The sequence below is a fragment of the Panthera leo genome, chromosome B2 (genome assembly GCF_018350215.1).
Source record: "Panthera leo isolate Ple1 chromosome B2, P.leo_Ple1_pat1.1, whole genome shotgun sequence".
In the NCBI taxonomy this organism is placed as follows: Eukaryota; Metazoa; Chordata; class Mammalia; order Carnivora; family Felidae; genus Panthera; species Panthera leo.
Window position 1 is genome coordinate 74933868 of NC_056683.1, and position 144179 is coordinate 75078046.

The 144179-nt window shown below is 38.0% G+C and overlaps 2 protein-coding genes across 6 annotated transcripts; both read left to right on the plus strand.

Annotated features, from left to right (window-relative positions):
- Positions 1–18807: 18807 nt before the first annotated feature.
- On the plus strand, positions 18808–23142 carry RIPPLY2 (ripply transcriptional repressor 2). Its single transcript, XM_042940398.1, has 3 exons — positions 18808–19161; positions 19486–19550; positions 22995–23142. The coding sequence occupies exons 1-3, from the start codon at positions 18808–18810 to the stop codon at positions 23140–23142; spliced, it is 567 nt and encodes a 188-aa protein (XP_042796332.1).
- Positions 23143–25652: 2510 nt separating this feature from the next.
- LOC122220141 (cytochrome b5 reductase 4) lies at positions 25653–119367 on the plus strand. Of its 5 annotated transcripts, XM_042939275.1 has the most exons (17): positions 25653–25875; positions 29336–29489; positions 54942–55042; positions 58854–58935; positions 69500–69529; positions 73634–73694; positions 75118–75175; positions 76916–77009; positions 80411–80443; positions 83118–83240; positions 98563–98703; positions 100226–100378; positions 103178–103328; positions 103636–103722; positions 114372–114530; positions 118215–118338; positions 118839–119367. In XM_042939275.1, the coding sequence occupies exons 1-17, from the start codon at positions 25801–25803 to the stop codon at positions 118848–118850; spliced, it is 1638 nt and encodes a 545-aa protein (XP_042795209.1). In that variant the 5' UTR covers positions 25653–25800; the 3' UTR covers positions 118851–119367. The 5 variants fall into 5 exon arrangements, with proteins under 5 accessions (XP_042795209.1, XP_042795211.1, XP_042795212.1 ...); XM_042939277.1 differs by lacking the exon at positions 118215–118338; XM_042939278.1 differs by lacking the exon at positions 103636–103722.
- The last annotated feature ends 24812 nt before the right edge of the window (positions 119368–144179 follow it).

Genomic DNA, 144179 nt, shown 5'->3' on the forward strand with positions numbered 1-144179 from the left:
AAGAGGTATCTGGAAATGTGGATTGAGTACATACATTTGTTTCAGTTCTCTTCTAAAACCCTACTCAGATGATGGTAAAGGAACGCAGAAAAGCACACATGCTCAAGGGCAGAGAGAAGGAGGGAACAGAGAACTAGTAACTGAGTCATCAGTCTGAAGAAAGCTGACACCTGAACCAGCAGTGGGAGAAGACAACACCGAGAAACAAGCTGACTCATGCTGCAGAACCCTGAGAAGCCTCAAGAATTAGAGGCACCAGTTATCTTTCAAGATGAGAATGTGGGGTGATGCTGAAAACAGAAGAATTAGTTGAAAGTCTGCATTTGCAGCAGTTAGACTTCCCTACGCCAGCACATGCACCAAGCAAACAATCTCTCCCTGACCAGGGCTGAAGGCTGGAAAGGTCCACCCTGGTAGGTCCTAGATTTGAGGACAACAGGCATAGCTGAGGGGTGGGTGAAACACTATACTGAAATGACAGCGGGATTCAATGTGTCTGTTATGAGGAAGCATCTTACACTCTAAAAACTTTAGCTAGACTATACATAATCAATTGCCACATAAGTTTCAAAAATTTTAATATCCAAATGTCTATTTCAATATAATCTTCTTAGCTATCATTTATAAATGCAACTTCAGGCCCTTGTAGGATCCAGTCCTGCCTGGCTTTTGATAATCCTCTGCTCTGGGAACAGGATGAATCCATGACCATGGATCCCAGCCCAAGAAAGGAAATCTGCTCTCAATAGACCAACCACTCAGATACCGTGAGTACTTCTAGTGTTCAGCTCTGCTCATTGATTCTTCAAAACACAGTGGTTATAGAGCACATTCTCTGGAGTTGAGTTGCTTGGGTTTGAACTTTGGCTCTGCCAGTTACCCACTAGGGGATCTTAGACAAATTACTTAATTTCCCAGTGCCTCGGTTTCTTGATCTAAAATGAATTTTTAAAATGCTTCCAAACCTTTGAAGTTATAATATGTTTAGGACTTACCTGGGGTTTCTATTTAAAAAAAAAAATCATCCACAAAATTACACTGTGCTCCAAGGCAGAATTTCAAGAACTTCCAGTCATGGAGTGAATTTTTGTGCTGCCTCAAAATTCATATGTTGAAATCCTAACCCCAGTGTGATGCTTTGGGGAAGTGGGACTTTGGGGAGGTGATTAGGTCATAAAGTGGAGCCCTCATGATGGGATTAGTGCCCTTAGAAAGGAGACCCCAGGGAGCTCTCCAGCTCTTTCCTCAATGTGAGGATACAGAATGATGACAGTCTGCAACCCAGAAGGAGGTTGTCACCAGAATCCAACCATGAGGGCATTCTGATCTTGGACTTCTAGACTCAAAACTGTAGGAAATACACTTCTATTGTTTATAAGCCACGCAGTCTATGGCAATTTGTTATAGAAGCCTAAACTAAAACACTTTGTTTGCAAAACCGTATTCTTTTCCATGCCCATAGATTTAAATATCAAAGGGAATTCTGAATAATAGAATATGTGGGTTTTTAAAAAATCAAAACACTATGGCCTAAAATGCCCACTAATACAGGTGGAAGGAATGGTGGAGCAAAAAAGTTATCTTTTGAAACCATTTTGAAACCATCATCATAGCTATTGATTTAGGTAAGAATCATCAGTGGATTCCAAATTTAGTGGTGCACATTTGGTGAGAAACAGGTACTTGTATAGTCTCAAAGTATCTCCCATAAGTACTTATTAATCACAAAGGGAAAACAACATCACAACGGAGGAACCTGGCAGATACTACCTTAAGAAAGTGATTAAATTTAATGTCACAAATAACAAGACAAAGTCATTTCATATACCACCTTTAGGATGCCTTGCAAGAGATAAAACATCACTGTTGAGATATTCTCCCCAAATTTGAATAATCTGAATTAATCATGAGGAATCATCAGATACACTCAATTTGTGGAGCATTCTACGAAATAACTGGTTAGCGTTCTTAAAAAATGCTAAGGGCATGAAAGACAAAGCAAAGCTGAGGGACTGTCACAGATTAATTTTTTTTAATGTTTATTTTTGAGAGACAGAGTCAGAGCACAAGTGGGGAAGGAGCAGAGACAGAGGGAGACAAAGAATCCGAAGCAGGCTCCACGCTCTGAGTTGTCAGCACAGAGCCTGACATGGGGCTTGAACTCACAAACCGAACCGGGAGATCATGACCTAAGCCAAATTTGGCACTTAACCAACTGAGCCACCCAGGCGCCCCCATTTATTTACTTATTTTTAGTGTTGGGACTGTCACAGATTAAAGGGCACCAAAGAGACATGCAAGCTAAATTCAGTGCATGATTCTAGAGTGGAGCCTAGGCCAGGAAAAGAAACACAGGTATAAAAGACATTATTGGGATAACTGGTGACATTTGAATATCGACTGGGGATTAGATAATAGCTATTGTACCATTGTAGCATTTTCTGATTTTGTTAACTGTGTTGTGGTTATGAAAGAAATTGTCCTTGATTTTAGGATATGCACACTAAAGTATTTAGAAGTAAAGGAGCATAATGTCTGCCACTTAGTTTTAAATAATTGAGAAAAAATGTGTGTGTGTGTGTGTGTGTGTGTGTACAACTGAGAAAACAATAAATTAAATGGGACAAAATGTTTAACAATTGGTGAACCTTGGTAAAGGGAATATAGGAGTCCTTATAACCTTTTTATAAGTTTGAAATGATACAATATTAAAGGTTATAAAAAATATACTATAGCCAAAAGATTACCTCCTAGATATAATATTCTTTAGGTGGCATTCAGTGATTAAGGATGATCTCAATAGACCAATTTATCCTGTCATCTCACCTTTGCAAACTTAGAGAAAACTTGCTTTCCAACTGTACTCATGCTATGATCAAAGCCAAGATAAGCTCCAGACTCCCAAAGTCCACTGAACTTGCAAGTATGAAGAAGGGAATCAATTGTTTTATGAATTACTCTTCTGATAAAATTTCTTGCAAGTAGTTTTATGTTGTGACTGTTGTAGAACAGTGTGGCACATTCTGTTAGTTGCCACCCCAATATTCATCCTTTCTTGGTAACAACCCCCCTGGTTTTTAGGTATGAATAGGATTGTTCACAATAAAAGCAGTATTTCCTAGTTTTCTTTGCAGCTAGGTGTGGCTATGTGGCTAAATTCTGACCAAAAGACTAAAATGAAAAATTATATAGCAACTTCTAAGACACCTCCTTAAAAGACATCATTGACCCTTTTACTTTTTCTTTGTGCTACCATAATATTACCTGGAGTGTAGATTGATGGCTGGATCGCTAGCAGCTATCTTGGGCAACAAAGGCAAGGTCCATATCCTATGGATGGTGGCACAAAGAGACAGAAGGAAACCATGTGGGTCCCTCATTAAAAAAGAATTGTCATACCAACCCTGGAATATCTATCTAATAAACTATTTTATATAAGAGAAAAATAAATTTCAATTTTGTTTAAGTCACTGTTAATTTCTATTAAGTTTCTATTATGTATCATAAGACAAATGGTATTTTTTTTAAATAAGGGGTGAAGGCCTGACTTAGACTCATAATTTCTTTTTTTTCAAATATTTATTAATTTTGAGAGAGAGAGAGAGCATGTGCAAGAGCAGAGGAAGGGAAGAGAGAGAGGGAGAGAGAGAATCCCAAGCAGGCTCCACACTGTCAGCACAGAGCCCAATGAAGGGCTCAGTCTCACAAACTGTGAGATCATGACCAGAGTCAGACGCTTAACTGAATGAGCCACCCGGTCACCCCAAGAATCTTAATTTCTATAGAGTTTTCAGGAAATGAAATTAAATGAGTGGATCCCATCAATGTCTCCCTCTAGAGGCCAGCAGAGCCTTCATGTAATGCTAGACGATGAATATTTCTGAAGATTAATGAAAATTCTTTTTGTAAAGACAATTCCAAAATGTTACCTACCGCAACATTAATAATTCATCCCAATTTGGTATTGTTTTAATGAATATAATTTGCTTCAAAAATCACATTAATTGTATTTCTTTCCCTATAAATTTTGGTCAAAAGCAATACAATCCTTATCTAGTCTCACAGCTTGTTAAAGACGGAATTTTATGACGATACTGTTTGCTTTCATGGCATTGTTCTCTCATGGATCATAAAGTAAAGGGAATTAGACAACATGGCTTGAGTTATACTATAGGAACAAACAATTCCAAAAGTTCACTCGTTTAAAACCACAAAGGTTTACTTCAGCAGAGGGTCTTGCTCCATATCTTTCTTATTCAGTTGATGGAATCTCCTCCATCCAGATAAGAGGGAAAGGAACATGACAAGTTGCTTATTGGTTCTTATGGCTCTGATCAGAAATGAGACATTTCACTTCCACTCATATATCACTGGTTAAAGAAATCACATGGCCACAACTGACTTCAAAGGGCAGGGAGTGCATCCTGCCATGTATCCGGGGTGAGCATCGTCAAATTACTGGAGAACACTAATGATGATCAGATATAACATTTCACGATTAATTCTGAGCTCATGTCTTCTCATTTCAGTCTTCTCCTGAATTTGCTTTCAGTAACTTCTAAATATAAGAAAAATTTGATTGGTTAATAGAATGAGCCATCTACATTTATTATGATTATGGAGACAAATTGTCCTGAGGAGAGAATAAGATCTAACTCTCCTGATCTGCCAGTGTTTGTTTGTAACTACCTGCTGAAGAAAAACAAAATAGCATGATTTCTCAGTGTCTTGTCGGGTCAGGGTAGTTTATGTTATCTCAGATGAGTGGTTCATTAGGTGTGCAGGACTTCTGCGGAGTTCCTAGAATGCAGTTAAGGGTTCACGAAACGCTTTCTTTTCCAAACATACCCATCTGAGACTGCATTTTCTCCATGCCCTTCAACCAAGGCAACATATTGCAACAAATTGAATGCAGAGCAGATATGAGAATCTAGTCATCTTCTATTCACCCACGTGTTAAAGAAATTCACAAAAGAAATTAGTTCTGGAAAATTAGGGGCGCTTAGGTGGCTCAGTCAGTTAAGCCTCCAGCTCTTGGTTTTGGCTCAGGTCATGATCTCGTCGTTCCTGAGTTTGAGCCCCACATCAGGCTCTGTGCTGCCAGCGCGGAGCCTGCTTGGGATTTTCTCTCTCCTTCTTTCTCTGCTCCTCCTCTGCTCACTTTCTCTCTCTCTCTCTCTCAAAAATAAAAAAACTTAAAAAAAAGAAAATATAGCCATTTTTATATAAATACATATTTTATGTTAATACACAATGGGTACTTGTTATTTTAAATGAATTTATATATATATACTTTAAAATTTCCTCAGTTTTAGTTTTTAATAAAGTAAATATATTTTTAATGTTTTATTTATTTTTTTGAGAGAGAGAGTGCAAGTGGGGCAGGGGCAGAGAGAGAAGGGGACACAGGATTCAAAGCCAAGTAAGGGATGAACTGACAGACTGTCAGCAGTGAGCCTGAAGTGAGGCTTGAACTCACAAACTATGAGATCATGACCTGAGCTGAAGTCAGATGCTCAACCAACTGAGCCACCCAAGTGGCCCCTGAAGTAAATACTTTTTAAAAGTTTATTTATTTATTTTGAGAGAGAGTGAGCACATGTGTGCAAGCAGGGAGGGGCAGAGAGAGAGGAAGAAAGAAAATCCCAAGCAGGCTCCACCCTGTCAGCACAGAGCCCCCATAAGAGGCTTGACCTCAGAAACTGTGAGTTCATGACCTGAGCTGAAATCGGGTCAGACGCTTAACCGACTGAGGCACCCAGTCGTTCCTAATAAAGTAAATATTGATGGATTTGATCTACATTAGCTAGAGGTCTTTGGAGCCCTCCTTTAACTTTTCATTTTGAAATAATTATTCTCATAAGTTTTAAGAGTTTATAGGGGTCCTGAGGCTAACAGGGTTGTGAAAGTAAATTATAGGAAACCTCCTTTAAAATGGAGTCAGAAAGCCCTGGGTTGTGAGGAGGGAGCTTTCATGTACTACCTCTTGCCATAAGAAGCATACCTTGCATTCCCCAACAGGAAGAAGCTTACTCTATATAGGAGGCAGGAGGACAGAAGAGTTTCTCCTTGCCTAGCAACAGCTCAGCCAATGGGAAACCACCACACTCAGCCAATGAGAAGTTCTAACAGACCTTCCCAGCTTCCTTCTTTCCCCAATAAAAGCAGCCTCCTCTCCTCCATTTTCTGGACTCGCCTGCCGGTCACCATAGTTTGCTTGTTTCAAAGGGCAATTCTCTGCTATTCCCCAAGAAACTAATTTTGCTGGTAAAAACATTGGCTCTTTTGTTTTTTTAAAGGTCAACAGACTTAAGAAACACCATCTTAGATAATACCCTGCTTGTTAAATTTCAATGTAAACTTTCAAAAGACAGAACAACTAAATAGCACTTTCTTTACAATGAAGATTTTAAGGATCACTGAGATAATGATAACAAACTTGTATTTACCTACTCAAGGAGGACTGCATTGTGGAACCACATCCCATTGCTGGGAAGAGTAGTTTGACATGCCTGCATTAAAATTTCAAATCAACTGCCTATTCAGATTACAAAAGAGTATGTTCAGTTGATCTATTGAATACTACAAAATAGGAATAGTCACTGAATGAAGGTACGCCCAACTACAAATAACTAAAATACCTTTTACAGGGGATAAAATTCAAATAAGAAAATTCATATCCTCATACCAAAAGTCTGGATGCCGGGTATTTCCACAGATGGTTATCAAAATGTTCCCAGGATCTTTACATCCTTCCAACCTGCTAGTTTCAGGATCTTAGCTCATAAAAGCTTTCATGAGCCCCAAGTCTTGATACCAAAAGTAAATACAAGATTGAGAAGTAGAACATGGGGGTCTGGTGTGTTTCCTCCCATGCTTTCCTTTTAGGCAGCAAGAAAGACTTTTCCCACAATCACCCTGCCACCATAACACTGACTAATTTTTAAATATCATTCATCAGAAAATAAATAAATAAACATTTTTTTACAAAGGGGTTAGCTGGGTGACTCAGTCAGTTAAGCATCCAACTCTTGACTTTAGCTCAGATCATGATATCATGGTTCATGAGGTCAAGCTCCTCATGGGGCTCTGTGCTGACAACGTGGAGCCAGCTTGGGATTCTCTCTCTTCCTCTCTCTCTGTCCCTTCCCTGTGTGCTCTCTAAATTAATTAATTAATTAATTACCATTTAAATATCATTGGTGAGAATTGGATCACATGACTGCCTAAACTAATCACTGGCAAGATCAATCATGATTCTCTCCTTGTGACTGAGAAAGAGGATAGTTTTTCTAAAAGCACTTGACTTCTTAATATCTGCACACAATTGGGGTTCTTTTAGCAAGAATGAGGGTGGAGATGGGGAATAGCTATGGAAAAGGCAACCAGCAGATTCTTGTACAATCCTGACAACTGAAATGCCTCATTGTAGTAACCAAGACTATTATGGGATAACAGATAAAATTGAGACAAGTTTTATGAAGATCATACTTGTCTGTTTTTCTTCTTTCAATCAACCCGTCATTACTGAGAGCCTAATGAATGCCTAGCAGCATTAAAGATGGACAAAATCTCACTTTCTTATATATTCACTGATAGTTCATTCTTCACTTGTAACCTTCTATAAATCCCCTTATATACTTCATTCAATAATAACAAAAAGTCAATTCTACTCAATTTCATACTACTACATTTGGTTTCCCTACTTAAATTATCATGCAAATATTGCTGCTGCCATATTATAGTATGGCACCTTTTTTTAATAAAAAAATTTTTTTTTTATTTTAGAGAGAAAAAAATATTTTAGAGAGAAATTTTTTATTTTAGAGAGAAAAAAAATATTTTAGAGAGAAATCCCCCCATGAGGGGAAGGAAAGGGGCAGAGGGAGAGAGAGAGAGATAGCCTGGTGCTTAACTGACTGAGCCACCGAGGTGCCCTGAATAGTATGACATCTTTCAAACCTAATACTTTCAATTAAAATTTGGCTCCCCATTAAACTGGGAGTCATTTACATATTTAAGGAAAATAAATATTATTCTATAATCCAAGTAATTCCCTAAGTAATTAATAAAACTCACAAACAAATACAGAAAAATACTATTTAATATATCTTTCCTTCTCTGGTACAGCCCACGACCAGCTGTCTGGTCTCCCACTAATAGTTGGAGCCACCCACAGCAGGTAGATATCTTCTGCTATAACTTTGTATGGTCTGGATATAGCAGCAATAATTATAGATCATTTAGGAAATAGTCCTGTCTCATTTTTCATTCAAGGCTCAGCCTAAATATCATCTCTTCAGAGGCCTTCCCTGATCACCCTGCTTAAAAGAGGCTTCCCTGATTACTTTGTATTAAATCCCTCTTCAATTCTGTCTATACCACTGTTGCAACTCTGTGATTATCTCCTTTATTTATTTGTCTATTTTCTGTTTCCCAACTAGAATACAAGCACTATGAGAATTGGAAATAAGACATGTTGGTCTTATTCAAACTGTATGTTCAATGCTTAATACAGTTTCTGGCACATGGGGGCTGATCAATAAATGTTTAATTGAATTTAATTTTCTTTTCTGAATCATCTCTCTATTTTATGTTTTATTCTAAAAACAACAAAATTTAAAACTAAATCTTGATGTTTATAATATTTTGGCCATTGATATTTAGTTAATATAGATATTAAAACTGTATAGTTAATGGACATTTGACATAAAGTGTCAGATGTGACAAAACATGGTAAAATATAGTTTTGTATGAGACAGATCAATCTTTTATGTCAGGTGAATACATTTTTTACATATTGCATTTTTATTTTACATTGTTTATTAGGAGGAGAAATTAGCCTATTTGGGGCTAGCACGGAAGTTTAGAAACATCTAGAAGTGAAGCCATCAAGAACTCTGAATAGTTTACCTGTCAAAGCTAAACTTCTGCAAATACTTTGTATCTTCAATATACTTTGAATTGGAACCACCTCTCATAAACTCTCCTTGTGGCTTTCATAATATACATGCAACTACAATATAAAGCATATTGTTTTTAGGCCATTACACACTACACTTCATTGTTGTCATTAACCAAGTAACAAAGTTGCTGGAGGGCACAGTGAAATCTGGCTGTTTTCAATGGAGATATTCCCATGTATGAGTGTGATTAGCACAGACTTGTTAAATCTCTCTCTGAGCCATCTGTGAGCACCTTCTTGGTTTAAAACAACACACACCAGCTCCACTCGGTTCCCAGTCAGTTTTACCACAACCGTTATCTTTACCTTAAAGCTGGGAAGATCCTCAAATGCCTGAAGCTTAGAAATGCCACCTTTCACTAAGAATCGAATCCTCGAACTGGAAAAAGACTTATATGAAATCAACCATCTCAAATAAGATTTCATTGGCATTAAGTGTTGATCATAGAAGTTTCAATCCAATTGTAAGGGGGAAAAAGGAGTATTTTAGCTTAGTAAGTTTAGAACCCATTCATGTGTTTAACTTTCTAATAATGCAAAATAAAGATCCTAGTCACTTGAAAACACTTGGCTTGCACTTTAGATCAATCTCAAATTGAAGTGATACGAGTGTTCCTTTTATAATGGCCTCAGTATGAGGGCCTGGGTTCTGGCAAATTAGCAATAGTGGAGACTTCAGAGACAGATATTGACAGTTTGTCAACTGCACTCAATAGTTTGGAGGCCTTAAGTCCTTACTGCAAATTCACTACAGTCTTTCCTTTCTTTCTTCTTTCTCTTTCTTTTTTTTCTCTTTCTTTCTTTCTTTCTTTCTCTCTTTCTTTCTTTTTAAGAGACAGAGAGAGACAGAGCATGAGCAGGGGAGGGGCAGAGAAAGAGAGAGACACAGAATCTGAAGCAGGCTCCAGGCTCTGAGCTGTCAACACAGAGCGTGGCACGGGCTCGAACCCACAAACTGTGAGATCATGCCTGAGTTGAAGTTGGACACTCAACCGACTGAGCCACCCAGGTGTCCCAAAGAGGAATATTTAAAAAAAACCCAATTCAGAAACATTTCCAGTAGGCTTGATTCTGACTGCAACTTTGGTTTCTGAAGCCCAGACTGAGTATGGTTAGGAATCAATACTTTAATGTCATATTTAAAGTTTTTATATCGTGGGGCACCTGCGTAGTTCAGCCAGATAAGCAACCATCCTCGGCTCAGGTCACGATCTCACAGTTGGTGAGTTCAAGTCCCACGATGGGATCTGCGCTGACAGCTTGGAGCCTGGAGCTGCTTCAAATTCTGTGTCTCCTTATCTCTCTGCCCCTCCGCTGCTCATGCTCTGTCTCTCTGTCTCTCAAAAATAAACATTAAAAAAATGAAAAATAAATAAATAAAAATAAATGAAGTTTTTATATTGAGCTATATTTTGCATACCAGAAAATTCACCCATTTTAATTGTACAAGTTAATGACATTTAGTAAATTACAGAGTTGTGCAACTACCACTGTGATCCAATTTTAGAACATTTCCATCACTCAAAAAAGATCCCTCACACATATTATGTATAGGGTTTTATATTGGATTTTTCACAATCTTTCTGTCTTATGAAAACATAATTACATAAATAAAATAAAATATCAGAAATAAATTAATGAATTTGACTCTGTTATCGCTCAGACACAAAGGAATAATTATCCTAGAAATGAGCACACTTTATATGTACAGTCTTTTAAAAAGGAGTCGAGCTAATGAGGCACATATTATAATTTTCCTTAAATAATGTTAATAAAATCATGGAGAAGAAAGGATGTGTATAAACTGAGATTGGTCCTGCTTTCGTACAAGCAAAACTGGCATTATTCAGGAGGCACATGGTGGCAATAGCAGACATGAGTCATCACATTCCCCTCATTCCTTCACACTTCTTTTTCTCACCTTCCTTTCTAAGTGGAGACTAAGTCATACCCTAGTTGAGGTCATCCTGTCCATTGAAAAGGGGGGGCAACATCAGATCACACTCAAAATGGGAACCTAGTTCAAACTCTAATTTTTCTTTTCATTTGCAATTATTTCCTGGATAATAGAGAAGCACTTATCCATTGTTTTTATGTGGTTTTGATCTTTTCCATTTGTCCTCTCCTAGGACCACTGCCTAATACTCTTTCTCCAGAGTATTCTTCACTTTTCTCATCTTATGGTCATACAAAACTCAAAACAAAACAAAAAAACTTGTTGGGGCACCGGTGGCTCAGTTGGTTAAGTGACCAACTCTTGATTACGGCTTAGGTCTTGATATCACAGTTTGTGAGTTTGAGCCCCTTGTTTTGGGCTCTGCATTGACAGCGAGGAACTGCTTGGGATTCTCTCTCTCTGCCCTTTCCCTGATCACGCATGCTCTCAGTCTCTCCTCTCTCTCAAAATAAATAAACTTTTTTAAAAAGTTTATAAAAACAAACAAAACACGTTAGGTACACAGGCACCATGTATAAGGTAAATTTATAATACTTTTTTTTTTAGTAAATTACAAAAGTTGGTGGCTTAGATGTCTGTTAGAATATAAACTCCATGAAGGTAGGAAGCTTTGTTTGTTTTGTTCACTGACATAACCCAAGCTTCTAGAAGAGTGCCTGGCACATAGTAGGTGTTCAATAAATACTTGTTGAATGAAGTTTTTATATTTTTAATCCTAAAAGATTATGTACAGCAGGCTACCTCATTGATATGTTATATAAAGCACATGTTTTAGAAATGGATAAATTTGTAGAAAGGCACAATCTACCAAGTCTGAAGCATGAAAAAATAGAAAATCTGAACAGGACAGTTACTAGTAAGGAGATTGAATTAGTAATCAGAAACCTCCTAATGAATAAAAGTCCAGGAACAGATGGCTTTACTGGTGCAATCTACCAAACACTCAAAGAAGAATTAATGCTAATCTTTCTCAAACTCTTAAACAATATAAGAGGAAGGAACACTTCCAACCTCGCTTTATGAGGACAGTATTACCCTGATACCAAAATCAGACAAGGATATCATAAGAAGAGAAAATTACAAACCAGTGTTCCTGATAAACATAGAGGCAACAATCCTCAACAGAATATTAACAAACTGAATTAAAGATTACGTTGAAAGTATCATATACCAGAATCAAGTGGGATTTATTCCAGGGATGCAAGGATGGCTCCATATCTATAAATCAGTCAACATGATACACAACATTAACAAAGTAAAGGATAAAAATCATATCATCTCAATAGATGAAGAAAAAGTATATGACAAAATTCAACATCCCTTTATGATAAAAACTCTCAACAAAGTGGGTATAGAGGGAATATACCTCACCATAATAATGGCCATATATGACAAGCCTGTATCTAACATCATACCCCATGGTCTAAAGCTGAAAACTGTTCCTCTAAGATCAGGAACAAGACAAGGACAACCATTCTCACTGCTTTTCTTCAACACAGAATTGGAAGTCTTAGCCAGATTAATTTGCAAGAAAAATAAATAAAAGATATCCAAAATGCAAAGGAAGAAATACAACCGTCTCCATTTGAAAATGACATGACATATAGAAGACCCTAAAGACTCCACCAAAAAATGTTAGCTAATAACTGAATTCAGTAAAGTAGCAAGATACAACATTAATACATAAAAACCAGTTGGGTTTCTATAAGCTAATAACAGAATATCAGAAAGAAAAATTAAGAAAACATTCCCACTTACAATTGTATTAAAAAGATTAAATTCCTAGGAATAAATTTAACCAAGGAGGTGAAAGATCTATACTTTGAAAACTTTAAGACATTGATGAAAGAAATTGAAAATGACACAAATAAATAGGAAGGTATTCCGTGTTCATGGACTATAAGAATTAATATTGTTAAAATTCTTTTGATACTCAAAGCAATCTACAGATTCAATGCAATCCTTTTCAAAATTCCAATGGCATTTTTCACAGAAATCAAACAACCCTAAAAGTTGTATGGAACCACAAAACACCCTGAATAGCCAAAGTAATCTTGAGAAAGAGGAACAAAGTTGGAGTCATCATGCTTCCTGATTTTAAACCATATTACAAAGTTATACTCATCAATACAATATTGGCATAAACACAGGGACCACATAGATCAATAAAACAGAATAGATATCCCAGAAATAAACTCATGCACATATAACCAATTAATTTATGACAAGGGAGGCAAAAATATACAATGAGGAAGGAACAGTCACTACCATAAATGATGTCAGGAAAACTGGACAGACACATGCAAAAGAATGAAACTGGATCAATATCCTGCACATACATAAAAATCAACCCAAAATGGATTAAAGACTTGAAAATAAGAGCTGAAACCATAAAACTCCTAGAAAAAAAAAACATAGGCTATAAAATCCTTGAGATCAGTCTTGGCAATGAGTTTTTTAGATCAGACACTAAAATCAAAGGCAACAAAAGCAAAATTAACAAGTGGAACTACATCAAACTAAAAAGCTTCTGAGTAACAACAGTAACCATCTACAAAATGAAACGGTAACCTACTGAATTAGAGAAAATATTTGCAAATCATGCATCTGATAAATCTGATAAGGGGCTAATACCCCAAAATATAAAGAACTCTTGCAACTCTGTAACAAAAAAGCAAACAAGCCGATTAAAAAATGGGGAGAAGATCCGAATAGACATTTTTCCAGAGAAGATGTACAGCTGGCCAATAGGGAAGTGAAAAGGTGCTCAACACCACTAATCATCAGGGAAATGCAAATCAAAACCTCAATAAGATACCACCTCACACCTGTTAGAATGGCTATTTTCAAAAAGATGAGAGATAACAAGTGTTGTGGAGGATGTGGAGAAAAGGAAACACTTGTGCACTGGTGGTAGGAATGCAAATGGTGCAGCCACTATGAGAAACAATATGGAGGTTCTTCAAGAAATAAAAAATAGTGGGACACCTGGGTGGCTCGGTTGGTTACGTGTCTGACTCTTGACTTCAGCTCAGGTCATGATCTCATAGTTTGTGGGTTTGAGCCCTACATCAGGCTCTGCACTGACAGTGAGGAGTTGGCTTGGGAGTCTCTCTCTGTTCCTTTCTCTCTGCCCCTCCCCTTCTCTCTCTGTATCTCAAAATAAATAAATAAACTTAAAAAATAAATAAATAACAGAACTGCCATATAACCCAGTAATTGCACATCTGGTATTTATCCAAAGGAAATAAAAACATCAGCTAGAAAAAATATCTGCACCCCCATTGCAGCACTATTGTCAAAGCCAAGACATGGAAACAATCTAAGTGTCCATCAATAGATGAATGGATAAAAGAAAATCAAAACCACAATGAGATATCATTGTTTTATATATATATATATATATATATATCATAAGAAAGTAGTACATACACACACACACACACACACATATATATATATATATATTTATATATATATATTACATAAAAAAGAAGGAAATTGCGACATTGGGACAACATAGGTGGCCCTTTAGGGCATTATGCTAAATAAAATAAGTCAGGGAAAGACAAATAACATTTGATCTCACTTATGTGGAATCTTTAAACAAACAAACAAACAAACCCACATCCATGTATACAGAGAAGAGATTGGTGGTTGTCAGAGGTGGGGGTGGGTGGGTGTGCATGAAATGAATGAAGGTGGTCAAATGGTACAAACTTCCAGTTATAAAATAAATAAGTCCTGGAGATACAATGTACAGCCTGGTGACTACAGTTAATAATAATCTTCTGTATATTTGAAAGTTGCTAATAGAGTAGATCTTAAAAGTCCTCATCACAAGAAAAAGAACCGTAACTATGTGTGGTGATAGATGTTAACTAGACTTGTTGTGATCATTATTTCATAATATATACACATATTGAATCATAATGTTGCACACTTAAACTAATATAATATGTAAATTATATCTCAATAAAAAGCACATATTTTAAATACATTAGTGGGACTCATACAGAATTCTAAAATAGATTTTAAATGTAACATGAATAAGTTATATTGGCCTTGGACACACTGGAAACAAGCCTCAACATCTGTTTAAATAAGTGGAATAAATGAAATAAGTATATAAATGGAACACTTGGGATATTCTCTTTCTCAGTTTACCTACATTTGGTCAAGTATAGATTTTAACCATATTTTTATTAATTGGTTCTTCCTGTTTTCCTTCTGGTAATGCATTTTTTTCACAACTTTAAGACAATTGATATTGTCACAGGTTCATTTCTCATCATCACATTACCCCCTCCTTTTTCACCCCAAATCTAGTCACCTTGATTAAACTTGTTTCTTGAGTAATCATGGGTGCATACATTCCAACTGCATGACAATCCTCCCCATGGCTTCTGATCACATTTCTTCCTTCCTCCTTGGGGACCCCAGGCCATTGTCCAATCCCCTTTATCTAGAGGCCTCTCCTCTCCTGCCTCATCTCTTCATCTTATAAACAGTTTCCTGCTTTTTGCACCCTAAAAACAAAACCCCTCTACTGACCCAGCATCCCTCTTATCTCTTTTTTCCTCTCAAAAAGGTAGTCTCAACATACCGTTTTTATTTTTTCACCTCTACAGCTCAACTTACTGTACGAAAGCTTTGATCTCCAGACCCTCAAGATATTTTAAAGTCACTTATACCCCCTTAATTGCCAGATTCAATTAACATGCATCCTTGTCTTGTTTGACCCCGTGGTGGCATTTAATGCCTTAGACGTTTCCTTCCTCATTGCGAGTCTTTCATCCCATGTTTCCTCCACACCTGCTCCACAAGTGCACCTTTCACCACCTTCACCATTTCTTTTCAGGGAGGTTTTGTTTTGCTTTGTTCTCTTTTGCATCTCTTCTCACTTCACAGTCAAATGTTGCTCTCCAGAGCTCTGTCCTTGGTACTGTTCTCAAACTACAAAATTCCCTGGGGAGACCAATCAGTCCCTACCGTTTTAAACCACTACTTCTTTTCTTATGACTCCTGCATTTAAATCTTGAACTCTCTACTGAACTTCCGACCGTGTATCTCTGATTGTCCTTTGGATATCTTCTCCACCTATATGTTACTAGGTCTTTAAAAATCTATTAATTTTATTCCCTTTCCCCCTGTTACAACTGACAACTGTTCCAGAAGAAAGAGGTTCCATGAGCTCATACCCTTAAGTGAAGATGAAGTGGAGCAGATCCTACCAACCAAAAATAGAACACAGCATGACTCAGAAATAAACATTTGTTATTTTAAGTTTATGAGAGTTTGGAGTTATTTGTTATTGCTACAGAGTCCTGCCTGACCTAACTGATGCAGAATCCAAAAACCAAATTTATTATTTTTCCCTGTGCACAATTAAAAGAATAAAACAACATAAATGTATCATTTTCTCTTCCTCCTATATTTCCCGTTTTATCTGTCTTTGTTTGAGCCATTGGCATTTACCCACTTAACCAGGTTGGAAACCTGGGGAGCATATGTAGACTCCACTTTCATGTCCACCCACATTTTATGATTCAGGTAGTAGTGTAGATTCTATTTCCTAAGTATCCTTCAAATATGTTCTTTCATTTCCATCCTTACTATGCATCTTCTCATTACCTCTTGACTGAGCTATTGCAATGACTTTGTAAGTGATCTCCTTGTTTCCAGTATTAGGCTTTCTTAAATCTGTCTTCCATATGGCTGTCAGAAAGACTTTAATAAAATGTAAACTTTGACCATTCTACTCTCCTGCTTAAAATATCTCACCAGTGCTTACAGAACAAAGCCAAAATGTTTTATTATGGTATATTAGGCTCCTATCAGCCCAAGTCCTTCTATCTCCTCAGCCACATCTGTTCCAGCAGTCCCTACCCTCCAGAAGTGTTGCTCCTTCTCCTCTGCCTCCCGCACCACACGCACAGACTACACTATTTCTGTAATGATCCTTCTAGAAATCCCAATTTAGATTTCTTTTACCCTGAAAGGCTTTCCTGGTTGTCCCGAATAGACTTGTCAATTCCCTCCCTTGTACCACTTCTCTGGTTAAAATGTGCTTTTGAATCTGGCACTTTTCAAACACCTTTGCTTATCTGGCCATTGCAATGGTCATAGATCACAATGACTATAACCTTCTTGAGGATAGGGGAGGATATCTTATTCACCATTACATCTGGAAAGCACAGTACTTATCCCATTACAGACACCTTAAAAGATGTTTATAAAATTGAATGATGAAACATTTCATCAGATAGCTTAGTATCTGTTAAGGGTTTAGGTTTTTAAAAATAGCTTAAGGGGCACCTGGGTAGCTCAGTTGATTGAGCATCTGACTCTTGATTTTGGCTCAGATCATGATCTTAGGGTCATGGGATCTAGTCCTGGATTGAGCCCCACATTGAGCCCCAAGTCAGGCTCTGCACTGAGCTTCAAGCCTGCTTGGGGTTCTCTCTCTCTCTCTCTCTCTCTCTCTCTGTCTCTCCTCCACTTCACCACTTGTGTGTTCTTTCTCTAAAATTAAAAAAAATATATAAAAAATTGCTTAAAATTTGTTGAGGGCTTTCCATGTGTGGCATTATAGCAGGCATTCTATAAATTTGATTTAGCCAACAATAATTCTAGGGCATTAAGACATGCATTAGGTACCTATCTTACTGATTTCATTATCTGAAGCAAACAATATGTCTCTTAATATGTGGATCATTATAGATCTTGAAGTATTAATTACATTATTTTCCTACACAGTAGCTGAATGAATAGCCGAGACACTATGGCGTACATCCAAAAGTTTTATCTACAACTTTTAAGAAGTTCAGCTCTATTATTTAAAACATTTCAAAAAAAATGTGGCATTTGTATATAATCTTTCCTTTGAAGCATAACAGTTCTTACCAAGTATAATGGCCCTTTGTAATAAGTGAGGGCTAACTTAAATAAGAGAAACAGGGACACAGAGAGGTTGACAACTTGTTCCATAACTTTTCAAGATTTCATTATCATTCTACACAACCCTGCCTCCATAAAATAATTTTCTCATTATCATTGAGAAACAAAATGCCAGCTAGTGACCGAAGTGTATACATGAAATTCTAGACTTATCGTCCGGGAGCCACTGATTAGATGTTGGGGAAAACCACACAAAGATATGAGAATTTAATACAGAGCTATATGCCTAAATCACATGACTCCAATCTCCAGCTCTGGTGGCTGGAACAGTCTTTTACGATCCACCTTTTGTGAATTTTTTTATTCTCTACAAATACCAGGCAGAACCCAGTCTATCAATACATTAACAAAGATATCCCTTTGTCAGGAGCCCATTGATTCACCCAGTTTTAATTCTGCCAGAGAGAGGAGTTAAGGTCATTCCTTTTCATTTAGTCCGCATGCCAGCCTTTAGAGTACGGGGATGCCGAGCTACTTGCATTTACCACATTCTAAAAAGGCCCGAGTCAAGCAATTACCAGCCACTTGGCCTTCTTGCAGAAATACACAAAACGTGTAGAATTGCTTCATTTTATCCCCTCCTAGACTCTTCACTTGGAAATTGGCTGCTCGGGCGAGTGTTGTTTTTTCCCCCCGCAGCCATGTGTCGAAGAGCGATTAACACTCGCTCGACAAAACCCATTCCCGGGCCATTTGGGAGTTGCACGCGTTCGCACCCGAGGTTCGGCCTGCCGCGCCTTCACGCGCAACCTTTTTGTTTCTGCGGCTAGCTGGGGAGAGAGGGGCGGAGAGGGCGCGAACCGCTCAGTATGCAGCAGGCAGCCGGGGCTATATAAAGCTCGGGTCTCGGACCTGGCGGGGGAAGAGGTCTGGCTTGCCCGAGAGCAGGCAGCCGCCTTCCGCCCAGCCCCAGCCCCGCCGCGCCATGGAAACCTGGCAGCCCTTGGCAAGCGGGGCCCGCGAGCGCGCACGCCGCCGCCGCCGCCTGCCGCCCGCGGCCCCCGACCGCCCCGCGCCGCGCGGGGGCGCGGACTCCGGCTGCGGCGCCTCCCCCACCCCGGCCCTCCCGCCCGCGTCTCCCGAGCTCCTCCCCTCCGCTCTCCGCCCCCCACCCACCCCCGGTCCACGCTCTGCTGTGGGCTCTTCTCCCGGGTCTGGGCTCACATCTCCCCTGCGCGCCTTTTGCCCCCCACCCCGCAGATCCGCAGGCCTCTGGAGACCTTGGGTTGACGCCAGAGGCGACGGGGAGGAGGGGGCGAGGCACCACGCGGCGGAGGCGGTGAGTGAGCCGCGCGCCTCGGGCCGCGCCTCCCAGGGGCGCAGATGATGTACCGGGACTGGGTATGCCCTGCCCGAGGGGGACACACGCCCGGCCTGCCCCTCGCTTAAGATCGCGCCGGCCCGAGGCCCTACCAGAGGCCCTGTGGGTCCTGATGCTGCGAGTTTGTCATCCAGAGCAGCGGACACACGGATACGGTCGGGAGCGAGGCTGCTGACAGCCCCGGGGTCACATTCCCTGCCGGCGCGAGGAACGCTAGATCGCGCGCTTTCCCCGTTTCTACAAGGTGAGTGATAACTGCGATTCGTGTCCTTTCGTCCCCAGATGCCGGATGGCCCCGGGATGACCGAAGCCGCAGGAAAGCTTTCCCAATACAGACACCCAGTCAGGTGAGTGACAGGCCTCCCCGAAGGTCTCCCGTTCCTCCAGCAGGAATCGCACCGCCTAGCTCCACGGCTGGCCTTGCAGCATTTCTATCTTGGGAAATCTGTCTTCAAGGATCGCAGAGGTCCTTTACTAATCGAATTGACGAATGTAGTTCACGCTCTCACCTAAAAAAACTGTTAATCAGTGTACACTGAGCAAACTCTTAAAAAATATATTATAAAGACGGAAAGTGGATGGTGTCGTGAAAGTAGACCGGTGACAGCGTGTGCCAGCAAACCAATTTTTTCTTTTTTTTTTTTTAATGCTGAAGAGGTCCGGTGAAATTGACTTCACAACAGGCAGACTGTGTATATTCTTTTTTTTTTAAAGGGTTTTTTCCCAATTTATTTATTTATTTATTTATTTATTTATTTATTTATTTATTTTTGAGAGAAAGAGAGACAGAACGCGAGCGGGGGAGGGGCAGAGAGAGACACACACACGCACAGAATCCCAAGCAGGCTCCAGGCTCGGAGCTGTCAGCACAGAGCCTGTTGCAGGGGCTTGAACTCGTGAACCCTGAGATCATGACCTGAGCCCGAAGGCGGAGGCTTAACTGACCGAGCCATCCAGGTGCCCCAGACTGTGTATAATCTTATTCTCTTGCAAACCAGACGGAAGAATGGTGTTCAAAGTGGCAGTTTTATGGCAAAATGAGCGTGACATGTAAGAGAAAATGGAGTGTAATGAAAATCCTAAAGATCGCTAAACACTGTAAAAAGGATAGAAGTTATTCGACATAACAATGAGGAGCTACTCTACTGTTCCTAGGCACAGGAAGTCGGCCTTTCTGTAGAATTCTTTGTAGCTTTTATTCAGGTGAAAAGTTATTTTGCAGTTTGCTTGCTTCAGAGAGCTGTGAAATGCAGACATGTATGATATTCGTATGTACGTGCTTATAAACAGCATGTAGAAGGCAATATATGTTGATTAATTTCTTACCAAGTGCTAGCACTAGTAACGGACACAGGAAAAAAATAATCACACCCCTTTAACAAGTGTTGTCATGGTTTAGTTTGGTCAGTTTTACCTGTATGGGCCAAACATAAGCACCTAACTCTGCCAGAGGGAGTGGAGAAAGATCTGGAAAGTGTGTATGATAAGTTGTGGTTACCTAGCTGAGTCTCAAAGTTAGCCAGATGGATGGTAGGTGTGGGAAAAGGGGACAGAAGAAATAGCATAGGAAAAGGGATACAGAGTCATAGAACACCATAGCTCCCTCTGGGAGTATCAAGGAGCTGGAATTTGGGTAAGTGAAGGTGTGGTCATTCCAGCAGGTAAGCCAGAGGCTGGATCTTGCACACCATGGTAGAGAGTTTTGTCCTAATCCTGTATGTGGCATTGGGAACCCATGGACTTAATTCTGTAGATGGTATTGGGGGTTACTCAAAGGATTTTAACCAGAAGAGAAGTGTGATCAGATTTGTGTTTCAGAAAAAGCGCGAAGAAAATGGTATATAGGCTTAGTGAGAACACTGAAGTGAAGTTAGAAGTTATTGTAATTCAGGCAAGATATGCTAAAGAGCCATTCTGACGCATTGGAAGTGGGGCTGGGACTGACAGAATTTGGGGAAGGCTTGGGAGACATAATAGGGTTATAATGTATTGGATATAGTAGGTAAAGAAGAGGTAGAAAGACAGAATGGCTCCCAAGTTTGTGTCTGATGACTAGATGAATGCTGCACCAACAGAGTGGAAATTAGGGCTTAAAACAGATTTGGGGAACAAGATAACGAGTCTAGTTTTCATTTATCACATTCAATGGGCCTATGGGATATCCAAATAGATGTGTCCAGTAAAGAGTTGCATCTGTAGGTAACGGGCCCACAGTCAAGATCTTAAATGGAAATATGGACAGCTTAGAGTCTTCAGTAAATGAATGTTTGGGGAAATCATGGTGGTGAGTGAGGTCTTCCGGGGGACTTCGGGAGGAGAGATGATCACTCTTGATAAAATGCTTGGGAAGGCCAGTTTTAACCTGTATACACAGAAAAAGGGATCCACAAAGGAGACTGAGAAGAACCATTCAGCCCGGGGGAGAATTCAGGAAAGTGTCAAGTCCCTGAAAGAAAAATGGTCAGAGATTCTGGGAAGAGTGTGGTAACAATTAAACAACATTCTTTGGATTTGACAGTTCTAGTTAAGCATTAGAAAATCAATTGTTTCCTATATAAGAAATTCCTTTCTTCTTCTGAACTACTGTAGCCATTAATTAGTACTTCTTTAAGTTTATTTTATTTTTATTAATTTCTATCTTGAGTACTATTGTGTGTTTCATTTTTTTATTTAATCACCTTCTTGAGGATAGGGACCATGATTTTTTTTATCTTTGAATGATGAATTATGTCTGGCACAAGGGATCACTAAAATTTTTACTGAACAACTGAATTATTGATGATTGCTTATTTAGGCATCAAAATTAAAAACTTTTTTTTTTTTTCCCAGTTGTCTAGAAACATTTATAAACTATATTACCTACTTTTCTGCCCTTTAAAATGGAGTATACTGGGCACAATGTAACCTTCTCTTTGTTAGAATCACTCTGTTATAAATGGGTGCCTGGGGCTGGGGCTAATCACCCTACACTAAAATGACTGCGCTGTTGCTGGTGTGTCAGCCATATCCTTCTTTTCTTTTCCTTGTATGAAAAATAATAGAAGGCCATATGGCAAGATTAATATTTGTCAAAAATTTGAAAATATGAGGTAATTGGGTTACATGAAAATTATTGTATAAAGCCAGTATTATTCTCAATATCTTAATATGGATTTTCCAAATTTAGTTGGATGGGGAAAAGGAAGGGAGATGTGATCAAGGTTGGGGTCAGAGGAAGCTTTTTTATACCCTTGGTGTGAATGCATAGAAAAATTTTTTAAAATATTGCTTTTTGTACTTTTCTAAACTTACATTGGCTACATCTGTAACTAACAGTTAAATTTGTGGGTTTTAGTTGAGATACTAGATGATTTCCGCTTTTCTGGAAGGTGCGTAACATTTTGTTGTCTTTATAAAATTGGCTATCAAAAATTTTAATGTAATAGTAGAATTCATTTTTTTTCCGAAAGGAATTTGGAAATTTGAAGACAACCTTCTTCTGTATATTGTAAGAATAAATATATCAGTAATACCTGAAGAAAGCTAAATACTGATCTTATGCTCATAAAGGGTTTAGTGTGAATTTATTTGATCCAATTTATAGCTTGGATAAAGATTTAAAAATAATTAACTAGTTATTGATACTTTGGCAAGTAGACTCCCATGAAACCTGTGATAGTAACATTTTAAAACTCTATCTAAAGGCATATATCAATTGCTAAGTATGGAGCTCTTGAAATTTGAATATTTCATGAATATAAGGATTCTGAATGTGAAAAAATAAAGCATATTATGTTGTCTGCTTCTTTCAGACTATTTTGGCCCAAATCAAAGTGTTATGATTACTTATATCAAGAAGCAGAAGCTCTTCTGAAAAATTTTCCAATTCAAGCCACAATTTCATTTTATGAAGATTCTGATAGTGAAGATGAAATTGAGGAGCTGATCTGTGAAAATTAATCTGATTAGTTACTTTTGATGACATTAAAAGCTTATAGAATTTAAATTTAGTGTACAAATGTATCATAATCCTTTAAACTAATTTATTTGTATATAAATTATTAATAAAATGAAATATTTTGGAATTACAAAGTAGTTTGGCTTTTTTTTTATCCTTACACTATAATCCAATGTTGGAATTGAAAAATAAGTGCAGTGTACAAATGTCTTGATTGTATTGTAAACATTTGAGGCTTACAAAAGATAATTTTGATCTCTTCATCAAATTACAAATTTAACTTTAGTTATAATTCTGCAAGTATTTAGCTAAAACTTTGCAGAGAGTGACTATATTTAATTTTCAGCCTAATCTTGTAACATCTAGTATTTCTTACCGATCCTTATTAGATATTGTAGTTGCAGATGGATACTATTAGATAATGAAGAAAGTCACCTTATGTTACTAATCACACAATATTGTGTGTTTGCTTGCAAATGGTGAAAAACACTTTAAATCATTGTCCATAATTGAGAGTGGGAATTAATGTCAGGGCTATTAAATTTTAGAGATGTTTAATGAATGAAGAGTCAAGTCATTGTCACTTTAATACTCCTCTGCTGTCCTTAAATCCAGTAGTAAAATAGCATGGGTGTTCAATAATTGTAGTGCTACATTGAGGGATTCCCAGAACTAAAACAAAACAAAAAAAAAAAAGTGAGTATGACTTACATGGAGTCAATAAAAGGGGAGCCAAAGGCTAGAATTTGATATTTTTCCATTTCTGTCCAAGGGGGAATGAAGAAATTTGGCAGATATGAAGTGATTTTCAACAACATCACCTTCCTTTGTTCTGGTTCCTTGCTCCTAATATTGTCATGTAAAATTTTTCTCGTGGGAAGTGAATAAGAAATTGTCAGTGATTGCTTTTGTAAGTTTTTTTTTAAATCTTTTTAAATGTTTATTTATTTTGAGAGAGAGAGAGAACGTGAGCAGGGGAGGGGCAGAGATAGACAGAAAAGAATGAATCCCAAGAAGGCTCTGCCCCTTCAGCGCAGATCCCAATGTAGGACTTGATCCCAGGAACCATGAAATCATGACCTGAGCCAAAACCAACAGTCAGACGCTTAATGGACTGAGCCACCCAGGTGCCCCAAGCTTTTTTTTTTTTTTTTTTTTTTTTTAATGTAGACTTATGAGAGAACACCTTATCATTTAATGAAAGAGAAAACAGGAGCACATTGCAAAGTAAAGGTAACATAGTAGATAGACTATGGTTGTGAAGTTCTTTAGCTTAAATACAAGTTTTCACAATAAGCGTTTTAATCGCCAATAAAATGTTTCCTAATATCCCAGAATGGTGATAGGTAGAGGTGAAGGTCCAAGATGGTTACCTGGCTAAGAAATCCTCTTACTTGAATGGCTAGATTCACACAATTTGCCTTCTAACCTTAAGGACAAGGCGGTTGAAATAGAGTAAGTTCAAATCATGTGTCAGAGTCAGGAAAAATTAGTAATGGCCTCAATTAGAGTTATTTACAAGTATATTTTTTCTCCTGAAAACGTTTTCTCTTCACTGGATTCTACACTCAGGAGGTGTGTGTACCCCAAGGGATATACAAAAAATCCACCAGGTCACGAATCTGGACTTTGATCATTAGGGACTGGTTTTTACCTGCATAGTATTCGAGCTTCTCTCATCAATATGTTGGAATAGTATGAAGAACCACCGCCATTTATTGATTTATTGGCTACTACTAACCAACCAGGCACTATACCAGGTAGTTTACATATGACATCTCATTTAATCCTTACTGAAATCTAAGCCCATTAGGCAGATGGGGAAAATGAAACTTTGAGACACTCAAATAACTCGCATAAGGCCTTATTTATTAAATGCAGAGAGAAGGCATTCAAACTAAACCTATTTGACTCAAACATAACTGCTCATCACTCCATTTGGGGTTGTATCAGTAAGCAATTCCCTGTATCTTTCAGTGAAGACAGGAAGTTAGATGAAGAGGAAATGCTTGTGAGTGGTGATCGGAGCAGGAGACTTTGCTTCTTCGACTCATTCATTAGTCATTAGCGGCGGTTCTTAAAGGTGAAGCTTCACCTAGTAGGAGTGGCTGTTTGCATTTGACACCTTAATTCTTAAAGGTTCTCTTTCCTGTACAGACAGGTGTCTTACAGTAGAGAGTTTCAGAGAAATCAAAATGCTTTGAAAGTGTTATTTTGTTCCATATTTCAAGTAGTGTGGTGGTAGTGCTTAACAATAGACAGACACTTGTGTTCTGGTTTAACAGTCTATAAGAATTTATTTTCAGATTCTGTCAGCACCAAGGCTAAGGAACAGCTTCCCTCTGTCTTAAATGCTACCACGGAATAGCTGTCACCTCCCTGCGGTGCTGAAATTCAGAGTTCAGGACTAACGAAGCATGCGTACTTGTCTCTGGTTCCTCCCCTGCCGGCGCTCCGTTCTTTCCTTTGGCTCCGCCCTCCGCGGCCTCAACGTGCTGCGTCATGGCGCGCCTCACCCCGGGCGACCCCGGAAGTGGGTCGGGGGCTTGGCCTCTGCCCGGCCTCAGAGCCGGAGCGGTAGGTGTTACCGTAGAGGGGGTCGAGCCGAGAAATCTTGTCCGGCGGCGGACCCCGGGCAGGGCCCGGGCCAGGGGTCCAGGATGCTGAACGTCCCTTCCCAGTCTTTCCCGGCCCCCAGCTCACAGCAGCGCGTCGCCTCCGGGGGGCGTAGCAAGGTAAGCGGGTGACACCGTTGGTCTCATTCAGCTCGCCGCCCGCCGGCGTTCCTTGCTACCCAAAGGTCCATTCTCTCCTAAGGACACCTCTTCCACCTCCTGTCCTCCGCTCTCGCCTTCGTTCCCTCCTGCCCTTGCTGGCGAGCTCTTTCTGATCCACTTATGTCTGCAATCATTGAGTTCTCCTAACCTCCCTCCCTCTCACCTACTAGCCCCTTTCCTTCCCATCCGCAATTCCCTTAATGTGAAGTCTTTTCCCGCGAATTAAATTTAGTCGTGTATGACTGGACCAGCACAGTGCTTGACGTTATCATATAGGTATTCAGTATTAGCTTCTTTCCCTCAGCCTATCCTCATCTCCAGTCTTTTGTTCTACACTTGCCGGAAGGAGTTGTGAGTGATGTGGTTCCCTAAGAGAAGGGAAAGGTTGGGAAGTAGCGACATTGGCCAGTGACCATCCCTCCAAAGGTGGCAACTCCCGGAACTAGGGAAGATTGGGGAAGCGAGAACAAATGTCTACAGTCCTCCGGAGGGTTTATGGACACTTCTTTTAGTCATGCTCCCTTTCTACTTTTGGTACCTGTTTAATCACTGCCTTTTCTACTGATACCACTTGCTGACTTTGAAGCTAATATAATACTCTGTAACTTTTAGTTAAACATAGTTACTGTTAGCAACAGGTGGAATACAAATGTATTTTATATTTACAAAATTTTATAAAATTGTCTCCTGTGTTCATTGCAACATAGATAATTACTCCAGTTATTTGTTAGTTCCTCATTCTATAACTTCATGTTTTGTTTTTGAAACTTCCACCTGCTTGGGCCACTTCCCCCCACCCCCCAATTCTGAATTCTTGGAACTTAGCATTATTTAGGATCTTTACCGACTTTTTTTTTTTCCCCCCTCCACTTAAACCTGGAGTTTGACTCTGGATTAGAATTATGGATTCAGGAATCTGTAGCTTTCATTAGCTTTTCAGAAGTCTGTAACTCTAACAATAGTAATAACATGGCTAAAATTTATTCGGTGCTTACTGTGTATGGTCTAAGTGTTTTGAGTGCTTCGTGTGTATTAACTCTTTTAATCTTTACAGTGATCCCATGAAATGGGTGCTTTTGCTGTCTCTATATCACAGAAAGGGAACTGTTTAAGACATGTTGCTTTGGACCCCAAAACTTGATGTGATGTGACTCTGGCTGGGACATTTCATTTATTGCTACATGTATCATCCAGCCATCTAATCATCTGACCCCTCCTCCTTGATGTTTGACCCGTTTCTCTCCTTGAGCTAAATTCTTGGCTAAATAGTATAGCCTTCGCAGAGATAGAATATCTGAATTAGAATATGAGTTTCTGGCCTTCTGTTCAAACTACAAACCATGTTCTCAGCATCATTTTAAAAGAAAGCTCAGAGGCAAAGACAAAAGGTTCACAGATGGTGATTGCAAAGGTGAGTCTTTGGGTCCAAAAAGAGAACAAAATACAATTATTGTGCAATTCAAGAGGAAACTCAGACAACCCCCCCCTCCCCCCCCAAGACTTTATGAAATAAGGTGATCTTGCAGTGTTAGAACCTGAGTCTGGCTTGTATGACATGGGTAGACATTGAGAAAATAGAAGCTAGTTGGGGAGGTTGTATATCATAATAGTTAAAAGCATAGATTTTTGAGTGAGAAAGACCCAGATTCTTTTCCCAGTTCCCATGACTTAATCTCTGAGTCTCATTTTTCTCAGGTGTAAATGAGAATAATAGTACCCATTTTATAGGGCTGTTCATAGGATTAAATGAGATAATGTTTCTCTTAGCACAATCTTGGTATATGGTATGCACTCCTCTGTGTTACTTGCCCTTAGGCTTTTATTCAGACCCCATGGATTGTTGTGGGATTGTTGTATAAAGCCCTCAGCACAGTGTGTGTTACAGAATATGTACTCAATATATGGTAGCTTTATTATTTCTACTGACACTAGTAAATAAATATTTGAGAACCTACCATATGTTGGAGATGTGGTCTCTGTTTCCAAGGAGGTTAGTCTAATAAGCTAATAGGCTGCACAGACAAATAGTTACAAATGTCATAAGAATTGTAACAGTATGTTATGACCACAAGGGGTTAGGGTCAGAGAATGCTTCTGGAGGAAATAATGTCTGTGGGAGAGAGGAAGGGAATTGATCCAGGCAGAGGAGCAGGTGTTTCATACTAATCAAAGAATCAGTTCCCATTTAGCTAAAACATGTAATAGGAAGGAGCAGAAACTAAAACTCAGAGCTAGTGAGGTAAACTATGATCAGATAGGAAGGGCCTGGTAAACGAGGGAATTTAGAGACATTATTTATTGTAGAGTAGTGTGGAGAGCCACTGAAGGAGGGAGGGCCCATGATTAGAGTTGCTTAACTACTCAGTAGATTATGGAATCCTCATAGATAAGAGAGAGAAGTGATTTTGGTTTGGGATGGGAAAGATCATTTTCTCATACTTTACTTCATTTACTGGGACCAAGAAACCTAGAGAATTTCAGGGATGGTAAGAAGGGGATGATGTAGTTGGTAGGAAGGAATGTGAAATTGCAGTGGTACCACAGACCTATTAGTTTGGTTATTTGGGGGGAAATGAGTGCCTGCAGTAGGTAGGATTCCGGAAAGTGAAATTGATAAATATCTTAGTCTATTCCATCTGTTATAACAGAGGGCCATAAATTTTATAAGGTGACTTACAAACAATGGAAATTTATTTCTCACAGTTTTGGAGGCTGGGAATTCTAAGGTCAGTGCACCAACAACTTCAGTGTCTGATGAAGGCCTGATTCCTCATTCATAGCCATCTTTTCCCCACATCCTCACATGGCAGAAAGGCTGAGAGCCCTTTGAGGCCTTTTTAATAAGGGTACTAAGACCATTCATGAAGGCTCCACCTTCAAGACTTAGTCACCTGCCAGAGGCCCTACTTCCTAATATCACATTGGAGGTTAGGATTTCAACATGTGAATTTTGGAGGGGCACACACATTCAGTGTATAGCAATATGCTTCCTTGAGTGTGCCTTCTTTTACATTAAACATTTCTCTGGTACTGTGTAACAAACTAGTTATATAAGTATAGGCAGGAGCTTAATTCCGTGTGACAGAGCCGGAACTAAGACTTGTTTTCTGACTCCAGGTTCAATGTTATTGTTTTACTAGATACCATTCTGATGACTGTTTGTGTGACAGAGTTTCTAAGCCCTACCTCATAGCCCAGGTGTTTTATATTGTTCTATTTATAATTCGAATATAGCAGAGATGATTTTGACAACCACCTAAATCTATAAAAAAATGTAGAATTATTGATTTGAATTTTCTTATTTTTTTGAATGAGGGTAAGAGTAACGAAGCAGCCTTAAGAGAAGTGGGAGGAAGGGGAGGGGAGAGCAGCTGACTCGAAGAAGCCACATTGAATTCTTCCCTTTTCCTTTTTTCAGGTCCCTCTAAAACAGGGCAGAAGTCTTATGGATTGGATTCGACTCACTAAAAGTGGAAAGGATCTAACGGGATTAAAAGGCAGGTTAATTGAAGTAACTGAAGAAGAACTTAAAAAGCACAACACAAAAGATGATTGTTGGATATGCATAAGAGGTACGTGGTTATTTATTTTGTACTGCAAAAGGTTTTGGCTGGGCTTTCCAGTTGAGTGCCATATGACCTCATGGTCCTATTACTTGGTGTTACGATACACAATAAGAGAAGAAAAATAACCTTACACTGGGCTATAAAATAATTCTGAATTTGCACAGTATTTCTTAGATAACTATTTACATAGCATACCTGTGCTGTGCTCCCTTTGAAAGAAAACAAGTGTTTGTGGGCAGTTTATTCAGTAATACTCTCTGTATAATAATGTCCTGCCTTAGTGCCTTGTAACAGAATCTTTTTGAATGGGAGAAGTTGTTCTGCCAGAAAAAAAAATGTCTCTGAGAATCGAAAGTAAATCAGAAAGACTGTGTTTAAGCCAAATCTTCAGTTCTCACATGAAGCAGTTTTTATTATTCAATATGTTTTTCTTAGCAATATTAATTACCTAATTTTTATAGCCTGTAGAAAATTAATTTTTTTAATGTTTATTTATTTTTGAGAGCCATAGCATGAGCAGGGGAGGGGCACAGAGAGGGGGAACACAGAGCTGGATATGGGGCTCGAACTCATGAACCGTGAGATCATGACGTGAGCCGAATTTGGACGCTTAACTGACTGAGCCACCCAGGCGCCCCTAGCCCGTAGCAAATTAGAAATGCCAAACCAGAAATAAGTGGATTGGAGAGAGTGAGCAGAGGTAGAGGAGGGGAGCTGATAAAAGCAGACCTCATGGTAATCAACAACCTGACATCTCGGAGGGGAACAGAAGTAATAAAGGGCATGGAAATGTATGGTGGGCCTCCGTAGCGAGATCACTGAGTCATACAGACATGGTTAAATATGCCCACTACCCTCAGTTTAAAGAGTCATTTAGTCATGCAGTGCTGTTGCACAATTGTGATTTTATCATTGTGTAATTATGGTATGTTGTCAGTTATCCTGATCAGTATCCTGATCATGTCCTGTAACCAGTATGAGAGAGACCGTGTCGTGTCAGTCATACTGTTCAGTCCTTCATGCCTGGCACATAGAGGACATCAATATGTGCTTGTTGAATGAATGTGCTTAACGTTGTTAAGAAGTTCTATTAGGGAGGTGTGTGGTTGTCATAGTAGGTTGGTGATGTGATCAATGGAAAGATACCAGTAGGGACAATGAGTTTGCTAGAGATGCACAGACAGAAGCACAAACTTGGTGGCTTAAGCCACAGACAGTTATTGTCTCACAGTTCTGGAGGCGAAAGTCTGAGATCAGGGTGCCTTCTGAGCGCTGTGAAAAAGAACCTGTTCCATGCTTCTCACCTAGCTTCTGCTGGTTTGCTGCCAATCTTTGAAGTTGCTTGGCTTATAGAAGCATCAACCCAGTCTGCCTTCAGCTTCACGTTGCATTCTCCCTGTGTGCTTGTCCGTTTCCAAATTTCCTGTTTCAATAAGGACACCAGTCATGTTGGATTGAGGCCCTACTGTACTCTAGAATGACCTCATCTGTTATATCTGCATTGACCCTATATCCAAATAGGGTCATGTTCTGAAATACTGGTGGGTAGACCTTCAACATACGAATTTTGGGCTGTACACGATTTAAGCCATAACACATAATTCGAGAGTGAAAGTGTTTCCAGTGGCAGAGAGGATGGACTCTCCTAGCAGGTGATGACATAACAGAACAGCTGCTCAACCCCCCAGAGTTTCTCAGGGGAATACAACTGTGGCTAGTACCTACAGGCTGGAAGGAGGATTCTGCTAGATGCAAAAACCTCCTTTTGCCCTTTTAGGGGGTTTTTAATACCCTCTTTGCTCTCTTTCCATGCTGCCTACCTGTTTTAGCAGGTATAAGTATCTGGTACACAGTGACCGCCCCACTCTGCCTGAGTGTTCTCTGCTAGACTGGGCGAAGTGGAGGTCGGTGTCCCAGGAGCATCTCTCAGCTGGTCCAGGCCACAGGCACGTCTGAGTTCTGTTTCTACAGTAGGAAGCCACTTCTCCAGAAAACTCACTTCTCCTCCGTATCTTAGTGATGTTAGATAAATGAGGCATTAATGAAACACAGTCATACTTTACTATTCATTTAATGTACTGCTGGAGATAAGGGACTTGTTTGCTATGTTTGAAAAGCAGTATGCACACTGCTCCCAGTTATGTATCTCCTGTAAGAATCGAATGTATGGTAGGACTGGTAAGGTTGTTGATTTGAGGATACATTTATTGAAATTTCTATTGGAGGATGTCTTCTACTCTACTAACAATAAGGCTTTTTTTCCCCTTTGCATAAAGTGTGTCTTTTTTCCTTCTTGACAAGTTCAGTTTATGTTATCAAGAAACACTCAATTTAGGCCCTTCTCTTTGAGCTTTCTCTCTAGTAGGAGAGGATAAATGACTGACTGTTAGACACATCTGAGTGAAGTGTCATAAGAAGTTCTAAAGAAAATGACATCAGATTGGAGGGAGGGAGACACGTGGTAGTGATAGCCTGAAAGCTGGGGACAGGTTTTCACCAGAAAATGAGGAAGTGCATCTAAGTTGAGGGAAAGGCCTAAAGTATAAACACAGAAAGGCTTAAGATATGTTCTGGATGACCTCAACCGTAGCAATTTCTTACTTGACACATCCCCAAAGGTAAGGGAATTAAAAACAAAAATGAACTACTGGGACCTTATGAAGATAAAACGCTTCTGCACAGCAAAGGAAACAACCAACAAAACTAAAAGGCAACCAACGGAAGGGGAAGGTATTTGCAAATGACATATCAGACAAAGGGCTAGTATCCAAAATCTATAAAGAGCTCACCAAACTCCACACCCGAAAAACAAATAACCTAGTGAAGAAATGGGCAGAAAACATGAATAGACACTTCTCTGAAGAAGACATCCGGATGGCCAACAGGCACATGAAAAGATGCTCAACGTCGCTCCTCATCAGGGAAATACAAATCAAAACCACACTGAAATATCACCTCATGCCAGTCAGAGTGGCCAAAATGAACAAATCAGGAGACTATAGATGCTGGAGAGGATGTGGAGAAATGGGAACCTTCTTGCACGGTTGGTGGGAATGCAAACTGGTGCAGCCACTCTGGAAAACAGTGTGGAGGTTCCTCAAAAAATTAAAAATAGACCTACCCTATGACCCAGTAATAGCACTGCTAGGAATTTACCCAAGGGATACAGGAGTACTGATGCATAGGGGCACTTGTACCCCAATGTTTATAGCAGCACTCTCAACAATAGCCAAATTATGGATAGAGCCTAAATGTCCATCAACTGATGAATGGATAAAGAAATTGTGGTTTATATACACAATGGAGTACTACATGGCAATGAGAAAGAATGAAATATGGCCCTTTGTAGCAACATAGATGGAACTGGAGAGTGTTATTCTAAGTGAAATAAGCCATACAGAGAAAGATACCATATGGTTTCACTCTTATGTGGATCCTGAGAAACTTAACAGAAACCCATGGGGGAGGGGAAGGAAAAAAAAAAAAAAGAGGTTAGAGTGGAAGAGAGCCAAAGCATAAGAGACTTTTAAAAACTGAGAACAAACTGAGGGTTGATGGGGGGTGGGAGGGAGGGGAGGGTGGGTGATGGGTATTGAGGAGGGCACCTTTTGGGATGAGCACTGGGTGTTGTATGGAAACCAATTTGACAATAAACTTCATATATTGAAAAAAAAAGATATGTTCTGGAACTTAGGTTAAGTGTTGGAGAATTATAAGAAAGAAGACTAGAAAAGTATGCTAGGTCAGATCGTAAAGGGCCTCAAAAGTCAGGCTGATGTGTTCTTTAAAAAAAAAAATTTTTTTTTAATGTTTATTTATTTTTGAGAGAGACAGAGACAGAATGCAAGTGGGTTGGGGCAGAGTGAGAGGGAGGCACAGAATCCGAAGCGGGCTCCAGGCTCTGAGCTGTCAGCACAGAGCCCAACGCGGGGCTCGAACTCACCAGCTGTGAGATCATGACCTGAGCCGAAGTCGGACGCTCAACCGACTGAGCCACCCAGGTGCCCCAAGGCTGATGTGTTCTTAATTTAGATGACAATGTGAGCTATAGGAGGTATATGAATGTGGGGACAGTGTCATCCGAGTATGCCTCAGAAAGATTAGTCTGGTGGTGGATGTAGTGAATTAAATGGGACAAAAAGCATTCAGCTCATTACGGAAGTTCAGGTGGTAATAAGTGAACCAGAGTGTTGACAAAGACAATGCAAAGTAGGATGAATGGGAGACAAACAGGTTACTGGTAATTTCTAAAACAGTCCTAAATTACAGTAAGCATGTGACTAAATGCAGTCACCTTTTTCTTTTTAGCTGTTCTAATTAAAAATATTAATGATACTTTTTGAAAAGGGAAATATATGGCAAATTTAGCTTTGAAGGGCAGAGATGTTTGGGCCCAATTTTTAATCAAACCTATACCATAGGGAAACATGGTATCATGGTATCATTTCTCCCCCTTGTTAAAATATTCAAATTCTTTACTTGTCTAACAATTGCCTCATTTTTAGTTCTGTTCAAACTTCAGCTGATTGGGTTAAGGGAGACACAATTAGTCTTTTTAAGAAATCTTATAAAATATACACTTTGGTATGAGTTTTAATGGCTAATATTATGGAGATTATTTTCCCTTTTGAGTATATATCAGTATTTTTGCACATGTTCAGGTTTGTTGAGTCCAGTCATATTCCTAGAAATGATGGTGTACAAAGAGCACTTAGCTGGCAGCAGACTAAAGCATGAACTAAAATGTGAACACTGGCCTAAAACATAAGACAGTATATGGAGTTTCCAATTTGTTCACCTAGTAATCACCATTTTCTGTGAAGTGTGTAATTATTGTAATGTAATAGGAGGTAATTGGAATGTTGAGGGAATGGATAGGAGAGAGAATGCTTTTTAAAAGATCTTGTGGAATTTACCATTAATGCAGACTTTTGTAGTTTTCCTCATTATTGTTGTTTCTCTCTCAAGGACTAAAGGTGATTTATAAACATGTGAAACTTTGAGCAAACATCTAAATCACTCATCTGTGAGAGCTTCACAGAGCCTAGATCAGAATTTGTTTCCCCTGTAGTATATTTTGTTATAGTACGTACTCAGTGTGGGTAGTGGTGTAGTGATGTATTAAGTCATGAAATCATTTTTTGGCAGCATGGAATACAGCCTTTAATCGTGGTGAGAGTGAGGGCGAGTGTAGCCTGATACTCAGTAACAGTCATTTGAATGACTACTATTTAGAAAAAGTTGGTTACTGTTAAGTAGACTGGCCACTCTGTTACAAACTTAGAGGAGTAAGTTGTTCATAAGGGATTTAATGGATTTCGTTTACTACTTAGAAATAAACATGCTTTGATTTTTCCTAATGCTGATTATCATATACCAGTAAATTGAAGAGGCCTGCTTGAGACCACTGTAAAAGTGACTTTGGGGGTGCCTGGGTGGCTCAGTCGGTTAAGCATCCACCTTCTTGATTTCAGCTCAGGTCATGATCTTGTGGTTTGTGAGATCAACCCCTGCGTTGGGCTCTGTGCTGGGAGTGCGGAGCCTGCCTGGGAGCCTGCCTGGGATTCTCTGTCTCCCACTCTCTCTGCCCCTTCCCTGCTCATGCTCTTTTTCTCTCTCAAAATAAATAATAAACATTAAAAAAAATGACTTCGAATGGGTCGGTGTTTTTCATGTTTCATTACTGATTGGAAAATATTGGCAAATGGATTCCAAGAAGTAGTATTTAGTCCTATTGTATTTCTAGTCCAGCTTCCTAGATTTCTAGGTACATTTACAGTAAACCTTTTAAAAACTTATTTGTGAGATGTTAGTATAGATTTTTGTGAGTACAGTCAATCCTCATTATTCATAATTTCAAATTTGCAAATTTGCCTACTCACTGCAATTGCTTGAAACCTCAGAAATCAATACTCACAGTTCTTTCATAGTCATTTGCAGACATGCACAGTGCAGGGAAAAATTTGTTTGACCCTAGCACACATTCCTACTTGAGGCGGAACAAGGCGATGCTCTGCCTTCTTATTTCTGCTCTCATACTGTAAAGATGTGTCTTTTTTTGAGGTCTGTTTAGTGCCATGTTTTTCATATCTTGTGCTTTTTGTTGGTGGATTTTGGTTTAAAATAGCCCCCGAGGATAGTGCTGAAGACCGTGATGTGCCTTACAGAGAAAATACCTGCATTAGATAAGCTCCATTCTGACATGAGTGACAGTACTGTTGACTGTGAATTGAATGTTCATCAATCAGCAATACATGTTGGATAAGGTGTCTTTAAACAGAAACACGCTGTAAGCACAGTTATATGTTAATTATTTGAGAAAACTGTGACCAGAGGCTTGGAAGAACCTCATGCTGTCTTTTCCCCAAGGAGCACTGTTTCAGTATTTGCTAATTCATTGTTCACAGTGACTTTGTAGAACATAACCACTGAGAAGAAAGAGAATTGACTAGGCTATTTTGTATTTATACTCCAGAAATAATAAAATAAGCTTTATTCTTTTTGGGTTAGATTAAAAGTCACCAGGAATAGAGCTGATTTTTCCAACAGTAGGCTCTTTTCTTTAGGTTTCCATAGGTCCTTGCTTTACTTTTATTTTGAGAAACTGCAGTATTATTTGTCTCCAGCAAAGAAACCTTTTTTTTCCCCCTAAGAACAGCTTTTCAAATTTGGAGCTAACTTTCTAATTTATAATGGAATGCATTATCACAGTCATACCGAGTGTATCTAAACACTAATGTATTGTTATTACAGTTAGCTTGGCTATGCTGCACACGGTCTGCTTTGTGTGCTGTTCTCGTTACTCCTCAACGGCAGATTTCCAAACACCTCTCTTCTGCTATCACTTGCTTGTTTAGGAAATACAAATCAACATTTTTTATAGCTACATTTCCCCTTACTCATTTCTTTTTTTTTTTTTTTCTTTTTCTTTTAAATATACTTTATTGTCAAGTTAGCTAACATACAGTGTATACAGTGTGCTCTTGGTTTTGGGGGTAGATGCCCATGATTCATCACTTACATACTACACCCAGTGCTCATCCCAACAAGTGCCCTCCTCAATGCCCATCACACACTTTCTCCCGCCCCCCTCCCCCATCAACCCTCAGTTTGTTCTCTGTATTTAAGAGTCTCTTACAGTTTGCCTCCCTCTCTGTTTGGAACTATTTTTTTCCCCTTCCCTTCCCCTATGGTCTTCTGTTAAGTTTCTCAAGTTCTACATGAGTGAAAACATATGGTATCTTTCTTTCTCTGACTTATTTCACTTAGCATAATACCCTCCAGTTCTATCCACGTTGTTGCAAATGGTAGAATTTCATTCTTTCTCGTTGCCAAGTAGTATTCCATTGTATATAGAAACCACATCTTTATCCATTCATCAGTTGATGGACATTTAGGCTCTTTCCATAATTTGGCTATTGTTAAAAGCACTGCTGTAAACATTGGGGTACATCTTCCCCTATAAATCAGCACTCTTGTATCCTTTGTTTAAATTCCTAGTAGTGCTATTGCTGGGTTGTAGGGTGACTGTTCATGTCTTCTGCCCATTTCATCACTGGATTATTTGTTTTTTGGGTGCTGAGTTTGTAAGTTCTTTATAGATTTTGGATACTAACCCTTTATCCGATATGTCATTTGCAAATATCTTCTCCCATTCCTTCAGTTGCCTTTTAGTTTTGTTGATTGTTTCCTTTGCATTGCAGAAGCTTTTTATCTTGATGAGGTCCCAATAGTTCATTTTTGCTTTTATTTTCCTTGTCTTTGGAGATGTGTCGAACAAGAAATTGCTGCAGCCGACATCAGAGAGGCTGATCCCTATTTTCTCCTCTAGAGTTTTAATGGTTTCCTGTCTCACATTTAGGTCTTTCATCCGTTTTGAGTTTATTTTTTATATGGTGTAAGAGAATGGTCCAGTTTCAGTCTTCTACATGTTGCTGTCCAGTTCTCCCAGAACCATTTGCTAAAGAGACTGTCTTTTTTCCATTGGATACTGTTTCCTGCTTTGTCAGAGATTAATTGGCCATACAATATTGCGGGTCCAGTTCTCTGGGTTCTCTATTCCACTGGTCTATGTCTGTTTTTGTGCCAATACCATACTGTCTTGATGATTACAGCTTTGTAGTAGAGGCTAAAGTCTGGGATTGTGATGCCTTCCACTTTGGTTTTCTTTTTCAACATTACTTTGGCTATTCGGGGTCTTTTGTGGTTCCATACAAATTTTAGGATTGTTTGTTGTAGCTTAGAGAAGAATGCCAGTGCCATTTTGATTGGGATTGCATTGAATGTGTAGATTGCTTTGGGAAGTATTGACATTTTAACAATATTTGTTCTTCCAATCAATGAGCATGGAATGTTTTTCCATTTCTTTGTGTCTTCTTCAATTTCTTTCATAAGTTTTTTACAGTTTTCAGCATACAGATCCTTTACATCTCTAGTTGCGTCTATTCCTAGGTATTTTATGGCTTTTGGTGCAATTTGTAAATGGGATCGTTCTTGGTTTCTCTTTCTGTTGCTTCATTATTGGTATATAGAAATGCAACCTATTTCAGTACATGTATTTTGTATGCTGCAACTTTGCTGAATTCATGTATCTGTTTTGGCAGCTTTTTGGTGGAGTCTTTCGGGTTTTCCATGTAGAGTATCATGTCATCTGCGAAAAGTCAAAGTTTGACCACTTCTTTGTCAATTTGGATACCTTTGATTTCATTTTGTTGTCTGATTACTGATGTTAAGACTTCCAATATTATGTTAAACAACAGTGGTGAGAGTGGACATCCCTGTTGTGTTTCTGATCTCAGGGGGAAAGCTCTCAGTTTTTCCCCATTGAGGATGATATTAGCTGTGGGCTTTTCCTATGTGGCTTTTATGATGTTAAGGTATGTTTCTTCTATCCTGACTTTCTTGAGGGTTTTTATTAAGAAAGGATGCTATATTTTGTCAAATGCTTTCTGCATGTATTGACAGGATCATATGGTTCTTACCTTTTCTTCTATTAATGTGATGTATCACGTTGGTTGATTTGTGAATATTGAACCAGCCCTGCAGCCCAGCCTTACTCATCCATTTCTATTCTGATCTGTAGATTTTTACATTCTGATCCAGAGATTTCACATTCTCCACCATCAAATGCAGATAATCTCATCTTTGTTGATTTTATTTGTTCTATTCTACTGACAAACGATTTGCTTTCTTTTACTCTTTTTCTCCTAAATTATCGATCTTTTCCTTTTTTTTTTTTTAAGTTTTCCTCTTTCCGTACCTCCCTTTCATTCACTAAAAATTCAATAAAGGAAAAAAAAAACTGGTGGTCTTGGGGTGTCATCTAACCCTCAGGTGTTTTGTTGGGTTGGCACAGTGGTTTATGAAATTCAGCCAACATCTTGAAATTTTCCTTGTGGGAATGTTTTTGATTACAAAATTCAATTTTTAAAAGAGATATAGGGCTATTCAAACTTCTTTTGTACTTATGTCAATTTTTGTAAGTTATGTTTTTTCAGTGAATTTTGTTAATTTTATCTCAATTGTTGAACATATTGTCATAAAGTTGTTTAGAACATTTCCTAATTACATCATTAATGTCTTTAGATTCTGTAGTGATATAGTTCAGATATTGCTAACTTTTGGCTTCTCTTTTTTTCCTTGATCAGTCTTACTAGACGTTTACCAATTTTATTAACTTTTGGTTTTGATTTTCTTTGTTGTTTGTCCATTTTCTATTTCATTGACTTCTACTCCTATCATAGGAAGGTGGCTATTTTAAGACTCTGTTTCCTGCAGCATTGGCATCAATATATTTATGGAGATAATTTGCAATAATGATATTTTTGGTGAATATGTGAATTGCCTGATTTCTAAGTTCTTATCTTTAGACTGTTAGAATCTACTGCCTCCTGTTTTGTATTCAACTCTAGATTGAGTCCTGGTTTAGCATTTGAGGGTTACTCACTTTAAGGGTTATATGTAAATTAATTCATTAAGAAATTACTATGGGGTGCCTATTACTTGTAGTTTTTTTTTGTTTGTTTGTTTGTTTTAATTAACAATCATATAGGCTATCCTTCTGAGACAGTTTTTATTTATAGTAACCATGAAACATGGCTTTTGCTTTTTTTTTTGTTACCTTATGTATAATTGTCATGCATAAAAAATAGAGAAGATGGAATCGAACTATTCCTCCATCTTGGCTGATTCATTTAATCAGTATTTCTTGTCATGCACTCTACCAGGTTCTAGGGATAACTTGGAAATATAAAATGGAGATGGCTTTTAATCTTATGGAATTTACAGTCTGGTAGGGAACACAAAGCATTAATCAAGTCTGACAAGTATCGTGAAGGAAAGGTACACTGTGCTGTGAAGACGGCAGAAGATTGAGCAGAGATCTGAAAGATAAACTACAGTTAATTAGGCAAAGAGGAATGGGAACAGTATTCCAGGCTCCCAGAAGAAGCATGTGCAAGGGCTGGGTGGTATGATCATATGAGAGAGAGATCACGTGCACACACATCATAAGTGTTCACTGTGAATATAAGGTGTTTAACATTAGTGATAATCTCTATTCTTTCTTCTCTTCTCTTGTATTGGAAAGACACACTCTTTTCAAAAATGTCATTCTTTCCAAGACATTTTCTTTCCTAAGGCTAGTCTCTTTGTGCTCTTATCAGTCCTCTTAGCCTCCTCATGATCTTCGGCAGTTGCCCATCCAACATTGTTTAGCATCCTCAGTTCTTTCTTTTCTTTCTTCCAGCAGTTTCTTCCGTTTAGTCTCCTCATGACTTTGGCCCTCTCTCACTGTTTCTTCCTCTGGGCTTTCTTCCTTAGCACTTGGTGCTGGACCACTATTAGACCATCTATAGCATTTTTTTTTTTTTTTGGCCATTTTTAATAGTCTCCCTATTTAAATTGAGTTTTGGGATACTAATACACTGCTTCTCTCCCTACCCCAAGCATCTGGCACAGGGCATGGCTCCTGGTTAGTGTTCAGTAAATGTACCTTGAATCATGTGTATACAGTAAAACCTTGGATTGCGATAACTTGTTCTGCGAGTGTTCTGCAAGGTGAGCAAACATTCCTAATAAATTTTAACTTGATAAATGAGCAATGTCTTGCAATACCAGTAATATATGATGCCAAACATCACATGATCACAACTAAGCCAATGGTTCTTCTCTCTCTCTCTCTCTCTCTTTTGCTGTGGGATTGTGGGTGATTGTCTCCATGCTCAGATGCTTGGTCTCAGGCTGTGGTGTTCAGCAGAAATCAGTGATTTTTCAGAACATTGGAAGGTGCCCACAACTGGCACTAGTGTGTTTTTTGTCACTTCAAAGCACCTATGGACAGACAGTCTTTTGCTTTTCCATAGAAGAGAAAGCTTAGGAATACTTTGCTTCATTCTACGTCAGGCTGCCTGCAGATATGGACCCTTTCCTCTGCTGCCTTATTGCCAGTTACATTAAATACAGTGTATGACAAGAATTTATTAATACTGTACTGTAGTCAGCATCCGTGCAAATGTATACAGTGGCCCCCATGCAGGAAAATGTTGAAAACAAAGGCAGTAAGGAGAAGGAGGAAGTTTATGGAAGAAGGAGAAGATTATGGTGGTCGTTAAGAAGGAAATCATCAAGAAGTATGAATGAGGTATGCGAGTAGCCGAAATTGCAAGATTTTATAAGAAGTCTCTGTTGCATCTCGTCTGCAGAGGAGGAGGAGAGAAAGGTGGAGGAATCCCTCACTTCAAGTGAGATTAGGGAGATGTGTAAAATGTGGGAAACAGTGCAAAATTTTGTAGAAAAATACCACTCAAATAAGGCTGTAGCAGTGTAAGTGATGAATCTGTTTAACAATAATGCAATGTCACATTTCCATGAAATCCTCAAAAGGAGGCAAAAACAAGTGTCATTGGATAGGTTCCTTGTTAAAGTTGTATGAAAAGAAAAAGATCCCATAGAACCAATAGATAGCAGTGATTCCATTAGTGATAGTGAAAGTTGTCATACACAATAACCCTCCTGTCTCTTGTCTCCTTCACACCAGCTACAATGGTTTTCAAAGGTAAGTGCAGGTTAATTTTTTTTCTTTATATTTCATATTTTCTTTATTATTTTGTATTATGTTACAGTTTGTAATCATTTTTATATGAATATTTTTGGGTTGTGGAACGAATCATCTGAGTTTCCATTATTTCTTATGGGGAAATTTGCTTTGATATACACGTGCTTTGGATTACAAGCATGTTTCTGGAGTGAATTATGCTCACAAACCAAGGTTTTATTGTATTTTGATATGTGTAGGAGTTATAAACCACATTATGGTTTTAATTATTTCACAAAATAGTAACCAGTTGAGAAACCTGATATTTGATGTTTCTACATTATTGGCCCTTGGAGTTCCTTAATCAGTTTGAAACTTTGTTATTTGTGGATAGTTTTCTTATATAGATTCAAGGTCCATTATTCATTTTTGAGCCCCATTTTAAAATGTATTAGTATTTCTATTAGACTCCTTTTTATGTTTCTATCTCTGTGAGGAAATTTCCCCTCCATTAAATGTCATCTACATTTTCTATTAGATTTGTTAAGATATTAATTATAGTTATTTTAAGATCCCTGTGTAATAGTGCCAACATATGCACGATCTTAAGTCTGGTTGTGTTGCTGTTTTTCTCTTTTGACAATGAGTTCTTTTGTCTTTTTTTTTTTAATGTGACTTTTAATGTTTGATTGAATGTCACGTGTTGCACATTGGTGAACAGTAGAAACCCAAGGTATTTACCCTTAGAAACAGGTGCGCTTTTACTGGCAGAGAATTAGATCGAGTCAGTCTAGGTAGTAGTTGAGCCGGTTTGGGGGTTTATTGTTGCTAGTGTTACCATCAGTATACCACAGACTTCAAATTCCTCCAACAGTGAGTTACTGCTAACTTGTTTTTAGTGTGCAGCCTGCAGCATTGGAGGGTTTTCTCATTGTTCCTGTTCCGCTCTTAGCAGACCGCTTGCCTTACATACCCATATAGGGTCTCCTTCCATGCTCTTGCCCCTCTCCCATTCGCGGGACTTCCCTTGCTTGTTACTTGGTGCAAGACTTGTGGTGGAGACAGAAGGGGTTTTGCAATTTCCCTGTTTTAGCCTCAGTCTTAGGCAGGTCCTGTGCACCTGCCCCAGAGGCTGAACTTTTCCAGTGCTTCTGTCACTTCCCCAGTGGAGATGCCCTCTGCCTTATACTCAGTGCAGGATCTAGAAAGCAGGCAGGTTTTCTGCCTCTCCCCCACCCCCTTCCTGACAGCTGAGCTTTGCCTTGTATCTGTAGAGAAGGAGGAGGGCAAGGCAGAGGGTGTAGGCTGGGAGCAATTTCCCTGTCTTCCTTCCAGTGCTAGAAGACCTCTATTTTGTATTGGCACAGAATCTGGGCACGAGTGGGCTTTCTGTCCCTTCTCCAGTGTTTATCTTGCATTTGCCTGGTGTTGGACCAGAATAAAAGAGGAGCTGTGTTTTCTTCCCTTTCCAGCAGCAGCTAACTTTTGCTTGGTATCAATACAGGGACTCGAAGGTGAGAGACTTTACTGTACCTTCCCAGCAACAGGCAACTTTTGCTGCGTGTCAGGATTCAGTCTGAGGCATGGGTGAATTTCTCACTTCTGCCCCACCAGTAGCTGATAACCACCTTGTATTCATGCCATCCGAAAGTGTAGACGGACTTTTCTTGGCACTTCTGCTCTACCCTCAAATCTTAGAGCAGGCACTACACACCGGTACCAGCAATATCCCTTTCTCAGCTCTGCTCATGCTGGTTCTCAGGAGCATCTCAGGGGTGGGAGACTATGAAGAAGAACTTTGTGAGTGGGTACAGGATTTTCTGTGTCTGAGGCCCTCAGATTCTAAATTGGCATCAGTGCACATTTGACCCTTAAGCATTTTGTTAAAATTTCAGTTGTTTTATAGCAACATCTCTTTTATCTGTGCTTTGTCAAAGATGAAACAATTCTTGTGTCCCATCTCCTCTGAGGGGCTCGTCACTCTGGATTTTAGATAAATGGTTGACTTATGACCTCATCTCCCTGATGGGCTCAAAAACGTGTGGTTTTTCTGGATTGTCTGGCTTTTTCTTTTTGTTAAGAGTAGGAACAAATTTTTCTTGTGGCTTTCTCTTCTGAATGTTGTCATTATATCTTAGGTAATCTTTGCAGCTGACTTACTTTAGAAAATAAAAAATAATCCAAAGCACAAGGACATATTTTCTTCTTTTTTTTTTTTCCCAAGTAATTAATAGCAAGTCAGTTGAGTGCTGGTAGCTATCACTGGTAGAACTAAAGCATGGGCAGGCAGGGAAATGATCCCATGGAATAGGGAAAACCCATCTTTTAGAGAGAGGGTGTCTTGCTTAATATGGATGTAAACTTTAAATCCAGCTTAAGTAGATAGTACATGTGGCTCTTGCTAATGATGTTTGCTCATTGTTCTCCCTAGGAGAGGTTTGTGAATTGTTTTCAAAATATTTAGACTATAACCGATTGCTCAGACCATTGGTTAATTTTTAATGCTTTTGCTGATTAATTTCCTTTTAGATAAATATCAGGGTCGTTTTTCCTTATACTAATGCCACAAGAGATGATCTTTGATAATTATGCCCTGTTGACCTTCTGAAGTGCATAGAGGCCTTTTTCACATTCTATTTAAATTTTCTCTTGCAAACTGAGGCATTCAGGTCAGACTCTCTTAGCTTTTTTGTAGATTGAATTTACCATCATTGAAGTTGTTTGGTGGAATTAGAAGCTCCAAGTTGTATTCCGGACAGTTGTTACCTAACTTTTCTCTAGGTTCTGTAAAGTAGTGCTGGTCCCATTTTTCATCTTTCTTTTCCTTTCTAAAATTGCACCACAGGTTGACAATTTAAGTTGTTTAGAAACCAACCTTAATTTTAGAGGCTTTTTTCAAATGTTTGTCCTTTTATGTCGAGAGTGATGAAACAGAGCTAAATGGAAGCTCTCTGTGTGTGGACAGAACTTTTCTATGAATTGCTGCACTGGCGGGTGTCCCCAGCCTCCTGTATGCAAGTCTTTAGGGGTAGAATCCTCCTCCTCATCTGTAAATAAGTATTCTGAGGGCTCTGTGGGAAATGGGAGCTGCTGGGATGGTGGTGGTAGGAGGTGGATCTTAATGTTTTGACATGTAAACTTTGCTTCAGGTTTTTAGTTCTGACCTCTCCTCCAGTCCCAAGTGTGTTTCCTTCAGTAAGTGTTTCTCTGGTTCATCCTCTCTAGAGAGTAAATTGCACTTCTTGCAGGGTTAGGGAGGGGCTGGTCGCTCGGTTGTGTAGGATGGGGGAGGGGATTTAAGGCTTATGTTGCTTCTTATATTGAATTTTGAGACCTTCATGCACCCTGACTTCAGAAGGGCCTGGAATCTCTGAGTCTTACAGTTTTGGGGGGTTATTTTGCACACATTGGCTTTTTATAGGTTCCCCTCCAACTTATACAAGCTTTATTTTTACCTTTCTTCATGCTGCTAAGTATGTTGTCACTCATGCATTTGGCTTTCAGGCTTCCAAAACTTTATTACTGTCATCTCCTCTTCTGATTTCTGTGTCTTTATGGCTTTATGTGTTATTTGTCCTTCACTGTCATTTTAGAAACTTCTCAGGAGTGTGGGAGACAAATGAATGCTTTCAATCTTGAAATGCTTTCAAATCTTGAATTACTATCCACCATCTTGTAAGCCTAGTTTCTAGTTACTGTTCTTATATACCAAGGCCACGTTTACTTTAAGTTGTTATGAAATCCATTTGTCTTTCATAAATTTCTTTTCCATTTTTCTCCGTTGAAATTAGCAAGGTATCATTACCTAGTTTTCTAAAATAATATGCAGGGTTGAGTTTTAGGTTATAGCTAATTGTCTCCTATTGGACTAACACTTCAGCAAACACCAACTATAAGCTCAAGACAAAATATTTTTTAAAAATAACTATCTAAAGAAACTGGCAAACAACCAAAACAGACAGAAACTAGAGGTTAGGAGTTATCTGTATTTAGAAGAAGGAACTACTGGGTGAGTTTCCCATTTTGGATGGTATTTAACTTGAAGTCATGCCCAGCTTGGTACTGTAAGGATGACTAAAACTCAGGGGAGACTCCCAGTCGTACTGGCTTGAAGAACTAGATGACAGAGTTTGGGGCATCTGGAACAACTGGAAAGTGAGGGAGAAAATCCAGAAAAAGAGAAATCTAGAGATGAATATAAACTGTCTAAATCTTGCATAGACAGACTCTGACTGTTCCAGTAAGGCTAAAAGCACCGAATAGAAGTTTCAGTTTTCATTCCCACAGAGGGGAAACAGAGTTTTGGGGTTTGAGTCCAATAAATTGCGTACTAAAATAATCATTCTCTTTGGAGGAAGGTAACAGAATTTAGAGTTTCTGCAACATATTATTTACAATGGCCAGAATATAATTCAAAATTTGCAGACATGCTGAAGACAAAAGGCAATTATCAGAGAGTGACTCTGAGATGATCCAGATGTTAAGTTTAACAGGATTCAAAAGGATTTTAAGGCACCTATTATAACTATACTCATGAAAATAAAGGAATGCATGCATATAATGAATGAACAAATAGGAAATCTCAGCTGAGAAAAAGAAACTATAAAGACGTGCAAATTTAGCATTGAAAAATATAATACATGAAATAAAAATTACTAAATGGGCTTAATAGCAGATTAGAGGTAACAGAAGTAAGATTTAGTAAACTTGCAGATAGATTAATAGAAGTTATATAATCTGAAAAAACAGAGAGGAAAATGATTAGAAAGAATTTGAACAAAGGCTCAGGGACCTACAGGACAAAATAAAAATGTCTAGTATATGTGTAGTCGTAGTTCTAGAAGGAGAGGAAAAGGAGAATGGGGCAGAAAAATATTTGAAAACATGGTGGCCAGAAATTTCCCAAATTTGGTGAAACACATGAAGTTGTCAATTTAGAAGCTTAGCAGATCCAAGCATAATCAATACAAACCATATTACATAGAGGCACATTATACTCAAACTGCTAAAAGCCAAAAATAAAGAGAAAATCTTGACAACAGTCAGACACACACACACACACACACACACACACACACACACACACACACGGAAACAATAAAAATGATTTGTTGAAGGAAAAAAACCTACAACATCAGCCCTGAATTCTGTATCTTTGAAGTTACAGAATTCCTTAAAGAGAAAAAGGAAATAAAGACTTTTTCAGATAAGCAAAAACTGAGAATTCAGCACTAGCTGACCTACACTGTAAGGAGTTTGACAGGAAGTTCATCAGGTTGAAGGGTAATGATACCAGATGTAAGCTCAGATCTTTAGGAAATGGTAAATATGTGAATAAAGAGGAAAAAATTACTTTTTCCCCTCTTACCTGTTAAAAAAAGGTAACTAATGTTTAAAGCAAAAATTATAAGATTCTACTGAGGGGTTGCACAAAGTATAGGGAATGGAGAGTGGTAAATGGTTTTTATATTAAATGTAAAAAGGGGTACAGTATTAACTCAAGTGAATTGGTTATAGTTAAGGACATATACTGTATATCCCTAGAACAATCACTTAAAAAATAATGTGAAGAGGTATAACTAAAAAGTCAGTAGATAAAATGAAATTCTAAAAAATACTTTGTTAACCCAAAAGAAGGCAGGGAAAGAGGAACAGAGACACAGGCAGAAAACTTGGAAGAAAAAAAAGAAAATTTGAGAATAAGAATGAAGACTGATAAAATGGTAGCTCTGAATTCAGCCACATCAATAATCAGGTATAAATGGACCAGTTATTTGAATTGAAAGGGATTGTGTGTTTGTGTGTGTCAAGACCTAACTACATGACGGCTATAAGGGATACACTTTGTTGGTTTGTTTATTTTAGTGTTTTGTATAATTTTGTCTTTAGTTTTACATTCCCAGTCAAAACATTGGTTTCCAAAGTACCTTAGGTCAATTCCTTTCCTTTTTTTTTTCTTTTTTTATTGAAGTATAATTAACACACAGTGTTATATTAGTTTCAGGTGTATAGTATAATGATTCAACAATTCTATACATTACTCAGTGCTCATTACTATATGTGCACTCTTAATCCCCTCCGTGTATTTCACCCATCCCCCAACCCGTCTCCTCTCTGGCGACCACTAGTTTTTTTTCTCTGTATTTAAGAGTCACTTTTTTTGTCTCTTTTTTTCTTTGTTCATTTGTTTTGTTTCTTACATTCCACTTACGAGTGAAATCATATGGTATTTGTCTGTCTGACTTATTTCACTTTGCGTAATCCTTCTAGGTTCATTCGTTTATTGCAAATGGCAAGACCTCATTCTTTTTTTATGGCTGACCAATATACTACTGTGTATATAATATACCACATCTTTATCCATTCATCAATCAATGGACTCTTGGGTTGCTTTCATATCTTGGCCATTGTAAATAATGCTGTAATAAACATAAGGGTGCATGTATCTTTTCAAATTAGTGTCTTTGTTTTCTTCGGATAAATACCCAGTAGTGGAATTATAGATTCTACAGTATTTCTATTTTTAATTTTTTTGATGAACCTCATACTGTTTTCCACAGTGGCTGCACCAATTTGATTTCCTAGTGCCCGTACGTGAGGGTTCCTTTTTCTCCACATCCTTGCCAACACTTGTTATTTCTCATGTTTTTGATTTTACTCATTCTGACAGATACGAGGTGATATCTCATTGTGGATTGATCTGCATTTTTTTGATGATGAATGATGTTGAGCATGTTTTCATGTGCCTGGTGACCATTTGTATCTCTTTGTAGAAATGTCTGTTCAGGTGCTCTGTATAAGGGATACATTTTAAATATAAGGAGACAGAAAGGTTGAAAGTAAATGCTTAGAAAAACATATACTGTCTAGATAGTAAGTATAATAAGATTGGACTATATTAAAATTAGATAAAAGATATAACCAGACAAAGACAAGAAATCTTACTAGAGATAGAGTCAGTTCATTAGGAAGACTGTTTATGCCTTGTAACAAAGTTTCAAAATACATGAGACAAACATTAATAGTATTGAAAGATAGACTTAAAATCCACAATCATTGTTGCATATTTTAACACCCTCTCTCAGCAGTTGCTAGGAGAAACTAGATAAATATCAGTAGATGTAAAATAAAAATAATGTGCTATTTCTTTATTGAACACAAGATGGCAAAGTAGTCACAGTTTCACTTGCAAAACTGGATCTGCATTTGAATACTGTGAAATAAGCTATGATTTTACTGTGTTAACCCAGTAAACATGTTTCCTTTAGAGCCCTTCATTTATTTTAGAGCCAACAAAATGAACTGTGGTGAATAGTGAAATAAATAGAAATACTACAGGGGCTCCTAAGTGGCTGAGTTGATTAAGTGACCAACTCTTGATTTCAGTTTAGGTCATGATCTCGCGGTTCGTGGGATTGAGCCCTATGTCTTAAAACTGGGAAAACTCGGGGCGCCTGGGTGGCTCAGTCGGTTGAGCGTCCGACTTCAGCTCAGGTCACGATCTCGCGGTCCGTGAGTTCGAGCTCCGCATCGGGCTCTGGGCTGATGGCTCAGAGCCTGGAGCCTGCTTCCGATTCTGTCTCCCTCTCTCTCTGGCCCTCCCCCGTTCATGCTCTGTCTCTCTCTGTCTCAAAAATAAATAAACGTTAAAAAAAATAATAAAGGAAAAAAAACTGGGAAAACTCTAAAGTCAGTTTTTAGTCTGATTTCTCATTAGTACAGGACTTAACCTCTATAAGATCTACAGACCATCATCCATCATGTACTTAAATAGTACCAGTGTCTCGGAGCTCACTGCTTATTTAAAGGTTTGAGTTCAATGTTCAGTATCATTTTTATACCTAAAAACTAATGTTGCCATTTTACACAGAAAGAACTCTTCTCCATCTTGATAAATGCCCCTCGTTTTTTCACATATACTTTTTATATTTGTTGTAATTTAAACCCTAACTGTTACTGCTAAAGACTAAGGCATTGTGCAACACAATGTTTAACTTTATGTGTAAGAATTTTAAAAACCCACAATAAAACATAAAAGAAAAATATACCAGTTGCCTAACCTAGCTAACAGTATTACTGTGATTGAGCATTAAATGTAGTCCTGAACTTCCTAGCAGCCAAGTAAAAGAGACACTAGTAACACCGGTCACATGATCTGAACTTAAAAAGTATTAAAAAGAAACAAGCAAACAAAAGGAGACTCATTAGTTTTTTGAAAAGGAGAAATCACCTTTGAGTTTTTGATACTGATGTTGTGAAGAATCTGAGTCCCTATATAGCGGTCACTGACCGCAGATGCTATGGTTTAGCAATATGCAGAAACATTCTTTAGCTATCCTCCCCAGCTCTAGGTAACCACTAATGTCCTTTCTGTCTCTTGAGACTTGCAAATTTGGGACATTTCATTTAAATGAAAGCATGAAATATATGGTCTTTTGTGTTTGCCTTCTTTCACTTAGTATACTATTTTCAGGGTTCATCCATGTTGTAGCATGTGTCAATACTTCAGTCTTTTTTCTGGCTGAATATTACTCCACATATGGATATGATATACTTTCTTTATCTGTTCATCAGCTCATTGACATTTAAGTTATTGTGAAGTATGTTGCTATGAACATTCATGTACACGTTTTTGCATGAGCATAAATTTTTCTTTCTTTTGAGTATCCACCTAGGAATAAATCTGGATCACATACAGTCTATTTTTAACCTTTTGAGGAACTGCCAGACGTGTTCCATTCTCGGCAACATTGTGTGAAACTTCTTTCGGAGCACTCTTTTTCAGTTACCACTCCAACTTCCCATAGGTAGAAAAAGCCTTTTCCCACCTACAGAACCTGAATCACATATCTCAGATAAGTGAACTCACAACTGGATTGCAGCAAGCCTCAACTTATTCTCAGTGCCAGCTCTATAGCAGACACCACGGTGTGAGACTCAAGTGACATTTATACCTATTAATCTATCTCCCAGATGAGGCTCCCATACTTTTTCAGGTTATGTAACCATATGTGAACCCTAAAAGCTCACCAGTAAGGAGTGAACTGCATCCCCATGGTTCAGGCCACACACCCACTAATAATTTGTCATTTTTTCTTTGTTCTATTTTATGTCAGAGAGTCTCAAAGCATGATCCAGGGGTTCCTGATGGAGCTCAAAACTCTTTTGGTGGGTGGTCCAAGGCCAAAAATTCTTTGTAGTAATACTGTTATCTGCCTTTTAAAAAAAATACTTCTTTCACAGGTATATAAGATTAGGTGCAGAAGGTGACATGAGAATACAGGTGTCAACTATTAAGCCACACTTTAAAGATACGTGCCAAAATTTAAAACAATGACACTTCTCTAGGTTTTTTTTTTTTAAATATAGTTATTTTTCATAAAAATACCTATTATTTGGGATAACACATAGTGAGCTTATTGTTTTTATTTTTAATTTTAAAATATTCTTTAAATTTCTTTCTTTCTTTTCTTTTTCTCTTTGTCTTTTTCTCTTTCCTTCTTTCGTTGTTTTATTAAAGAACAGGGACAGGACCCGTGGGCAGAAAGAGCTGCCTTTTTAAATTTCTTAATTTTCACTTATGAAAGGTAAAAACATCAATAGATATAACCATCATAAACAAAAGCTCCTTCGGGGGTCCTCAATTTTTTAAAGAGTGAAGAGATCTTCAAGTCCCCAAATTTGAGAACTACCGCTGTAAGTAAAAGTGGTATTTTTGTAGTCAGATTTAAAATTAATCTTTGTTTAAAATTCAAACATAGATTTAACTCTAAAGCCCCACATGGTATTCATCCAACAAAAATTTATTTACTGCCTATCACGTACATGCCAAGTATTATGCAGTATTTCTATGTTTTTAAAATTTATTTATTTTGAGAGAGAGTGTGTGTGCAAGCATAAGCTGGAGAGGGGCAGAGAGTGAGGGAGAGAGAGAACCCCAAGTAGTGTAAGTTTCTGAGGATGCAAAGCACTAACTGGTCATTTTAAAGTGCGTAATTTTTATTCTAAGAACTTAGTTGAGAGCTCAGAGTTCCAGACCTATTAACACAAAAGAGATAGTTTACTGCGAAAATATTGGCACAGGTACTACCAGTACATTGCCTAAAGAACTTAGTGTAGCCATTGTTCTGAGTGCATGTTTTCGATTGCACGGCAACTCTGCTAGGATGAGTTAGCTAAAAATGTACCCCTGAATATTGCTTGGGCATTTAAAAGGTGATGTATTTAAACATTAGAGCATATGTTCCTAATAAAACTGTTGCATTTTAATTTTAATTTTTAATAAGTTGTTCTTTTTTATCTATATTTTTTCCCTTACATTGAGATATAATTGACATATAGCACTTTTTAAGTTTATGATGTACAGTATTATGATTTGTATGTGTATATATTGTGAAATTAACTTGCTTTTATTAACAGTAGTCAGGCAATCTGTCCCTGGTTAGAATTTATAAAACAAAATCCAGAAAAAAAAAGCAGTACAAAGGAGGGAACGGATAGATAAGATGGATGGATGGATGGATGGATGGATGGGTAGATGGGTGGATGAGTGGATGGATAGATCAACTCATCAATAAAGTCAATAGATACTCTCCTTAAATCTTCCCCTGCAACTGAAGGTGACCCAAGTAGATGAGCACCAATGATGACCCAAGTAGTGCAGCACCAATTGGACTGTAACCAGAGGATCTTGGCCACAGCAATTTTGTACCATTCAGGATTGGTGTTTTATGAATCTCTTCCTGCCTATTTTTGTTCTTAATGTCATTATTAGGATTTAGGTTTTGCAGAATTTATTAATAGCCTAGCATAAAGTTGAGATTATGTCTGTGGTCCCCCAAATACTATCTGTTTAATAGGCAATTGGTTGTATACATCTGCCATACTTGAGCAACTAAAGCTGTAGGAAGAAGTTGTGTCGTTGCAAAATTTAGAAAGTTGCAAAATTAGTTTCTAAAAACCAGGTAGTAAGGATATAGGAAGCTAGAGGCTTGTTTTTTAAAAAGCATATATAGTACAAACAATACAGTGAAGCACAGAAGGAGAGCATAAGGTTCGGTTCTTTGCATTTGTTTTCTTCTGCCACATTCAAGTTTTAGTTTTCAGGAATGCTTTTGAAAAGGAAAAGGAAAAGGGAAGGACATAAAATAGAGGAAGAAAAAGAAGAGTGAGCCTTGGCACCAGACGAAAAACATCATTTGCATTTTTGGAGCTAGGTTTATGTGTCATAATTAACAAATCATGAGCCAAGTGTGGTTGGATCTAACATTTCTTGGGCCGAGACATTAAGTCTCAATTCCTTATAGTGAGGGATTGTCTAGGCATTCCTGGTCTTGTCCATTTGAAGAGCATGGGGAGTCGTTCAGGTCCACAATGAGTTGATGAGAGAGGCTGAAGGTCAGTCTAAAGGGTCAGGAGGCTGAAGAGAACTTGTGTGGGGTGTTTTAGCCTTTCTTTTTTTAAATTTTTTTTTTTTTACGTTTATTTATTTTTGAGACAGAGAGAGACAGAGCATGAATGGGGGAGGGCCAGAGAGAGAGGGAGACACAGAATCGGAAGCAGGCTCCAGGCTCTGAGCCATCAGCCCAGAGCCCGACGCGGGGCTCGAACTCACGGACCGCGAGATCGTGACCTGAGCTGAAGTCGGATGCTCAACCGACTGAGCCACCCAGGTGCCCCTGTTTTAGCCTTTCTATGCTGATTCTGAATAGCTGGCAGGGCTGCCTGCCTGTTTGTCTTTATGCTGGTTACTGACAGGTAATGAGATTCCATCAAAGACGGTACGTGATCATGTGTTCTAAGTCTCATGTTCTTGAGAAACTCTAGTCAAGGTTTGGTTACAGGGGAAGTTTGGGATTCTTTTGTCTGGAAGGCATTCTGTCTTTAAAAAATCAATTGGGAATAATTCTGATCCTAATCATTATCTCTGGCATTTGTGGACTATAGATTTTGAAGCACTAAACAATAGGAAAAACTCCTTCCAAATTTGGTGGAGAAGATGGATAGGGAAGAAGGAAGGGGGAAACTCCACTAGTTGCTTTTTTTTTTTTTTTCCTCAGACTTATTTGGAGGACTGCTGAAAGATTTTGTGAATTTACTTCTTTTTGTTGCCTAAATTGCTTTTTAAGCAGTTTTATAAAGAAATCTACCTAGTTGGTTATTCTCTAAAATTAAACTTGTGGAAAAACTACAGTGCCTTTTTGGGTCCGAAACCCAATCGCTTCTTCCCTCCCAAGATTATTCTGTAGATGAACATTTTAAGTTATCTGAGGTGATTTAAATTCATGGAAGTCATAACATAGAGAGGGAAATGTCCTGGATAGAAGAAAACCACTTGTTCTCATGGCACCCTTGAGGTGTCTTCAGGGCTGGATTTGTCTACTCTGTAGTTTTCAAGTAAAGGACTAAAAAGCAACTCATTTCTTTGAGAAGGCTAGCAACTCCTAGCCTTCTTGCTTTGAGAACAAAGCAACTCCTCCTTTGTTGTTTCCTGTTCTTTTTTTTTTAAATTATAACCATACATTTAAATGTATGAACAGATGAAATAAATACTCCGGGAAGATAAAGGGTTTATTAAGATCTAAACAATAATCTTTGTTCCTTGGGCAACCACAGAAAAGAATTGTGCTTGCTTTCCCAGAGCATGCCTAAGTGGCCCAGGCATCCTTGATTGCTTGGCGTTCACTGAGATGATCAGACACATGGATGAGACCTTGATTCTTTTTCATCAGATTCTCCTATCAGGGCAGTAGAGGATGATGAAGTAGAAATATTAGAGAGAGAGAGCTTTTAAAAATTATAAACAGCGTTTGATTATTTCTTTGTGTTAGGAGGCAATTTTCTATAGGGTTTTCAGGTTATCTGCACGCCTTATGAGCAGAAGTACTGACTGTCTTTTCAAGGATGTGTGCATAGTAAACAACCTCAAGAGGTAGAGCTAGTGACTCTAGAGCAAAGGACCACTTGCCTACTGTTTGCTACAATAAAGATAATGTCTTCCTCCAGAACGAAGGACACGTGTGCTTACTGCTCGTTATAAAAGACTCCACTTTCCTAAACTCAAATTTCCCCTCTTGTCATGCAGCACATTGAGTGTACAGGTATGATCTGACCCTCTTCCCAAAGGTCTGTAGGAATTGGGGTTCAGGGAACTCATGCAAATGCTGATATTGTGGCTACTGCTAGTGATGTGAGTACTAAACTGTCCTCTGTGTCTGATGTTTTCTGCCGAGGACCCATGAAACTGGCAGGCTAACTTGTTAGCTTGCGAGTATGGTGAAATCTTTGACCGTTTATGTTTTTAATACTTAGAAATAATAATTTGTTAAAAAGGATGTATTTGAAAAGATTTATTGAAACTTTTCTAGTTTGTATAATTTTTAAGAAGTTTTTTTATGATATTATTTCCTCTTGTTTTGATACAGGGTTTGTTTATAATGTCACTCCTTATATGGAGTATCATCCTGGTGGAGAAGATGAACTAATGAGAGCTGCAGGATCCGATGGTACTGACCTTTTTGATCAGGTAAGGTGGTGAAATTAATCATACTATTACAGTGGGAGGGTTCTCTTAGATTTAGCAGTATGATAGTTGTAGAAAAAACATAGTTGCACAAATTTCATATGCATTGGCTTGAATTTTGAAATTTGGGAAGATGCTCGAGAGTAACAACTGTTTAATTTGCCTTTAAATTATTTTACTATAATTTTAGAGATGGTTTCAAATCTGTATCCAGGAGTCTCCTCTTAAGTGCTTGCTGTCTCCTCTGCTAGCAGCTGATTACTCAGTTTTTATTAATTTTGATTATGATGATGATTGGCTTATGGACGACAGTAACAATTGGAAAAAAGAACAAGCCACTTAGCTTCTCTGCCCTTAGTTTTTTCTCATTTGGGAATTGTTATATAATTGGCCTATCTTGCTGTACTGAATCTGCTTATCATGTAGAAAATCAGATGATTAATGAATAGAAAACTTATTTTTCCTAGAGTGATAGCAGAGATTCTGAATGTATATTTCAAAAAACGCTTATTTAAATTAGTCATCTTTCCCCTTACATTGACTAAAAATAAACATTGGCTCTTATACTATTTTAAAGTTACATAGAGTTATGTTTACTGCTGTCAATAGGGTGAACTGTTATTTTGAAACAATCTTGAGAAGAACAGAAATTTGCTTTTGTCTCACATATACTTTATTTTGTATTTTGTGATGGTTATCCACGTTGTAGTACTGGGATTTTACCATTTCAGATACCAGAATCAGATTGGGTTATTTTTAGAGTTGACTTCTGAACAAATATAATTTGATTTCTGTTCCTTCTACTTTTTCATCCATTTTAGGATTTAATTTTTGACCAGGTTGCCAGAAATATAGTTTGTTTTATATTTAAATGTACTTAATGTGCATCTGCTTAAATAGCAGAATCCTATTTGCAATTAGTGTTCTTCCTGGGTTGGAGAAAAGTCATGTTTGGCCATTGGTCATAATAGCATTCTCCTTGGGAGGTTCTTATTGCTGTTTTTTTGGTTTTTTTTTTTAATTTTTAACTTTTAATTTTTACTTATTTTGAGAGAGAAAGAGACAGAGAGACAGCATGAGCAAGGGAGGGAGAGATAGATAGAAAATCCCAAGTAGGCTCCACACTGTCAGCGCAGAGCCCAACGCTGGCTCCAACTCGTGAAACTGCAAGATCATGACCTGAGAGCCATATGCTTAACCAACTAAGCCACCCAGGTGCCCCCTTATTGCTGTTTTAAGGCAAATTCTCATCGTCATTTGGTAGTTGTTATTGTCTCTCAATGCAAGCCAAATAGAAAAGTTTGGAAGCGTTTGTGTGAAAAATTGTCTGCCATACTTTTTTCTTATATCTATTCTGTAACCTCTTGATTCTGAATATACTCTTCCACAAGAAGATTCCTCAGTAAAATCTAGTCCTATTTATATTCCTCAGTGTTGTGAAGTTATATGGACCTTACTTAAGCAAAATTGTTTCGGAGAAGTCACAAGAACTGCTATAGTGTTAAATTCTTTAGCAGTTTAAACAGTATGTTAGTTACCAGATTGCTGCGTTCCCCTTGGCTTTCATAGGACCAGTGATGTTTATTTAAGACTTTCACTTACCACAGAAGTAAACAACTTTATATTCTAGATTCTGTGGTGAAGCTTCTTATATCTTTAAACACAAGAGAACTTATTCAGGGCTAGTATTTGAGTTGTACAAAGAATATTAAGTAATCTTTTTTCTGTCAGATTTGTCTTTACTTTAGATCCTGCTTCTGACCTCTTGTGTATTTTCAGATGCTTGATGGGCAATTTGATAACCTGTTGGCACTTCAACTCATTTTGCTCTCAAATAATATCAACCCATCTACTTCCCTTTTATTCCCCCTCTGTTTTCCTCTTTCTGGTAATGGGGACTTGAAGCCACTTAAGTAATTTTTGCCTTTTCTCATTGTGCACCACTATCTGGTCACTAGCGAAATCCCATGATGCTGTCTTTAAACATTACATTCTTGAGGCACCTGGGTGGCTCAGTCGGTTGAGCGTCCGACTTCAGCTCAGGTCACGATCTTGCGGTCCGTGAGTTCGAGCCCCGCGTCAGGCTCTGGGCTGATGGCCCAGAGCCTGGAGTCTGCTTCCGATTCTGTGTCTCCCTCTCTCTCTGCCCCTCCCCCGTTCATGCTCTGTCTCTCTCTGTCTCAAAAATGAACAAATGTTAAAAAAAAAATTTTATTTAAACATTACATTCTTTTCTATCTTCCCACTGCCTTAGATCAAGTCATTATCACCTTCTCTGGCCCTACCATTGTAACACTGTACAGATCCCTTTACTTTCCAGTACCAATGTAAATAACATGACAGCTAGATTAGTGTTCTTAAAGACAGTCATCTTAGCACCTTGTTCTACAGCTCTCTGATGCTCACCATTGACAATGGGATAAATCAAAAGTCATTATCATGGCCTTTGAGGCCTTCAAAAGACTGTATTAAAGTAAATATCCTCAACATGCATTTGGCTTTGAGCAAATGGAAGTGCTTTGAGCCAATCACCCGTTCCATGATTGGGATACCTCATACTTTTGCCTCCTTGGATATACTTCTTCTTCATTTATCTGTTAAAATTCTACCCAATGCTCTAGCCCCAGGGATAATGCTTTACATGTCATTGGATGCTCCATAAATATTTGGTATATGGAATTTTAATTTATATTAATAAATGGAGGCTCCTTTATAATTATATACATATATTGCATATTTGTTATTTTAGTATATATTTACTAACTCAGGAGTGTACACAAGCATTCTCATATCAGTATTATTTGACCTGATTATTTTCCTGATTATCTACTATTTTATTGAATAATTTATTAGTTTTCTTTTACTGGTCTTTTACAATTCGACATCTAGGTTGTTTCCAATATTTTGCTAATATAAATAGTGCTGTGATGAATATCCTGGCACTTGCATCTTCGTGTGTATGTGAATATTTTCTCAGGTAAATTCACAAATTACTCAGTGAAAGAGCTGCATATTTTTAGGCTTTTAATGTATATTGAGAAGGTGTCCTCCAGAGGGTGTTTAAATTTAATTCCCACTGATGAGTCAGGCAACAAATAATGGCAGTTGTTTTCCTTGACGTGACAATCTTAGTCTGTTCGTTTTCAAGAAAATGTCTGTCAGATACCCAAGTCTGAAAAACCAGTTTGTTTATCAGTCATTTTTTTTTTCTTTTACATATAAATGGTCTTCTGAGACAAAAGCTCGGTTCAGTTTGCAAATCAAATAATTGCCTGGGTATTTTCCTTCAAGGTGAGGATCTTACTTTGCAGCAGAAGCGTTTTTGAGAACTTCTCATTTTGTTACACAGAATGTAAGCAAGGCCTCTACTCAGACGTTGAGACTTAAGAAAATTAATAGTTTCTTCTACTTCATAAAGCATATTCTTAAATGAAACCAATCCCCTGGCCCCCATGGGTATGTGATGGTGAAGAATATAAAGATTGAAACCTCTGCCTTGACTTGCCAGCATGCAAGCAGTTTTACCTACCATTGCCTTTTCCACATTAGTGCAAGCGTCAACACTGGTGAAAAAGACAAATAACATCTTAGTATTATTATGAAACTAGTTGAGACCTCATGGGTATCTGAAAGGTCTGTACACGGCACTTGGAGAACATGGTACGCTGCCTTCCTGTCACTCCCTTACTGGCTAATTGAATCTGATTAGTTTTCCAGAGCAGTCTAAGTATGTTTAGTTTTGCTCCGAATAAAATTGGAGCATCTCATGGAGTCAGAGTCATGTCGCTTCTCTGTCATTTACATCCCACACCAGGTTCATCGTTGGGTCAATTATGAATCCATGCTGAAAGAATGCCTGGTTGGCAGAATGGCAGTTAAACCTGCTCTTCCTAAAGGTAAGTTGTGCCAAGTGCTAACCTGGCAGTGATGTGTAACACGCACATACTTTTTTTTACTTAGATTTCGACAGATAGATTTAAATAAATCACTATATTGTTCTTATTTTTCACCGGCCTCCTGGTCCAGCCACTGTAAAGATTTTAAATGAATAAATGAATGAATGAATGAAGCAATGACTTAACCTTAGAATATTGACAGGTTTTGAGAGAACATTCATACGTGTGAGGAATGAGCATTATGGAAGTGAATGGACTCTATTTACTTCTTATTTAGTTTTCATTATTAGTCTTTTATTCTGTTGTTACATGGGTTAGCTAGAACACTTGGTTAAAGTTGAATTTTAGACTCGTTTTTGAGAATTTATTTTTTTGAATATGTAATATAGTCACATGACTCAAAACCCAGAAATTATGATGTTACACAGTGAAATTTTTCCTCCCAGCTTTGTCTCCTATTTGCCTTGAACATTCCCCTCCTTGCCCCTATATTATGGAAAACCTGTGTTCTGATTTTAAACTACTTTTAAAATAAACCCGATTCCCTACCCTACCTTCTGACCTGACTCTACAATCTGTATGGTGTTGGAGATCACCTCTTTGCCTCCTAAGCTTCTTTCAGAAGAGCACCCTCTGAAAATTTTGGACATGCAACAGGAATAGCAGAAATGCTGCACTTAATTCTTGACTGTGGATAGAACAGTAGTCGTTTCTTTTACATAACTCCTGACTTTGACACTCAATTAAGAATAAATTGGCTTATCTGACCTGAGTCTTCTGTTTATTAGTTCAGTGAATTTTGTCATTCAAGGCCTCCATCAGCAGTGTGGAAATAGCACAGGCATGCCCAGATTTGAACCCTAGCTCCACGGCCTATTGACTGTGCAGTCTTTGGGCCAGTTTCTACCTCTGACCCTCAGTTTTCATCTGTACAGTGATTCATAGGACTAGGAAGTAACATGAGTAAAGTTCCTTTCACCGTGAGTGTAATAGATGCTCAAAAAGGATTATTTCTTTTTCTTCCCATTGTTACAAAACAAATAAGCAGTATGTGTGTATACCAAAAGCACACTAATGTGACTTGTAGTGTCTGGAAGTTCTTCCAAACCAGTTTACGTTTTAAGCCAATTCCTTTCTCCTTTTAACTGACTCCTAAATTCACTAGTTCACTGCCAGCAGGAGACACAGTATTAATTCGAGTTTCTGAATGACTACTTACTTTTACCTCATCCTGACTGTTCCTTATCTCATTTACATAATCTGGTACTAATGGTCATGTCTTCTTCTGTAGTATCAGAAAGTATGCGGGTTCCTGAGGATCTTTTTCCATAAGGGTTGTGAAGTTAGAAAAAGGACTTTTCTGGTTTCTTTCTTCCTCTCTGGAAATGAAAGACAGATGACTCTCAAAATACTTCACCAAATATGATAAACACCATTTAAAATAAGCGGATTGGTTCAAAATCTCCAGATATTTCCCCATACGAAAAGGGTAAGTTCAGGCAGCAATCCAGGGTGATAAGCTAGCTCTGAAGCCTCCGTTTCCTTCTAGCACTTATCTAGATGATCTGGGTATCATCTAGATTAAGAGCCATGCCAGAATGTTAACAGTCACACAGTGGGTGGAAGACCAGATTGTGGGTCTCTAAAAGCAGGGAGTTGGAACCGAGATCCCTTCCTATGGCTTGGACTCTTGAAGGTCTGTGTAATGAGTGAAATGGGAAAGCATGAAGAAAATCTGTCCAACACAAGGGAATGTCAGGTTATTTTGTCTGCCCTGACCTTATTTATGAGGTGACAGGGGAGAGGAAAGAGAGATTTCCTCAGAGAATTTGTAACCGCAGCCCTGCCTACATAAGAGTTGGGAATTCAAGTATATTCCACCTATGTGGTCTCAGAAACCTCAAACCAAAAAATAAAATGGCCTCCCATTAGTAGTTTCCCAGGTTGTTTGTCAGAGGTGTATACACATTTTCAATCGTGAAACACGCTTATGACCTAAAGCCCTCAAAATTCCCACAGGTACACATCAGATAATTATTAGTGTCCAATAAAAAATTAGACAACACATGAGGAAACAACTCATTGTTTCTTGTTTCTGCAAGAAACAAGAGTAGAATTTCACCCTTAGGGCTTCATTATTCATATACAGACTAAAACTAGTTATATTTGAAATGTTAAGGGCAATAAGAATCTATTAGTAACATGAGTAAAAAACAAGAGACTGTTAAAATTGTTAACAGAGACTGTTAAAATTTAATTGTGTTGAATTAAAAAACAAGAGAGAATTTCTAGAAATGAAAAATAGAGGTGGTGAGTTTAAAAATTACATAGCACAAGTAGCCAGGAGTTTAGACATAGAAGAGCTCAGTGAATGGCAAGATTGAGCAGCATAAATTATACAGAATGTACCACAGAGAAACAAAGGGGTAAAAAAATATGCAAGAGGTGTGGGGGATCCAACACTTGTAATCAGATTTCCAGAAGTAAGTAGAAGTGAGACTGAGGAAGAGGCAACATCTTGAAGGGATAATGGCTAAGAATGTTCCAGAACTAATGTCATAAATCCTCAAATTCAGCAAGTTTGGCAAATCCCAAACAAAATAAAAAGAAATCCACACATGGACTCTTTGTAGTAAAACTGCAGAACACTGAAGACAATGAGAAGATCCAGAAACAGCCAGAGAGAGACGGATTTAGTAACAGACCAGTGCTTAGTGAATTGACAGCTAAGCTACTAGGTGTAATTTATAAGCCGCCATAGCCTGTTTACCAGAAGAACAGTAGAAGCCAGAAAACAATAGAACAGTATCTTAAAACTGCTGAGAGAAAATAACTGGCAACCTAAAATCATTCAGTAACGAGGAGGATTAGATACAGGTAGGTAAGACTGAAAAGGAAAAATTAAAAAATAAAACAGCAACCACAAAACCAAAATCAGGAGGTTCGAAGGGTCGAGGAGACAGGCTTTCTGAATCCTAATCATAAAAAAGTAAACTGTGGTGAGTATTCTTTCTCCTCATCACCACCTGGCTCAGCGGGGTATGAACACATTTCCTATGCAGAATGAGATATGGAGTCAGATATTTTGTATTCATAAATTAAAAGATTCCTTTTTAACACTGTCCTCAGCTATCACTGTCCTTAAATATTGATTACTGAGGCAGCATAGGATCTATAGAAAGCACAAATTTCATGAAGCTGACATGGGGTCAGAGCACATCTCTGCCACTTATAAGCTGTTATGTTCTTTGGTACCAGTTGACAGATCTGAGAGTTTTCCCTCAGCAATAAAATGGGATTTAAGAAGAAAACATCCTAACATTATTGTGAGGATTAAGCAAAGGCATGTTTTCTGACCACTAGCGCCTAACAAGCTGCAGGGGGTTGGGCAGTAGAGCTGGTAGAAGTGGTTGCCGCGGTCCTAGCTACCTTCACCCCTCCACCCCTGCGGTACTGAGGCTGCTTACATTCTGTTCCTTTGTGTGTCCCTACAGTTATCAGGCGTAAACCAGCATGGACTGAAGTGTTTCACCTTGAAAGATGGTTCTGTTTCCGTAAAAAAGAAAGTATTATTATTATTGCTGGAGCATGTGAGATTAGGGCTGTGAATCCAGGTTTCACTCTAAAGCCTTTTTGGAGTGTAAGTGTTTTTGCTAGGGTGAGGCCAGTAGCTGGGAGTGATGAGACAACTTGAAAAGCATTAGGAAGCAAAGACAAGAATTTTACAAATCAGAAAGGTGTTGATTCCAAGTAAGTGGATCGTTTTTGTTATTTGTTTTGTTTTGTTAACAGTAGAGACTCAAGATACAGTTTGGACTCCAGGCTAACCAGCAGGAGTAGAGCATGTAAAAGGAACAGAGTAACTAAAAAGAAAGATCTAATGTGTCAGAAATAAGGAATGTTCCTGATAATTAAGGTGAAGTTCCATTTTAACATAAGTACCAATTGTGCCTTTCGTGTATGAGCAGGGATTGATCATTGAACTCTGCTGGGCCTTATTGATAGAAATTATTAGAACAGGGTAACTGTGTAATTGTCCAAACTGGGGCAGCTCTGAGCAGGCAGGGAGGCTCTGTGAGTAATCGTGGTGAGACAACAGGGGATAAACTGTGACTGGCAAACTGCAGCATGTGTTCACTCTCCGGTTGGAACTTCTGGATGAAATGGGAACAGAGGATGAAAAGAGTTGAAGGAGGAGCAGAGAATGAAAACAAAGATGAAGTGAGAACAGTAGGGGGAAAGAGACTGTCGCTGGCATGGGGATTTGTGGGGGGGAGATGGGCACCCAGGGGCTACACTGAAGGAGAATTTTAATGCATGGGCTTCTTTCAGTACCAGATCCCTCACACACTCTTTTTTTTTTTTTTTAATTTTTTTTTTAACGTTTATTTATTTTTGAGACAGAGAGAGACAGAGCACGAACGGGGGAGGGTCAGAGAGAGAGGGAGACACAGAATCTGAAACAGGCTCCAGGCTCTGAGCAGTCAGCACAGAGCCCAACGCAGGGCTCGAACTCACATACCGCGAGATCGTGACCTGAGCTGAAGTCGGACGCTTAACCGACTGAGCCACCCAGGCGCCCCCCTCACACACTCTTTTAAGGAGGTGGTCTGCCAGACCCCAAAGCAGGGGAATCCAGAATTGCCACTTTATGGCCGTCTCCACAGCTGGGCAGTTCTGGGAAGATAGTTTTCAATTTATCTGGTGGTTTCTAGCATGGCGGTGATGAAATGCACAGGTATGTAGGAAGAAAACAGCAAAGCTAACTGCACCAGAATATAAAACATGACACTGGTGGATCTTTATCAAGCAAAGAATCAGTGTTTTTTGTAATCCTTTGTTTGAAAAGCATTACCATTTATATTGTGCTTTAAAAAGATCAATAATGAATAAAAGGAGAAACTTTCCTTGGAAAGTTAAGCCTCGGTTCTTGATTATTTATTTATGTAGAACACTACATTCTCTGGCAAAGATGAAAAATGTTCTTGCTTCTCGCCCTATTTTAGTTCTCAGCTGCCATTATTGTAGCTGCATGCCACATGTGGCTGTCGAATGCTAGGATGTGCCTCGTCCAAGCTAAGATGTGTTAAAAGTGTAAAAGACTGCATTTTAAGACTTCGTTGTAAAAAATGTAAAATATCTCATAAATTTTACATAGATTACATATTGAAATGATAATATTCTGGATCTATTGTGGTTAGTAAAAATACACTACTAAAATTAATTTAACCTGTTACTTTTTGTTAATGTGGTCATTAGAAAATTTAAAATTATGCTTATGGCTTGCATTATATTTCTTCTGGGCAGCACTGTTGAAGACCAAATTTTTTAAAGTGGGTAACTTTAATGAGTCGATTCTTTGCCTTACAAAAGGAAGCATCTATGAGTTCTATAAATGGAGGGATTCTCCAATTGAATAACCATGGCCTTTAAATAAGGTACATTTAAATAAAAACCTCAGTATCTTCACTTTTATTTTTATACTTAAAACATTTTAATGTAAGTAATGTAAGTAAAGTAAGTGTACTTTAAAAAATTTTAATGTAAGTCATATTTTAAAAATACTAATCATTTTTTCCAGTGGCATAGTGCAGTGTCAGAAATGTCTCTGTTTTTTTTTTTTTAATTTGTCTTAAGTTTGTTTATTTTTTAGCTCGAGAGAGAGTGAGCAAGGGAGGGGCGCAGAGAGAGAGAGAGAGAGAGAGAATCCCAAGCAAGCCCCCCACTTGTCAGTGCAGAGCCCAAAGGGGGGGCTCAAACTCACGAACTGTGAAATCATGAACTGAGCTGAAATCAAGAGGTGGACACTTAACTGACTGAGCCATCCAGGTACCCCAAAAGTGTCTCTTCCTAATTTCTCATCACTTTATCATGGTTTCTAATACTTTGTTTTTTGTTTTCATACCCATTCTCTCAAGCAGTTACTGACTGTAAAGCACTTGGAACCATATCAGTAGAATACTTAAAGGTGGAAGAGGGTTTAGAGCTGTTTTAACACCTTTACTTTAAAAGTGAAGATGCTGTATGTTAACTCACTCGAATTTAAATAAAAACTTGAAAAAACCCCAATAAGTGAATAAAAATAAAAGTGAAGATACTGAGGTTTTTATGTATATGTACCTTATTTCAAGGCTGTAGTTATTCATTTGGAGAATCTTGCCATTTATAGAACTCATGAATGCTTCCTTTTGTAAGGTAAAGAATCACTCATTAAAATTACCCGCATTTGCATAATTTTTTTAAATTTATGCCAGTGATTTTCAACAGGGGTTGATTTTGCTACTCAAGGGGCCACTGTCTGGAAACATTTTGGTTGGCACAACTAACCTAGGTGCTCCTGGCATTCTAGTGTGTAGAGGAGAGGGCAGTGATGCCACAGAATAGCCTACCATGCACAGGATAGACTCCCACAACAAAGAATTGTCCAGCCCAAAATGTTACTAGTGCTGAAGTAGTGAGACCCTCTACTTTAGTTTTCTATTCTTAAAAATGATAGTATCCACAGCACATGTATGTGAAGCTCGTATGTAAGACAAATAACTATTGAATGGGCTGGCTGCTGTCTGGAAGTTCGAAGTAGAGTCAAAGTTCTCTCATCGAGGAGCTTCAGTTTCTTCGGTAAAATGGGCTCAGTGGGTGGGCAAAATATAAGCTCAGGTGCCAACTGATAGGGGGAAAGCAAGGCCAGCCGAGGCTTAACTAGTGGAGAGAAAGAGCAAGGTGTTGTGGTGATATGGACCTTACCAGATGAGTAAATTTGCTGTGTTAGTCAGGCTGCCTTAATTTGCTTTTGCTGCTGTCAGTCCATTGTCTGAGTGATTCCTGCCAGAAAGATATAAGGGAGAGGTCATTGAAAATGGGGGTGAGAAGTCCCTGGTCAAGGGCAGGTGCAAACCTGAATAGGAAGTGTGTCATGCTTTGTGGGTGCTACTGACCAGTGTTTGGTTTAGGTTAGTATTTGTTTGTTTTCAGGGAAAGATGATTTTTGAACATGTGTATATTCATGTGCAGGTGATGCCAAATAAGGAAGGAGTGGTTAACCCTAAGAGGATATGACAAGAATGGAAAATAACTCATAAATTGGGGGATTGAATAAAAAATATCAAGTATACCCTACCTACAGAGAAACCACAAACTTCTAAAAATGCAGCTTATTCTGTGACTAGTTAAATGAGTAGTAGGAAGAAAACTGACCAGGAGTACCTACACATTCTAGTACTTTAAAATCTCTTTAACCCTGGAATTTTTCAGAGTATGTATTTCAACTATTAATTACTTATTTTAATTCTGCCAGTAAACTATTTCTAGGGTGAGGGGTAATTCTGAGCCTTGAAGTTTAAGGGATGTATAAAATTTAAAGGTAATTCAGAAGATGATTACAAAGATGAGTAAAGGAAAGTAAAAAGGTAAAGATAGTTTAGAAATATTGAAATCATTAAATTTTATAAGATTTGAGAAATTAGTGTGTAACTTGAAACGAAAATAAGACTTAAGCCTCATTTATGTTATGAAGAGTTCCATTTAGAAATATGGAAGAATTTCTAGAGAAAAAATGATTATTAAACATATTGTAGAGAGCCAGGGAGCCATCTTCTGGCAAGCCTGAGTAGTTAAGGGAATATAGAATGCTGCATTTTGGTCTTGGTGATAAGATCTCTGGTAATAAGACTGAGCTCATATCTGGTGGTTACGTGATACTGACCTTTGGAAATAAGAAGATGAGGTATGTAGCTACATGTTAAATGCTCAAATATAAATACTCAGCATTTGTCTTCCTAGGATGCTTTTCTTCAGGGCCTCGGTGACAAATGTCTGGATATTGTCAAAACGTAGCTAAAATATTACCTCCTCAATGGAGTCCTTTCAAATTCCTTCCAACTAGAGATATCCCATTCTATGCTTCTAGGTATGCTACATACCTCTTTTAAAGCATTTATCATATTGTGTGTGTTCAAGAGAATGTATCAACATTTTATTTTTAATTCCATTTATTTAATTTTTTTGAATAAGTAATGCATTCACATGATTCAAGTATGTGTAATGCATTCAAGTATGTGTAAGTAATGCATATCACATGATTCATACCTCGGTCTCCCATCTACTGGTTTCCCCTCCCATGTATACACAAAGGTAACCATGTTATTCTAATTTTTATGAATCCTTCCAAATTTATGGGTGCATAAGCAAACAATATATATTCGTATTTTCCTAACTTTTTATCAAAATGTTTTCACATTATGTCACTGTGTTTATTAAGATGATGGCCAACAAATATTTATTTTTTTAATATTTATTTATTTATTTATTTTGAGAGAGAGCGTGTGCATAGGGGAAGGGCAGAGATAGAGGGGGAGAGAGAGAATCCCAAGTAGGCTCCATGCTCTCAGCGCAGAACTTGAGGTGAGGCTCAGACCCAAAAGCTGTGAGATCATGACCTAGGCCGAAGTCAAGAGTTGGATGCTTGACCGACTGGGCCATGCAGGCACCCTGATCAAATATTTATTTAAAAAATGAGTATACTGGTAAAACAGATTTTTTTCTTTCTTTATTGTGGGGGTCCTCCTGTGGCTTCACCCAACAGAGGTAAACTAGATTGGGGCCACAGTTGAAAATCCTTACCTACCCTTTTACCGCAGAAGAGTAGAGTGCAGTGCGTAAACTGCAGTGCTGGCTTTCAAAATTACTCTGATCTCTCCAGAAAGCAGAGGTTCTTATCAGAGTAATGCAGTTTAACCAACATTATGAGAAAATACAAATTCTCTTGGCTATGGAATTAATGATCTAGACAGAACGTCAGATTTCTTGTCAGTCTCATGTGACTAAAAGGACTCAGATGTAAATATGCTTAATAATAAAAATAGTCTTTTATTTCTATGTGTCAGTGTTTTGAAAGAGTTGCAAAAGTAGAGTTTTTAAAAGTAATTTAGACCGTTTAAGTAGAAAAATCTCTTCCTACTGGTACTTCTTGTATTAAAAAAAAAAAAAAAAGATTCAGAAAAAATGACCTATGTAGTAGGATCCAGAAACTTCTGACAGGTTCAATCAATTCATGTCAGGCGGGAAGTAATCATATAAGATAAACATATATTTTTCCTTAGAAACAAATTATGTGGGGCAATTTTTCAAAAGCTGTGATCCTCTTAGATAAAAACAAATTGTTTTACTTGATAAATGACATTCATCAAACTGCCAAGTATGTGGTACGCCGAAAATAGATTTAATTTACTTTTATCTGTGTGTTTGTTGGTTGTTCTAAGATAAAACAAATAATTACAACTAAGTAGGAAAGACAGATGAAACCCACTGATGAAAGTAAGTGATCAAGCAAGGACATCAGTGATCCCTTGCAAACTGTAATGAATAGATTTTTATTTGGCACTTGATAAGCAGAGCTCATTTTGAGGTATAAGTCAAGTGGTTTTTAGGTCTTTTGCCTTTCCAGAAAGTATTAACACTAGCAATGGCATAGTAAGAAATATGATGCTGAGTCTTAGAGGCTATGAAGTCTAATCTTGGCTTTGTTGCTAAAAGGCTGTGGATTTCATTCAAGTCCTTGACCCCTGACTTTCAGTCTTAAATGAGGGGATCAGATGGTAATTTGCTGCATGTTGTTAAGATCCCTTTCAGCTTTGAAATTATTTTGGTAAAATAAAGAAAATAAAAAGAATAGTCATCTGGCCTCCTTAATCATGATTATTTTATGATAGTCGAGTGAAGCAGAGGTAATTGTGGTATCCCTGGTTGATTGAAAATCAGAACATAAAAGATTTGCAAGCCTTCATTTAAGTGGTTTGTTTTTGTTTTCTATAAAACAAGGTTACCTCAACAATTGATATCTACCAGTTTACTGCTTGGATATTTTGTTGGCTTGTCATTCTTTTCTCCTCCTCCTCCTCCTTTTTTTTTTTTTTTTTTTTTTTTTTAACTCTGTTAACTTGCTGAGGGTTTTATTTTGACCATATGGTGTAGCATCTTTGGTGGTCAAAATACAATGTAGATTTGTGAGTTGGTTGCCATCCTGAAAGAAAATAACTGTTAAATATTACTGTGTTGTACATACAAGTGAAAGTCTTATACTTTCATCATTTTGCCGTTTAAATTTGGAGTAAGCAATAATCTTTTTAAGTATTGACCTAGATTAGATAAGAAAGGTATAAGGTGTCTTTCTTTGAGTTGTTAGCATGAACATTTTATTTATAATGTGTAATATAATAAATTCTGAATAATTTTGATTACTTTGGAATATGATGACCTAAACAAAACTTGGGTTTTTATATGCTTTCTAAAGAAGTTAACCAAGATATTAGAAAAAAGTATTCAGAGAAGTAGAGAAAAGCTCAGTGAAGTGGGAGACAAACACCTGTGGAAGAAATGGCCCAGCAATTTTCAGAATGAAGCTTCCTTGTTTGAAACATCGACCATCTATTTATTAGCCTTGTTTTTCTCCTCAGACCTGAACAGAAAGCTCTTCAAGGAAGGTGCTGTTATCTTCAAATATTAGCTGATACTCTCTTTGATGTTATAGTATTATTATCTGACTTTTCTTTTCTAAATCACTGTACAGACTATCATGAAGAAAAGAAAGTCTTAAATGGTAAGTCATATAAATTTATGATAAAAAATGGATCGTATTCTTATGAATTACATTCACATAGAGAATTGTTTTACAGAATTATTTGGGTAGTATTTGGATTTTTTTTTGGGGGGGGAGGATATTTTTTATACAAAAGATATCTTTACTTACCTAAACTTAGAGGCTTTGGCAGAACTTTATAGATCCCTTACTCCAGCCATTACTCTTAGAGTAAGTAGTCCCTCCTGGAACATCCCTGAACATGGTGTTCATCTGCCTGCAGCTTGAATATTTGTAGTGATGAGGAGTTCCACCCTCAGAAGCAAGACAGAACAAGTCATATCCCTCAGGCATGGAGGTGAATGCCAGTGTTTGCATATAGATGCTGAATAGCCTATTACTACTCTTTCCAGGCTCAGCAGCTCTGGCTTCTTCAGCCATTCAGTATGACCGAGAATTATGACTGACATTCTCCCCTCCCCACCTCCAATCAATCAATCAATCAATCAATACATACATACATAAATACATACATATATACATACATACATACATACATAAATACGATGTAATGGTCAGTATTGACTCTTAGGAAATGCCTGGGGCTACACTGATTGAACTACTTGTTTAAGGTATGTTGTTTTTTTTTTTTTTCCTCTATATTTATTTATTTTTTTTTATTTTTATTTTTATTTTTTTCAATATATGAAATTTATTGTCAAATTGGTTTCCATACAACACCCAGTGCTCATCCCAAAAGGTGCCCTCCTCAATACCCATCACCCACCCTCCCCTCCCTCCCACCCCCCCCATCAACCCTCAGTTTGTTCTCATTAAGGTATGTTTAGAAATAGGTTTTTTTCTCCATGTTTGCAAAAGAAAGTTATAGAAATTCGACTATAAGCTAGATTGCCAGATTAGTTACCCTTCCTTTTTTAACTTGAGGAATACCGTCGTCTGTGTTGTAGACTGACTTATTTCAGTTTTTGATGTAACACCTGAGGCTTTTTGTCTGATAGTATAGCACTGTATTAAATGAAGGGCCTATCTTGGGTTCCATATAATGATGGACTCTTTTGTGATAATAGGCATAAAACCATTGCTTAAAGACTAATTACTGATACACTGGGCATTTCCATTCCCACCACATATGGCTTCCAGAACCATTACTTTCCTGTTGCCCTCCTCTGGATGCACTGCATTTAACTAATACCTCGGTTCAAGGTGGCCTTAAGAATGGAATATTAACACATGTCCCTAAGTGTCTGGCTGGCACAATTACCTATCATGATCTTGTATTCTATAAGATTGTGATATTTATATTTATATTTATTAGCTGCTTCTCATTTTGGTTCATTCAAGACTATGTGGTAAGTCTGTGTATTTGCAGATGTGATCTGTCTGCCAGCAATGTCGTTATTCAAATAACTATTTTAAATCCTGAATGAGATAGATTACTGTGGTATTCCACTAGAGACCTGATCCCTTCAAATTAACAACAGTCATCAAGCAGCACTTTGGGGAAAGAGAATATCCATTCAGTCCACCTAACTTTAGTTAATTATTTTACTCTACCCCTCATTCACCACAGATTCCTTCAACTTTTCTAGAATGATATTATATATAAGGTGTTTTATTTTGCTTGGCAGATGTTGAAATCAAAGCACATTCCACAGCCTATGACCTTATTCTGTTCTAAAAAGACATATTTGTATGACATTGTATAGTCTTTTAGAATGTTTGGAAATTGTCTCCTTTGCTGTCTCATGAGATTTCAGGGCAAATTTCTTTACTAGTATAAATTTGAGGAAGCAGAAATGGTGGTTTTTGTAAGATCACAGTGCTGATACTAACTTCAAATCCAGATTTCTTGGTCCTAATCAGGTCCTAATAAGACCCTAATAAGATCAAAATTGAGTAACAATCTGTGAATCCTGTTGATAGCTTTTTCTTATGCAAAGTCTTAGATCGTGATGCATTTGTTTTTTATTTATATATCTAAGAGGCCTCCATATGATAAATGACATTAATCTCATAGTGAAATATCTTTTAAGTGATTTTTCAAATAATTTATTAAGGTTATCTTTTCTTATTTTTTGTCATTTGAGATAAAAATACATTTTCATTTTTTTTTAATTTTTTTTAACGTTTATTTATTTTTGAGACAGAGAGAGACAGAGCATGAACAGGGGAGGGGCAGAGAGAGAGGGAGACACAGAATCTGAAACAGGCTCCAGGCTCTGAGCTGTCAGCACAGAGCCCGACGCGGGGCTCGAACTCATGGACCATGAGATCATAACCTGAGCCGAAGTCGGACGCTTAACCGACCAAGCCACCCAGGCGCCCCTACATTTTCATTTTTATAGTCCTGTTGTTATACTTTTAGTTTTCTGGTAGAGCATTCTTCTTTAGGATTCACTCCTAGTTAGTTCATAACTGTGGCTTTGTTATGTCCCATCTTTGAGACTTCTTTTGTTTATCTGAATATTAATTATGTTCTGTAGAGTTGCATAGGAAGAGATGGCAACTGAGTGAGTAAGGCCTGGACTCAGGGCTCATGATCAGCCTCATCCCCCAAAATATGGCTGTTTGATATCTTGTGCTTGCACTTAAGTTGGATTTAAACAGAAGCTTCTATGGCTGGAAAGAATCTTGAAACCTCTACACTAGTTTGTCTCAAAGATGCCTCCCCTCTCTGATTTTATATTACTGTGACTTTCTTTTAAAGTTTTTAATGTTTATTTATTTTTGAGAGAGAGAGAGAGAGAAAGCAGGGGAAAGGCAGAGAGAGAGGGAGACACAGAATCTGAAGCAGGATCCAGGCTCCGAGCTGTCAGCACAGAGCCCGATATGGGGCTCGAACCTACAAACTGTGAGATCATGACCTGAGCCGAAGTTGGTCGCTCAACCAACTGAGCCACCCAGGTGCCCCATATTACTGTGACTTTTTAAAAAAAATTTTTTTTAATGTTTATTTTATTTTTGAGAGAGAGAGAGCATGATCAGGGGAGGGACAGAGAGAGAAGGAGACACAGAATCTGAAACAGGCTCCAGGCTTTGAGCTGTCAGCACAAAGCCTGACACAGGGCTCGAACTCATGAACCACGAGTGAGATCATGACCTGAGCCGAAGTCGGACGCTTAACCAGCTGAGCCACCCAGGCGCCCCAACTGTGACTTTTGATGTGAGACCTACAGGATTCACCAGAGACGAAACATTAAATTTGTTTTCCTGCACAGTTTGAGGAATAGAAATGTAATTGTTGCAGTGATTTGCAACAGGCCTTTTAGCAGCAGGCCTCTTTTTTTTCCAAACTGATCCTTCCAGATACCAACAGCACAGTCCTGTTGTGGGAGGGAAATACAGAATGCTTTACAGAATCTCTAGAGTTCTTCCACATCTCTGAGTTCTCAACTAAAAATCACAGTTTTAGTGGGCTTTTAAAATGCAGTGTTGCTGCATGCTGACAGGATTGATTTCAGTGAGATTGTGGAGTGACTGGAACCCTCAGACATTTCTGGTATTAAATATAAATTGGTACAACCACTTTGGGAAATTGTTAAGCAGCAGCTAGTAAAGCCAGATCTACACACACCTTGTATACTTGCAAAAATGCGGATATATGTTCTTTAAGAATGTGCAGGTACGTATACAAGAATATATATAACAGTGCTATTTATGTATAATAGCCCAAGACTGCAAACAACCCAAATGTCCAGCAACAGAATGTATAAACTCTCATATTTGTACAATGTAGTATAAATACAAACTACTGATGCATTCAACAGCATGGGTAATAGTTCAGAAGCCTCAAGGTTTGATTTATTGCTTACTATCAATCATACTTACTTGACATAATGCCAAACAAAAAAAGCCTCAGACCAAAAGAGAACATATCTTGTGATTCCATTTTTATAAAGGTCAAATACAGGCAAAAACTAAGGGTGCTAAAAGTCAGAATAATGATTACCCTGGGGGGAGGGGTGGTGCTGGCTACAAGGTAAGTTTTTGTACATCTATGATTTGTGTCCTTTTATAGTATTTTAATAAGAATTTTACTAAAAAGAAGAAAAAAAATAAATGCTATCTAGATGAACCGTAGCTGTTTTGTTTTTCTTTGTGAAGGCATGCTTCCCAAGAGCCAAGTGGCAGATACACTTGCCAAAGAAGGTTGTAGTTCTCCAAGGTACGGATTCTTGTTGTACTTTTTAAAAGCTAAATTACTTCTACACCAAAATAGACACATTAAAAAAAATAAACAGCTCTGAGTTTGAGTTCATGCTTACTGTATTAATCATGGTTCTTTGACATAAGAACTGTAGTGCTCATTTATCAGGCATTGTGGGAGAATGGGCTGTTTTCTGTATGTGTGAATTTTTAGTATAACTAAAGTTTGATCCATTTTAAACACTTATGTGTAAATATTTGTGTTTAAAAAATTTTAAGTTAAAAAATTTCAAAAATATTTTTGACTTTAAAAACTATTTGAAAATATTTTTCTGATTATAAAATATACATTCATGGTGGAAAACTTGGAAAATCTAGAGAAATAGAAAAGAAAGTGATAAAATCAGTTGTAATCTATCAACTCTGGATATATACTTAATATTTGGTCTTTTCCACCCAGCTTGATTCATATAATACCTATTTCCATATTATTCTATTTTGATAATACTGGCATTGCAATGTATTTTATGAGCAGTATTCCTGTGTCATATTCTGCAAAAGCCATTTTTTTGTCTGCCTTCCATCATATGACCATACCATAATTTATTCAACTACATTGTTTTTCATATATTTAGTTTTTTTTACTGGTTTTTATGGAAATCCTTCAAAATGTATTGAATGGCAACTGTCTTAGTAAATTACGTGATCTCTATATATTTTTGTTAATGTTAACATTTCAAATGCCCTCAGGGTTATATGTATTCTTTGTAATTTTTTTCTCTTCCTTTCTCCCCACTGCCAGTCTATAATATAATAGCATCCTGCTATATTTGTTAGATTTATTAAAGTATTTCATATGCAATTTTAACTTACGGGCATAAGGAAATCTCCTCTAGGATTTACCCCAGGGTGTCCTTATATTTATAATAAGTGCAAAAACAGTATCAGTTTAATGAACATCTATTACAAAATGGAAGACTTGGTTTTACCTTAACTTTTACTGTTGAACCATTAAAAGACCTTGATGAATTATTAATCTTGATAATAATATATTTGTGATAGGGAGGAGTGAAGGTAATAAGCATGTAGATTTTGTCATGCTTCTTAAGAAAGTATGTTGTGTTACTGCTCTTATGTAAAAGATTTTAATATAATGTGTAACCTTTCTAAAAAGTATCTTTTCAAGGGTATTGTTTGTTTCAATCCAAGTTGGAACAATTACCCCCTAATTGTAAGGCCTACCCCCATTATTTAGAACAAAGTTTACCTAGAGAAATATATTTTTCACTATAGATTTTAAGCTGCATATTTAAAATCATATACTTATGTTGTCATATTGCATATTTTTAAGCCATATATTTTTTAAATCACATATTTAATGACTTAATATGTGTTACTGTACAATTATTGATATAATTATTCATTCTTTTAATATTTTATAGCTATGACTGGTTCCAGACAGACTCTTCAGTGACTATTGTAATATATACTAAGCAGAAGGTAAACAATGTCTTTAAAATCAGAAAAAAAGTGAAGTCTTAATAAATGCCAGCTATTTTCTAAGCACTCTTTTTATATTATTAACTTATTTACTCACGGTAACTCCATGGAGTAGATCCTTTTGTTATCCCTGTTTTATACATGGGGAAAACAGAAAGATTAAGTAATTTACCCAATGTCACACAGTAAATGGCAGATCTAGCAGTTTGAACCCAGGCAGCCTGGCTCCAGAGTATATACTCTTAACAGCCATGCTATAGCGTCTTAAAAAAAGCTAGACTACAAAGTATTTTATGTATTTTCCACGCACACACGCATCTGTGTGTGTGTGTGTGTGTGTGTGTGTGTGTAAGCATGGATAACAAAAGTGAGAATCCCAGTTAACTTCATTGTAAGAACTAATTTCTTGTGCATAAATTGGAATTTGAAGGACAGTAGAGACTATGATACTTGGTTTAGTATGCTTAAAACACTAATGGGATTCAGACACCCTCTTGAAACTAAAATTAAGGGGTTAATTGATTTACTAAGTACGTATTGAATTTCTGCTTTATTTGCAGCACTATTTTAGAATTCAGGGATCTAATGATGGGCTAGATATGTACATACTTGGCTTTCATGGGGCTTGCATCTGAGAAATCAGATCAATACACAGACAACTTACAACATCTGCAAACACATCCTTCAGCAACTGGCAAGGTTCTCACACTGGAGGAACCATGTAAATTTAAAGACAAGTTCTGGCAGCTAGGGATTTCTGAGAATGCATGCTACTTCTGCAGTAGCAGAACCACAGATGAGCTGTGAGTTCCTCTGACTGTTGCAGCATGATGTGACAACAGGAGTGATGGTAATCTGCTTGATACAGCCAAGAGGACCAGAGGCACTGCCAGAACCGCTTCCACTCTTTCTCTGTATTGTCTCCTCATCACACAGTCCAAAACCAAGAGGCCATGGCCTAAGGAGGTTGGGGTCTGCTCCCATTGGTAATGTCAGTGAGGCACAGAGGATGAATGATTAAGGGAAGGGGGAAGATTTCTATGTGGAATAATGCATGCATTATACAGTATACATGATAGGTGTCACAATAACTTGTACCAAGGCTATGTAGAAATTAGAGCTGTCTAGAAAGCTGAAGTCAAGAGGTTGTGTAATTTGCACAGCATCATGTAGTAGTAAAAAGATTAAAATGAAGATACATATCTTGATTTCTGGTCTGATTCTAATTTTTTCCAGAGTATTTATTCAATAAATATCTACTGAGCACTTACTAGGTGCCAGGCAATATTCTTGACAGTCTCATACATTCAGAGCTTAGAGATGAGTGGGTGAGATAGATATTAAGCAGAAACAAATATATAATTAAAATTGCAATATGTGCTTTGAAGGAGAACTAGGTTGTATGAGAGAGAAAAAACAGGAGTAGTATTTATTCACCTTGTGGGTTCTATAAAGAAATGCCTTATGGGGGTGCCTGGGTGGCTCAGTTGGTTAAGTGTCCAACTCTTGATCTCAGCTCAGGTCATGATCTCACAGTTTTGTGAGTTAGAGGTCTGGACTGACAGTGTGGAGCAAAAAGATAGATAGATAGATAGATAGATAGATAGATAGATAGATAGATAGATAGATAGATAGATAAAGCCATATGAACATCCACTGATCATCTTAAAAGTATAGTAGTTATAGAAATTTGGGGCAAATTTTACTTTTTAATCTTTCTCTTTCTGCTTTCTGTTTAAGGATATTAATCTAGACTCAGTAATAGTTGATCATCAGGATGATTCCTTTAGAGCAGAAATACTTATCAAGGATTATTCATATATTATACACGTTGGTAAGTACTTTATTCTTTATTAATGGAAACAACTCCAGTTTCCCTTAATTCTGGCAATAAACTTGGTCTACACTCTAGGTAGCAAAAATATTTTATCTGATGTTGTCATTTTGTTTTGTCATTTTTGTTTTATCTTTTTTCTATTTTTTCTTTACACTAACAACAGTGCAGGCAAATGGCAGCCTGACCTCACCTTTCCCAAGTTTAAACAATTCAGTGCAATCAAAGCCAGTAATGATATGAAATATTTGTTGCCCTGGCTTTGTTAAATGTCTTTTACTTGATATCTGCAAAAAAATCTCTGGAGACCTGTCCCATGCTCCTAGAACAGCCATCACTAAGTGCTCATTTCATTGGCCTGTTTTTTTTGCCAGCTCCACCATGGGAAGTGCAAGGTGGCACCAAAACAGCGTGGACTGTAAAGTTGTATTGTATCCCTCAGCTGCCTGTTCCTTCATAACCTGTTCCTTCATAACGTACAATTCACTCTGTCTGCTTTGAGAAATTAAAGATCAAAAGAAAGAAACCAGAACTAAAATCTAGAACCAAAGATGCCAGATTTTAAAAAAAAATTTTTTTTAAACATTTATTTATTTTTTGAGAGACAGAGAGAGACAAAGGGTGAGCAGGGAAGGGTGGAGAGAGAGGGAATCACAGATTCCAAAGCAGGCTCTGGGCTCTGAGCTGTCAGCACAGAGGCTGATGTGGGGCTCAAACCCACCAACCATGAGATCATGACCTGGGCCAAAGTCAGACACTTAACAGTTTGAGCCACCCAGGCACCCCAAAGATGCCAGATTCTTAATCCACATTTCACCCATAATGACTCTAGGATTTCACCCTTTTCTGCTCCAGTGAAGGCGATATTGTTCTAGTTAGAAAAGAAACAAACAACAACAATAAGAAAATTATGCTTTAAGCAGTCATTCTTTTTAAAAAAATTTTTTTTAAATGTTTTTATTTATTTTTGAGACAGAGACAGAGCATGAGCAGGGGAGGGGCAGAGAGAGGGGGAGACAGAATCTGAAACAGGCTCTAGGCTCTGAGCTGTCAGCACAGAGCCCAACGCAGGGCTCGAACTCAGAGTGTGAGATCATGATCTGAGCTGAAGTCAGACGCTTAACCACCTGAGCCACCCAGGCGCCCCTTAAGCAGTCATTCTTATATGAAGAACATCATTTACTTTTGCAAAACAGAGACTGATTCTCCAGACCTTGGGTGACTCGGGATTCTGTTTGCTGCCTTACTGTATTTTTTTTTCCTGACTCTTTCCTTTTTTTAATTTTAGTTTTTGGGTTTTTTTAATTTACATCCAAATTAGTTAGCATATAGTGCAACAATGATTTCAGGAGTAGATTCTTTAGTGCCCCTTACTCATTTAGCCCATCCCCCCTCCCACAACCCCTCCAGTAACCCTCAGTTTGTTCTCCATATTTATGAGTCTCTTCTGTTTTGTCCCCCTCCCTGTTTTTATATTATTTTTGTTTCCCTTCCCTTATGTTCATCTGTTTTGTCCCTTAAAGTCCTCATATGAGTGAAGTCATATGATATTTGTCTTTTCTCTGACTAATTTCACTTAGCATAATACCCTCCAGTTCCATCCACATAGTTGCAAATGGCAAGTTTTCATACTTTTGATTGCCGGGTAATACTCCATTGTATTTATATACCACATCTTCTTTATCCATTCATCCATTGATGGACATTTGGGCTCTTTCCATACTTTGGCTATTGTTGATAGTGCTGCTATAAACATGGGGGTGCATGTGTCCCTTCGAAACAGCACACCTGTATCCCTTGAATAAATACCTAGTAGTGCAATTGCCAGGTTGTAGGGTAGTTTTATTTTTAGTTTTTTGAGGAACCTCCATACTGTTTTCCAGCGTGGCTGCACCAGCTTACATTCCCACCAACAATGCAAAAGAGATCCTCTTTCTCCACATCCTCGCCAACATCTGTTGTTGCCTGAGTTGTTAATGTTAGCCGTTCTGACAGGTGTCAGGTAGTATCTCATTGTGGTTTTGATTTGTATTTCCCTGATGATGAGTGATGTGGAGCATTTTTTCCTGTGTCGGTTGGCCATGTGGATGTCTTCTTTGGAGAAGTGTCTATTCATGTCTTTTGCCCCTTTCTTCACTGGATTATTTGTTTTTTGGGTGTTGAGTTTGATAAGTTCTTTATAGATTTTGGACACTAACCCTTTATCTGATATGTCGCTTGCAAATAGCTTCTCCCATTCTGTCGGTTGCCTTTTAGTTCTGCCAATTGTTTCCTTCGCTGTGCAGAAGCTTTTTATTTTGATGAGGTTGCAGTATTCACTCTTTTACTGTATTAATGAAATACCTTCAGTCCTGAATTTGATCAGAGTAGAAAAATGTTTTTTCTTTCCTATTTTCTCCATTCGGTAGGTTAATCAGACTGGAACCTTAAACTTTTCTTCTAGAAATAACCTGCCCTATTTTTTCTTAGCATGAGACCTAATGTATATTGCCTCTTGGGGAAGAATTTTAAACAAACACTCTGGTATCTAGAAAAGTATACACTACTCATTAGCACTGCATGATTTTTCTTTAAGTAAAACCTCCTTGCCACCATCTATTATGTTTCAAATACTTTATGGCTAATTTTGTTCACACTGTAGCTAACAATATTGTAGCACACAATACAAAAGAAAAAAAAATTCCACAGTCAAAAATAGTCACATTTTTTACTCCAAAATATTGCAAAAAAAATACTTTTGGATGCTGATATTGGATTGGAAGGACTAATGCAGAATTGTAAGTTCCAGATAGCCTTGTTAACACAGTGAAGTTTGAAGCAGATGTCTGTGAAAATATTTCTTCCATCTCCTCCTTCTGGAACATAATTTCCATAAGGGCAGTGGTTTTTCTTTCATTAACTGTTGTATCCATAAAGCCTAGAAAGTAATACATACTCAGTAATTTTCTTTCAATAACTGAATGAATATTCAACCTCAGAGAACAATGAGAAAGGAAGAACTAAGCCAGACCCAAGCCAGGCCCATATACACACCCATGCTTGTGCTCACACTGAGAGCACGCACGCTTCAGGTGCTGCACGCCTTCCCACCGTCCTCCTGTCTTGGTCTGTAGGGACGGCAGTCTGGGACCATACTTTGGACTAGTGTGGGTTACCTACTTGTTGGCAATTGAGTATTTGCTCTTCAGTAGGGAGAGAAATTGAGAAGTTGAAAAAGTGTATTTATATTTAAATACTTTGACATTTTGGTTGTGCAGTTTCTTTCTCCTGGCTCTCAATGTTTTACTTACCTTGAGAGATTTGAAACAGTGCATAAAAGAACCATTTAAATGATCTTACATGGTGTTCATAGACTGTATGAATTGAAGTTGGATTTTAACTAACATATTTTTCTTTCCTAGAACTAAGCCATGAAATTGAAGAAGATTTTTCTGGTAAGCTACCAAAAAATAATTACACGTATGCATGCACACACACACACACACACACACGCACACAGGGGAGAGAGAGAGGGAAAGGAGGAGAAAAATCAGCATTTGTCTTATTCTTCATATGTATATTTTCATATTACAAAACAAAGATGTGACATTTTCTTTATGAACAAATATGTTAATGTTTATAAATATATTCTGCCAGGTTTTTTCTCCCTCTTTAATTTCCCCTTATTCCTTTCATCTCTCTACCCTTTCCTTTTTCTCTCCTTAGAAAAAAATTCCTGTCTTCTTTCCATTCTTCCTTCCCTCCTTATCTCCACCCCACTCCTGACATGCAGCCTGTTAAATATACTGGACCAGACAAATTTTTCTTAGGTGTATATATTTAAATACGTAATGTTTTTTTTTTTTTTTTTTTTTTTTTTTTTTTTTTTTTTTAATTTTATTTTTTAATATATGAAATTTACTGTCAAATTGGTTTCCATACAACACCCAGTGCTCATCCCAAAAGGTGCCCTCCTCAATACCCATCACCCACCCTGCCCTCCCTCCCACCCTGCCCTCCCTCCCACCCCCCATCAACCCTCAGTTTGTTCTCAGTTTTTAACAGTCTCTAATGCTTTGGCTCTCTCCCACTCTAACCTCTTTTTTTTTTTTTTTCCTTCCCCTCCCCCATGGGTTTCTGTTATGTTTCTCAGGATCCACATAAGAGTGAAACCATATGGTATCTGTCTTTCTCTGTATGGCTTATTTCACTTAGCATCACACTCTCCAGTTCCATCCACGTTGCTACAAAAGGCCATATTTCATTTTTTCTCATTGCCACGTAGTATTCCATTGTGTATATAAACCACAATTTCTTTATCCATTCATCAGTTGATGGACATTTAGGCTCTTTCCATAATTTGGCTATTGTTGAGAGTGCCGCTATAAACATTGGGGTACAGGTGCCCCTATGCATCAGTACTCCTGTATCCCTTGGATAAATTCCTAGCAGTGCTATTGCTGGGTCATAGGGTAGGTCTATTTTTAATTTTCTGAGGAACCTCCACACTGCTTAAATACGTAATGTTAACAGAGCTTATTAAATTATGAATTTTTCTGCATATAAAAGTGCAATGTGGATTTTACAAAGCTGTTAATAACATAAGATTCATAGAATGGTGGTTTTTTGGGTTTTTGTCCTTTGCTTTTAGCTTTATTGAGGTATAAATGACAAAATTATAATATATTTAATTGCATGATGATTTGATATATGTATACATTGTAAGAGAATTCCAAAAATCGAGTTAACACATCCATCACCTCACATATTTACTGTTTGTGTGTAGGTGAGAACACTTAAGTTCCACTGTCTTAGCAAATTGGAATTGAACAGTATTATCAACTGTAGTTACCATAATTATACATTAGATCTTCAGACCTTATTCATATCTTAACTGAAAGTTTGTATGCTTTTGTCATCTTCTCCCCACACCCTACCCTTAGCTACTGGCAACCACCATTCTACTCTCTGCTTATAGGAGTACATGACCTTTTCTTTTTTCTTTTTTTTTTTTCTTTTTTTTAAGACTCTACATATAAGTGATACCATGCAGCATTTGTCTTCTCTGTCTGGCTTATTTCATTTAGCATAATGCCTCCAGGTTCATCCATTTTGTTGCAAATGGAAGGATTTCCTTTTTTTTTTTTTTTTTTTTAAGGCTGAATACTTCATTAGAGATATGTACACATATATCTGTAAATATATATACTTTTTTAAATATTAGTCCTTTCCTGTTTTAAAGTACTGTCAGAGTACCCTATACTGGTTCTGTGCATTCTTTTTTTCCATATAACATAGTAAACTCTGTAAATTGTATAAAGTCAAGGACCATGTTTCCGTATTTGTTAAGCTTCAAATCAATGAATGCTCATTGAAATGAATGTATTTGACTAATCTATCTTAAAAAGTTATTGTTAAATTGCTATTGAATTATGTGTTTACAATGAAAAAGAATAGAATGTTTCTAAACACAAAATGAAATATACTTTAGGTCTTCAAAAGCATATTCAATTCATAAAATTTTATCAATATGTAAAGTCTATATCTCATTATTATACCCATATATTCTGCACTATCTTAAAAAGTCAAAAATAAAAAGATAATGTAAAGGGTTTTTAATTATTTAAGATTCATATGCACTTTTTAGTGATTCATGAGGCTTTTTCTGTGTTTACTAGGCTCAGTGTTGATCTACTGAATTTAATCATAAGAACCTCTCAAATCTCAATTGAGAAATGTTAAGAGTATAAATAAATTAAATTTGCTCTTATGAGTCCATTCAATGACTAATTTATATGTCAGCCAGCCCCTTCCTTTTTTGTTTTGGTTTTTAGCTATGTGTTAATTACTTGCCATGTCTATATTTGAGCTTATATGAGAACTGTCAATACGTATTAGTTTGGCCCTTGATAAATCAGTTTGAAAGAAGTTAACTTGAATCATAAAGTAAATTAAACTGGATTTAACATCACTTAAGGCATAAACAATTTTGATATGTATACAAAGTCTTACTAATGATCCCTGTTATTCCTATCAGATCAGGACATTTGTATTGTTTGAGAAAGATTGATTTTAGAATAATGTATTATATTTACTTTCAATGAATACAAATGGAATTTATCTTTTCAGTGCGGGTTGTTGAGAATGTGGGAAAAATAGAAATTGTCCTAAAGAAAAAAGAGAATGCTTCTTGGAAACGTCTTGGTCACCCCCTCGAGAATCATAATTCGCTTATTCTAAAGAAAGATACAGGTATGCTGTGCTGTTATTTTGAGTCCTGTGTTCATGAAAATATTTTGTCAGTAGTACAACTGTACCAGAATTTGGAAGGCCATTTTGAGATGAACCTTTAAGAAGTTGAGAAAGAACATAGTGTCTTTTTTACTCCTTTTTTTAAAAAAAATTTTTTAGTGTTTATTTATTTAAGAGAGAGAAAGAGACAGAGTGTAAGCAGGGGAGGGACAGAGAGAGAGCGAGACACAGAATGCAAAGCAGGCTCCAGGCTCCGAGCTGTCAGCACAGAGCCTGACATGGGGCTCGAACTCATGAACCCCAAGATCATGACCTGAGCCGACACTGGCTGTTTAACCAACTGAGCCACCCAGGCGCCTCTCCTCTTTGTTTTCTTTTATTGAGGTATAATTGACATATAACATATACTAGTTTCTGGTGTGTAATGTAATGATTCGATATTTGTATACACTATGAAATGATCATCACAGTAAGTCTAGTTAACATCTGTCACCGACAGATTTTTTTCTTGTGATGAGCTCTTTTAAGAGCTACTTACTTAGCAACTTTCAAATATTCATTACTGTACTATTAGTCACCATGTAGTAAATTATATCCCCATGATTTATTTAGCTTTTAACCCATTCTCCCATGTTTCCCAACCCTGACCCCTGCCTCTGACAGCCACTAATTTGTTTTCTGTATCAGTGAGCTTGGGTTTATTTGTTTTGTTTTGATTTTTAGATTCCACATATAAAAGAAATCATATATGTTTGTCTTTCTCTATCTGACTTTTTTCACTTAGCATAATATCCTTAGGGTCCATCCATATTGTCCAAATGACAAGCTGACAAGGCTTTATTCTTTTTTAAAACAGCTGGATGGTATACCGTGTGTATGTATATGTATGTGTGTGGTGTGTATGTATGTATATAAATATATATACCACATCTTCTTTATCCATTCATCTATCAGTGGACACTTAACTTGTTTCCATATCTTGGCTATGGGGAGGTGCATGTGTCTTTTTATATTAATATTTTATATTTTTGTTTTCTTCAGATAAATACTTAGAAGTGGAATACTGGATCATATGGTAGTTGTATTTTTAATTTTTTGACAAACTCCATTCTGTTTCCCATAGTGGCTGCACCAATTCAGATTCCCACCAACAGTGCACAAGGGTACCCTTATGCAACTCTTATTTTGTGTTTTTGAGAATGTCAGTTCTCAGAGGTGTGAGGTGACAGCTCATTGTGGTTTTGATTTGCATTTCCCTGATGATTGGTGATGCTGAGTACCTTTTTATGCACCTGTTGACCATTTGTATGCCTTCTTTGGAAAATGTCTCTTTAGGTTCCCTGAATTTTATTTTTAGATTTTAATCTATTTTTTAATCAGATTGTGTTTTTGCCATTGAGTTGCATGAGTTCTTTATATATTTTGGATCTTAACCCTTTATCACATATATGATTTGCAAATATTGTCTCCCATTCAGCAGGTTGCCTTTTCATTTTGTTGGTAGTTTTCTATTATTGTAGAAGCTTTTTATTTTATTTTAAAAGTTTATTTTATTTATTTTTGAGAGAGTGAGCAAGCAGAGAGGAGGGGCAGAGAGAGGGGACAGAGGATCCAGAGCAGGCCTACACTGTCAGCACAGAGCCCGACGTGAGGCTCGAACTCACAAATTGCAAGACCGTGACCTGAGCCGAAGTCAGATGCTTAACTGACTTAACCCAGGGGCCCCTTGTAGAAGCTTTTTAGTTTGATGTAGCGTCTAACTTTAATTTTGCTTTTGTTGCCTTTGATGTCAGCTCCAAAAAATCATTGCCAGGATCGCAAGTAGCTTACCATCTGGTTTCTTCTTCTTCTTGTCACAGGTCTTACATTCAAGTCTTTAATCTACTTTAGTTTTCGTATATGTTATAAGATACTAGTCTAGTTTCATTATTTCGTATATGGCTGTCCAGTTTTCCCAGCACCATTTACCTAAAGGGACTGTCCTTTCCCCATTGTGTATATTCTTGCCTCCTTTGTCATAAATTAATTTACATATATGTGTAGGTTTATTTCTGGGCTATAATCTTCCATTGATTTATATGTCTGTTTTTATGACTACCATATTGTTTTGTTTACCATAGTTTTGTAGAATAGTGAAAAAGGGGAGTATGGTACCTCTAGCTTTCTTTCTTAAGATTTAAGATTGCTTAAGATTGCTTTGGCTATTTTTTTGTGTGATTTCATACAAATTTTAGGATTATTTGTTCTAGGTCTGTGAAACATGCTATTGGTATTTTGACAGTGATTACACTGAATGTGTAGATTGTTTGGGGGAGTATGGACATTTTAACAATTTTTGTGGATTCTTCCAATTCATGAGCATAGTATTTCCTTCCATTTGTATCATCTTCAGTTTTTACCATCTATATCTTATACTTTTCAGACTACAGGTCTTTTACCATCTTGGTTAAATTCCTAGGTTTTATTCTTTGTGATACAATTTTAAATGAGATTGTTTTCTCAATTTCTCTTTCTGATAGTTCATTATTAGTGTACAGAAATGCAACATATTTTTTTTTGTATATTGATTTCGTATCCTGTAACATCAATTATTATTTCTAACAGTTTTTTGGTAGAATCTTTAGGGTTTTTTTAAATATGTAATATGTCATCTACAAATAGTGACAGTTTTACTTCTTCATTTCTGATTTGGGTATTTTTTATTTCTTTTTCTTGCTCTGGCTGGGACTTCCAATATTATGTTGAATAAAAGTGGGAGAGTCAGCATCCTTCTCTTGTTCCTGACCAGCTTTTTACCATTGAATATGATTTTAGCTGTGAGCTTGTCATTAGCAGCCTTTATTAATGTTGAGGTGTGTTCCCTCTCTACCCACTTTGTTTTTTTATTATAAATGAGTGTTAAATTTTGTGAAATGCTTTTTCTGCATCTGTTGAGATAATCATATGGTTTCTGTCTCCCATTTATTAATGTAGTGTATCACATTGATTGGTTTGTAGATGATGAACCATTCTTGTATCCCTAGAATAAATCCTTCTTTACCATGGTGTATAATCATTTTAATGTATTGTTGAGATCAGTTTGTTAATATTTTGTTGAGGATTTTTACATTTATGTTCATCATGGTATTGGTTCTGTAATTTTCATCTCTTCTGGTGTCCTTGTCTCGTATTAGGGTAATACTAGCCTTGTAAAATGAGTTAAGAAGCATTCCTTCCTTTTCTTTTTTTGGGAAGGATTGGTATTAATTTTTCTTTAAATGTTTGGTATTATTCACCAGTGAAGATATCTGGCCTGGACTTTGTTTGTTGGCAGGTTTTTAAATTACTGATTCAGTCCTTACTAGTAATTGGTTCATTCAGAATTTCTGTTTTTTCATGATTAGGTCCTAAAAGATTGTACGTTTCTAGGAATTTAAATACATCCCATAGGTTGTCCAACTTGTTGGTGTATAATTATTCATAGAATTCTTTTATGATCTTTTACATTTCTGTGGTACCAGTTGTAATATCATCTCTTTTTTTCTGATTTTATTTGAGCCCTAATTTTTTTTTTAAGTCTAGCTAATGGTTATCCAATTTTATTTATCTTTTTAAAGAACCAATTCTTAGTTTCATTGATCTCTTTTATTGTGTTTTTAGTCTCTGTTTCATGTATTTCTGCTCTGATATTTAATGTTTTTTTCCTTCTACTATCTTAGTGCTTCATTTATTCTTTTTGTTCTGGTTCCTTGATATATGAAGTTAGGTTGTTTTTTTGAGATTGTTTTCATTTATTGAGGTAGGCATTTGGTACTATGAAATTCCCTTTAGAAAACTGCTTTTGCTGTATCCCATATTTTGATATGTTGTATTTCCTTTTCATTTGTCTCAAAGTTTTTTTGATTTCTTCTTTTATTTGTTGACCCATTGATTGTTCAAGCATGCTGTTTCATCTCCACACATCTGTGAATTTTTCACTTTTGTTCTTGTAATTGATTTCTAGTTTCATACCATTATAGTTGGAGAAGGTGTTTGATATGATTTAAAATTTGTTCTGTGGCCTAACATATGTTCTGTGTGCACTTGAGAAGAATGCATATTTTATTGTTTTTGGGTGGAGTGTTCTGTATATATCTATTAAATCAGTTTGGCCTAATGTGTCATTTAAGGCCAGTGTTTCCTCATTGATTTCCTTTCCGGTGTAAGTGGCATATCCAAGTCCATTACTATTAATGTATTGTCAATTTCTCCCAATTAGGTCTGTTAATATTTGTTTTATATATTTAGATACTCTAACCTCTGTTGGGTATATAATATTTACAAATGTTATATCCTCTTTTTGGATTGACCCCTTTATCATTATATAATGCTGTCTTTGTCTCTGATTAGGGTCTTGGTTTTGAAGTCTATTTTGTGTGATAGAAGTATAGCCAACTCAGCTTTCTTTGGGTTTCCATTTGCATGGAAATTCCTTTTTTCATTCCTTTGCTTTCTATCTGTATGTGTCTATCTGAAGTGAGTCTCTTATAGGCAGTGTTTAGATGGATCCTGTTTTTTAATCCATTCAGCCGCTCTATGCCTTTTGACTGGAGAATTTAGTCTATTTACATTAAAATGATTATTGATAGGTATGTACTTTTTGCCATCTTGTTAATTGTTTTCTGATTGTTTTGTAGTTCCTTTCTTCTTGCTCTCTTCCGTTAGGATTTGATGACTTTCCTTAGTATTATATGTAGATTCCTTTTTTGTTATCTTTAGTGTTTACACTGTAGGTTTTTGCTTTATGGTTACCATGAATGAGGCTTACATACAAAAATCTATATTTGTAATGGTCTATTTTAAATTGATAACAAGTTTGAATGCATTCTACAACTCTACATTTTTGATGTTACATTTAACAAGAACTTTTTTCTTGTGTAAACCTTAAGTAATTATTGAAGTTGCAGTTGTTTTTATCACTTTTATCATTAACCTTCATACTAGCTTTATAAGTGATTAATCTACTACCTTTGTTATATATTTACCTTTACCGATGAAATTTATACTTTCATATATTTTCTTGCTACTAATTAGTGCCATTTCGTACCAGCTTAATGAAGTCTCTCTAACATTTCTTGTAAGGCTAGTTTAGTGATCATGAACTCCTTTGGCTCTTACTTGCTTGGAAAACTCTTTTTTTAATAGAGATTAAATTTTAGTCTCTACTATCTAATGTTTAGGCATTACAAAGTTATTAGGAAGTGATATCTGAATAGGGAAGCCTCCTTGTTCTTAGACTGTTGTTCAACCATTTACTCCTTCAGGTTCCTTTTTATGAAAGGTGCAAAAACAAGTTTAAGTTTATGCCTCATATGCACATCACCTTTTATTTTATATTAAAGACAACATGTTTATTGTTTTTCTGTTTATTTAAACCATTTTCTCAGTTTACTCCTAAAAGATGTAATTCATTTCCTTCATTTCATTTCTTCATTCATTTCTATTTTTTGTTTATTTTTTAGGTTTTTAATCTTAGTATAACATATTTATAAAAAGAGAATGCATATTATAAGTGTTCCACTTGATGAATTTTCACATGACATCCTCTATATTTGTTTGTTTGTTTTAAGTTCATTATTTTGAGAGTGAGGGAGAGAGAAAGGATCCCAGGCAGGCTGTATGCTGACAGTGCAGAACCTGCCTGACATAGGGCTCAAACCCACGAGCTGTGAGATCATGGCCTGAGTTGAAACCAAGAGGCAAATCGACTTGGCCACCCAGGTGCCCCGATCCAAGAGTTTTAAAATTTCACAATATGATATGCCTTAATGTGGGTCTGTTGTCATTTATCTTACTGGCTCTTTATCCTTTGTGTTATTTTTCATTATAGAAACTTAAGACCTACAGTTCTGGGAAATATTGATTTTCCTTATCTTCATAGTCTGTTTTTTGCTGTGCAGAATAAGAAGTATTCTTATTTGAAGCCTTTTTAAATAAGTCTTCTAACTAGCTCATCTTTTCTCTCTTATTTTCAATATTGTCCTTTTGTTCTATATTTTGTTGGGTGATTTCTTTAGCTGTGTCTTTCTGTTCTTCTATTGACTTATTCATTTCTACTATCATATTTTTAACTTCTAAGAACCCTTTTCATTTCTGTTCCTTTGTTTTAGTATCATGTTCTTCACAGCCTCTCTTATCTTTTTAAGAGTTACTGACAGAGTTTTAGAGTTTCCTTCTCCCTATTTAACCTGTGTCCCCAAAGTTTGTTTGTTTTAGTTTGTCTTTCATATTAGATGCTTTCTTTGAATGTCTTTTGATCCCTGACTATCTGCTCATATATCTGGGGGTGGAACTCTAAAAGCTGCTTAGAAACTTTGTGCATGTGGGTGAGACTTGTTAACAATAATATTACCTATATGGATGGGTCGCTTCCTTGGAAGAAGTTCGATGCCAGTATTTTGCAAAGTCTTAAGAGTAGACAGTGTCCTACTTTGCACTCAAAATTTCAAAAGTCTTATGGGGAAAGTGGGCTGGGTGTCTGTAAATTTAATTTCTTTTATTTGTTTGTTACCTAGTATACTATATTAATTTGCTAGGGTATTTGCATAGCAAAGTACCACAAACTGGGTGGCCTAACAAATTTTTCTCAGTCTAGACGCCAGAAGTCCAAGATCAAGGTGTTAGCAGGGTTGGTTTCTTCTGAGACTTCTTTCCTTTGCTCGTAGATGGCCATCCTCACATGGTCTTCCCTTCATGTGTCTGTACCCCTCATTGCCTCTTTTTATAAGGACATCAGTCATACTGTATTAGGGATCACACACTAATGACCTCATTTTCACTTATTTAACCTTCTAAAATAACTTATCCCCAAATACAGCCACATTATGAGTTACATCTTCAACATAGGAAAATTGAGGGGGACACAGTTCAGCCTTGTAACGTATACCCAATCCAGAGACCCTTTGTTTTACCCACTCTAGAGAGTAAACTTCTAATATTTTGCCAGAATAAGAGAGGGCCAATATGTGTCTATTATAAGTAGGGCAGGACTTCATAAAGGGTGAGAGATGGGAGATTTCTTATAAGAACATCTGGAAGGTGGTTTCAGCTCCATCTTCACTCTAATTCCAGAGATAATTGGTCCTGCCAATTCCTGAGCCTTTGGGGATTTTTTTTTTTTTGTTATAAATGAGTTGAGTCTGGCTTTCTTTACTTCTAGTTTAGGATTCAGCTTTATTGAGTCTGTTGAATCAATACTAGTTACTAGTTACTAGTTATCTCTTTACTTTGTCAGCTCCTAAAGTTTTGTTGCATTTTTTAATTTCCATTCTTTCTGTCCTTGTAGTCTTATGCCTTACAAAACAACCGAACAACCTCCTCTCCCCACAAAAAAAAAAAAAGAAAAAAAAGAAAAAAAAAACTTCACTATTTTTTTTAGGGGAGTTAGGAGGAATTAACTGAATGTATTCACTGTAGCATCTTTAAATATTTAAAATTATTATAGGGGTGCCTGGGTGGCTCAGTTGGTTAAGCATCTGACTGTGGCTCAGGTCGCGATCTCGCAGTTCGTGAGTTCATGCCCCGCATTGGGCCCTGTGCTGACAGCTCAGAGCCTGGAGCCTGCTTTGGATTCTGTGTCTCCCTCTCTCTCTGCCCCTCCCCCATGCTGTCTCTCAAAAATAAATGAATATTTGAATTTTTTTTTAATATTATAAATATTTAAAACTATAAAGATATATTTGTGGATAATATTTAATTTCAGTAAAGTATCAGTGTTATTTTGAGTATATGTTGTGACTAGAAGGCTGTTTTAGGCACAATGTGAATTATTTTCCCAAGTGGAAGAACATACACTGACATGAGATTGAAGAGTACTTTTTTATAAAGAGACTAGCAATAGCCAGTTCTCTAATACAACCTGAACATATTCTGAGGTAACCCCAAGTGAACAGATGCTGATGAATTTGTGAATGACTCCCTGAAAGAAGCAAATTTCAAGCAGTGTTGTGAAAGTAACTCTCAAAAAAGTAATAAGAAACTGTGAAGGGTTTTCCAGGAAGAGCTTCAGACTGTTCCTAGGTACTTATTGTGCTAGGTATTTTGCAGGTTGTAGAGAAAGAAAAATGTAGGCCATGAGTGAGGAAAAGTCAAATAGAATTCTTTTATTGTGGTATTAGGAAGGGAGAAAGAACATAGAGAAATAATAGTGTGATCTAGCAGATCAGAAGAAAATAGATAAAAGATAGTGATGATGAAAAGAGATACTATTAAAGTGAAATCTCTTGCCCTGAAATGATATATCTAGTGATTGAAAAATCATGGCAAACCAGATAAAAGCCAAGCCCAAGAAATAAATGATGCTAGGAACTAAGAGTGACCTCTGTTTGGAAGTTGTTAGAATGAGTATCTCTCAGGTTTTCTCTATAATTTCCTGAGGCTTCCTAGAAACTCTTTTGTCTCTGCCATACATTTCTGCTTGAGTCATGAACCACCATAGCTAGCTTTAGCTTTCTTGTCTAAAATTGGAGCAGTGCATGTATTTTTCATTGAATTAAGTTTTTCACCTTGGAAAATGACTAAGAGTTTAGGGGATACTTTTATTTATTTGGCTGAATTAGCAAAGATAATTTCTCCTTCCTTTCCCCTCCTTAAATGGTGACAGGAATTGTAGATTATTTTATTCACTAGCAAAGTTGAATACTTATATCATCAAATTATTGTGATTAACTTGCTGTCAATAACATAAAATGTTTATAGTCCATCACGTGGTTCCTAGGTTTTCAGTTTGTTGAAATTATTGACTTTATGATACTAGCATGCTGGCTTCCTCTTACTGAAATGTCTTAACTAAAAGAATTGTTGTTTGAAATGATATGTAAGTTGAAGACTTAATGCAGTACCTTCTCATGTCAAATCTAGAATTTACTTATACAAAAGATTAAAATACAGCAAAGAACATAATTAGGGAAGAGAAAACTACTTAATTTTTGCCTTTAATCCAAATGTAATAGGTGATATTTTAAACTGTTTATCAGTGGGACTAGACTACCACTTATAAGTTGGATGCCTCCCACTTTTACCCCCAAGATGACAATTATGAGCAAATAGTTGTGTGTGTGTGTGTGTGTGTGTGTGTGTGTGTGTGTGTGAGATGGTGAGGAACTTGTTTGTCTGTCAAGGTTCAGAAACTGATAGGTAATTGGGTTACTGTTTCTATACCCAACCTAAAATTTTATTTTAATGCAGTTACCTTTACTGTGGGGACTTTGATCACCAAAGTTAGTATTTTTTTTTTAATTTTTTTTTAATGTTTATTTATTTTTGAGACAGAGAGAGACAGAGCATGAACGGGGGAGGGTCAGACAGAGAGGGAGACACAGAATCTGAAGCAGGCTCCAGGCTCTGAGCTGTCAGCACAGAGCCCGACGCGGGGCTCGAACTCACAGACCGTGAGATCATGACCTGAGCGAAGTCAGACGCTTAACCGACTGAGCCACCCAGGCGCCCCCAAAGTTAGTATTAAAGATTTGCCAACAAACAACTCAGTACATGAATATTGGGATACAAAATTGTAAAAAAGAATTTTTAAATTTTTGTCATAATTGTGATGTCAGTAGCCACTTATAAACCTTTATGTTAATATATTTATTGAATCTGTAACTGTCTTTTTAATGTAAATTGAACTATGTGAAATTGCTGATACTCTATTTTTAACCTAGGAAACTTGACAGTTTTACGTGGCTTGACCTATACTTTCATAACAGCTTCTTTTTAAAAATTTTTAAATTTTATTATTAGTTTTTATTTTTTGAAAGAGAGCATGCATGTGGGTTGTAGAGGGGCAGAGGGTGAGGGAGGAAGAGATTCTTAAGCAGGCTCCATGCCTGGTGTGGAGCCCGATGACACGGCTCAAACCCACAAACCATGAGATCGTGACCTGAGCTGAAAATCAAGAGTTGGATGCTAAGCCACCCAGGTGCACCTCATAATAGCTTCTTAACTACAAAAACCACACACACACACACACACACACACACACACACTGAGGTACTGTCTGTACTCATAAATGTGCTTGTTGACATACTGTAAGCAATCATTTAATTGAGACTTTCTGTAGGCCCATGATTCTGCAGGCAAGCTGCTTGCTCTCTCAATGGAACAGACCTTCTTGAAGGTGTAGGAAGAACCACCTCCTCACTGCTCCCCAAATTTTGCCTGTACATCCATGTTTCTTTGCTGTCTAAAATAAGCATTCAAAAGTACTAGAAATGAAGAAATACTGAAAATAGCAAAGAAAAACTTCTTGTGCTTTGTTCTCTTAAATTCTCTCCTCTACCCAGCAGGCATGAAGTTGTCCTATACTCAGTAACCATACAATGCTTTCGCATCTTGCTGTCTTATTTTCATCTCTATCAAAATGGCCCAAACGTGAAATCTGAAGAAACACAGAATAGATGGGGCAGACTGTAACTGTGTAAGAAATTATTTACTGTGTTAAGAGATAAATGGAAGAAGTTTAAAACCTTAGAATTCAGGTGATTCAGGGACTTGAGTATACAGTGTTGGCTGCATTACTAGTTGTGGAATGAGAGAAGAAAGGTGATGGGTATAGAAGTGTTCCAGTTTAGTGCCAGTCTTGCTAAATGGTGTGTGGTCTAAGACTCCATTGAATCTAGTCTTGGAGAAAGAGCCACCTTTCTACTACTGTTCACTGTTACTGTTTAACTCCACAAAATCCTCACTTTGAAAGATTTAATTCTCATCAGTCTAAGGTAGTAAAACATCTTAGTATAACTTTAGGAATATTTTTTTTTAACAGCTAAGACAAAGAGGAATCTGTGTTTTATTGTCAGTTTGATATTACTAAATTACCAATTATGTATGAAAATTCTCAGTTTTTGAGCATTCTGCTTCATTGTGTTTTATCCCAGTATATGAAGAGACAGATGTATGCCCACAGATTACTGTCATCCTTAGCGTTGGAAGACAGGTTGTGAATGTATTCTTATTCATATATACAAGAATGGTTTGGGCAAGGATATTAAAACTGTACTACTAGAGATTACGTGCAAGTTTTATCAAAATTAGTGAAAAGCCTAAATAATTTTTTAAAAACAACAAAATAAATGCAGTTATGTAACTCTTTTAAAAGTAATATAACTCAGGGCACCTGGGTGGTTCAGTTGGTTAAGTGTACGACTCTTGATTTTGGCTCAGGTCATGATCTCATGAGTCCGTGACATCAAGCCCCGTGCCTGCCTGGCATTCTCTCTCTCTCTTTCTCTTTCTCTTTCTCTTTCTCTTTCTCTTTCTCTTTCTCTTTCTCTTTCTCTATCTCTTTCTATTTTATAAATAGATAAGCTTAAAAAAGAAAATAAAAGTAGTATAACTCAAATTTGTTATTTCTTCAGTATAGGAAGATATTCTAATGACTTCATAAGTTTGAATTATTTTATCAGTAGTCAAAATGTTATACATTTGTACAGTGCTTGAAAATAGTTTATACTGAAGTGTTCTAAACATCATTCGTGCAGTCAGGTTCACTGCTTATCGAGGTTCACTGCTCGTCAAGGTTACTGTCTTGGCACAAACAGATGGCTAGCAAGGCCCGTACAGTATGAACTGTGACAGATTCTAAGTGAAATGTCTGTTGGATTGAATGGCTGTAAGTTGTGGTTTTTTTCCTGTATGGACATATTTAGTACGTACATATATTTTTAAGTATTATAGATGTTAGTATGTTTTGGGTTGTTTTTTTCCCCCAAGACTACATTTTTAAGTATGTAGTCCCACTAACTGATTGCCCTATGTTGTTCAGGAAGATCTGGGAGGAATCGATGAGTAAAGATAGATAGCAAATTAGGAGGTAAGTAAATGACATTTAGGTGATTGACAGTAGTAATGAGTGCTAAGAAGAAGTATCATCGATCAAAACAGAAGAGAATGGGGATATTCAAAAAGAGATATATGTGGGATGAATCTTGACTTGCTGAACTGATTCCTTAATTTGTACGTTATATAGTAGGAACTTGTAAAGGATAGAAGGATAATCTATAAATTTGTGCTTGTACTGACATAGTTAGAATGGGGAGGAAGGCACTAAAGAGCCATAAGCTAGTGTTGAACAGTGGTTCTCACACTTTTTGAACAAAGCTTATGAACTGGGGTAAGAAACTCATTAATAACTTCTTGCCTCTTTCCACATCTTCTCCAGCTGCTCTGTGACCTTGCACAAGCTATTTACCTTCTACAAGCCTCTGTTTCCAGTAGGGAAAATAAGAGTGGATAGGTGCTTTAAAAGTATGCTAAGTTGGAGTAGGAGTCGAAGACCAGATTGATGGCAGTGTGAACTCGTAAACCAGGGTTCTCTCTCTGCTCCTTCTCCCACTGAAGACTTCATCTGGATTTTAGCCTTGTGAAATTCTTTTCTTTAGAAGAACAGAAGAAACGTGTTTTTCATGTTTCTTTTCAACCAGAAGGAAAGAGTATGCCCAAATTATCATATTGGCCTTAGTATTTCAGTATTACCCTGAGTGATATCATATGTGTGTTATTAAAAGAAGTGAGGTGTTTGGGATGGAAATTTTTCTGTCTCATGCTTTTGTTTCACCATCTTATATTTACTTCAGTTTCTCATTTTCTTGTCTAATTATTTATGCTCACAAAGCCAAAAACCTGACACTTAAATGATGGCATTGTGCAGACTGAACTAGTCAGCACATCTGCTTCATAGTCTTTTTTCCTCCTATGTTTCAGGGCCATCTGTCTATGCTGTCTCTCTCTTCAGTATAATTAAAAGATAAAAGCTTCCTTAAATGTTTCTGAAATTTTTAGAATCTGGATGTTCTTTGAAATTATAGCAGACTTATAGGCAAGATGTTGAAATTATTTCGTTGGTGTTAAATAGCAAGAATACTCTATGAACTCTAACAAGAAGTGTCAGTAAATTACTGTAACCCAGGGTTTTGTTGTGTTTTAAATATAATCGAAGAGATGCATACTTCCTGTAGCACATCTTTTCTGGCAGACACTAGAGTTGACATTGTCATCAGAGGATGAACCTTTTCATCAGTAAAGTTTTCAGAAGGGCATGATTACATTTAATTATAAGATAGCACTAAGGCCCTTAGGCCTAGGCAAGACAGGCACTTGCCCTGGACTCCAGACTTGGAAAACTCCCCAGTGGCTCTCTTCCAGTCACACCCCTCCCATAGGATGAGAAGTGTGCAGGGCCAAGAAATGTCCACCTACTGTTCACCCTCTTTCCTTCAACACTGCACTCCGAGCATCTGGAACCCAGAATTCATGCTCACGTGTCCTCAGATCCAATTGCATTCAAGGAGTGGCCAAGGCTATTTATGAGGAAAGCAAGTAGATGAGCTTAAACATAGGAGATGTGTATCCACACCCACATAAAGCTCCACTCAGTGTCAGACAGGGTGGGGGGGTGAGAGGAGAAGGGGGGCAGGCCATAGCTAGTCAGTGGGGGTGCAGCTCTCATCCTCTGCCATCTTCCTGCATGGAACTCCGAGAAATTCAAGAATCCTGAATTTGAACCTCACCTGCTAGGACATTATTTAACAGTCATTCATGTGATTTATAACTTTTAAATGTTTAGACATATAGTACATGGATCTCTGATTGTATTCTCACTCTGAGTCCCAGAAAGGAAGGGACAAGGAGATCACTTGAACCTGCATTTCTCCTTGTGGGTAAGCCTATGTCCATTGATCCTTTGTCAGTTGAATACTGGATTAGGTGCTCTAGGATAACTTTACAGTGATTCCTTTAGCTATAGTCTGGTCCAAGCTATGCCCTGGCACTAGAATGAGGTGACTCGAAGAGTGCCCCTTGGTTTTGGTGTGCAGTGCTATACTCGAAACTTATGTGTGTGCTGAGCTACCATGGAAGCAAGTGGAAAGATTTAGTGACTGGGGTCTTTAGGGCCCACAGGGACAAGGGAACATGAGAAATTGGATGATACTGTGGCCAAAATGATTTCTTAGGATTATAAGTGAATTTCAGTTTTCCTCACTATTGATTATTAGGTGTTGGGCCTTCACCCCCTAAAATCTTGAGTAAATCTGTACCTACTTAAATATTTTTAGGTGTAAAAAAAAAAAAAGGTGAGAGAATAATTAGGATAAGAAATTATCAGAGTTAATTCCTTTCCATCTCTGTAAATGCTGTTTTATAAGAGAGGAAATAACAAAACAAACTAGCATCATCAGTCTGTCTGGTGTACTATTTATGTCCAAAAAAGAATTTTGTAAGTGAAAATGTTAATGCTTCCAGAATTCCGATAACAAGTTCTTCTAACTTAAATGATATTAGTTTGTTTTATGTACAGATCATATTTCCTGAGCTTGGGATATTAATTTCAAATATTTTCAAAATTTATAGAAATACTTTGTTTCTTTTTATTTGTTTATACATTAGTACCACAAACTGGGAATTTTCATTTTTCTCTTAAATTAATTTTTTGAATAATGAAAACTTACACCCTTATATATAAAAGTTTTGTAATCATTTCTTAACAGTTAAAATTATATAATTTATATACATATATACATAAACATAGAGAAATAGAATGTATATTTTTCCTGTGTTTATCAAAGAAATATTTCCAAATTATTTAATAGTACTGATATTGTTAAACCTTAAATACTTTGAATTTCAAAACCATTTGGTAAGAAAAGACTTTAGAATGTAGATTTGTTGATTATCAAATATTTTTCACATCTGTAATTTAATTATATAGCTGTGAATATAAGGCTTAAAAGATGAAATTATTAAAATGAATTTAAGAAGAAATAAATTAGGCTTTAATTTCTTAGAATGTAATGCTTTTAATATGTTACAATTACAGATATGAGGAAATAAGACTTAGTGAAGTCATTTTTCAAACTACAGAGGTATTTACAGTTTTAAAAATAGATATCTCAGAGAATAAAATGAAAAAATTTCCAACTTTCAGATATTCAAACTACTGATGAATATTTATTTATTTATTTATTGTTAATGTTTATTTTTGAGAGAGAGAGACAGAGTGTGAGTGAGGGAGGGGCAGAGAGAGAGGGAGACACAGAATCCGAAACAGGCTCCATCCAGGCTCTGAGCTAGCTGTCAGCAGAGTCCATCATGGGGCTCAAACTTAACGAACCGTGAGATCATGACCAGAGCCGAAGTCAGACACTCAACCGACTGAGCCACCCAGGGGCCCCTGATGAATTTTTAAAGCATGTAGGCATTTTAGTGAAATTTGAGCTTTCCTAAGTATAGAAGCTGAATCTGTGCTTTCACTTAGTCTAGTGTTACTTTATTTAATTTATTTATCAATGAGAGAAAATGCATCACTTTCTAGGTTTATACTACAGAAAGTGCCGGTTAATTTCCAAGGAAGGCGTTACTCATGATACGAAGCTTTTCTGCCTGATGCTGCCACCAAGCACTCATCTTCAGGTGCCAGTTGGGCAACATGTTTACCTCAAGTTAACTATTACAGGTAAGGTAAATAAAGGTTTTGGGGAAACCGTTTCTTTCCTTATTAGCAGTTGCAAATCAGTACTAATCCTTTTAGGAAGTAACTATTTAGGTTATTAATAAATGCTTCTGGCAGCTGACTGATTAATAGCCAGGTTCTAGGTTCGTAGATGCAGCGTTCCTGCGTGTTGGAGCCGCAGCCCTGCTGTATCACTGTAGGGAGCGAAGAAACTGCCGGTCAGAGAGAGAGCTCCACCAGCACTGTTACTTATTACTGAGAACACTAAGGGAAAGAGGGGAGGGAGTGCCTAAGTGGTCCTTCAGGGAGACAGCCACTAGAAACACATCCCAGTATCTCTTAGTAACCACATATGGTTGTGTCATTTCGGAAGTTGAATGTGTAAAACTGAAAATGAGTGATGATTAGAAATGATTTCCTTACATGTGCTGCCAGTATAAGAAGTTCTATAAAGATAGTCCTTACTTGAATTCTTTCTCCCTCATTTTCATCCTAAAGTTACTTCATTTACTCATTTCAAACACCCTTCTTATCCTTCTAACATTTTCTTGGCCTTCTGAAGCTGCAGAAGGTCACATTCTCATGTCAGTTAGTCTTCCCTGCAGTCAGTCTAGCAGACTGCCAGCCGGGGGTTGGTAGGTACAGTAGGTTCCCACAGCACTATTAAGTTTCCCTCCTCACCATCACCAGTGCCAGGCTGTCAGTCAGTAGCTGCTGTCTTCCCAGTGTGGTCATTGTCGATGTATTATAATTTTACGGGTGGATCAATTTTTAGATGTCAAGGAGCCATGTATAAAATTTTGGTCTTAAAAATGTGTGGGGGCTCCTCTTTCTTTGGAATTTGGCTAGCTAAAATATAACACAAATTTTTATTAGGTTCGTGTTTTTTAATAGTATATTGTTGGAAGTATTTGGATTAACATTTCTTCTTTCAGTTGCCAAAGCAATATATATTAAAAAATTAAAACAGCTCACAATGTATAAAGTAAAAAGTGAAGTTCTTCCCTTTCTTAACCCAATAATCCCAATGGCCATCTGTAACCATTGTTAAAAATTTGGTGCATAATTAAAATTGTTATGTAAGTACCTCCTTACACCTCTGTGTAAACTTTTGATGTCTTTTTTTTTTTTTTGTGGCCCATTACAAAGTTTATATGCTGATGGAATAGATGGATGTCTACATTTATTACCATGAGTCCCTATCATACTGCACATAATAAATGTACATTGTTTATATGATGGGTAAAATATTGATTTGTTAAGTTTATTTCAGCATGCATAGGCTTCAGGGGTGTGTGTGTGTGTGTGTGTGTATACATCTAATGTGTATATGATTCTAACTACATGTTCTCTGTATATAGTATGTGTGTGCATCTCTAGGGAGAACATATAGTTAGAATCATATACATATTAGATGTACAGTTTTCAATATGTAGTGATAGCATCATAATATTTGTATGTGTTGTCTTTATTCAGGGCTTTTGAGATTTTTAAAATTGAATTTCTGTGTCATGACTTTTTCTAGGTACTGAAATTGTGAAGCCATATACACCTGTATCTGATTCCTTACTCTCAGAGTTCAAGGAACCAGTTCTTCTCAACAATAAATACATCTACTTTTTGATCAAAATCTATCCTGCTGGACTCTTCACACCAGAGCTTGATCAGCTTCAGATTGGTTCGTATTCTTTTTTTAAACCTCATTTCTGTTCTAGATAAGAGCCCGTGTTATACTTATCCTCTGGTTATCTCCATGTGGGAGTCTATCAAATATCTCAGACTCAACTTGCCTGAGACCAAAGTCATGTTCTCTTTGTCCCACCTAATCTACCCTTACTCCCATATTCCTCATCTTTATTATTTATAGCATCACAGTTCATTTTTGACACCATCGAGAGGCTTGAGTTATCCTTGAATCTTCCCATTTTCTCCCTCCCGATCTAGTCTGCCATTAAGGTCCAGTGAATCTACCTCCCAGTGGCTTTTTAATCTTTTCTTTTCCTTCCCTTCTGCCACCTTCTCGGATCAAGCCTTCATCATCCTTCTCATGACCTCTAACTGCTCTCAGTCGCCTCTAATGGAGTCCTTCTGTTTCTGTTTATCTGCATTTCCAAGATGCCCTGAGGAGAAATTTAATCATGTTTCTCTGCAGCTTTGAGATGTCTGACGGGTGTCCATTACTTAACAGTTAAGTCCTCTGCATGGCCTATAAAGACTTTCATGATCCCTCCAGCTGCATCTCTCATGTAACTACTTGTATAAATACAAAGTACTTATGCTACTCAGAGTTCCACAAGCTTGTCACCCTCATTCATAGGTACATGCAGTTGCCTCACGTAGGACACCCATCAGTCCTTCCTCTACCTGTCAGGTACCTTTTTTTTTTTAAAGACCCAAACAAAATACCACTTCTTTTATGAAGCCGCCCTTCTCGTGAACCCCTCAGTAACTAACACTTTGTTCATAGTTCTCAGATAAGAATAAATAATATTCCTTCTTTACAAAACTTTGAGTTTGAGGGTAAAGATTGTCTTCCTTATCTTTATAGTTCCTATACCTCAGCATGGCAATTGGCACATAACAGGCTCTCAATAAGTGTACTTTGAAAGAATTAATAAAAAGACTATGATGAAATCTATTGTGATTTCAAGACCCCTATTCCTGTTTCTATTCCTTTTTCTGTACCTTCAACTTTTCACTGCCTTTTGTTTGACAGTAAAAGTGCCCTTCCTGTTTTTAACATAGCATTAGCAGTAACATTGAGGTGCCAGTGAGATAGGTCATTAAAATTTGGAAATAAAGAAAATTTGTTGCTTTCTGGAAGTTAAGCCAGTCTCTACATAATGGATATGATTAGTCCTCTTTGGTTACAAAGATCAAAATATTGAATATGAATCGGAACCTAAAGAATCTTGGGATCCCTGCAAATCTAGTGAAGGTGACTATCATTTTGTGGTAGCCTGACATGTGATTATAGACAGCATGTGGAAACTGAACCAGTGTTATTATAACCTTTTCATAGAGATCGTGTGAACAGATCAGGGTGGAGATTTAGCCTAGAGCATGAAAGGGAAAGCCCAAAGAATAAGATGAGTGTTTTTTCAGTTTCATCCAAGGGAGCTAGACATGGCCCCAATACCTGTGTCCCTTGGAGGGACACACTGGCATGATAGTGATAACTCATGAAAGCCTCGTCATGGCTTAAATGAGCTACGCTATAAAATTATCCACGTCTTTGTTTCAACTCCATGTTCACCAAGCAACTCTTATATGATTATGTTGGCCTTCCAAGTGTTCTGATACTGAGAATGAGATGCCCTGGAAGGGGTGTGTGATGTTCAGGTCACTAGGTACAGATAGCCTTTTGTAAATCAATTCTGTTCTGGCCGGTATACTTTTAACATCTTGTGAACTTGATTAAAATCAGGTATCTTGCCTGAGTCTAGTTTTATGACGTTGAAGGACTGGACTGTTGACAGAAGTTATCAAGTTAATGTCATTCTGTGAGGCATCTTTAGTAAACAACCAGCTGACTTTTTCCTGAAGATGTTCTGATCTTATGGTCCTTTTGAACTATAACGGGAGCTTCTGTTACCTTCTGATACTTAATTCATCAGTTACTGCAAGATCCTTACTATCCTGCTGTGGACAAGAAGGAAAAATTATGAACATCCAAGCATTTAAAGAAATAAAGCAAATTATTTGAAATTGTTTTTAAAACATGTTTAACTTTTCTATTTTTAAAATTACATTGAAAATTTCTGAAATGTCTTAAAGACAGTTCTCTTATATGAGTGGTACATAGTGGTTATATAAAAATGCACTACAGAAAATGTTTTGCTCAAATATTTTTATTCTAGATTGAGAAGTAGCATGCTCTAAGTACAGTTTCTGATCTTGCTTTGTTTTTATAGGCGTTCAATTCAGAACAGCTGTTGTTTTAATAGGTTTTTCAAAGATTTCATGAAGGTGAAGTTAGCACATTTACTAACGTAAGATTTTAGAATACTTTTCTATTTCCATTTTCTCTCCTACTAGTTTTATTGCTATGGCTAAGAATCCATATGTAAGCAGTGAGTATATATTCTCCACCTTGTACCGTGTAAGACAGGTATACATAGACACTGCTTTTGAGGTGCTTATAATTTAGTTTAGCAATCAGTCCTTTACTGAGAATTTGTACTTAAGTGCTTGTCAGTAGTTTGTAAAATCGAGACTGCAGATGGTTTGGGAAAATAATGTTGGGAAATGAGTGTAATAAAACCTCATTATCAATTTGGTTATAAGGATATAATCCAGACATACTTGGGGGCTTAATGAGTATTCCCCAAACTCCTTACATACCTTAAAGACTAAGATGTAGTCTGAAAGTTATGAATTCATCCTGTTACTCCTCAGTGTTCTAAATTTAGCTAGGCTAACGTCAGTTTCCCTGATTTTTTTTTTCTTCTGATTTAGTTTATATTTCATTGTTTAGGAGATTTTGTTTCCGTAAGCAATCCTGAGGGCAGTTTTAAAATATCCCAGTTCCAAGAATTAGAAGATCTCTTTTTATTGGCAGCTGGAACAGGCTTCACACCAATGGTTAAAATACTGAATTATGCTTTGACTAACATACCCAGTCTCAGGTATGTAACTTTATCTTTAATTACTATCCTTTATGAGGCTATTAGATTAGTGTAAGGTATTCTAAATTAATTGCTCAGTGGACCTTAATAGACGTATTCTCATTTCCTCATTTATCATTTCCTTACCCTACGTCTTCTAGTCCTAGCTGTTTTACTAACTTGATTCTTTTATTTTTGATACTTTGGGTTACCTAATTGGCACTAAAAAAACATTCATGCCACTTTACGTTTAGACTTTTCCATTCATGCATATTTTAAATGTAACTGAAATAGTTCTTTTTGAGTTGTTGTTGTTTTTTCTTTTAAGGAAAGTGAAGCTGATGTTCTTCAATAAAACAGAGGATGATATAATTTGGAGAAGCCAGTTGGAGAAATTAGCATTTAAAGATAAAAGGTATTAAACCGGTGTTAGCTCTGCACTTAAATATTCAAAAATGTATAGTCAGTCTAGGCCTTATCTCCTTTGATTGGAGTGTTTAATTAGCCAGGAAGCCCCGTCAAAGAAAAAATAAACTAATCAATAATTCCCTCAATGCAAGTAATGTTAATATCCCTCCCCCAAAGAAATACTGTTCGGTAAGATTAATACGACATCATATATGTATTGATAAAATATATACTGGACGTTATGTTTTAACGTGTTCCTTATTCTGAGTTGAGTTTCACTGAAAATGATCTAGTATAGCCAATTTGATGATTCAAGATTTTCTTGCTATAGTGGGTGCAAATCAAATAAATGTGATAAGATGGATCAAGAAAAATAAATATATTTCCTTACTATAAGATTTCTTAGAGCCTTTGTGACTTTTCAGAGGGGGTCTTCCTTATGTATGTTCAGTTAAGATTTTCTTCATTTTTGTTTGTCTACATTAAGTCATTAATAGCTGTTAATACTGGTGGTCCTCAGTACGCACCTTGGGGAATGCTGGCATAGGCAATAGAAAAAAGTTTGAGCCAGGCTGAACTCTGGTAGAATGAGAAAGCATGGGAATCTGTCTCATTGAAGAAAGCCCTAGCACAGTCAGCTGAAATTAGATAGTTGAAATGGGCATATGCCCTATCTCCCCTAAAGAGAGTTAAAAGCAGCAGGAAATTCTGAAGGTATTGTTTGGAAGAGTGCATTGGAGGAGCTGTCATACTTTGTAAAGCATATCTGTAGTCATCCAAAGCTATGTTTAAGAAATTCAGGACTTCATAAGGACTTCACACAAAATATCTGAAGTAAGTATGTTTAAGATTGTACAGGACAGATAAAATTCCAGGCTTTTTGGAAGTTCGAGTTAAAGATGTCAACAACTCAGCTGTTCTGGGACTCCGTTTCTTGTGACTACTTTCCAAACATCCTTGCTGTGGGAATGAATGGCCACCTTTCGTTTTTCCTCCCTCCTGTCTTCCATCCTCTTCCCCTCTCTCTCTTCATAAATAACGTTCACAAATTAAAGATGACCTGACTCACTTATCCTTGAAGTATTGAGTCTTCTTACATACTTAAACCATAAACTTAAAAGTATTTGTATTTAGGTAGCCGTACAACAGTTTAGAGCATGATTTAAAGAAATACAAATTCCTAGGTTTTCAAACGTCTTTTTCACACTTTTGAAAGTGGAAAGTTAGGCATGTACCACAAAGCCTAAAGCCTAAATTCTGGTTTTCATTCTACCCTTCACCAGCTTGGACCTTACTCAAAAATTACTTAGCTCTGTGGGCCTGTCTCTTTATCTTCCAAATGAAATAATGACATCTTTCCTACTTACTTCATAAGGCTAATGTGAGGATTGGAGAAGATTGTGTAACTGCTTTGGAAACCGAAGCCCTACCTCAGATATTTGAATTGTGGCTTAGAAGAACTCTACGTACATGCGTTTCATTTCTGCATTAACTCAGCTCCTGTTTTCCTGATCAAACATTTAAAAGAATTTAAACAGCATTGCTAAGCTTTTTAACTGTAGGGTTGTTTTAAAAAAAATGTTTCTGGCAGCGTTTTGACAAAGTTATTTTTGAACATAGTTCCCTTGTACGAGAGGATCCATTTGCTATTATTTTCATGAACAGACATTGTACTTTTAGACTTTCAGTAGGAGCTAAACTTGATTTAAGAAGTACTTGGTAAAAAGAAATGTGTTGACAGCCTCTGAACATAAAGTGTGTTTTCTTTTGTTTCATTCTGTTTGTTTTGGTCTACATAATTTGGGTTGGTGGATTGCATAGGCTGGAATACTGAGGGTGAGGAAAGGCCCCTTTTTTTTCATATCTGGATGCCTGGCTCTAACAGCACTCACCAGGTGAGTGGACTCTCCAGCTTGCTGAGAGAAGTGATGGCGCTCTGACTTCTGGCCTACCTTTATCCTCCCTCTTCTCCTTCTGTTTCTCTTCTTGCCCTCCCCTCGTGCTCCTGGGTGCTTGCTCTCTCTACTCGCTAACCTCCTCCTTCTTCTTGGAGACATAATTGTCCTTGCTTGAGGCACTCTGTTGGCACGGACTTCTAGTGTTGTATGATTGCCGCTCCCTGGAGACTCGTGTCATGCCCTCACTGGAAAACAAAAAGGCCATGCTTGTATGGAATGTTTACCAGGAATGTTACCATATTCTGAGGCTTTATGAGAAACCCAGCCTTAAAGGCTTATTGATGGGTTTTTAGCACTATTGTTGAGTCCCATACAAAAAAGGAAAGTAAAAACTCAGATTTAATATAAGGTTATTTTAATTAGTCACATCTGTATTTTAGTTAGTATTTAAGGGCATCTTTTATGTATTAAACCATCCTTTCCTACATCTTGACTTTCCTGTATCACTCCTAATTTTAGTAATAAAGTTTCTGATGACAAAATGTGACACCTGAACATATTAAAATAATTATTGGGTTGTAAATATCTTTTAAAAAATCCTTCTAAATTTTGTAGTTAAAGCAAGTGAAATACCTTACTCTGTAGGATTAGGTCTCAGCCTTCCACTCAGTCCTTGTGGAACAAGAAGGGACAGATAGGATGGATATTGAGGCTAAGATATGATCTAATACTCTGATTTTCAGCAAGCATGCTATGCTTGTCCTCCAAGTTTATCTAGATAATATTAACAGATGAAATTCTTAGAAAAATCATTGCATAATGGGACCTTACTAACCTTGTGACCTTGGGCAAGTTATTTGATCTGACTGAGCCTCAGTTTTTCCGCTTGTAGAAATAAGGATATCAATTACCTACATCATAGAATTATTTGGCTACAGGGGTCAGTGAGACAGTTTGTGTAGGTGCCTAGCCCATAATTAGCGTATTTGTAACATTCATTCATTCATTAAATAAATGTGAGCTCTGCTATGTGCCTCTCTACACAGGGGCACAACAGTGAACAAGATACTATGTTGGCTTATTTTCTCATACAATCCAGGGAATGTATCTCCTCATTTACCCACATTGCTAAACTTAATAGAATTGCAAAACACAGGTACACTATAAGTACTTTTATGGGATGTTTCTATTTCAGTCAAGTTTCCATGTCATTAAATATAAAATTTGAACAGAAAACAGCTTACTTGAATTTTATCCAAATATGTCCAGTAGTTAGGACTCCATTCACAACATTTCAAATCTAGCAAAATCTCACACATTTATTTTTCTTAAGAAATTTGAGAGGAAACAGAAGGCAAAAATGTGTGGTAGTAGCTATAGTTAATTACTATGTAAACTGGGATCCAAATTAAATTTCGTTTATCTGTCTCTTGACCTCTGAACAGTGTTATGCATGAGGTCCCATCCCAGTAGAATGCCCTAGCTCTGTGAGTTCTTAGCTTTTGCAAAATGATTTTTGAGGGGCAGGATAGCTTGACATTGAGATTGACCTCTGGACAACATTTTGTAATATATAAATTTTTTTTTAATGTTTATTTTTGAGAGAGACAGAGACAGAATGTGAGTGGGTTGGGGCAGAGAGAGAGGGAGGCACAGAATCCGAAGCAGGCTCCAGGCTCTGAGCCGTCAGCACAGAGCCTGACGCAGGGCTCAAACTCATGAACCACAAGATCATGACCTGAGCCGAAGTCAGACGCTCAACCGACTGAGCTACCCAGGCACCCCTGTAATATATAAATTTAACAGGTATTTATTTTCCCTTCCCTTTCAAAACAGTCATTTTTGGAGAAAATAACCTTCTTTTAATAAAGCTATCTCCTTGTCTTGCTCTCTGACACACACATGTGTGCACTTATACACACTCATCTTTTTATTTTGTTTTTTAAATAATGTAGTCTTAGGGCTCCTGAGTAGTTCAGTCAGTTAAGCAAACGACTTCAGCTCAGATCATGATTTCGCAGTTCATGAGTTCAAGCTCCATGTTGGGCTCTGTGCTGACAACTCAGAGCCTAGAGCCTGCTTCAGATTCTGTGTTTCTGTCTCTCTGCCCCTCCCCTGCTTGACATTCTCTCTCTCTTTCTCTCTGTCAAAAATAAATTAAAAAACATTAGAAAAAAATTTTTAAATAATGTAGACATACTGATTAAACTTTTTATAACTACATTTTCTACTTAGTATATTATGCACATTCTGTGTGTCGAATATTTTAATGTTTGTTTATTTTTGAGACAGAGAGAGACAGAGCATGAAAGGGGGAGAGTCAGAGAGAGGGAGACAGAATCAGAAGCAGGCTCCAGGCTCCGAGCTGTCAGCACGGAGCCCGACGCGGGGCTCAAACTCACGGACTGTGAGATCATGACCTGAGCCGAAGTCAGACGCCCAACCGACTGAGCCACCCAGGCGCCCCTGTGTGTCAAATATTTTAAACCAGTTTTTGTCTGCCACCTCAGTCTGCCTCTCCACCCTGTTCCAATGACTTTAGGGGACATTTATGTCTGAAAACATTTTTTATCATCACAACGGGGGGCATCTAGTTGGTAGAGTCCAGGAATGCTGCAACATACTACATACACACAACAATCTCCCACAACAAATAACCAGCCCCAAATTCCAGTAGTGCCAGTTGGGAAAACTGGCACGTTACCATGATTTTTAATAGCTGCACTATATGCAGTCATGTAACCATACCATGACTTATTTAACCAGTCCCCTGCTGTTTGGCATAGTGATTACAAGCTGCTTTGTACCTCCATATGCAGGATAAAAATTCATCAGAAGAATCATCAGGTCACAGAATACCAAGGCTATTGATACATTTTGACAAATAGCCTGGAGAAAGGTAAATTACCAAGCACAGAATATTGTACTCCCCACACTTGATATGTTAGTGTCATTCTTTTTCCTTTAGAAAGGATGAGGTTAATGTTTAGGGCATAAGGGAAGGCGAAAGAGAAAGGGATTCCAAGTAGCACAAGGACAGGGGATTGTGTACCCCGTTATGGGCACCGGTGGACCAGGCACATCACTTCAGTCACTTGTGTGCTCACTCTTTGCAAAATGTGCTTAATGTTGGGGAAAGATACAAAATGAGTAAGAATCCCCAAGTGGTGGTGAAGTTCTCAAGTTCGGCAGTAAGTGTAAAGTCTTGAGAGGAATGAGTCATATGTTCTAGAAGTCTAGGAGGAGGAGTGATTCTGTTTTTGTGAGGGTGGGATGTCAAAGCTTCATAGAGGAAGGTCTGGGCTTTGGGGAGCAATTAGCATTTCTGTGAACAGGAAAAGAAATTTGTATAATAGGATTTTTTATAAGCAAAAAACCAAGAGGGCCAGTATGTTGAGTCCAATTATGTTGAACTGTGTGTGGAAAGGAAAACAATGTGAAATAACTTTGTGAAAATAAAACCATTAATTATATCCATATTAGAAGGAATCTTAGTGGTGATCACTTCTAATCCTCTTATTTTACAGTCAACGAAACAGGGTAGTTAAAATCTGGCAATGGAAGACCTTAAGCATAATTCCTGTATTACACTTAGTACATGGGAAGTTCCGGCAACCTGGGAAGCACATCTCCCTTTATTACTGACAGGGTCTGTAGATAATGACTATGTTTCTGTACCCTGGTGTCAGCATTAAGACTAGCGATGTTTCAGTCTAATTGAGATAGCAGATGCCGATGATCTCAGAGGCACAAGTACATTGGAAATGTGCCTGAACCCCTTTCTTTTTCTCCAGCCTGTGATGTGCTCAAATATGTGGGCCCCTAATATGGACCCATAAGGGACTTTCTTCCTCCCAGATGTTCCTCAAATGGTGTGTTTCTTGGAATGTGTTTTTTTAAATGTCCATGTGTTCCCCTGACCAAAGGGCTCTGTGATTAAATAAGTCTGAGACAGAATGTGTACTATATTACCTTCTTGAAGATTTGTTGCGAAGTTAGCATATTCAAGGTTTTGAGAAATTCTGAAGAAATCTATTTAACTTTTCTTAACCCAGTAGTCCCAAACTCATTTGAGAGGTTAGCCTTCTCTCATGGATTACCACTCACATCTCGAAGAACACTAGTGTTTCATCAGATTCATTTTGAGAAATGTCTCCGTAATATGTATATTTTATCAAATTTTAACCCCTACCTGTTTATTTTGTGAATTATTACCCTATGAGCAAATAACTAGTTTTCCTGTTGTTTCTAGTATTTTTCTCTTTTTTATTGGTTTTTATTTTGATTCCAGTATGGTTAACATACAGGTATACAATATAGTGATTCAGGAATTCTGTACGTTACTCAGTGCTCGTTGTGATGGGTGGGCTCTTAATCCCCTTCACCTGTTTCACCCATCTTCCCACCCACCTCCCCTCTGGTAACCACCAGTTTGTTCTCTATAGTTAAGAGTGGCTTCTCGGTTTCTCTCTCTCTTTTTGTGTGTTTGTTTTGTTTCTTAAGTTCCACATATGAGTGAAATCATGTGGTATTGTTCATCCATCAAAAAATGAAATCTTGCCATTTGCAATAACATGGATGGAGCTAGAGAGTTTAATGCTAAGCAAAGTAAGTCAGTCAGAGAAAGACAAATACCTTATGATCTAGTATTTTTCTTTATCTAGAGAAATCAGGAAAAGCTGGGGCTCCAAATACCCTGAAATACCCTTCTCTAGGCAGTGACTAATCACAGAAGCTTTCTGAGCAGAAAGTTGTAAGATGGGTTCTGGGTTTTTAGAAGAACTAATATAGCCATGATGTGTCAGATAGATTAGGGCTAAGGATATTAGAGCAGTATTTTAGTCGAGAGATATAAAGGCCTATTGCAGAGTTGTGGCAGTAAAAATAGGAAGGCAGGAGATATGTGTAAGAAATGTGAAGGAGGTACATTTTGGAAGCTGATTGGCCGGAGGGGGAGGGAATCAGTTGTTCATGACTGCAGGCTCTGCAGTCATTTTAGATTGAATGCATACATTTGTATTTCAAGACTTTTCATCTTGGATCATTATCAGTCTACTTTAAAATAATTATTTTCAACATGAATAGATACTTCTCTAAAGAAGACATCCAGATGGCCAACCAGGCACATGAAAAGATGCTCAACATCGCTCCTTATCAGGGAAATACAAATCAAAACCACACTCAGATATCACCTCACACCAGTCAGAGTGGCCAAAATGAACAAATCAGGAGACTATAGATGCTGGAGAGGATGTGGAGAAACGGGAACCCTCTTGCACTGTTGGTGGGAATGCAAATTGGTGCAGCCGCTCTGGAAAACAGTGTGGAGGTTCCTCAAAAAATTAAAAATAGACCTACCCTATGACCCAGCAATAGCACTGCTAGGAATTTACCCAAGGAATACAGGAGTACTGATGCATAGGGGCACTTGTACCCCAATGTTTATAGCAGCACTCTCAACAATAGCCAAATTATGGATAGAGCCTAAATGTCCATCAACTGATGAATGGATAAAGAAATTGTGGTTTATATACACAATGGAGTACTACGTGGCAATGAGAAAGAATGAAATATGGCCCTTTGTAGCAACATGGATGGAACTGGAGGGTGTTATGCTAAGTGAAATAAGCCATACAGAGAAAGACACTTACCATATGGTTTCACTCTTATGTGGATCCTGAGAAACTTAACAGAAACCCATGGGGGAGGGGAAGGGAAAAAAAAAGAGGTTAGAGTGGAAGAGAGCCAAAGCATAAGAGACTCTTAAAAACTGAGAACAAACTGAGGGTTGTTGGGGAGTGGGAGGGAGGAGAGGGTGGGTGATGGGTATTGAGGAGGGCACCTTTTGGGGTGAGCACTGGGTGTTGTATGGAAACCAATTTGACAATAAACTTCATATATTGAAAAAAAAATAGTAATTATTTTCACCAGCTTGTTTACTTCCATTGACATTTAGACCACATAGGTATTTACCAGAAGCAGGTCTACTTTCTCTCGCCCACTTGCTCTCTTTTTATGTTGCTTTGTTTGCACTTAATAGATTATCTAAATTTATTTTCAGGTAACCTTCTCAAGAGTTCTAGTCCTTTCCTGCATGTTGAGATCACAGGGCAGAAAAGAGTTTCAGAACATTTACTCTTACGCCTCACGGCTATAATTGTTGCATACAGCAAATTGGCCCTTATTCATAATAACCCAGAAGAGAGGATTCCATAGTAATCATCTGTATCTTAATATGATAAAAAGGAATGCTTCTTTAAAATATTCCTGAGTCTTAATTTGGTATTGCTCCTATCCCACTTTAAGCTCTTCTAATCCTGTAGCGGCTAAGCAGGAGAGCATCCTCTTCACAATATCCCTAAAAATTATATCCATGTGGCTGTGTGTTTTTTCCATTAAGTGCCCAAAAATTATGGCCAAGGGACCGCTGTGTGAATAAATACGAAATGCATGGGAAGGTTACACCCTTTATGTAAGGATCTCAGTTATTTATCACCCTTTAGTAGATGCCTGCAGAAGGTATGCCAATGACTAGGCTTTTTTTTTTTTTTCTTTTAAATATCTCAGTAAAGGAAAATTAGGTGAGAGGGACACCAGTATTAATTTATAGATCTTAGCAGTTTTATTCCAGTGACCAACTTGTTGGAAATAGAGCCAGAGGAGACAAGTTTTTATTTTTAATTTAACCAGGTAATTGCAATCTTTTATCCAGTTGTCTGTGTATAATTGGAAATGTCTTAACATAATGGTTCTGCAGTTGCTTTTGGGTCTCCTTTGATGATCTGCTTTGATGATGAAAGGCTATGGATCTTCTCAGAAAAATGCACTTATGAATTCACGTACATTTTTTAATGTGATTTCATAGATGCCAGCATATGACTTTGTTCTTCCAGGCACATTTTTGGTTTTTTTTTGTTTGTTTGTTTGTTTGTTTTTTAGCCAATATGGCTTCTTTGTAAATAAGTTTCTTTATTCCTTCAAGTATTTTTGCACACTTACCTCAAGCCAAACCCAGAACAGTGTACAAATAGTACATTCTGGAATTATCTAAAACTATTTTAAATTTTAAATGCCAGCAACGAAAAATAAGTTAGTGAAAGAAAGTATTTGGGGAAACTGTTTTGTACAGAGTAGAATAGATTGCTGCTAAAACCACATGGGGACCTTAAAGGTAAGAAATAGAACATAATTCTGTAGGGTTTTTAAATATAAAATCAGAATATTAGAACAGAGATGATATAGTTTTCCCATCTCATTCTGCAAATGAACAAATAAGACCAAGAGGCCTGGGTCTGGGTGAGAGCCTGGACTGGTTCTCCGAGCCCCTGCAGACACTCAGCGTTGGCCTGTGCTGCTCTGTGCCAGTCAGTTTGCAGGCACCTTACCTAAGCTGTCGCACAGCGACGTGAGGGCAGCGGCACCGGCCACGTCTTGTTTCTGTTCTGACATTTGGCTCCCTGGGCCCCCTCACAAGAGAAACTGTTCGCTTCTACTTTTTCTTAAGATTGATGTTAACGTATGATTTATTTCTGCTCGTCTTGAGAAAGCATCTCAGTTATTCACTAGGAAATGTAGAAAGTCATTTGATCTGCTAAAAATGGTTAAGAATGAATTGTGTTTGCTACAATGGAGACCAGGTACAACATAACATTTTTAATTTACTGTGATTTTTACCAGCAATTCACTTAACAGATCACAGAGCTGTGGGAAGAAATGGTCTGGAGTACGTTGTGAGATTTGGTTTGATGTTCTTATCTCTCATTTTAATTCTGTACCCATTTTTTTTTTCTTTCATGTGTTTCGTTTCTTAGTATCTGAATGCCTCCTGTGTGTTGGCCACTAGGGATGCAGTGACAGCCAGAGTGTGATCCTTGCTCTCATGGAGCTTATGATGTAGCGGGCAAGGTAGACATTAATAGGATAATCATGTTGATCACCACATATTTACAGGCTGAAGTAAGGGCTGCAAAGAAAAGGGAAAGGAAAGCATTCCTACAACACATACAACAGAGCACTGTGGGCTGCAGTGCTTCCCCCTTTGGAAATGATGCTTGAGCTAAGAACTGAAGGGGGGGGGGGGGGAGTTGCTTAGTAGAAGCATTTCAGGAAGAGGATGGGCAGCACGTGAAGACTGAGCCAAGTAGACACAGTTAGGAGCCAGGACTTGGTGAGGATATGCTTATGGCAGGTGAGGCAGAGAAAGGTCTCCTGGATGAATCCCAAGCTCCTGGCTTTTGCAACCAAGTGGACCATGGCGCCGTTCACAAAGATAACCTCGGGTGTGGGATAGGGAGATCATAAGTTGATGTTGAAGACAGCAAGAAATGAATCCAGTAGGCTCTTGGGTCTGGAACTCCTTGGAGAGGTTTGGGTCGGAGATTAAAACGCACATGCCACTGGTAATTGCTCTGTTCTGTGATTTATACAGGCAGATTATGAATAGAAATGTGGAGTGCTTTGAGATCCCTTGGAACTCTCTTTCTAGTGAGTTCAGTAAATAACGCCAGATCACTCTTCTTATTCGTAGCAAAAGTTAACCCTTAGTAAATATGGATTTACCTATATGTTTTTGTTAAACTTTTGCTTATCATCTGTTCTAGTGCTTTTCTAGCAAGTGTATCAATTTATACACTTCATACACTACAGTTTAGGTATTCAGTTGTTCTCAAGGGGAAAAAAAGAAAATGTTTTCATGAACTTAAAACATGCTAATAATATGTTCAAATAATAGACTTAAAAAAATGTTTCTTTCCTCCAGATTTGATGTTGAATTTGTTCTCTCAGCACCCACTTCTGAATGGAATGGCAAATGGGGACACATTTCACCAGCTCTTCTTTCTGAATTTTTGAAAAGAAGTTCAGACAAATCCAAAGTCCTCATCTGTGGACCAACCCCATTTACAGAACAAGGAATACGGTGAGTAGCAATGTGGTACGGAAAAGAATGCCCAACACTGTGAAATGAAAATCTTCCGTAAGAAGCAATCGACTTAGCTCTGTTCTTCCCATTCATACAAACCTGCACTACAGTAGTTGGTTACAGCCTAAGAAAATAGTAGTTTTTAACCTTCATGCAGGTGAGAGGTTGGAGGCCAGGATTATGCATAGAGTTAGATGTGGATGATGATCATTGCTAATGACTGGCAGTGTGGATACATGGTACCACTTTTCTTATCTGGGACATAATTAATAAGCATTGTTCATCTCGTTGCAGCTTTCCACCTTTCTTCATTCTCTGCAGTTAGGCAAAAGCTAGTAAATAATACAGGGATTGAAAGCCAGACGTCAAGACAAAAGGAGAGACTAGAACATAAATAAGCTAAGACTCCAAGTTGACACTGGATGGCGAAGCATCAATGGTAGTGTTCATCTTACTCGAAATTCACCTGGCTCTGATTTAAATCTAAAATGACACTTTAAAATATTTCATTATTTATGTAGGCACTGTTGGGTGTATAGGTGATTTTAAAATATGACTGCCTCAACTACCCTGTTTTTCCTTGTTTGAGATATGACTAAACCTCACATTTTCTGGTTACTTTTCTCTCTCACCATTTTTAGTTTTAATTAAGAAACATATTGACCTCAGTACATGCATTGAGAAATGTTTCTCTCTATGTTGCATTTAAAAAAGTATTTTAATTAAATTGAATTTTATTTCTGGATTGTAATACCTTCAGAAAAAATGTTCTTTTGTATAAGCACTCTCAACTTCAAATTTTTTAAAAAATTACTGTTTAAACTTTTAATCTTTCAAAGCTGAAATAAAACTATTAAATTTATAGTGAAGACTAACAGTATGATTTGAAGTAAAATAGTTTTTCAGAAAGAAAAAGGCTAAAGGCTACATTCTTTTACTTTGTTGACACTGCTATTTAAAAAAAAAATTTTTTTAATGTTTATTTTTCTTGAGAGAAAGAAAGACAGAGTGTGAGCTGGGGAAGGGGCAGAGAGAGGGAGACCCAGAATCCGAAGGAGGCTCCAGGCTCCAGGCCGTCAGCACAGAGCCCGACGCGGGGCTCGAACTCCGAAGCCCCAAGATCATGTCCTGAGCCGAAGTTGGACGCTTAACCGCTTAACTGACTGAGCCACCCAGGCGCCCTGACACTGCTATTTTAGATGTATCTTAATGCTTACTTCATAGCAGACTGCAGTTTAATTATCATTTTAAATGATGTGAATCATAAACTCTTCAGCATTGAAAGAGACTGTGTCTTTAAGGCCATTTAGCCCAATTAACTGACTGAGGAAGAATCCCTGGTACAGCCTCCTATTAGAAGTGTGTTGTTTTCTCCCTTGAACAATGGGCTATTTGCAGGCTCTTCATTTGCATACCCACTTCCTTGCATTCCGGAGCCTCAGTCTATGTGTAATTGAATAGAAGATAGCCAAGATCCTAGTACTTCTGCATTTATAAAATTGAATGTAATCTCTACAGCTTTATTTTCTCAGCTTTACCTCAGAGCTAATCTTTCCATGCTGCTAGCTGGCTTGCCAGGAATTGCTCAGGGGGATCACTGGTCCTGTATGGATCCCTGCTTTTGCTCACAGTTGAACATGCTGTACAGAATTGCCTTGTGAGATGTAGCTTAATTCAAATAGTACAGACATACCTTTTTTTTATTTCTCTCTACTTACTGTGCTTCACACATACTGCATTTTTGTTACATAATGCAGATTGTGGCAACCCTGCATCACACAAGTCCATTGTTGCTGTCCTGCCGACAGTGTTTCTGTGTCACATTTTGGTAATTGTCACAGTATTTCACTCTTTTTCATTATTCTCACGTGTGTTGTGGTGATCTGTGATCAGTGATTGCAACTTGCTGAGAGCCCAGACGATGGTTAGCATTTTTTTTTAGCAGTGAAGTATTTTTTTAATTAAGGTATGTACATTGTTTTTTAGACACAATGCTGTTGCACACTGAATAGACTGTAGTGTAAATAGAACTTTGCTATGCATTGGAAAACAAAACAATTCATTTGACTCGCCCTATTTTGATATTTACTTTATTGCAGTGGTCTGCAAGCTGAATCCACAGTATCTCTGAACATGCCTGTACTTGGCAGTTCATAGCCTCTGCCCTGTGACTTGTAATTTAGGACTCCTGTTTCTTTGATTTCCTCGTCTCGATCATCTTAATGAATGTCTTGTGTCTCTTACTTGACATTTACGTGGGTCTCTTATTAGATCATAGGTTTTGCTGTCCTGAAAAATGACTCCTTTGGGGGCGATTCTCACTCCTTCAGGCCCTCCAAAATGAATCTCATGTCTGCTACAGAAGTATAACCATTTCAAACACAGTCTCCATATTTGGTGAAAATTCGTTAGGTTTGTATGATATGATAAGAGAAAGACTCAGAAACTGATTTTATTGTGATATAAAGAGCAAGATAATCACTTGCTCAGTAAAGGTACTTTCATCTACCAAATCCCCACTGTGTTTGTGGCACAGATGAATAAAACAGGCTCTGGTATTGAGGCCCACACTGTCTAGTGGTGGAAGCAAATGCGTGCATTAATAACTAACATACGACTCTGAATATCATAAACCCTCTTACTAGAGGTGGAAACCAAGTGTTAAGGAAATTCAGGAAGAGGCAAGACCTGTTGTTTGAGTGACAGCCAAAATGTTGCCAGTCACAGGAAGCGGGGAAGGGTTGGATGGGCCGAGGAACAAGCAGACCCATTAAGGGGCAGGTATGCAGAAGACTAGCCTGGTGTGGCCAGGCAGGGACAGAAAGTGTGGCTAGAAAGGTAGGTGAGTCCAAACAGTGAGAGGCTTGACCATTGCACGGAGTTGGCCCCATGACTCCTGCTCACACCCTTACTTTGTCTGAATATGTGTGTATGCCTAGAAGCCGCTAATTTGAGTTTGAATCCCAGCTCTGCCACTTGTAAGCATCTGTAATCACAAGTCACGTGTCCTAGAACCAAATACTTAACCTTTCTAAGCTTTAGTGCACTCACCTGTACAAGGGAATAAATTATAATACTTAGGAATGTGAAGTGCATAGCACAGTGACTACATATATAGCAAGTACTAAATAAATGTTTTTATTTTCGACTTTGTTTTCTTCTTTTTTACTGAAGTATAATTAACATACAGTGTTATATTAGTTTCAGGCATACACTATGATTCAACATTTCTGTACATTACTCAGTGCTCAACCTGTTTCACCCATCCACCCCCCTCCCTGCCCCCCTCTGGCAGCCATCAGTTTGTTCTCTGTATTTAAGAGTCTTTCTTTTTTTCTTTTTTTTTTTTTTTTGGTTTCTTTTTTCTTTGTTTTGCTTCTTGAATTCCACATGAGTGAAATCATATGGTATTTGGCCTTCTCTAGTTTCAGCAGCATTTTAAACAGAGCTACTTCTAAGATTTCAGTCTCTATACTGTTTTCCAAATTGAATTATACTTTAGCAACATTTCTGCTTGTCTTGTTCAGTTTGGGAGAATGAGGATAGAGTGCTGGGGGATCAACTCCTTACTTTGAAAACTGGTGAATAAAGGGCAGGGGAAGCATTTAGTCTGCCTTTTCTGTGAGGTGTGCCACTGGGCAACTACATAATAAATTAGCAGATGTTCATTTTTCTCTATAGAATTCCTCAGCTGATAAATGAAGAAAGAGTTACAGGAGTATCACCAACTTCAGTCCCTCATGAACTAATGGGTGTATACGTAGATCCCCAATGGTTGTTAGCATCCAAAAAGAGAGGCAACCAGGTATGATGAGCCTCCTGATGGAAGAACACTACCTAGGAGATAGTCTTGTCAAAAAGAATTGAACCCGTATCTGATCAAGCCTCGAGATCCAATTATTAAAATGTGGGAAATAAGAGACACAGCAACATATTATTAATGTATACCACAGAGATGCAGCAAAATGGAGACTCTGGGTGGCGCAAGACCTAAAAATCTGGTTTTGTCAACAAACAAATCACAGGATGAAGAGAGAGAGAGATGGAAGGGATCTCGCAGATCGAAAGATACCTAAAAGACATCAGCTAATCACACTGAGTAGATTTTAGTTGGCATTAAACAAACCTTAGAATTATGGCATTTATGAGACAGTTGAAAATTTGAACACTGACTAGATATTTGAAGAGAAAGTGCATACTAAGCGGGGAAAATGAAAAAATACTATGGTTATGACGGTCAACTTTGATCTTCTTTATTTTTAAACATTTTGCCAAAGAAACATGTACTTTTTCTTTGTTTTCCAGGTTGCTGCATGATAGGAACTTTTCCAAAGAGGAGATCCATAGTTTTACAGCATAATGAAGAGCTGTCATTGTCCTTTATTCAACTGTTTTGTCTAAATTTGTGATTACTTAGTATTTTTTAAGAGAACATTTTTGTACATACTAACTAAAAGGTTAACTAGAATCCAGGTTTCAGTTTCTTCAATGAAATCAAATGTTCCTTCAGTAGAGGCAACTTGTTGACTTTATTTTGTACCATAACTTATTTTGCTATTGATATTTGACCTGGAATCGACCATGGCAACAAGTACATACAGGTGTCTTTTGTGATGAGTCACAGACTTCCTTACCATTTAAAGTGTATCACTGTACTACAGTAAACTCTGGTGTTTTATGACATGATAAAGTAAATGATCATTTTGATCACATTTCTATGCTGTAAAATGTCTTATTAGCAATACAGATTAAATTTTACATTGCACTGTTAACTCAGGAAATGATCATTTATGTCCTTGTTATTAACTATTAAAACATGGAATGTTTTAACTTATTAAGTATTGAAACATTGTGTGTGTGTGTGTGTGTGTGTGTGTGTGTGGCATTGATACCGAGTAGAATAAACATATACTTAAGTACTTTTTAATTCTTGTGGTAGAAATGTGTTTGAATTCAACAATATTGGATGGGTGTCTAAAGGGGACTTAAAAAGGCAGCAGGAAAAGATTCTGGAGACATTTCATATCTGCACCTTGCAATTAGATGTGTGAGAGAGTCTAAGAGAATCTTAACAACTATTTCAATTCTTAGCCAAAATTAGGGGCATCAGGAAATGTAATGAAAGTGTAGCATCTGGTCCCATGACCTAAAATAATCCTTTGGTGCTCTGGAATGGGTTAAATTTTAATTCTTTTTGAGCCCATCTAGAACACTGAGTCCTAAATGGTACCTTCCCTGGCTGGCTGCTTTCCCCACAGCTGGTAGTTCAGCAGGGAGCCCTCGTGAGCTCTGGTGTGTGGGTGATTCATTCTTTCCTCCAGCTGCTGTGCGCAGCCTTCAAATATTTTCACAGATTGGGATTTAGCAGAGGGTATCAAGAAGAGTCACCGTGAGCTTTTCCTGAGGAAACTGTTGAATGCATGGGTGGCTACTGCTGAAGCTAACTCAGATTTTTTTCAGTCTCAGTCAATACAGCAGCTCTGTGTGCACAGAAATGGGGGTGCAGGGAGCCAGCTCCAATTTTCCTGAAAATGATGTGAATAGCTAAATCTTCACTGAATGATATACTCAGGAGAAATACAATAGATTTGCATTCCTGAAATGACAAATACCCAGTTGATGAAGGCGCATGTGTGCAGGTGGCTGGTGGAATCCTTTCCTGTGCCTTCCTCTTCGGTATCCACCTCCAGCCACACTGTCATTCACCCAGGCAGGACAGAGGCGTCCTGAGCCCTCGTGGCTAACACGAACGTTCTCCAGCTTCTGCCTCCCTGCCACCTCCTTTTTCTCCTCTAAGAGAGATCATGAACTCTCTAGGCATGCCTGTTTTGTAGTTTATTAGTAAATCTATCAATTCCACCTCACCCAACAGTTGTCTCATCTTTTCTGTCCTTTTTTGTCTCCAATCCTTTTCTAATGACCTCAAACAAAATCCTGTTTCTTTCTTCCACATTCCTCTTCTGTGTTTTAAAGCAAAAGGGAACCCATAATAAGCATCTTCTGAACCTGTGTGTTCCTTATTCCCAAATTGGAGTCTCTGAGAATCATTGAACTTCAGTATTCCATATCCAGACATCTGGATGCCACATGGATGTTCCACAAGTACCCCCTCCCCCATAATTAACTCCTACCATGGGCATTGCTCCCCAAGCCTCTCCTCTTGCATTCTCAGATTCACTGGGATTACCTTCCACGTAACTGGCTCTTCCAGAACCATTTGGAACCAGTGTCTCTCTTTCCAAACTGACTTCACCACAGCAGCTAACCCTGCCCTATCGTCCCTTAACTGGATTAGGACAGTAGCCTGGTTACAGTCTTGATCTCACTGAAATCCATCCTCCACTTTAGGGTCTTCTAGAAGGCCTTAGAGAGAAAATACCCTGCATAGAGCTTCATTCTCCCATTGTATACAGCCATATACTGAGGGGCACAGGTGGAAATATGGATTGTAACTTCTTTTTTGATCAAACATTAAGACTCCTACATCACATGTTTGCAATAAGAAAAGGGAATTCAAAATCACTTTTGCCTAAGAATTCTGCTTGCTTGCTTGCTTTAAAAAAAAATGTTGGGGCACCTGGGTGGTTCAGTCGGTTAAGCGTCTGACTTTGTCTCAGGTCATCATCTCGAAGTCCGTGGATTCCAGCCCCATGACAGGCTCTGTGCTGACAGCTCAGAGCCTGGAGCCTGCTTCAGATTCTGTGTCTCCCTCTCTCTCTGACCCTCCCCCACTCATGCTGTCTCAAAAATAAACATTTGGGGTGCCTGGGTGGCTCAGTTGCTTAAGCGTCCAACTCTTAGTTTTTGGCTCAGGTCATGATCTCATGGTTTGTGAGTTTGAGCCCTGTGTTGGGCTCTGTGCTGACAGCACGGAGCCTGCTTGACATTCTGTCTCTCTCTCTCTCTGCCCCTTTCCTGCTCACACTCTCTGTCTCTCTCTCTCAAAAAATAAATGAATTAAGTTTATGTATTAGTTTTCTACTGCTGCCAGAACAAATTACCACAAACTTAGTGGCTCAAAACAGCATCCGTTTATTATCTCACAGTTTCATGGCTCAGAAGTCTGGGCACAATGGGGCTCAGCTGGGTCCTCTGCGGAAGGCCTCCCAAGGCTGAAATTAGGTTGTTCAATTAGGCTGCACTCTTCCCTAGAGGCTCTGGGGAAGATTGTGCTTCTAGGTCATTGAGGTTGTTGGCCGGATTCAATTCCTTGCAGCTGTAGGATGGAGTTCCCCATTTCCTTGTCCCATTTCCTTGCTAGCTGTCAGCTGGGGGCTGGTCTTTTTGTAAAAGCTGCCCACGTTTCTTCCCGTGCTTTCTTTGTGGCCACTCCAGCACCGGCCCAACCAGTCCCTCTCGGGCTTCAAATCTTCAAATCTCGCCCAATTTCCCTTCTGCCGTATTTTTTGCCCCAGCTGGAGAAAGTTCGCTACTTTTAAGGGCTCACATGATTAGATTGGGCCCACCCACAAACCAGAATAATCTCCCAATCATAAAATCTTGTTTAACAGCTGCAGAGTCTTTTGCTATTTAATGTAACATATTACAGTTTGCAGGCGTTAGGGATTGACACTTAAGGATGAGCATTCTGCCTACCACAGTCTACAAAGAGAACAGAAATTGTCCAAGGTAAGACTATGTTCTGTCTAGACACTGCTATGGGCTCTCACTTTTTACCTCGGCGTGATAGAATGGGACAGGAGTGCAGGGCGCTGTCACACTCCAGAATGCTCCACTTCCATATTCATTCTGGAGGCAAAGGCTCGGTCACACTTCCTCTGTGGTCTGCTACCTCTGCCACATAAACTGGTCCTGTCTGGGGCTGTATCTACTGAGGAACCACATGAACCAGACTCCGGCCTACTATATTTAAAATTCTAATAACTTAAAAAAGAAAAGAGAAACCTTAACCAGTGCCAATCACTTGGTATCTTTCGGCTCTGGTCTTACTGTGAATTCTTTTCACCCAGGGTTGCCAGTGTGACAGAGCTCAAAACGATACCAGAGCGATCCGTCCAAAATGCAAAAAGAAGGTTTTCTTTCCTGGTCAAGGTTCTCTTCTGCCACCCCGTCACCACTCGTGCATGGTGTGGAGGCTTTATCTGTGAGGCAACACACTAAGACTGGGGCCCTGCTGATGAGGCAATGGTTCCATACCAGGCAAGCTGAGAGCACCGTAGGCGGCCACATCCACGCTTCCCGCAAGCACTCGGTTCTTAGAATGAGATGTCACTCAGAGAAGTTTGCCATTCCCCAGAACAGTCCCTGGTCCCCAGAACCTTCATGTCCAAATCTTTCTGTGGATGTATTTTTTAATTTCCTTTGGACGGATAACGAGAAGCACAACTGCGGAGTCATACGGTAACTATATATTTGACTTTTTTTTAACCCTGTTTTATTCTGTATATATTTCTTAAAAAAAATTTGTTTAATGTTGATTTATTTTTGAGAGAGACATAGTGCGGTTGGGGGAAGGGCAGAGAGAGAGAGAGAGAGAGAGACACAGAATCCGAAGCAGGCTCCCGGCTCTGAGATGTCAGCACAGAGCTCGACATAGGGCTCAAACCCACAAGCTGTGAGATCATGACTTGAGCTGAAGTCGGACGCTTAACCGACTGAGCCACCCAAGCGCCCCTGTATATATTTCTATCTCTGATGTAGAGACAAATACTTACTAGTTAGATAATTGTGCTTTTGAATATACTGTTCCAAACTTTTAAGGATATGCCAAGGTTTCTTCCCAAAAATATTTGTGCCATTTTACAGTCCCACCAGTGTTTTATGAGATTTTCCGGTTTTCTACGTCCTCATGAACTTCGAATTATTAATCTTTTAAATTTTAGAGTGTACTGGTATCTTACTGCGATTTTAATTTGCTTTTGTCTGATGCCTAGTGATGTTGAACATATTATCATGTGCTTATTGGACATTGGTGTGTTGTCTTTTGTAGGGTATCTGTTTAAGTCTTCTGCCCATTTTCATTTTTTTTTAATTTAAGTTTATTTATTTAAATTCAAGTTAGTTAACATACAGTGTAGTATTGGTTACAGGAGTAGAACCCAGCGATCCATCACTTCCGTATAGTACCCAGTGCTCATCCCAGCAAGTGCCTGCCTTAGTGCCCATCACCCACTTAGCCCATCCCTCCACATTCTGCCCATTTTTAAATTGGATTGTTTTCCTTCTTGTTACTGAGTTGTAACTCAGCTAAAACTGAGTATATAAAGTTGTAACTTTATATACTCTCTATATAAGGCATTATCATATAGATTTTGTATTTTCTTCCATTGTGTGGCAGCAAATCATGTGTGCTTTCACAGCTATTAGTGCTTAGGGCCAAAATAAGGTTAGAGCTATTTAGATTTGACCAAAATAAAAATGTGAAATAAGAGTACAGGTGGCAACTGTGAAGTTGAACTGTGAGTGACTGAAATTTTAGGAAGAGAACTCTAATGGCAGAGTTGGGGGAGCATTCGAGAGCGGACAGGCTGAGAGGCAGGCAGCGGATGACAATTCTACTTCAATTCTACTTCAGTGGAAAACACATTAAATAAGAACTCTGTCACCATGTAGGCAAGTAAAATCCATATGCAATTTCTGTAAGCTTGGCTATCAAGAGGAACAAACCATTTATATGCAGTACATTCTGTCCATTGCTTTGTAGCAGCTGGACACGTGGAGTTAAATCTGCAAATGAGATGGCAACATTTTTTTCTACAGTTCAAAGAGCTATGTTCTGAGTTGGGAATTTCTAATCAGCCATGTCAGCCCAATGTTGATTAGAATAGCAAAGGGAGTGTTTGTATCTGCAATACTTGCTGAAGCAGCCCGCGTAGACTTCATTACAATTCCATTTCCTCTCATTTAGACCATGCTGAGAAAAGCATAAATAACTGCTCTGCAGTTGCTCTTTAAACATGTCCAAGGGGAAAAGCCTGCTGAAATTTTTAGTAAAATATATTCAGGTGTTTGTTATGAGGATTTTCCACTTTCTGAGCAAGGTAATATTTTATTTATACAAGAAATGTCACAAGGCAATCTTAAGAAGAGCACATTCTTGTGCTGTTTAGAAAACAAAATCCCAGAAATCATTACACATCTAGATTTTCATCATTACCTTTCATATATTAAGTGTGGTGTTTTTAAACATATCTACTTAAAATTTAAAATCTTAAATGTATTATTGTTAACCTTCGATGAGGTGGGAATTCTGTCCAACGAACCTTTAGAAGAAGGTATTCTCCCAGCACCCAGCTAGGGAGTGGCAAAGGAAACAAAAGACAGGGTTCTCAGTACTCACTGGGGTTTCAGGAAGAACAGGGCACAAGGGTCAAAAGCAACGTGTTGCAGATACCATCAGCTCACTCATAACAAAACCCCGGAGCTCTGCCCCATTGCACTGGACTGACTTCCTGAGAAACCCACTGGTTCCGGGAGTCCCACCATACTAGCTTGGGATGCAGAGGAAGGCCTTAAGTTTGTGTACTGCACGAGGTGTTCTGCGAGATGTAGAACAATATTCTCATGGGAGACATTTTCACTCTTAAAAGTTCTCTTTTTTGTTCTGTTGGTCATGAAATCTTAAATAAGAGTAGCTAATGTTTATATAGTGCTTTTCAATTCGACAAAGCAGCTCCCAACAACACTTGCAGGGGGTGCTAGTAAATGCTTAACAACCAGCTGTCAAAAAATCCACAAAAACAAAAAAACCCTGAGATGTAGAAATAGCCAATTTCTATGGTATAAATCCTTCTTCCATGATGGTCCACTTCAAATGCAGGGCGACTGACTGTGGATTCGACAAAAGATGGGCATCATTGGCTCTGCCCAGAGGGTAACAGTCTCACGGAGGTTACAGACCTGGCATTATGCATGTTTTCATTTATCTCAGACAAACCTGAAGAGGTGGGTATTATTATTTCTATTTGGTGAAGAGGCTTAAGAAAGCCAAGTAATGAGTTGGAAATGGTAGAGCTGGGACTAGAATTCGCTTGGTCTAATGAGCTTGCCCACGGTCACACAACTGGTGGTGGCAGCTATTTCAGGGCCTCAGGGCCAGGTATTCTGATCGGGTAGCCTCCCTTCTCCTGAGGAAGCTCTCTGAATTTTGTCTTTCAGTCTATGAAATTACAGGGCTTTTCTCTATCGTCAGTTCCAGAAACCATCAGAAGCACTTATTTCATCTGTACTTGTTTAAAAATTATTCAGAAGTGAGAAAGAAAAATAATGGCTGCTCTGGGAGAGGCAAAAGAGAAAGTATAGTGAAGACTCTGGACCCCAGTCTGTCCCTGCTCTTCTGGGTGGCTTTGGGAAATTGCCAGAGTCTCTTGGTGCCATGTTTTTCTCCTATAATATAGTGGGGGTGACTGGTGTCTTGTGCAGGGTAGGTGCTTAATAAGTGTTAGCCACTGATACTATCTCAAAACATTCTGGCTTTTTATGTACTTGATGAAACAAAGAAGCTGAAATGTTCAGAGGAAATCTCACAAGTTTTTGGTAAGTTCAGAAACATGTGGAGTCATTAATTAATGAAGAGGGGCGCCTGGGTGGCTCAGTTGATTGAGTGTCCAACTTTTGATTTCGGCTCAGGTCATGATCCCAGGGTCATGGGATTGAGCTCCACGTTCAATGTGGAGCCTGCTTGGGATTCTGTCTCTCTCCCCCTCTGCTGTTCTTCCCCCGCTTGTGCTCTCTCTCTCTCTCTAAAATAAAAATAAAAAAAATCAATTAATGGACAATGTATGAAGCATTGCTATCTGTTATACCAGCTGCATGTTATGAGTTGTTACAAACACATTGCAGAGTTTTGACAAACATTAGGTTTTGATGATAGTGCTTCCTTATCTTTTTAATAAAAACCAAATATTTCAGACACACCAAAAGGTAAAGAGAAAATGCAATGAACAAGCAAGTATTGCTTACCTAGCTTGAGAAACAAAGCATTTAAATATTGTTGAAGACTCCTGGGGACCTCTCCATGATCCCATTTTCCTCTATACCACTCCCAGAGTTACTATTACTCTGAATTTTGTATTTATCCTCCCCGTGTATCTTTTTTTAATTAAGTATTTAATTTTAATTCCAGTGTAGATAACATACAGTGTTATATTAGTTTCAAGCATACAATATGGTGATTTTACAATTCTACACATTACTCAGTGCTCATCATAATTGTACTCATATTGCCCTTCACCTATTTCACCCATCCCCCCACCAACTCCCCTCTAGTAACCATCAGTTTGTTCTCTACAGTTAAGAGTCTGTTTCTTGGTTTGTTTCTCTGTTTTTTCCCTTTATTTTGTTTCTTAAATTCCACATATGAGTAAAATCATATGGTATTTGTCTTTCTCTATTTATTTCACTTAGCATTATACTCTCTAGCTTTATCCATGTTGTTGCAAATGGCAAGATTTCATTCTTTTTTGTGACTAAATAATATTCCATTGTGTATATATGCCACATCTTCTTTATCCATTCATCTATGGATGGACACATGGGCTGCTTGCATAATTTGGCTATTGTAAATAATGCTGCAATACACATAGGGGTGCATATATCCCTTTGAATTGGTGTTTTTGTATTTTGGGGATAAATACCCAGTAGTGCAATTACTGGATTGTAAGGTAATTCTATTTTTAACTTTCTGAGAAATCTCCATAGTGTTTTCCACAATGGCTGTACCAGTTTGTATTCCCACCAACAGGGTATACAGGGTTGTTCTTCTCTACATCTTCACCAACACTGTTTTCTTGTGTGGTTGATTTTAGCCATTCTGACAGGTAAGAGGTGATATCTCGTAGTTTTGATTTGCATTTCCCTGATGATGAATGATGTTGAGCATCTTTTCATGTACCTGTTGGCTGTCTGCATGTCTGTTCATGTCTTCTCATTTTTTAAGAGAAAGGATAAAAATCATATGATCATTTCAATAAATACAGAAAAAGCATTTGCCAAAATACAACATCCATTCATGATAAAAAAAAAAAAAAACTCAACAAAGTAGATTTAGAGGGAATATATATCAACAGAATAAAGGCCTTCTATGAAAAACCCACAGCCAACCTCATCCTCAATGGTGAAAAGCTGAGAGCCTTTCCCCTAAGGTCAGGAACAAGTCAAGGATGTCCATTCTCACCACTTTTATTCAATGTAGTACTGAAAGCCCTGGACACAGCATTCAGACAACAAAAAGAAATAAAAGACATCCAAACTGGTAAGGAAGAAGTAAAACTTTCACTAGTTGCAGATAACATAATGCTACAGATAGAAAACCCTAAAGACCATCAAAAAACTGCTATAACCAATGAATGAATTTGGTAAACTCAATATATAGAAATCTGTTGAATTTATATACACTAATATTGAAGCAGCAGAAAGAGAAATTTAAAAAGCAATCCCATTTACATGTATACCAAAAACAATAAGATACCTAGGAATAAGCCTAACCAAAGAGGTGAAAGACTTACACTCTGAAAATTATAAAACACTGATAAAAGAAATTGAAGATGACACAAAGAAATAGAAAGACATTCCATGGTCATGGATTGGAATAACAAATATTGTTAAAATGTCTATACTACCCAAAGCAATTTGCACATTTAATGCAATCCCTATCAAAATACCAATAGCATTTTTGACAGCTTGAACAAACAATCCTAAAATTTGTATGGAACCACAAAAGACCTCGAATAGCCAAAGCAATCTTGGCAAAGAAAAACAAAAATAGAGGTATCACAATTCCAGACTCATATTACAAAACTGTAGCAATCAAAACAATATGGCACAAAAATAGACACATAGATCAATCAACTGGAATAGAAAACCCAGAAATAAATCCATAATTATATGGTCAATTAATCTCCAACAAAAGAGGAAAGAATATACAATGGGAAGAGGACAGTCTCTTCAACAGATGGTTCTGGGAGAACTGGACAGCTACATGCAAAAGAATGAAACTGGACCACTTTCTTACACCAGACATGAAAATAAACTCAAACTGGATCAAAGACCTACTTGCGATACCTGAAAATAAAAATACTAGGAGAGAGCAGAGGCAATAATTTCTCTGACATCGGCCATGGCATCTTTTTTCTAGACATGTCTCCTGGGGCAAGGGAAATAAAATCAAAAATAAATTATTGGGACAACATCAAAATAAAAAGTTTCTGCACAGTGAAGGAAACAACAAAACTAAAAGGCAACCACTTACTGAATGGGAGATGATCTTTGTAAATGACATATCCAATAAAGGGTTGGTATCCAAAATATATAAAACCTATGTATATCTTTATACTTTTGCTATTTATGTACCTATCCTAAACAATGTTCCCCATGGAACATACATCTTTTGTTTTAAAACTTAATGTGAATGATATTGTGTATGGTTTTCTGCTTCTTGATTTAATAGCATGGTTTAGGAGATTATCGCGTGTTGATAGATGTAGCACTAGTTCATTCATTTTATCTGTGATATAGTATTCCATTATTAGTAGATAATATTTTAAAACTCATTTCTTCTATTGATGGACATTTCATTGGGTTCCAATTTTTTACCATCCTCAAATGGTTCATATTCTTGGACATGTCACCTTGTTCATACATGTGAGAACTTTCTCAGAAATTTATACCAAGGAGTAGAATTTCTAGGTCACAGAGGGTGTGTGCACCTTCAAGTTTAGCAAGGAAAACAACTCCACTTTCAAAATTGGCTGTGTCAGTTTCCCTGCTCACCCCCAGAATGTGAGAGTTCTCTTCATTTCATATCCTTAAAATGCTTTTTAATTGTTTAACTTGAGACGTATTCCAGGTCTGATGGATATGAAATGGTCTCAGTGTAGCTGTAATATGTATCCCCCTGATGTGCTGGGCATTTATTTACCTGTTTGCTCTCAGATCCTTACTCAGCCTTCCCCTCTTAGAGTGAGCTCATCTCTGAAAAACATTTCCCAAGGTCTCTTGCTGACGGGCTTCCATTTTCATTCAGCAAATGGGAAGCACAGATAGGAGACTGAAGAGGAGAAACCAGGCTCTTTCTCCCCACCCACTCTGCTTCTGGTGGGGTCTCTACCATTCCAGCTCCCTTTGTCCAGCCTGGATCATGGCTGCAACTCTGCTGAATGCCCCCCGCCCTTTCCATTCAGTGACTGCCGGGCAGCCGGAGCCCTTACCTTAGGTTCTGAGAATACCATCTCTCTTCTCTTTTCTTTCCCGCCTAGAGGTTCCTGCAGTCATGTCTCCTGGTTGCCTTACCTTTTACTTTTCAAAGCCTCTACTAGATTTGAGTAGTAACTTTTCCTATCATTTAAAATCCTTTTCTACCCAGGATTTTTTTTTTTTTACTTTTTATAACATGTGCATTTCACAGTCACATGTAATATTCTTCACATGTTGGGTATTTAGCTCACCTGAAATCAATTTTCACATGTGATGTGATGTAGAGATCCAATCATTTTTTTTTTTTTTTCCATATGTGTAACCAGTTAGGCTCGAATCTCGGTGTTCTGAAGCTGCCTCCTACCAACTCATGAGAGTCCATTGTTAGATCCTCAGGAACTTTGTTAGCTGATTGGTAAACACACTGCTGGCTTGTAGTGGTCACGGGCCAACACTACTACCCAGCTCTCCCCCAAACCCTGGGGAAACTGTTCTTTTAACATACCAGCACTCTACTGCACAGAATTCTTTATCAAGAATGCTTTTTGTACAAGTGCAGATTTTCAAATCGAAGGCGACAACTCTGTCATGGTTATGAAATCAATTTTGTGGGTTGCAGCAGGAATTATTTGTTTAATAAAATGGGGATGAATAGAAAATGCCAGAATGCATGGCAGATAGTAATTGTAACTGTATTTCTTGAATCTTCTGTTTTAGTTGTATGCATATATTCGTGCGTGTACACACCACTGTTTGGTTTGTGATAAAAAATGCACTTGTTTTTTAAATTGTTTTTTATTTTTAATTTTTATTGAAGTATAATTAACATATAGTGTTATATTACTTTCAGGCATACAACACTGATTCAACAATTCTATGTATTACTCAGCGGTCGCTACAATGGTGCAGTCACCATCTGTCACCGCATGTTACAATATTATTGACTATATTCCCTATACTGTACTTTTATTCTCCATGACTTATTTTACAACAGGAAGTTTGTGCCTCTTAATACCTTCTGGGAGCCACCAGTTTGTTCTGTCTATTGAAGAGTCTGTTTTTTGGTTTATTTCTTTGTTCATTTGTTTTGTTTTTTAGACTCCACATATAAGTGAAATAATATGATATTTCTCTTTCTCTGTCTGACGTTTCATTTAGCACAATACTCTCTAGGTCTATCCATGTTGTCACAAAAAAGTAAGATCTCATTCTCTGTTTGGCTGCATAACATTCCATTGTGTATATATATTAACATCTTCTTTATCTATTAATAGACCCTTGAGTTGCTTCCATATATTAACGATCTTAAACAATGCTAAAATAAACACAGGGGTGCAGATTTCTTTTCAAGTTAGTGTTTTCATTTTCCTTGGGTAAATACCCAGTAGTGGAATTATTGCATTGTATGGTATTTCTATTTTTATTTTTTTGAGGAAACTCCATACTGTTTTCCACAGAGCCTTTACCAATTTGCATTCCCACCAACAGTGCATGAAGTTTCCTTTTTCTCCACGTCCTCAATAACACCTCTTGTTATTTCTTCTCTTTTCAATTCTAGCCATTTGGACAGGAATAAGGTGATACCCATTGTAGTTTTGATTTGCATCTCCCTGATTGATTAGTGACATTGAGCATCATTTCATGTGTCTGTTGGCAATCTGTATGTTTGGGGTTTGTTCGTTTGTTTGTTTGTTTGTTTTGAAAAATGTCTGTTCAGGCCGTATATCCATTTTTAAACTAGATTATTTATTTTCATTTTTGGTGTTGAGTTATATAAGTTCCTTATATATTTTGGATATATCATTTGAAAATATATTCTCCCATTCAGTAAGTTGCCTTTTCGTTTTATCAATGGTTTCCTTTGTTGTGCAAAAGCTTTTTATCTTAAAGTAGTCCCAATGTTTAACTTTGCTTTTATTTTCCTTCCCTGGAGAGACATATCTAGAAAAATGTGGCGAAGGCTGATGTCAAAGAGATTACCGCCTATGTTTTCTTCTATCATTTTTATGGTTTTTGGTCTCACATTTAGGCTTTTAATCCATTTTGAGATATTATCACGTATGGTGTAAAAAGTGGTCCAGTTTCATTCTGTTGCATGTAGTTTCCAGTTTTCCCAGCACCATCTATTGAAGAAACTGTTTTCCCCCCACTGTGTATTCCTACCTCCTTCATCATTAGTTGACCATTTAAGCATGGGTTTATTTCTGGACTCTCTACATTGTTCCATTGATCTACGTGTCTCTTTTTGTGCCAGTACCATAATGTTTTGATTATTATAGCTTTGTAATATAACTTTAAATCTGAAATTGTGATTCTTCCAGCTTTGTTCTTCCTTCTCAAGATTGCTTTAACTATTTGAGGTATTTTTGTGGTTCCATACAAATTTTAGTACTATTTGTTCTAGTTCTATAAAAATACTGTTGGCATTTTGACAGGAATTTCATGGAATCTGTAGATTGCTTTGGGTAGTGTGGACATTTTAACAATACTAATTCTTCCAAACCATGAGCATGGAATGGCTTTCCATTTATTTGTGGCATCTTTAAGTTCTTTCATCAATATTTTCTAGTTTTCAGAGTATAGGTCTTCTGCCTCCGTGGTCAAGTTTATGCCTAAGTATCGTATTGTTTTTGGTGAGCAGAACCAGGTGCTCCAAGGCGCCCCCATGTGGGCTGTGTGCACCTTCCATTGTGGCTGATCTGCGTTTGCCTTCAGCCCAGTTGGCTGCAATGACCCACTTTGGCTGCTGTGCCGTCCACTGGGAAGTTTTGTCCCTACACTGTTGAAGGGCCTGTCTGAGGCCACAGCAGGCTAATAGCGGGCAGGATCAGCACTCAAGCTAGCTGTGCACTGGTGTGTACAGTTAGTTATCTCCCTTGCTCCCCAGGACAAGAGTCCCTTTGGAGCGGCACCAGCCTTTGCTGGAGCTGCTTTGGAGAGATGCCTGCCTGCTGGGCAGGTTGGGTGAGGGGGCAGGTCCTCAGGGGGAGGAGGGTGGAGCATGTGGTGCTGGCACAATAGGTAGAGGGTGTTTGCACTGGTTCCGCTGTGGCTGGAGGAGGGAAAGAGAAACGGCACTTGCAATACTTTTGTTCTTGACCTTTCCTGAAGACTCTGCCCCTTCAGCTCACATTCTGAGATTAGTAAATAAATCTCCTCCACTATACCCCAGATGCTTTCCAAACTGCTGCTTCTGTACTGTGTCTTGGGCTGAGCTATTTATTATGTTGGCCCTTAAAGTCCCTTTAAGGGACTCAGTGTCCTATCCCCCTCCCCCAACAGCTCTCCCAGTTAAGCCTGCTGACTTTTAAAGTACCCAAAATTAAGCCCCACTGATCTTAAAAGCTACCATAGTTAGCCCGACTGGTTTACAAAGCCAGCTGTTATGGGGACTCAACTTCCCAACTCACGTTCTCAGTACTCGATCTGGATCCCTGGTGTGGGCGCTGATCCTCTTGCTTCTCCATGCTTGTAGTGTTCCCACCATTTGTGATTTGTCTCACCAGAGGTTTGGTTCCCAGTCACATCTCTGCCCCTCCTCCCCTTTTTGGTGTGGCCTTCTCGCTACAGTAGACCTGTCTATTCTGTCAGTCTTCACTTTTCTCTCTTAGTTGTGCAGATGTAGCTATTATTTCGGTGTGTCTGTGGGATGAGGTGAGCTAAGAATCCTCCTACTCCGCCATCTTCCTGACCACCAGAAAACATATTTCTTGCTGTGGGTTGTCAGTAAAACAAGATGTGGAAAACACTAGACTACTTTGTCCTTTGCTTTTTTATTTGCAAAGCCACTCTGTCATTTGCCAGGTTTTCATATATGAATGCATCCATGCCTGAATTCTCTATTCTGTTCCTAGGTCTCTTTGTCTGCCCCTCCCTCTGCACCACACTCTTTCAATTCTTCTAGCTTTAGAAACAGCAACATAGCTGCTAGGATGAAGAAGTTCTCCAAAATTGTCATGTCCACTCTTGGTTTTTTGCTCTTCTATGTAAGCTTTAAAACAATGTTGTCAAGTTCCATAAACAATACTGTTGAGATTGTGACCGAGTTACATGGGCTTTATAACTTATTTTCAGGTAATTAACAACTATACAATATTTATTATTATCATTGAACATGGTCTACATCTCCACTTACTTAGAATTTCTTTAATGTATTCCAATAAAGTTTTTTTTAAGTTTATTTATTTTGAGAGAGTGACAGCATGAGCAGGGAAGGGACAGAGAGAGAGGGAGAGAGAGGGAGAGAGAGAGAATCCAGAGCAGGTTCCACACTGCCAGCACAGTGCGCAATGTGGGGCTTGAACCCACGAACCTGTGAGATCATGGTCTGGGTTGAAACCAAGAGTTGAATGCTTAACTGACTGAGCCACCCAGGCACCCCTTCAATAAAGTTTTATAGGGGATTCTGGCTGGCTTAGTTGGTGGAGCATGGGACCCTTGATGTCAGCATTGTGAGTTTGAGCCCCATGGTGGGTGTAGAGATTACTTAAAAAATAAAAAAATAATAAAAAATAAAGTTTTACAATATCCTTCATAAAGATGTGCACATTTTCATTAGATTTATTTCTAGTACCTTATATTTTGTTGGTCTTGTATATGATATACTTTAAAATATGTATATGTATATTTTGGTATGTAGGAATGCAGCTGGTTTTTATATGTTTATCATATGTCCAGTTTACATTCTAATCTCAATTACTAATTCTAATAATTGGTCTGTTTTTCTCTTGAGTTTCTATTTAGATAATCAATAGTATCTGAGAATAATGATGGTTTTGTTTCTGTCTTTAAAATTCTTACCTATAATTTCCTTTTTCTTTCTTCCTATACTTGAAGTTGACTCCACACCACCTCCCAAAAAAGAGTGATAGTGAAAAGTCTTTAGCTTATTCTTAATTTTAAAGGAACGCTTCTAATGTTTGACAACTTAAGATATGGCTATAGTTTTATGAATTTTATCAAGTTAGAGAAAGTTCTTTTTATTCCTAGTTGGCAAAGAGTTTTCTGTTTATTTATTTATTTATTATTTATTATTTTTTATTTTTTAAAATTTACATCCAAATTAGTTAGCATATATATATAGTGAAACAATGATTTCAGGAATAGATTCCTTAATTCCCCTTACCCATTTAGCCCATCCTCCCTCCCACAACCCCTCCAGTAACCCTCCATTTGTTCTCCATATTTATGAGTCTCTTCTGTTTTGTCCCCCTCCCTGTTTCTATATTATGTTTGCTTCACTTCCCTTATGTTCATCTGTTTTGTCTCTTAAAGTCCTCATATGAGTGAAGTCATATAATTTTTATCTTTCTCTGACTGACTGATTTCACTTACATAATACCCTCCAGTTCCATCCATGTAGTTGCACATGGCAAGATTTCATTCTTTTTGATTGCCAAGTAATACTCCATTTTGTGTGTGTGTGTGTGTGTGTGTGTGTGTGTGTGTGTGTGTGTGTGTATCACATCTTCTTTATCCATTCATCCATCGATGGACATTTGGGCTCTCTCCATACTTTGGCTATTGTGCATAGTGCTGCTATAAATATGGGGGTGCATGTGTCCCTTCGAAACAGCACACCTGTATCCTGTGGATAAATGCCTAGTAGTGCAATTGCTGGGTCAGAGGGTAGTTCTATTTTTAATTTTTTTGAGGAACCTCCATACTGTTTTCCAGAGTGGCTGCACCAGCTTGCATTCCCACCAACAATGCAAAAAAGATCCTCTTTCTCCACATCCTCACCAATGTCTGTTGTTGCCTGAGTTGTTAATGTTAGCCATTCTGACAGGTGTAAGGTGGTATATCATTGTGGTTTTAATTTGTATTTTCCTGATGATTAGTGATGTTGAGCATTTTTTCATGTGTCGGTTGGCCATCTGGATGTCTTCCTTGGAGAAGTGTCTATTCATGTCCTTTGCCCCTTTCTTCCCTGGATTATTTGTTTTTTGGGTGTTGAGTTTGATAAGTTCTTTATAGATTTTTGGATACTATAGATTTTGGATACCCCTTTATCTGATATGTCATTTGCAAATAGCTTCTCCCATTCTGTCGGTTGCCTTTTAGTTTTGCTGATTGTTTCCTTCACTGTGCAGAAGCTTTTTATTTTGATGAGGTCCCAGTAGTTCATTTTTGCTTTTGTTTCGCTTGCCTCCGGAGACGTGTTGAGTAAGAAGTTGCTGTGGCCAAGATCAGAGAGGTTTTTGCCTGCTTTCTCCTTGAGGATTTTGATGGCTTCCTGTCTTACATTGAGGTCTTTCATCCATTTTGAGTTTATTTTTGTGCATGGTGTAAGAAAGTGGTCATTCTTCTGTATGTCGCTGTCCAGTTTTCCCAGCACCACTTGCTGAAGAGACTGTCTTTATTCCATTGGATAGTCTTTCCTGCTTTGTCAAAGATTAGTTGGCCATACGCTTGTGGGTCTATTTCTGGGTTCTCTATTCTGTTCCATTGATCTGAGTGTCTGTTCTTGTGCCAGTACCATACTGTCTTGATGATTATAGCTTTGTAGCATAGCTTGAAGTCCAGGATTGTGATGCCTCCTGCTTTGGTTTTCTTTTTCAAGATTGCTTTGGCTATTCGGGGTCTTTTCTGTTTCCATACAAATTTTAGGATTGTTTGTTCTAGTCTGTGAAGAATGCTGGTGTTACTTTGATAGGGATTGCATTGAATATGTAGATTGCTTTGGGTACTATTGACATTTTAACAATATTTGTTCTTCCTATCCAGGAGCATGGAATCTTTTTCCATTTTTTTTGTGTCTTCAATTTCTTTCATTAGCTTTCTGTAGTTTTCAGTGTATACAAAGAGTCTTGTTTTTAATGTTTAATGATGTTGATTTTACCAAATGATTTTTAAATTCTTCTTTTTAAGTATGATTTTACTATTATGTTAAAAGTTTTATTAGGTTAAGGAACTTTCCTTCTAAGTTTGTAAAGAAATGTGCTTTTTAAAATTTTTTTATTTAAATTCTAGTTAGTTAACATATAGTATAATTTGGGTTTCAGTAGAATTTAGTGATTCATCACTTCCAACTTACAACACCCAGTGCTCATCACAAGTCGCCTCCTTAATACCCATCACCCATTTAGCCCATCCCCTGCCCATCTCCCCTCCAGAAACTCTCAGTTTGTTCTCTGTAGTTTAGAGTCTCTTGTGGTTTGCCTCACTCTCTTTTTTCCCCTCCCCTGTGTTCATCTGTTTTGTTTCTTAAATTCCACATATGAGTGAAATCCTGTATGACTTACAAATTCCACATATGACTGACTTATTTCGCTGAGCATAATATCCTCCAGCTCCATCCATGTCATTGCAAATGGCAAGATTTTATTCTTTTTGATGGCTGTGTAATATTCCTATATTCATATATATATGAATATTCATATTCCTATACATATACATATAATATATATGTATACACACACACACACACACACACACACACACCACATCTTCTTTATCAGTTCATCAATGAATATTTGGGCTCTTTCCATAATTTGCCTATTGTTGATAATGCTGCTATAAATATCAGGGTACATGTGTCCCTTCAAATCAGTATTTTTGTATCCTTTGAGTAAATACCTAGTAGGACAATTGCTGGGTTCTAGGGTAGTTCTATTTTTAACTTTCAGAAGAAACTTCATACTATTTTCCAGAGTGGGTGATCCAGTTTGCATTCCCACCAACAGTGTAAGAGTGTTCCCCTTTCTCCACATCCCTGCCAACATCTATTGTTTCCTATTGTTAGTTTTAGCCGTTTAATCTACTGTTAATTTCAGACATTCTGACAGGTGTGAGGTGGTAGCTTATTGTGGTTTTGATTCGTATTTCCTTGATGATGAGTGATATTGAGGATCTTTTCATGTGTCTTTTGGCCATCTGGATGTCTTCTTTGGAAAAATGTCTACTCATGTCTTTTGCCCATTTCTTAACTGGATTATTTGTTTTTTGGGTGAAATCATAGTATTTTTAAAACATTTTCTTCCATCTACTAAGGCAATCTGATTGTTTTCCATTTTTTATTTTATTTATTTTAAGCTTATTTATTTATTTTGTGTGTGTATGTATGTGTGTGTGTATGTGTGTGTGTGTGTGTGTGTGTGTGTGTGTGTAAGACAGAGAGAGAGAGAGAGAGAGCACCCAAGTGAGGGAAGGGTAGAGAGAGAGGGAGAGAAATAAGCCCAATCTGAGCATGGAGCCAGACGTCGGACTCGATCTCATGACCACAAGATTAGAACCTAAGCCCAAATCAAGAGTTAGACATTTAACTGACTGAGCCACCCAGGCACTCTTGTTTTTCATTTTAAATCTGCTAATGTAATCATTGATAAAATAAAATACAGACATATATTAAAAAGAGATTTTTCTGAACTTAACTCATACCTATGTTCTTGGGACCAGTTGGGTCATAATTATTGTTTGTTTTGTTTTTTTTAACATTGAGTTTGCTTTGCTAATGTTTTATTTAGGAACTTTATTGGTCAATGTTCATAAGTGAGATTAGCATGTTACTTTTATTATTTTTTTTATCATCCTAACTTGGTTTTAATATCAAAGTCATACTGGTCAAATAACAAGTGCTTTGAAGTAGACAATGTTTCATCTTTTTTGACTTTAAGGTAAAATCCTTATATGGCAGGAATCTGTTTTTTCAACTGTTGGTAGATCTCATTTGTCAAACTGTTTCACCATCTTTCATCAGCAGATTTTTATATTCCTGCTTGGTTGTCTTTAATATTTTTAAGTGTCTTTGGGGCTGTCTTAGTCCACTGGGTTGCTATAACAAATACCACAGACTAGGGCACTTATAAACAACAGAAATGTATTGCTCACAGTTCTGGAGGCTGGAAGTCCAAGGTCAAGGCACGAGCATGGTAGCACTTTTGGGGAAGCCCTCTTCTGTTTCACAGCCAGCACCCTCTCACTGGGTTCTCACAAGGTAGGAGGGGATAGAGATCTCTCTGGAGCCTTTTTTTCACAAAGTACTAATCTCATTCATGACGGCTCTACCCTCAGGGCTAAACCATCTCCTAAAGGCCCCGTCTGCTAATACTATCACTTTTTGGGGAGTAGGATTTAAATATATGAGTTTGGGAGGAAACACAAACATTCAGACTACAGCAGGGATTCTGTGGGTTTTTTTTTTCCTTTGAGTCACTTTTGCTGACGTATTTATCTACAAAATGGTTGTTTCATCTAACTTTTGTAATTCACTGGGAAAAATTGTTCCAAGTATTTTTCTTATTTTTGATATATCTGTAGTTAATGCCATTTTGTCATTATTTTGCTCTTCAGCTTTGTTATCTACTAACTGTGGCTGCTTCACCATGACTCTTTTTCTTCTTGGGACTAGAGAGCAGAGCTTGAGAGGAAGAAGAAGAAAATGTACTATTCTTGAAATGAAATTAAGCCAAGAAAAATTGAGGCTGGCATTTCCTCTGAGAAGTACTAGACTCAAGTCGTTTTTTAAAGGGAAAGTTTGAAACCCTTCTTCTAAGCTATTTGGAAAGCCCTAGAAGGTATTTTCTAGGGGGATGTAGTCACAGAATGCTAATGTTGTTTTTATTGTATAACAAATTTCTATGCAATCTTAGAGGCAAAAGAAAAAGGATATTCTATTTTATTTACATGCTATGACTCATTGCAGAGCTCGTAAACAATGCATTACAGCATGGCAGGCAAGGGAGAAGAAAGTAAGAGAGCAATGACTATCTATATAATTTATTTGTAAGTCACAGTCTGTGAGCTGAGCTCTTTTAGTATCTGGTATTTTGCCTACCTGAGGAGCCCCTTGGCATATGCAGCCAAGACCCATACAAATGGGTTTCCCTACCTCCACCATCTGCACGCACCCAAATGCTATGGAAGTATTAGGAAGAGTTTGTTTATGCAGTCTTTATTGTCACCTATCAATTTGGTCCCTTTTGTAACTCAGAATTTGATGTTGTTTGAGCCCACGTTGGGCTGATACTTCTATCTCTCAATATAATGGATTTTTTTAATGTTTATTTATTTTTGAGCTACCAAGAGAGACAGAGCACGAGTGGGGGAGGAGCAGAGAGAGAGAGAGAGGGAGACACCAAATCTGAAGCAAGCTTCAGGCTCTGAGCTGTCAGCACAGAGCCCAATGCAGGGCTCGTACTCACAAACAGTGAGATCATGACCTAAGCTGAAGTCAGATGCTTAACTGACTGAGCCACCCCAGGTGCTCAATAATGGATTGGTTTTTTTTATTTGAGGGTCTGCTAGTTTAATGTACAAAATCAGTAGACCAACAATCAAGGTGGGTTACAATAAATGCTATGTCAGAAATATGCAAAGGATGCAACGAGAGATAGAAACACAATCCCTCACTCAGCCTTAAGGAGTCATAACAGAATTCCTGGAGGAAGAACGGCAGCTTAGGTTATCAAGCAGATAGAATCTCTTTCAGAGTGGGCATGGATGGGTAAGAGGAGTTACAGGAGGAGGAGAACAGGGTTTGGTAGGGCTGTATAATGGCAGTGAGGCCAGACCTATCAAGGAGCCAGTGTTCCCATCTGCTAAACAAGTCTAGGAATGAGGAAGGAGACATGAGAGGAGAGGCGAAGGGGGATGGGACAGGAGGGGAGGGGAGGGGAGAGAGGAGGGGAGGGGAAGGGATGGGAGGAGAGGGGAGAGGAGAGGGGAGGGGAGGGGAGAGGAGAGGAGAGGAGAGGAGAGGAGAGGAGAGGAGAGGAGAGGAGAGGAGAGGAGAGGAGAGGAGAGGGGAGGAAAGAGTGAAGGGAGGGAAGGGGTGAGTGGTGAAGCATTCCTTTCTTAATTGGAATGGCTGGTGGTGCCTTCCAGCACAGAAGATGCACACCAACTCTTGGGTCTCACACAAAGGGAGAGCAGTGCCACCTCTCTAGAGCAGAAACACCCTAAGAATGAGCCATCTGTTCCCATCTTACCTGCCTGGCTTGCCATCTTCGTGTGCTCTCAGATAACTAATTTGGAGATAAGATCTCTCTCCCTACCTATCCCTTGCCATTTGTTGCCTTTTTCTCCTACCTTGTCATTACTAGAAGGGGGAGTATCAGCTAAGCCAGACCAGGGTGGTAGGAGATTGGGGCCCAGACTGACCCAATCAGGAAAAAGCCAAACATTAGGACATGAACACAGATGAGGGCTGTGTTGGCACACCAGCAGGCTGACCACACCATGTGCTTAGGGGCAGCAAATAGAGGACCTGACATTCTCAGAGAATGTTCTATTTCAAAATAACTTCAAAGCTATTGCCATAAGAAATATAAGAACATACTGTTAGAATTTCTAATTTTTTTTAATGTTTATTTCTTTTTTTGAGAGAGAGAGAGAGACGAGCCTCAGACAGCATGAGCAGGGAGGGGCAGAGAGAGGGGGAGACACAGAATCCAAAGCAGACTCCAGGCTCTGAGCTGTCAGCACAGAGCCCGACATGGGGCTCAAACTCATGGACTGTGAGATCATGACTTGAACCGAAGTCAGACACTTAACCAACCGAGCCGCCCAGGAGCTCTTGTATTAGAATTTCTTACACTCACATCAGTTTATATAAAGACCTTAATCTGGCCCTCTATGAAAGTGTGGTAAATTGGGACTAAGTCTCTAATCCAAAGGGTTTCTTGGGCAGAGAAGCTGTGATAAGCAGTCCCTGGCCGACCCAGTCACATGAATAACTGAGGTCTGTAGCAAATGATGCAAAACAATTTTGTAAGCCACATCTCCTTTATTCCTCACTAAACCCTATGTACTGCATTGTATTAATAATTCTTACTTTGTGGATGGGAAATCGATGCTAGGGGACATTACATAACTAACCCAGTTCCTCAGCTGGCAAGCGTAACATTCAGAACTCAAACCCAGATCTTCTCTCCTGAGCCAATGTTCCTTTCCCTCCCCCAAACCATGGCCTCGGGTAACTCTCATAAACCTCTCTTCACCTCAGCTCTGAGAGGATGGAGGTGAGGCAGGAAGCCTTGTCCTTTAAGGTCTGACATACCAAGTGGAGCCTCAGGCAAAGGGAAGCACAATGCAAGTCCAAAGCAAGAGCAGAGTCAGAGGTCAGAGGAGCTCAGGCCAAGGCAATAAATTGATCTTCAGCCAAGACCAGAGTCAGGGCAGCGGGAATGTTCAGGTAGGAATGAAGTGGCCATACGGCAGAGCGCAGGGGCAGGGAGGGGGCAGGACTCTGCTGTTTTTATCTCAAAGTTTATTTGCATGCTGCTCGATAACCAGGAAAAAAATTATTCCATTTCCCTATTCCCCTAGCTGTGAAATTGAGTATATAAGTGCCTTTTCTGTCAGGATGTAGAGATGGTTCTAGTCCTCAAGGTATTGACATCTAGAAGGAAGATAATGCATTTAAAGGATTCCCATATAAGGCAGGATATTAAAAGAAAAATTTCTATTTCTTTAAAACACAGAGGGGAGGGAGCTATTTTAGATTATGAACACCAACAAAGATTTTGAATGGGTTTGGTATTTGAGTTGGCTGGCCTTTGTCAGGCAGTGGGTTTTGATGAACAGAAGTGGGAAGCCAACACAGTAGCTTGGAAGGGCCAGGGGTACAGTTTGGTTGTCTGTGTGAGGCTGCTTGATGGCAGGTGAAGTCTGTGGCCAATCACGGAGGGTCTTATGTGTCAAGATAAGGGGTTTGTCTATAACACTAAGGGCAGTGGAGACCCTAGAATGATTTCCAGCAGGAAAATGGCATCATGAGAAGATAAGTAGTGATCAGTGATACTCTCCCAGAGAAGAGCCAGTGATTTAGGACATAATGGCAGGGAATCAATACATTTTTTAAACTTTTTAACATTTATTTTTTATCATTTTTGAGAGAATGCAAGCCGGGGAGGGGAAGAGAGAGAGGGAGACACAGAATCTGAAGCAGGGTTCAGGCTCTGGGCTATCAGCACGGAGCCTGACCTGGGGCTTGAACTCACAAACTGTGAGATCATGACCTGAGCTGAAGTTGAATACTTAACCAACTGAGCCACCCAGGGTGCCCCTCGATGCATTTTTTGAAAATCGAGTTTGCTAGGCCCTGGTGCCCAGTTTGCTCAAACATTTAGTTTAGTTGTTGCTATGATGCTATTTTTCAGATGTGCTTAGTCAGTAGACTTTAAATAATATTGATTACCCTCCATAATGTAGGTAAACCTCATCCAATAAATAAGCTGCAGGCCTTAAGTGTTAACACTGAGGTTTCCTGAAGAAGGAGTTCTGCTCAAGGCTACAACATAGAAACCCTGCCTGAGTTTCAAGCCTGCTGGCATGCCCTGGAAGTTTTGGACTTAAGCCTTCACCATCAACTCTTACCTGAATTTCTAGCCTGCCAGCCAGGCCCACAGATTTTAGACTCACCAGCCCCAAGCCAGTTCCTTAAAATACATGTTGGCAGAGATAGTCTCGTGTGCACAGTTTTCTAGTTCCAATTTGGCCAAGAATGGACCTTGGCCTTTGAGATGAAGCTCATCACCTTGTGTGGAAACACGTTTCTGCTTCCCACTCTGTTGACTGCTCCTTTGTTCTGCTTAAGTGTGTTGTAAGTGGCCCTCAGGCACAACCCCCAGCTTCCAGTATTTCAGACTCCACAGGGGATGGGTCAGTGTCCTTCTATCACGTCAGGAAAGAGAGGCTCTTAGGGCAATTGCCCTGTGTCGGCTGTGCTGGAGGCTGATCCACTTGCCACGAAGAACCAATGTGCACTATTGGAGCTAATCTTGCTCTGTCTCTTCTCTATGTGAGTGAAGACTTGTTCCATCCCAGTGCTTGACTGCGTTGTATTTTCACCCTTGGTACTCTGTTTGACACAGTACTCTGTTTGACGCTAAACATATATATATATATATATATACATATACACACACACACACACATATGTATATATATATATACACACACACATACACACATATATATAATTTCATATCCATTCACCTATCCATTTCTATATCTCCTGTTGGTTCCATTTCTCTGGAAAACCCTAATACATGCTCCAACTATTTCCCAAAGTATTTTGAGATGGCTAAGCAACCACCTTTAGTATAATCTGGCTTTACATTTTGTAGGTTTAAACCATTTTTTACGGCAGTCAATGAACCTTCAGTAGATTTGGGTATCTCCTTTATTTCCTCCCAGTTCATGGCTTACTGTCCCCAGGTCACTGCCCCCCATCTGATGATCCTACAGCAAATTCACTAAAAGAATAGAAATGATGGGTCAGAAGACTGACCTCTGGAATCTGGAAATAAGATTTAGTCTGCAATTGATACTAAGAAGTATTAACATAGCCTACCCTGCTGCCCATTCTGCCTTAAGATTTAGGTATTATATGTTTATGAGAATTAGGTGGCATCTCTGAAGGAAACCAGAAGTTTGTGGAGTAAAACAGGATATACAGAGGTCTTAGAAGGTGTGACAAGAAGCTTACAGAAAGTGTGGTGATGTTGATAAGGGAAAAATGGAGAGGAAGAGATGGGACACTATTTCTCC

Excerpts from the sequence above, each read along its gene's own strand:
- RIPPLY2 (XM_042940398.1), top strand. The coding sequence starts at position 18,808 with ATGGAAACCTGGCAGCCCTTGGCAAGCGGGGCCCGCGAGCGCGCACGC. Across the intron at positions 19,162-19,485 it reads GGCACCACGCGGCGGAGGCG|ATGCCGGATGGCCCCGGGAT; the intron begins GTGAGTGAGCCG and ends TTTCGTCCCCAG. Across the intron at positions 19,551-22,994 it reads CAATACAGACACCCAGTCAG|ACTATTTTGGCCCAAATCAA; the intron begins GTGAGTGACAGG and ends TGCTTCTTTCAG.
- LOC122220141 (XM_042939275.1), top strand. The coding sequence starts at position 25,801 with ATGCTGAACGTCCCTTCCCAGTCTTTCCCGGCCCCCAGCTCACAGCAG. Across the intron at positions 58,936-69,499 it reads TAAACCTGCTCTTCCTAAAG|ACTATCATGAAGAAAAGAAA; the intron begins GTAAGTTGTGCC and ends ATCACTGTACAG. Across the intron at positions 69,530-73,633 it reads AGAAAAGAAAGTCTTAAATG|GCATGCTTCCCAAGAGCCAA; the intron begins GTAAGTCATATA and ends TTCTTTGTGAAG.